Below are 142,301 nucleotides of genomic sequence, written 5' to 3' on the forward strand. Positions count from 1 at the left end.
GCTACAGAGAACACTCCAATTGCTGCCAATGGTCTTCTCTGAAAGGGGGACATTTGTCCTGGTCCAGAGACCCAAAGAGACAGGAGTGAACACCTTCTGAGCAGGCTGTACGGCCCCTGGTCACTCATGGTGCGAAGAAGCCTGTTAGAACAGATGCAACAGGGGTACAGCCATCACTGCAGTGACAAGATGTGCTGCACGGACACGGGGACACTTGCTATCAGGTATGTTATTGCAAGAGGAACAGCCTCCAGATCAGTAACCTGATCTGATTTATTATTACAGAATGGCATTTTTAAGTGCACAATTTGGATGTCGCACACGTACTTCAGCTTCTTTTTGTGACCAGGAAAGTTATGCAGTTAATCGATAAAAATGAAGTTACTTTTAATAGAGCGGAGCATATTAACCCCCTTCTTGCTCCAGGCACTCCAAAGCTTTGGCAGGCTGAAGTGGAAAATAAACTCTTCTCCTATCACTTAGCAGGTCTGCAATGGGAGGAAATGAGGAGCTCTGCACACCCCTCAGATCACATGAGTCAGACACTGCAGCATTTTTAACACAGTCTGTCATTAATCATGACAACACAAGAGAGTGAGAGGGAGATCAAAGAGGTACAAGTCTGAAATTCCAGGTTTGGATTCCCTGCAGTTAAAGGCAATGACAAGGTTAGGAACCAGCAAGTGGTCACCAAGTGTTTGACTCTAGCTGGGCATCCACTGAACTTCTCTGTGGCCCCCGACTTTACTGGTTTAGCCCAGGTGAAGATGTAGTTGCATGGGTTTATCCAAACCACAGCATAGGGAAACTGGAACCTTCCAAGGGATGGTATTTCCAGTAGCTCCTGCCTGTGGTTGAAACTGGGGAGATGATCTCCTGGGGTCAGCATTTCCTCACCTCTGACTGCAGAAACCCCCTGGTAATGCAAAGGCAGCAGCATAACAGGGATGGGATGGTACCCAGAAAGGTTTCAGAGAAGATGCTCCCCTACTCCCAGGGAATTCCCATTTAACTTTCATTAGGAGCTTTCAAGAAAGCTGATGACCCCTGAGTGGAAGAAAGATACAGTCCTTCAGTGCTAGTACCCTTATGCAGAAGCCCTGAATTCACTTAATACCCCTATCCTCTTCCTCAGCAGTAGGAGGAAAGCGATGCTCTCACAACTTGTGGCAGTGTGAACACTTACTCACCCTTCCCAAAGGCAATGTTTTACTGGTCAGGACGAGTCCAGGTGATATCTAAGGTCAGTGTAAGAGAACTCAAGCACCCATTAACTTTGGGTGAGCCTAACACAGGGCTGCTGTAGCGTACCAAAGACCCTTTCCTGCAGAGCTGGTGCCTGGACTAGATAGGACACAGAAGGAACAAGGGAATGTGCCCAATGGAAGTGCTGGAAACAGAGCCCAGGTTTTCCATTCTCATGCTCTGAGGCATATTTGCTCCCAACAGACAGGTACATATCCCCTCAGGATACAACAGCCATAGTCTCAAACAATTCCATCCAGCAGCCAGGCTTCAACCCTCAGGGCACCACCACAATAACCCCTGTGAGCTGCCCTGTTCCTCATGGAAAAACACCCCCAGAATCTCTATCACTTCATAAACCTTTAAAACCCAAACCTGGTTGGAGATACTTACCCTGGTTGAGATCATTTCCCCTAGGCTGCCTGTCAGTCCTGGTTTGTACATTACTGGCAGCTCCCAGCACCCTTTGCTGGGAAAAAGGAGGGTTGAGAATTACAACAGCCCTGGAGAACTTGGCTTTAAACAAAGAAACAAACCCCAGCTTCATCATCCTGTACAGTTCTATTGTGATTCCAAGTGTAACACAGAGCAAACAGTCAGTGCCCTGTCAGAGGAGACACCTGAGATAGTTCAGCTCATTTCAAGTGGCTGAAAACTGTCCTTAAAGCTTTTTCCTACTTGCAACTAGAACTGCACTAAAGAACATTCTCCCATCCACTGAAGCTTGGTTTCCTGTCCATGCAGACATCCCATCTGTTAGTATTGCAGCTAGAACTGCCAAGAACTACCTTTAAGCCCAGCTTGTGCTAAATGGGCTCCCTTTACCTGTGAGTCCCATGGAGGGATGCTCTGTCTTAGCAATGTGTCTTACTAATAGCTTTAACCTGAAGGGAGATTGAGACGAGCTCTTAGGCAGAAGCTCTTCCCTGTGAGGGTGCCCAGAGAAGCTGTGGCTGCCTCATCCCTGGCAGTGCTCAAGGCCAGGTTGGACACAGGGGCTTGGAGCAAGCTGCTCTAGTGGGAGGTGTCCCTGTTCATGGCAATGGGTTGGAACTGGATGAGCTTTAAGGTCCCTTCCAACACAAACCGTTCCATGATCTCCATTTAAAGATCCCCAATATTTTGCCTAAAGAAAAAGCCTAGGAAAAGTTGCCAGGCATTTATAAATAAGCACCGAGGGCCTGAGTGAGACATCAAGAACAGCCAGGATGCAGCCTTGCTCCTTTTCCACCCAAGCTCTGAGCACTTTGTTTTCTACCAGCACTGATCCAGCTCCATGCGCCAGCCTGGCCTTAACACCTCTTCTCACAGCTCCTGCAGGAAAATAAGCTCTGCAGAAGCCCCTGGGGAAGAGGAGCACTCCTTAAACACAGCAAGACAACAAACTCTCATCCAGTTGCCTCCTGCCAGCTCCAGCTCTCCACCCCATCAACCAGGGCCACTCACAAAGAGGCTCCTTTCCGGAGGGCTGTGAAAGCTGCATTGCTCTTCCAGGGCTCTGCTGGCCAGGCACAGCTAGAGGGAGAGCAAACAGCGAGCAGGAAAAGCAATAAACACTGAAACAGCGAGGGGAAAACATGCAGACAGTGTTTATGCCAAGCAAACAGCAAACAACACTTTCCTTGCTAGAAAGCCAAGCTGCAGTAAAGAACCAGAGTAGAGAGTGCATCTAACAAAGAGGCAAGGGCTTTAAATGAGATTGAAGAACCTGACCTTAAAATTAAACACAAAATCTGGGGAGAGGTTATGGCCTGAGCTCTATTCTCAGGCCTACCTGGGAGCCTAGAGGCTGTTTGAAATCAGAACTGCTTGCCACAGGGGGAATAAAACCACTCTACCCTTTCTGAGCCTGGGAATAGAGGTTATTAAAGTAGTAATAAAGAAACACTCCCTCCCTCCCTCCCCCCAAGCATCACATAAACAGTAGACTTACCTGAATAACAGATACAGCTTCTCCACTCCACAGGGACCCAATACCTGCTCATCAGTACTAATACTATAAACACCTTCGTATCCTTTCACCTCTGGCTATTTATCAGGGGAACACTGAGTCCTAGGAACTCTGCAGGGAGCCAGCCATCCTGCAGGATATTTGCTGCACCTGAGCCCCTGTCATGGCCTTTTAGCCTTCATTGACACCAGCCTAACCTGAGCATCACCCGAGTGAGAATCAGCTCTGTAATAAATGGGAGTTTGAGACTTCCTTTGCATGGGTATGAGCCAGGACACAAAGCAGTAAAGACTCAAAGTCTTCTTGGTACTTGGATCTGTTGTTGCAGGTTTACCAGCTCTTTGGAGTCTGATGTTAGGGCTCTCTCCATCACTGTAGTTACAATGCCGAAGTATGTGGTACTGATTTCTGAATCTCACTACTATTAGTGCTATATAGGACTTATTTTACTCTGCTTTTTAATACAGTCATCAACTCAGAACAGTTTTCAAACTACCCTTGAGTTTTCCTCGCAGACTAAACATTTAACTCATGTTCCGTTGCTCACTTCTATTTGCAGGCCTCTCTCAAAGAAGAGGCTTAGAAAGGGTTTCTCTCTCTGTTTGATTTCATCACTGTCCTCGGCACTGATTTATAACCTGCACCTATTTATAACGACAAGTTTTATATGACAAACTACTCATTTTGCTTGAAGGTTAATAGCTCACCATTGGAGGGGAGTTTACATGTGAGGAAAGGCAGGGAATCTGCTGCTAATCCAACATAAATACCCCTGGAGTCAGTCTGGAGCATGGCATCGAAATCATTTACAAAACCTGAAATCTGAATAGAACTTAAACCCTCATAACCTGTCAGCTCCCAGCCAGGGAAAACAGCCCCAGAGTGCCTGCAACTGGAATATCCCTGCCTGGGAGATGGCTTTTATTTGTCTGGAGCAGTCAGCACAGAGAGCAAGGGTTGAACTGGACAGCCCTGGCAATGGGATGTGGCTCTCCTCAGCTCCTAATGCTAACATGGCCTGTCAAGGGCTACTTTAAGGCTCTGTGTGAATTCACTGCAGATTCCATGTGTGAAGGGCTGGTCCAGCACTGCACTGAGCCAGTCAGCTTGGTGATAAATATGAGAGTAGTGAAAAGCAGCAAGATGGGGACAACCCAGCAGGTTTTAGTTACTATAGCTCCATAGGGCAAAATTAGAATCATAGAATAGTTCGGGTTGGAAAGGACCTTAAGATCATCAAGTTCCACCCCCCCTGCCATGGGCAGGGACACCTCACACTAAACCGTATCACCCAAGGCCTTGTCCAAAATTCATAGTGGCCACATCAGCAGAAACCCTTCTGGAGTTAAGCCCTGGACTAGATACATCCCTACACTCTGGGATGAATCGCTAACATCTTTACCAGATATTCCACCAGCCTCAGTGGCCTCTGTCAGGCTCATAAATCAATTACAAGGTGTTTTGTAAGGGCACCCACCGTGGGAGCTAAATCCTCCTCCTAGTGATACTACCCAGCCTAGAGCTTTGAGACAGGCATCTTCCAGAAGCACAAGGCTGTGATATTTACCAGCCTTGCTAAGCACGTAACTTCAGCTTGCAGCTGGAAACTTAGAGCTGGAATCTGTTTAGAAGGAGGAAATATGAGTGAAGATGATGCTTTTATAGACACTGAAATTAGCAGTCAGTGCTCATCGAGGATGGTTTGATTTACTGGGCCTGAAATACACCCGAAGCCACAAAGCAGCTTGTTCACATCACAGCCTGTGTAAGAGGGAGGTGTAGCAACCAGAGTAATGTGGTGTATAATGAGTATTGAGCTCAGAGGGTCATATGGGGCCACAGCATCAAACTCAGTGCCAGTATCTTAAAAGCAAGAAGCTCTCGGGTAGGAAAAATTCATGTGAGAGATCCCTGGATAGGGAACACATCTCCCTCATCTGAGAGCTGCACAGAGCATTGACCCTAAGAAAACCAGGCTGATTTGCATTAGTTTTGTCTAAATCTGAACTATATACACAACAAAAAGCCCAGTGCAGATGGCTGCAAAGATGGGTTGAGGCTTTTGTAGAGGAAGGGCATAAAAAATGCAGCAACTAGTTGTGTTTGCTGTTCTGCTAACACCTCAATAGTGAGATGTCCCCATCATATCCTTCTGCCACAGCACATAGATAGAGCACTGGGCATGCTGGAAGCATCCAGGAAACAAAAAAAGGGCATTTAATTTGTCCCCTCTTTTAGACTTCTCCCCTTGCGTGCCACAGAGAGCCACTGCCACTGGGTGGGATTAACATCCTTGGCCATTAAACCATCAGCTCGAGTACATGGGGTTTATTCTGTTATAAACAACTTCTTCAGCCTGAACTCAGTCCTCTTGAGCTCGTAGTTTCTTGGCCTATAAATGTAATGCCTAGAGAGGAGCAGCCTCGCACACCATTAATCTCCTCACTCCAAACAGCACAGAAGCTTTGCACAGTGTTTGTCCCAGGCACAGCCCAGCCAGGAGCCAAGTGTCCACATCAGTCACGGGGTTGGAGGCCCAGCCTCAGCTCCCTGCAGGGCTCTTTCCACCCCTCTGACCCATCTGACTGCTGGTCAGACCTTCTCATACTTACACTAAGTGCTGCTGAAGAGCCAAGGTACAAGAGAACTGAGGCCTGGGAGCATTCAGAGCTAAAAGACTCTTTAAGAAAGGGGGGTGGGGTGGAATAAAGGAAAAAATTAGGGGAAAAAGGAAAAAATAGGGGGGGAAATAGGGGAGGGAATAGGAGGGAGAAAAGGGGGGGGGGAGGGGAAAGAATGGGGAAAGAAGAGGGAAAAGAAGGGAGAAATAGGAGTCTTTTGGCTGAAAGACTTTGGTGATGCAGAAGAAAGCTCCTTAAGGGGCAGCAGGCATTCCAGCAGCTCCTAGTACACTGGGGAAGCACCCATGGGGACAGCGCTTCTTATATACATAAGGGAGAAGAGGTACAAAGGCAGAACAGTTAGTCTCCTACTAAGGAGATGGTGAGAGTAAAACACAGCAAAGAAGGGGGGAGAAATAAGTCACAAATCCCAAACCAAAGTGTGACAAACAGCTTTAGTTCTACAGCAAAATAAATATTATAACTCTGATTTACTCAACAGTGAGACTTGGCTCAAACCCACCTATAGATACACAACATATGCTGCATGTCACACCACTTGGATTCTGTCGCTGCAAGTCGTGCAGGAAACAGCCCCATTTATTACAGATACACAGTACAACATACAGTAATACATGCTGGGATAGGGGCTGTGTGCCCTTACTCCACTTACTCCATCAAAGCCAATCTTTATTGATAGGGTTTAGTGATGAATTCATGTGTTACATTGCTTCCTGAAGCTCCAGAAATGATGACTCTTGCTACTTGCTGTGCCTCTAAATAGCATGTTCTCCCCAAAGTGTACCACAAAAAAATCCATAGGAATTCCGGCATGTATTGTGGAGCAGGAATGAATATATGGACATTGATAGCTGCTGTATTTTAGACAGTCATACAGGTCCAGTTAGGACAGCCACATCCCTTTGATTAGAAAGCGAATTCACCCGTGTGTACTTGTGTAACAGCACTACTTGATTACTCCCTGTACCCTGATCATACCCTCTCCCTTCCTCTTCCTGTAGGCATCACTTGAATGTTCTTCCTAAAGGACAAAAAAACACCATTTAGCACCCTTAAAGATCTGTCTCAAGGTATTTATAATGGAGATGAAAAAGCCAGTTTCATGCCTGGTTTACAGCTCTTGAACTAAGACATCTTTGCTTACCACCAACTCCATCAGCAGTGTTACTGAAGCTTGTAGGGACATCACGGGTTGATCAACCTGAACAGCAGACCCAGCAATAGATGACATTGTTTCCACACCTCCTGCTGGCCCCAGCAGTGTGTGTTTTCATTGCACAAAGATATTGTAATTGATAAAAATGGAGCACAGTGATCAAAGGGATGTGCTCCATTCCCTGCAGACATTCCAGAACAAGTATCTGGACTCCAATTTGGGCTTTGCTACCACCTATTTATGACACTGTGGCACTGTTGGATCAATACAAGGGCCAGGGGTCTGTTGGATGGGAAAGCTACAGAGGTTCATTACATGAGTGGGGTTTTTGAACAACAAGGATGTTACCGCATCTTGGGTAACACCTTGAAACATCAACACCCTTTTACTCTCTTTAAAGGACTTTATATCCTGGAGCTGTATGCAGAACACTTTGGGGCTGGATCTCACATGCTTACATCCAGGAACATTCACCGGATGGTCTTTTAGATGGTCTTTGTGAGCACTTTAACCCAAGCAGAGCTTAGACAGACTCCCTGTGATCCCGGCCACTGTTCCCCTGCAGTTGAACAAGCACCAAGCAGATGACATACCTGATCCAAGGCTGCTCTCCCCACTGCCTTTGCCAGGCTTTGACAACCAGTGTGATGCATTTGACACATTAACAAACCCACACGTGTATCTTACTAAAACATAAGAACACAAGTAGGGGAGTTCCTGCTAGAACTGGTGCCATTGGCCTTACCATTTCATAAAGCCCAAATTTACAGGCAGCGAGGTATTCACTCCATCAATCGCATCAAGGCAATACTTAGATGTAAAGAACCACAATTAAAGAGTTCAGCCCTTGGATTCCCATTTCTGAAGCAGGCATTGTCTGAGAATTCAACATACTACTTGTCAATACATCCAATTCTGAACATGAGAGAGGGCTTGTACCATTTACAGCTGAGTGTAAAAAGCGGTTTTGCTGGCAAACCCTTGTCTCCTTCCTCCCCAACACATAGAATATAGTCACTGTTTTACTTCCCCTCTCAATCCTTCATTTACAAACTCAAGCACCACACAGTCAATCCCAAAAGACACGCTGATTACAAGTGCTATTGTGTTCTAACGTAACAAATGCCAAACCTCAGCCTATTGTTCAGTGAGCACTGGTGAAGCACAAATTCAATATCACAGACCTCATTTCTGAATGATAAAAGTGTATTCTTTATGATGAATGAACTGGTGTGGACCTTGAAAAGCCTCCGAAAGCAAGCTGAAGTAGCTGTGAAGGGAAAGGCTCTTTGCCTGGTTAAAAGGATGCCAACAGGAAGCAGTCTTCAAGAGGCAAAGTAAAGGTTTCTTCAGTCAAATATACACTGCAAGGCTCTAATCCGTATCCTTCCCTGCTGCAGACGATGCTATGCACCCATTAACATGCCCATGAAATCAGATCCATTCTGGATGGTGATGGGGGCTCCAGCGCTGTTGTCGACAAATATGGAGGTGTACTGGCCAGCCTGCAGAGGGAATGAGAGGGAAAGGAAAGTATCTGACAGTTCATCCCAGTGTAAAAAGGTAGAGGGGGAAAGCATTTCACTACTGTGGACTAAGCACAGGGGTCTCCTGCACTTTTCTGTGGCTCTGGGAACAGGATCTGACCTGTTCATTTAGTGCAGCTTTGACCTGGGGGAAGATGTGTAATTGTGTTATAGGTTTATTACTTAGATCCTTACTGCACCTGCATCTTTTTGGGTGACGAGCCAAGTAAGTCATCCATGCTTCAGATTCCTTTCTATGTAATGGGAAGTAGAATTGTACCTTGACAATGCTGGGGGAGATGTGAGCAATGGAATACTGTCATTTCTTAGAGGGAAGGTTACCTCTGTAGCTTGAAATCAGAACATTTAACACAGGTCTGGCTTTTGTTCCTGTTGCTGCCCCAGATTCTCTCTAATCACCCCAGGTAAGGCTTTTAACTTCTTTAACCTTAGAAAGAAGGTTAATAAAGTCTTCCCCATCTCCAGGTGGGAATTCAGCCTTGCCACTAAAGAACGACACAGCCTGCCAAGCAAATTAGCACAGTGATTCCCAGCTTCCATAGGCTTACCTGCAGCTGCAGTAAGCCATGGACATAGATAGTGAAGATCTTGCTGTTGCTTTCCAGACCAGCAATGACTTCCAAAGACCTAAACAGTAGCAAAGGAAAACAACAGGTTAAACGCCTCAGGAAGTCACAACAGATGTATGTGGAGTGACTATAGTCTCATGAGCTCCCTAGAAATAGGGCCTGGTGGTTCTAGTGCCCATCTCTACTAAGCAGGTGGAATGTTGACCTGATTCTAGCTGTGATAACTGCCTTGAAGAGAGAACAGTAGAACCTTGTCCTCATGGTAGGTCTAATGGAAGACCTACAGAGGGTTCAGGATTGTGAATGCAGAACTCAGCTGGAGCCACCTTCTTTCACAGAGGCCTTTCTGGAGGTCCTATAGTCTCTGTCCCCTACCCCTGAAGAGGTGCTGCACACCCCCTTTAGATTTCCCTGTGTACCAGTTATCCCAGTTTGTTGACTGCCACAACAGCTCCAAAGCAGTATGAAAGCGCAGAGCTCCATGCCTGCTTCCTCTGAAATCTGCCCAGCCAGTGGCAGCAGATCTAGTTGTTTTCCCAAGAAATCCAACGCCTTTCCTCACTTTTTTCCATGAAGTGATGGTGACAAAACCTAGCAAGTGCAAACGTGCTGTTTCCAGCCCCCTTGCAAGGAAATAAGATGCATGAGAGGTAGGGGAATTTGGCCCAAAGAGAGCAAGTCACTTGGCACCACCTTGACTGTAGAGCACAATCCGTGTGTCCTATCCTGCCAAAAGCCTGGCTTGGGTGGGAACTTCCCACCATTAATCTCTTTTACTCCAACTGTCTCCTTGCCTCCCAGTTTCCATCTCTCTCAGCCGAAAGCCCTCAGGGCTCTTTCAGCTCCCTCAATGAATGACTGTGTGTGCTGACATCCCCAGGAAATTCTACAAGCCTCAGTGGCAGGCAGCTCAGCCTCTGCCAGCAGTGTCTGTCCAGACAGGTTCTCATCCCTCAACCCATCTTCCTTCCATGCCACAGACCAGTCACACTCTCACCCACCACACGAGAGGTGTCTCAGAGACAACAATGAATCTGCTGATGCTAAAAGCAGATTCTAAGAGCTTTCAGCTCCTGCAATGAGGAAGGCACAGGAGTTTTCCATGGCCCCACAAGGAATCTTGCTATTCAGGTAACTCTTGTGCTCACATTCACCAGAACAGGGAAGCAAAACTTAAGTCGTTCACCTCTATTTTCCACCTATTCGTTCTCCTCATCACTGCAGCACTTCCATGGCAACATGAGTGAGATGCTGTGGTGCATACAGGATGCAGCTGAAATCATCAAAATTGAACCTCTGGCACTAATCTGAAGTGTTTCTCTCATTCTGTTCGTGATGATAGCTGAGCATTCAGCATCTTCAGCTACATCCAGTTTCATTCACACTTCTCTCAAGATGTGCAGTATTCAGCTATTTAGAACAACTGGCACTGAAAAGTTACAAACCAGCATAAAAAAAAACATTTAAAAGCTAAGGGCCAGATGGAATCTCTCCTCAGAGAAGTTCTACAGGCATTTATCATATCAAATTCACTGCTGGTGAACCCGATTTCCACACTTGATTGGATCATTGGCCCATCTGAGGAAACCAGTTGCCACGGCAGCGTTGTTGTAACTCACGTGTATCGGTGGCACAAGGATTCGATGCAGATCAGCACTCGGACGTTGTCTCTGGCTCGGAGCTGGACTTTACTCTTCAGCTCACTGTGATCTGAAGGAAGCAGTAGAAGCAATATAAGCACATCACAGAGCACCAGTTGCTGGTGTCTGGCTTAGCAGAGACACCATGAATCTTATGGCTCGTGGTTGGGTTTGCATGGCATTGTTTGGGGAGGGGGCTTCTGTAAGAAGGTGCTAGAAACTTCTATGTGTCTGATAGAGCCAATGCCAGCTGGCTCAATGCATACCCACCACTGGCCAAAGCCAAGTAAATCAGCAATGGTGGTAGCACCTTTGGGATAACACGCTTAGAATCAGAATAGTTTGGGTTGGAAAGGACCTTTAAAGGTCATTTAGTCATCTAGTCCAACCCCCTGCAGCCCGTGGTGAAGACCATGATGAGGCAGGCTGTCCCCTTGTAGTCCATTGAAGCTGTAACTTCCACACATGAATATCACCCATAGGGAGTGTTATGTGCTTGGCTTGCATGGAGCAGCCTGCTGTGGCATTCAGTCTGTGAAAGTACCCAGCTCTAAGGACAGGGGTTTGGGCCATGGTACCAACGGGAGAGCTCACTGCAAAATACTGCCATTACCCATGCTTCAAATCAGACAGGACCCAGAGAGTTCTGCAAGGCTCCATCCTGCACCTCTCAAGCAGTACAGGATCGGTTTCTGTGGGCACCACTCACCAATGTGGATGTTGGCTGAAAACTGGTAGATGCCGGACACGGGTGCTGTGAAACGCCCTGTGGCCAGGTTCAGTCCTGTCCCCCGGAGGAAAGCGCCTTTGGCCAGAGGCTGTAAGATGGGAAAAGCAGACCTTGAACAAGTGCCCAGCACCCCAACAATCACCTCTGCCCGTGACAAAGAACAAGCTTACGTGCATGAGAACAAAGCTACTGCCTTGTCTCCCCAGAACACACCTTCCAGATGGGTTCTCTCTCAGCCTCTGGAACCCACAGGAGGCAAAATGATCAGTATGAGACATGAAGATGCTCTTTTTGCTCACTGCTGAGCTCTTCTAACCCATCTTGACTCACTGTGCTCACTGCATCCCTAATGCTTTGCTGGTCCTGTTGGCTTCTAGCCTCCACTGCTGTTCTGATACACAAGATCATAGAATAGTTCGGGTTGGAAAGGACCTTAAGATCATCCAGTTCCAACCCCTGCCATGGGCAGGGACACCTCCCACTAAACCATGTCACCCAAGGCTCTGTCCAACCTGGCCTTGAGCACTGCCAGGGATGGAGCATTATATGATCTCCCATTACATGAGTCAAAAGATCCCTACTGCTCCCAAACACTTCCTAGATGGGGCCAAGCAGTGTCCCCAGGCTTAAAAATGGGACCTTATGCATTGTTTTGTGACACAAGTACAGAGGAAACACTCCTATGGGGCTCTACCCACTTGAGGTCTAAGTCAGGCAGCTTTGATACTGTTGAAGAACAACCGCTTGGATCCTTACACATCCCATACTCAGTTTCATTTCGTTCTAGCTTTGGGTTCTCCAGAATAAGCAAAACCCCGCAGCATCTCCTCCTGTCCAGGAAGCAGCTCTGAGTCAAACTCACAGCCCACGATCTGACTCGGGCTAAAACAAACTCGAGGAGAAATGTTTATTGTTTGCTTTGGCCTCAGATTCAGATTCAGCCTGAAGCTGGAGCTGGTGGAGAAGCAGCTTCACTGGGCCAAGGCAGCACATTAGGCAGCCTCTGCTTCCACCACAAGGGCATTCTGTGCAGTGTGAGCGTTGTCCTGAGAGGTGTGCTCTGCACTGGGCTTAAGGCACAGAAGAGCTGTTCAAACCTGGTTCAAATACCCCAAAACCATGCACAACACATAATAACCCAGCATTTGAGTATGGTTTGCGCTATTAGGTGGTGAAAGGGGCCTGAGACATGGGTGAAGTTTGTAGCAGTGTTGCCATGGGTGCTGTTAGGCTAAAAATATAGTGGAACACCTTTGTTCAAGTACTAGAAGGAAGTTGTTTGCTATTCTAGTTCATCACAGCCAGGAATTGAGAGCTTTCACAGTGCAGGGTAGGATTAACACCCTTAGCTTTCTCTTTGATGGGAAGTAAAGCTGCACATATTTGGGTCTGGTGGTGTTTGTTATAGAGTTACCACATGGTAGAAGGAGTGCAATGACTAACCTGCCTTGAGTCAGCAAATCCCAGGCAAGGCTCAAAGAGAAATTCCTTCTTCACTCGATTTAGCTGAAGCCTTAATATTTCATAGGGCTGGAAATGATTTATGTATGCAGATGGTGGGGAAAATATATCCATGTTTGCAACAGCAGGGACACCTCCCATAAGTATAATGGCAAAACAGTGATAATGAGCTGCAGAACAGCTACATTTCATATGTTTATATACTTTTTTATATATTTATCAATGTGCACTGATGTATAGAATCATAGAATGGTTTGGGTTGGAAAGGGCCTTAAGATCATCTAGCTCCAACCCTCTGCTATGGGCAGGGATGCCTCACACTAGACTATGTATATGCCCATGTGCATATATATAACAAAAAAGGAGCTCTGTTTTCTTTGCATATACATATGGTCAATGTATCATCTAACCTAACAACGAAGACTATGGAAGGAGCTTGATTCTGTTCTTATGCTATCACTACATCATCATTTTTGGCAATGGTATTTTGGGTTTATCTCACTGAAAGAGCAGATCCAAGCCCTGTATGTGTAAAGCTGCACTGCATAGTTAATTCATTCCTTTCTTGTTACAGCTATTAGCAGAATCAGCAGCATAATTCCAAACCCACTGGCTGGGCATGGAAGGCAATTTTAGGCACCAGTAAATTATCACTGATAAAACATTCCTGTTTCTTCATGCCCTCTGTGGCTTTGTTATTCTTTTTGCTCAGAGAAATAGACAAGGCAGGGTGAGGTTCTCTGGGCAAAAGATTCCATTAAAGCCCATGCCAATGAGAGCTCCTGCTGCATTTGCTGCCTCGAACACTGCAGGGATTTCTAGCTGCGAGCTAACCACTTGCACACAGTCATTTCAGTGAGCAGACCAACAGCAAACGAACGACTTATGTACAGCCATTCTGTACAAGGCCAGCTTCTCTTCCTCAGTTCATCTTCCTCGTGCACTCCGTAGTTTATTTCTGGGTGGAAAATGGGAACCATGCACAGAGGATTGAGATGTTTCACTTCTCAGTAATAAACAACATGGAAAGCAATGCATTGACTTAGCCGGTATATAAGGAAACAGCTCAGTTGTGCCTGCACAGCAGCCACAATGTGCAGAGGATGCTCCACTCTCCTGAAGCAGCAATAACATTCAGGTGCCAGAGGCAGACATTTAGCTGGACCTTAAGGCACTAGAGAAACCAGGACTGCAAAGCACATGGACCACCTTAATCTTAAATGGTGTGATTCCAGTAACATTCCTGGGTTCCAGATAAACCCCACTTCCATGGCATGTCAGAGGCTGCAGTTACTTCAATCCTGGCTGGGTAAAGTACCATCCTGAAAGCCTTTCAAGAGGCAATCGTTAGAAACCTCAAACAATGAGATACAGGAGGAAGAAGTGTGGGGAATTTCATTCCAGATACCAAGGAATTTGTGAGACCAAGAGGAAAAGAAGGAGGGAATATTCTTGGAGGAAATTTAGCATGGGAGGATGAGAAAACCATGATGCACTCGTACTCAAGGTCGGAGTGACTTAGACACCATCCTCAAATGACAGTGTAGAAGTGATATCCTGACACAGGGTCTTTCCACTATCTCAGAATGCTTTGGGTAAGGTCCAAATCCAGGAATTAGAGTCAATCCTTATCATTGCACTGAGAAGTAGCAAACTGTTGGCTTCTTCACACTATTAAACTGACGCAATGGAGGCAAAGGAATTATCTCTCTCTCTCCCCCTTGGACTGTTCAAAGCCAATGTTTTCATATTTGCAAGAACATCCACTGTCTCCCTCCCTGCAAATTCCCCTATATCAGAGCACAAGCTAAAACCAGACACTTCTTGTCCCAAAGCTGAAATGAAAGGCTGGCATCCAGAGCCCTGCCAGCCCTCCCACAGCAGCTTCAGGGCCAGGAGCAATTAGAAAGTAGCTAGGCATGGGATAACAAAGCATGGGAAGCATCAGCCTACACACTGATTGCTGAGATGTCTTTATTCACATTTTCCCTCCTCATTAATGAGGCAGCAGATCTCTTTAGCCCTGCCCACACTTCAAGTACAATCTTGCCTCCATGCCAGCACCCACAGTGCTGTCAAACCAGGCTTCCATAAGTATATCTGGGAAAGGTCCAGGAAAGCACCTTGTTTAGAACATAACCACTGCCTCTAGTGCTGCAGCTGGGAGAGGTCCTAGCAGCAAAACTGCTCCATAGGAAAGGATCTGCTGGGCAAGCTTCTTCCAAAATGGGACTCAGGGCAGCTGGGAAGCTCAGCACCTTCCTACATGGGCACTGTTACAAACCCTGCTGAGGAAAGCCATATTTCCTGTTCATAGTCTTCAAACGCTTCTTAGCACATCACAAAAGCAACCACATACCTGAAGGCCTTTCGCTATTAGACAGTCTTTGTGACTCCAGAGTCTGGAGTAATTCCCCTCAATTACCAAGGAACTATTTGGTTGTAGCTATTACATTGCTTAACATCTGTACTTCAGATTCAGGCCCTATTTGCAGCTGGTTAGTAAGAGTTTTAATAGCAGATTCAACAGCTTGCTTGTAACAGTGATTATGCTGACCTACAGCATCCCCTGGTAGTGTGCTCATCATTATAACATGATTGTAATGAAATTATAGAGGTAATATTTGCTAGTCTTCTATAAGATATGAAGTAAAGAATTTGAGCATCAGGACTGGTCTATCTAAAAAAATGATGTCTGGGCTCTTATTTGGCCTCACAAATCCATAACCAATGGCTTCTGTCTGCCTCTGCCATTTTTCTACATCTAAACATTACTTTGGAATTAAACAGGGTGTGCACTGAAACAAGAAACAGCTCCTTCACACTAATGGCAGACATGGACAAGTCTTTCTCCATCATTAACTGAAACAAAACCTGACTGTTGTTTGGACCTGTGAGACAGCCCTCTCTTGCACAGACCTGTTAGAACTTCAGTAAGAACTGTAATGAGGTTCAGCTAGAGGCGGGGAAAGGCTGCCTCTTGGGTTTGTCAGGAAGCTAAATGTCCATCTAACTGCAGTGAGCTTCAGCACTGAAATCATAGAATCAACTAGGTTGGAAAACACCTTTAAGATCATCACGTCCAACCTTTACCCCAGGACTGCCAAGACCATCACTAATAAACCATGTCACATCACCATATGAGATCCTACTTCTGTCAATCACAGAAAAGGCAGCACTGTATTCATAGTATCCAAGCCTGAGGGATTAGTCTGCCCTTTCAGGAAGCACCTTTAGCCACAGAGCCACCCAGCAGCTTTGCAGACGAGGGGGACTACAGCTGATCTACGCATAGTGGCTGCTGTGGAGTTGCACAGGTTCAGTCTGTAATCCCTTCTCACCGACTGGAAATTCTGAAGTTCTACCAGGGTCTTCTTGTCTACAACGACTTGTCCTTTTAGCTTGCAGTGGAATGCCTCCTCGACACGTCTGTGGGCCGAAACTTCCTCCAAGGAGAGCAGGAGGGGAGGCAGCTGGCTAGGATGGGCTGAAATAGCCAGGGATGCTCGGCGCTCAATGGCTTCTGGGGAAAGAAAAGGTATAGGAAAGGCTTAGTTTAAGAGCCTGGTCTGTGAAGCCATTAGTTCTGCATTTAACTCTTCAATTTGAACTAAGCAGCAATGGGGAAACATTTTGTCACATTTTTGATTCCCAGATAGGGGAGTGCTTTCAAAGCCAGTTCTTCACTTGCCATGGTGCTCACCAAAAGAGGCAGCTCACAGCGGCACAAAACACAGTCTTTACCTTTCAGTATCTCCTTAAACTCCTGCAGAAGGACTTCCCGGGTGACTTCAGCACCAGGTGCTCCTGGAGGCCCCTGGGGACCAGGAGGTCCTGGGGGTCCAACAAGGCCACGCTAAGGAAGTAACCAAAGAAACACAGGTGAACTAGAAGCAGGCTGTTGCACTGATAGAACCAGAACACTCTCAGCCATGAGCCGGTCCTACAGCCACGTGAGCAGCACCCAATACTCTCAGTTCAACTATAGATAGGCCTGATGCAGTAAATCTTAAGCCGGTCTCCAGCCAGCTGTGAATTCCAGCACTTGGAATTCACTCCCATCTTTATGTAGGAGGATAAACTTTGCTCAGGTAAACACCAACTGGTTCTTCAAGTACCTTTATACAGCGTGAAGCACAACAGGCACAACACTAAGTTTGCTGCTTCTGTATCTTCTTGTAGCACCAAATCATACTGGCCTTTAAGCTTCTTATTCTATTTTCTAACCAGAATAACCATCTAGCTACACTTTGGGTAGATACTAATATAACATATATTAATATCTTAGATAGATATTAATATAGATATTAATATTAATATATTTTGCTTACAGTGGTCACATACATGAATATTGGTGCAACAGTAGAGCTCTTGGGAAAAATGAAACAGTTCATTCAAAGCTTTAAACTAGAGGCATGAACACAACAGTGTTATCAGGGCTATTTTGATGGATGAAGTTCCTGTTTCCTCAACGAAACTGCAGTAAGCCTGCATGGAAGCACTCCTGCCTATCAGCTCCCTCAGAAATAGAAGGAGATCATTAAAAGCAGCACTTTAAAAGTGCACATATGGTCAAGGAGCACCCAGGCAAAAGCTGGAGCATAGGAAACACCTTGCATATCAGTGTAGGAAGGGAAGCTGCAGTGCACATGTATTAGCTGATGGCAGCAGAGCAATAACCTACTAGTTTCTTGTCTTTGCCTTTGCATTTCCTTTTAGAGGTGTTGCCATCATCTGGGCGGTGAACAAAGGAGATCCAGGTCCGCCGTGGGTCTGTGATTCGAGGATCTGGAGATTCTAGGACCTAGAGAGAAACAAGAACAAAGACCCACATCACTGTAGCTCCCTGTACCTCTGTATCCCATTGAATCGCATGGATTCAGAGAATGCAAAGTTTCCAGACCAGAAGGAACCAGTAAGAGCAAGGAGCTGGGAGCCGGTGTACATCAGGGACCTTTAGCTGCTGAGACTCTCAGCCCTCTGACAGTCCTCTTATGTACCACAGAAAACCTGCCCAGATGCCAGGGATTGTTCACCACTGACATCCAATACAAATCAGTTGGATCAATCAAGCAATACAGGAGATTAAAATGTACAGAAAACCTTGAAATGCTCCAGAACTTTCAAATCAGAGGCTGTGGAGTGACAAATGTGCACACAGAAAGAAAAGAGCTCACAATGACAACCAAAGTCCACGTCAGTGCCAGTTTGTCCATTGGCACATTTAACTCCCTTGCCCATTCCTATGTTCTGGAAGTATACCATAGCCATAGAGAAAGTATCTAGAGAAGCTTTGACATTACACTGCCTAGTTCTGGATCCCTTCTAAGCGGAGCCTGGGTAGAAGAGGGGGTCTGTCTATGAATTTGGGTCCACTTCCTATTAGACTTTCTCATTCCCATTACTCCCAGAGACAACCAGAAGTGATCAAACAGTGCTCAAACTTGGTTAGAATGAACTTGTAACTTTAAACCTGAAAAAGGCACCAGAAATCACTGGTTACCAATGCCCTGCCATGCTCTTACCAAGGGCAATGAAATGCTAACTCTGCAGGCTCCAATCTGTTGACACATAAGCATCCCAGATGCCCATCACAGTGAGGATAAATGCACACAAGCCCCCCTAGGGTTCCATGAACTATGCTGAAGTATTGAGAGCCATTTGTGAAAGAGCCAGAGAGGAAAAGCTGCAATGAACACTTAAAATCCATAAAACAAACAAGCAACCAAACACACACCCCCCCCCCCCCCCCCCCACCTTATGCCTAGTGAAAACTCCTGGAATTCACTCCATAAACCTGGTTTTAATTCTCCTGGTGAGACAGAACAGGTAGAGAGGAGAATTCCAGCAGGAAAGCAACACAAGAGTGACATTTACAGTGATTCCTAGGCCTTTACAAGTTTATGTAAGTCAATATTGATCTATCACCATCTGGGAGGAAGAAAACAAGCTGGTTGTGGGGAAAGCATAGAAGCAAAGGCACTTTCCAGGTCTAAAAGTGTTTGCCCTGAGTATTAAGCTCCTGCTAGGTCTGACAGCACCAGACAGTTCTGCCGCAGCTCGAACATCACAGCTCTATACTCAGTGGCCTTAACAGTCCCAGTGACCTTGCAAGGCGTTTCCAGTGCTGCCAGATTAGCAAACACAGCTACGTTTGCTCACTGCCTGTCCCACTTGGCTCCCTAAAGCATTGCCACTTCTCAGAGTACCAGAGTGAGTTTTAGTAACGTTTCTAGTGCCACTTAGAAGCAGCAAAGGAGGACTGCAAATGTGAGGTGGAAATAGCAGGGCTATAGCAGGAGAAAAGAGCCCCGGCTGTGTGATCTGCTATGAAAAAGCCATGCAGCTTGAATTGCTTTGAAGTTAAATCTGAAGTCTGCTGGAGTTGTGTCTGAGGTTATAAGGAATGTTGATGCTTCTGAGCCTGGAAAGCTCCCTCTCTCTGGCATGCGTCCAGGCACACGGGGTAGTACAAGGCACTTGTTCTGAGCTGATGCGATCACAACTAAAGAGCTTCAAACAGGCTGAACAAATGATTGACAAAGCAGCAGAAAAGGAGCAGCTCCCCAGGAAGTAGATGTGCTGTGAGCTGAGCAAGGGTATTCCTTAAGCACCCGCCTCAAACTCTGTGAAGCCAACTCGGACCTTCTCTATTCAGCAAATAGTCGTAGGTGATTTACTGCTCAGACACAACCCACAGCAAGATCTACTATTGAATTGCTCTATTCAGGCAGTCCCCTTATCCTCCCCTCCAGATATATGGCTGCAGAGTAGCTCATGTCTGTGCTCTAAGCCACAGCAAGGACATCCCAAGATACCTCATGATACTATGCATGCATTCTACTGTAGTTAATGAGAGACTGAGTTATGGTTGTGCACACTCCCCCTGCTCAAATGTAGCAAGACAAACTATTCATAACAGCATTCTGTACCAGAATCAGTCTTGAACAGCCCTTTTGTGTTTAGAAGCACACTTACAGACAGCCCTAATTCACACGTTTAGTCAAGGGGTTCTAGTACATTGTTTTAGCTAAATTATTATTTGCCTTTTATACTTACCACACCCAGGATTTAAATAGCTTTCCAAAATCCCATTGGAAAGTAATGTAAATGGAGCAGCATAGGAAATCCCAGGTATTGTGGGATTAGTCACCGCAATAAAGCATTAGACTCTTGCCACAGAATGCTTGACTGCAGATCTGTGTGAAGCATAGGACAGGCTGAGAAGGCCCTTTCCTTTCCATCTACTGTAACACAGAAACATCAAGTCCACAGGCAAATGTTCACAAGGCTTGCACAAGTCCTTAGAAGAGCACACGAGGTGCAACTTATGTCTATAACAAACATGGAATATATGTATCAGTTCTGTGGAGGTTTAATGGTTTCTGGTGGAAAAAGCTTGTTCTTTCCTACCCCACTTCATCTGAAAGCAGATGGGTGCAGCATCACCACACAGGGCATCACTATTTATGAGCACTGAAGTTAACAAAGCTCATAAATCTAAAGCAGGTAAAAGCCAGCCCATGCTTTACCCAAAGGAATCAGATGCCTTTTTATCCCAGTGACCGGGACTGACAGGTCTGTGGCGAAGCTGCAGTGCAGCACAGAAGGAAGCATCTTCTTACTGGAAGCACCCATCTCGGGCAGGATGGAGCATTCCCTCAGTGCTGGAGCAGAAACAGCAGAACAACGGCTGAGGAAAGGCAAGTAACATCAGTTTGTCCTTCAGAAAGGCCGGCCCATGTGGCAGGAACTCAGAACTGCAGTTTCCAGAACACAGCAAGCACAAGACCAAGAGAGTCTTAGGCACGGGGATGCAGCATTTGCTGCGGATGTGGAATAGACCACTCAAATATTCCTGGTTTCCAGCAGGCTGCAAGTCAGGCATGAACTCCCCTCCACTAAAAAGCAAGGAACCAGGCCAGCTAGAAGCAGAAGCCAGCAATCACGGGCAAGCTCCGACCATTAGCTGTGAAGACAAACAGATGTCCTCAGCCTTTCTGGAGCTCCAGCTGTGAAGAAACAGGCCAGAGCAGACATCTTGTCAAGGAGGAAAAAGAAATCCAGATGGCACATCCCAGCAAAATCAATGGATAACCCCCCCCATCCCTCTCCAGTGGCTTGCTTGAATTACAAATCCCTCTACAAGACAGTCATGGCACTCCCCGGTTTCTCCAGCCCTAGGATGATTGACAGTTAAAATGAATGTTCCATCCTTGTGGTGTTATTATTTAATTACTATGGCATGCATGAGCAATCCCAGCAATAAGCATGCAAGCCTCTATTTTTCTTGGCAGCAGCAGCCTCCAGCAGCCAGAGAGACCTCGCAGCCAACTCAGGTATCAGGGAGGGCTGAGAACAGCTTTGGAATCCCAGCAAAGGGGACTTGTCCCTGCTGGGCTGCTGGGTATTGTCTCCTACGGAGGAATCCTCATGTTAATCACGGTGAAATCAGGTTTAGTCCTTAACACTTGGAGCAGTTCCTCCAAAATCAACAGCAGCCTTGCCAGCAAGTTTTAATGAACTTTCAATCAGGCCTTTTGCCATCACTTGGGAATCACAATGGCATCTGTCCCTCCAGAACTGATGAGCCCCCTCTGTCCATAATTTCCTCCCAGTTAAAGGACAAGTTGAGCTGGAATTTCGACCGCTGTACACAAGCAGAACCTGTGGTTCTCACAGGCTCCAACTCCCAGAACAGCATGCACTGCCCAGAGACACACACAGGCTCTGGCCAGGATTCAGCCAGCATGGAAGGAACTACCAGCAGGAATCTACAGTCAAGAAACAGAGTTTGGATCCTGAGAAATTCCTGAACTGTAGCTGAACCTTCCTGAAATTCAGGGATACTGGGATCCAGTGTGCATCCCTGCTAAAAACCACAGTGAAGTGGACTGGGATCCAGTGTGCATCCCTGCTAAAAACCACAGTGAAGTGGACTGGGATCCAGTGTGCATCCCTGCTAAAAACCACAGTGAAGTGGACTGGGATCCAGTGTGCATCCCTGCTAAAAGCCAGAGTGAAGTGGACTGGGATCCAGTGTGCATCCCTGCTAAAACCCAGAGTGAAGTGGACTGGGATCCAGTGTGCATCCCTGCTAAAACCCAGAGTGAAGTGGACTGGGATCCAGTGTGCATCCCTGCTAAAAGCCAGAGTGAAGTGGACTGGGATCCAGTGTGCATCCCTGCTAAAACCCAGAGTGAAGTGGACTGGGATCCAGTGTGCATCCCTGCTAGAAACCACAGTGAAGTGGACTGGGATCCAGTGTGCATCCCTGCTAGAAACCACAGTGAAGTGGACTGGGATCCAGTGTGCATCCCTGCTAGAAACCAAAGTGAAGTGGACTGGGATCCAGTGTGCATCCCTGCTAAAAACCACAGTGAAGTGGACTGGGATCCAGTGTGCATCCCTGCTAAAAAACAAAGTGAAGTGGACTGGGATCCAGTGTGTATCCCTGCTAGAAACCACAGTGAAGTGGACTGGGATCCAGTGTGCATCCCTGCTAAAAAACAAAGTGAAGTGGGTAAAACTCATTTCAGAGTCTGGATAGATAAAAGAATGAAGACAGAGCTACCTGGGAGCAAGCCTGTACACCTAAAAGCATCACAAAATCACAGTCTTTATGCCTGAAGTTACCACCCTGCATGTTTAGCTCAGCTTTCTATGCATTTGTCCATCTGTGATGGAATTGCATTCAGTAATTATTTGCTCAATAGCAAAGCAGTTGCCAGACACAGAATGGACTTGACAAAGCATTTCAGTTCTCTTCATCCACAAGCTGTTACACCTGATGTACACCAGCAAGAGTCTTGTCAGCTGCGTGATGAAATTAGGAGCAGATTCTTTATTTCAGTTGTGTGTTTGACTTGGAACAGGTTAAAAAGCAACAGAGCACTTTTGAGTTTAGCAGTTGAAGTCCTATGGCAGCTGCTAATAACTTCTGTTACACACAGTCCTGGTTATTAATGAGATGTAAAACCAAGGTCCTGACCACTTGTGGTTTTTACAGCCCTCTCAAGGTTTTCCCCTGAGCAGAAGTGTTAGGTTTGGCATCTCAGCCAAATCCAAAATGGAATTCCCACCTGAATTCCCACTGTGGTTTTGGGGGTGAAAAAATAACCTTCACTCCTCTAAATGGCTTTCTCAAACAGCTTCCCCCCTCCACTTAGACACAAACTGCTTTCAGTGGTCACATCCATAATGAATTTAATGGATCTAATGGAACATGTGAGCAAGTTTATGTGAGCAAGAGCTACTCTGGGTGAGGAACTGATGTGTCTGTAGATGCGTTAGCTGTACTTCAATGTTCCTCAGTGCCACTCCTGGGTGTACCAGGAGAGTTCTGTCTGTAGGGACACCATAGAAAGGCAACTGAACAGCACCACTAGAGCAGGTGCAGCAGAATGCATCTAACACACAAAACTGCATCTGATGTAGGACAATTTAACAAAGAGATTTAAAAATCTTATAAACAGCTCTAGGAAATGAGACCAAGCACTGAACTGATAGTGTATGAATCCAACATTATTTTACATGGGCCACAAGGAATTGCTAGGAAGCATGTGTCATAGCCCTTCCTGTTCCTGATATGCCAGAGCAAGACTGACAATGATGACAGATACAAAACAAGACCCATCTTCTACTACAGACAGGTCACAGTCCAGTCTCTTCCATGGCTTTAACACTTGTCAGGCCCCAAAATACTCAATTCCACATGCAAACACACACTTCAGGCTAGGACTGACAGCTCTTTACTGAGGAGGAGTGCAATCAGTGCAATTGAATCAGCTGCTATTTTCAACTGGAAGCAAAACACCCTGAGAGAGATTTAAGTAACAAACTGGGTGGACCTAGCCCTAGACAGCTAACAGGGACAGAAGGCTCACAAAGCAAATGAAACTTGAACTACAAACTGCAGCAGGTTACTCTGGACCAAGTTTTGACTGTCTCTAAGGATGGAGTCTCCATGGCCTCTTCCCAGTGTTTGACCCAGTAAAGAAGCTTTTTTCCCTTACATTTAAGTGGAATTTCCTGTATTTCAATCGGTACCCACTGCCTCTTGTCCTTTCACTGGGCACTAAGAGGCTGACTCCATCTTTCATCCCTCTGCTCAGGTATCAAATGGTAACTCGTGATCAGTGTCAACCCTATATAACCACTGGACAATCTCCTACTGCTGAACCCCTGTTAGTAAAATACACTTTCTCTCTTAGTCCATCTGTGTCAGAGAACAAAAGTCTCATGTGCACATCACGTTGATAGCAACTCAGCAAGGATAAGACTGGAGAAAAGCCTTAAAAACAAACCCCAACATTCTATTTCCTTGGGAATACCAGATTTATCAGGAGATTTGGGACTTCTGCTTCCCTGTTTTAGGTAGAGGTGTCACTGTGACTCATGCACTGTGAATGTTAAAGGGGATCTTTCTCCATTCCTATTTGAAAAGGATTCCCAAGGGAAATGTGTCCCAAATTGCTTTGCTTAATTAGAAGGAAAACACGTGTACCTATTCAGTATGAATAAGAATCACTGCTCTCAGCTACTATTTCATTCCCTGCTCCTTCTGCTTTGATAAACCCACCAGCTGGCAACAGAGTCTTCCAACAGCCTTAACTGTTCCTGCACAGGGCCATAGAAACTCCATCTTTCCTGTTGTGTGCTGTAAGAAACGACATGGGACACTGCTGCTGTTTCCCTTTCCATGTGCAGGGAATCCTGTCATGAAGCTGAACTGCTCATAGAAGCACCTTCCAGGCTCAAAGAGATCAGTGCTCCACAGAGAACTGCTTTCAACCTTGCTTTACCTTGATAGGTTAGGTAAGGATAGCTTCACTACTTCACTACCAGTTTACTTCTTCCCTTAGTGAATACAAATTGGGATGCTTTGGTGTAAATGGCAACTGTCATTTACCCCAGAAGTGGTGGCAAGTCTTAAGCCCTGCATTTGCAGTGTATGTAAAATAGTCCCTTAGCTTATATACAATACAGTCACATCTAGAGGCAGTACTTAATCAGAGCCTGAAATAGATTCCAAGGAGAAGAGTTCACACTGCAGAACTGGGAGTGGATATCAAGCAGATCTAAGAAGCATTTCCATCAAAGATTTGATGTCATGCTCTCCTTGGACAGGACCTGCCCTCACTGAACTCGCCAGCTCCTTCTGCAGCCAAACTTTTGCCATGGATATTTTAAAGCAAACTATTTCAACACACAAACTGCAGCTTCCAAACAATGTCAGGTTTAATGGGTGCCCACTAGAAGCGGGTTTCTCCTAGCACTAACGTACGTATGATTGCAGGAGGATGCACCAGGAGCAGTTTCTGCTTGCTTCTGCAATCAGAACATACTCTGCATATGTATATCTCAGACTATATTCTGCAATGCATTTCACATTAAGCCAAATTAATTCCAGAATAGACAAATTGAGTTGCACCAGATACAGATCTGGCCCCTTCTGCAAAAGCAGACCGCAACAGTTCTCAAGAGAGGAGAAGGAAGTGATTGATTATGAGCACCTCAAGAACTCAGCATTTGTACAACCTGTCCTGACAGAGCCCTGCAACACACAACAGCAAATGAGCTGAAGACACACTGCTTACAGTCCCCTAATGATAATTGTAAGTGCAGCAGCCAGCTTTCTTAGAGAGGGCCGTTTCCCAGACTTGCCCAACCTTAACCAATTACTCTCACAACAGCACTGAACAGGATATTTACCATGGCAGCCCAATTGTTCTAACTTGCCCCCTCTGCCATGCCCCACTTTTTGACAGGTTTGCTCCTCCATTGCTATAGTGACTGCCAGCCCTAATGCTGGTGATCAAAGTCATGCTTTAGAGGTCACCTCCATTCGAAACAAGGGACATTTTTGTGTGAGCAGGGGGGGGAGAGGGACAGAGAGAAAGTGCTGTGTGATAGGCAAGACTCCCTTCTTTCTCAGTGTTGTGGTCTCCCTTTGCATCCTGCTCTTAATCCTGGTTTTAATTCCCAACCCCCCTCTCCTATTCCTAAGCAAATGTTCATCTTGTAGGATTCTGGGGGCTCACATCAAGTGACTGGATTTTTTCTGCAGCTTTCAGCCTAGGGTGATCCTCCTAAACACGTAACTGGAAGGATCCTACCCTGCCATTCACTCACTGAGCCTAGCAAGTCATCAGCTACAGGCACTGAGGGGTCCTGCACACAGTCTCACACTTGCCACTTGCACACTGGCAGCATCACCTGGATCCTTTCCTAAAGAGCCACAATCACCTTAAGCAGATCACCTACAGCAAAAATGCCTCTCTAATTGTCAATCCCCACAGCCTGTCTGGGGGAAGGTGCCGTGCAGGGAAAGCTCAGGCATGCTCAGATGTTAGTACTGTGTTTACCTGAGTCTGAAATAGCATTTCAAAAAGCAAAGGAAGAGATGCATTAATATCCCAGGATCATTACTGTACTGTGATAGCCACTTGCCTTTATTTAATCCCTTCTTTCTGCACAGGATACAGTTGACACACTACTCCAAAAAGTCTTTACACTCACTCAGCTCCTATGGAACTTGAGCCACGCAGAGTCTAAAATCAGTTCTAATCATAAACTGTATATTCCAGTGTTTGCTCCAGGAAGCAAGAAAATCAATCACAGAGAGGCAAAAGAGAGAACGTTCCTCTTTAAAATCCAGTAGAATTTGGCAAGATGGGGAGATAAAAGGAACCAGCATCACATTACTGCCAGAAATCAGTGCTGACAGCACATAAACACTTACCTTGGGATGCCCGTGCAGCTCCTCGCTGTTCGAGAGGGTGGCATTGAAGGGCTCTGTGTACTGGTTAGGCTCTTTCTTCATCTTTCGCTCTCTCTTTGCTGCTGTAACTCTGAAGAAGCAAAACTGCTGACAAAGTAAAGTTGCCACAAATACCCAGGTGCACCCCTTCATTTTGGAAAGGGAGGGGCCAAGGCAGGAAGGGCACTCTCCAAGCACAAAACCCTTCACCACCAGCAATAGGAATAGACCCAAGGCTGCTCTCTAAAACACAACCGAAAGGGTCAGGAATATTAAAGATGATCCTCCGGGCTCTGCAGTGTCAAAGGAGCAGCACGCCCGGATGCGCTGGTTGCTGGAGCGATCTCTGCTCAAGCAGGACACATGGAAATGGTATAGATAAACTTGTTTGGGAAATCTGGATTCACTCGAAGCAAGAGGTAAGTCCATTCAGCCTCCTGAAGCTTACATAAATACGAGAGGCCCTGGAAAGTCCTGCCACCCACCTTGCAGTGGCGCTCCCCCTCGCCCCCAATAAGTCTTCAGACTCGTTTAAAACGCACTCAACTATGAAACCCAGAGAAGTCAAATTGCTCAGGGCAAGAGTTGGTCAGGCCGGAGCTGACAACACAGACTCATTAGGGGGTTGTTAGGTTGTTGCTCTTCAACAGGAGATTTCACTTGCTATCATTTGAAGCACTGTGTTCAGCTCCAAGCAGGGTTGCAGTTGTTCCATCCGTTCTCTCCTGAACAATACTTCCCTTTCCTCAGGGACAAGTCCTCATCCTTTCCTTCTAAGATGCTGAGGAACTGTAATCCAAGTTGCTACAGCCACTGCTCTCCTGAGGAGGCTGAAAGCATCACAGCCCAGCGCTCAGCCTTCTAAAGGGAAAACAAATGTCTTGTATCATTGAAGTTAAAACAGGGAGAAGCAAAGAATCTGGGGATGTACCCAGGTCCATGAGGAACAGGTAAAGTTTTCCCAAGTCAAGCTTCTCTGCCTCTTTAGCTGAGTTTATCCTCACTTTAATGAGCAGCAAGCCCCGATGCCACAAGCAGCTGTCAGGATGTAGAATCTTGTGTCTTTCTCATCTCCATCTCCCCTCACACCAGGGAAGGTTTCAGGTACTTCTCATTGTAGACCGCATCAGATTGTTCTCGCTGCTCCTTTCCCCTGCTGCACACTGGCAAAACCCTCCTCAGCTTTTGCTTTACCTCAGCAGAGAAGTACTCCTTTCCTGAATGAGTTTCCATCAACTTCAAGACAGGGAAAAAAAAAAAAAGGGAAAAAAAAAGGAGGAGGGATCACATTCTAATGAGCTGTCAAGCCTATTCTCTTCACATTCCTATTAGACTCACTGATAAAGTGGAGCTGGCCCGTGTGCCAGGCAGATTTAAATCAATGCCCATTCCCTGCTCCCTCCCCTCAGCCCTGTTCCGTACCTCCCCTTCGGTATCGCAGGGAAATCACCATTTTTCTGGGAAGTTTGTAAAACCCTACGTGAGCGTGTGGTAGAGCTAAAAATATGTGGCTTGGAACATGCACTCAGCATCGCCCCACACATGGACACATCACTACTCCTGCTTTACACCCTCCTTAGCTGCGTCCTATACATCTCCCCTTGCTCTCATCAGATGCTGGCTCAGTGGGTGCTGATTCCTTTACAGGAGGGTGGGCTCCTTATTGAATGTAACAGAAACCCCAAGGTTACACATCTACGAGCATTTCAGAAGGGAGATCTTGAAGCACTTGGCAGATCTTTGTCAGTTCCCCACCACCTACAACATTCCTGTTCCTTCTACAGATACTGAACGTGATGCAAGAATGTCTCTGAGGTCAGACCATGAGGAAGTCCAAGAATGATAAGAGGTGGAAGCTCACATAGTTTGAAGTCCTTTATGCAGCCAGCAAGCAACAGCTTTGCTTTGTTTAATACTCCCTTTACCTGCTGTAATCCAAGCTGTAAATGTCAGGACTTCACTGGATCAGGAGCAACAGCTCTGGTATGTGTCAGCTCAGGGAAACTGAGGCATGGACAAGCCAAGCACAACATGAAGAAGCAGAACACAGTCTGGGGTTTGTCTTACAGCATCCTTTGGGAGAAACAGAGTTTGGGAAAGAGAAGAGAGAGTAAGAAGGGAGGTTACCCAGCCCCTAAACAGTTAACAGCCTATCACCCATCCCCCAAGAGCTCACATTCCATCAAAACTACGTGGCAGACTTTATTTGTTAATAATATTTAACTTTCTTTGGCGCCTTCTCCTACTTCAGCCTCTTTTTTTTCAGGTTACTTGTAGACAAGCCATGAATTTGTAAAAGTGCACTTGATGACACATTAATAGGACAATCTGTCATATCGCAGCTAAACAGCCTGACAGATCCACACACCATGGCAAGGGATGACATTCAAAGCTGGAATGGGGCAATGGCTCTCGTGGGCTGCCGGTCTGCAACATCTCCTCTCCCATTCCAAGAGCCAAATCCCAAGACTAAATCCTCACACTTGAAGGGAATGAATCCAAACTATGTTTGCAAGCACAAGGCAGAGTGACTCGATGGCCCAGCAGTGGCTGTATCTAACCCCCAGCTGCGTAGTTTTCTCTCTGTTGGGCTGAAACGAGTGCCAGCACAGTGGTTACCTCCCCTCCAACCTTCAGTTCAGCATTTGTATTATCTGTAGATAACTCCACTTTGCTGCTGCTGTTCTCACATCCAAGTTGCAGCAGTTCCAAGCACCCGAGTCTTGCTAATCCAGGAACAACATTCCATCCACATTTACAACTACAAGCAGCAATAGGCCAACACTGCACTTCACAGCACAGCAAACCAAGATCTCAAAGTGACTGAAAACACAAATAGTTTCTTCTCCAAGCTCAGCACCATTGCAGCAATAATAGGAATAGTTAAAAGACTGTAACAACATCAATTCTGCATAAGGAAAGAGTTGACATAGGGAAGGTATTATAAGAAGCCACATTTACACATCAAAACTCTGCCCAATAAGCCAAATGGAGGGTTTGCAAACACTGCGTGTGTAAAGCTGGAGGAAACTGAATAGTCAGGCAACAAAGCTGTGATTTGATCTGTCAGTCTCTACTTATGCAGTTCCCCTTTTACCCAAGATAAACCTTACCTAAGCTAAGGATAATATCCAAAGGGGAAAAGGTCAAAAGCCAGGATTTTCCTGGAGTTGCCCATTGTAGATATACTGAACAGTTCCTAAGCCTTGATACAGAGACTGTGATTTTTAAGCCAGTAAAGTAGAAGGCACGTTGTCATTCACTGACACACACATTCCCGCTTCATGGCAGATAAAAGTTTAGAGTATTCCCATCACAAATCCCTTTGGTTTTGGTGTGAAGTTTCCCAACACAAACTCAAGCTGTTCATCAGGTTATACACACAAAAGCTGTTAGAATAGACCTCATTACGCCAGCAGACATAAGAGCAGCTTTGGGAAGGCAGAACAAGAGCTTAGGGCCACTCCAGCTGCCTTCTGCACCCCATGATCCCATTCCCCCCCCCATTCCCCACCTAGCCCAGCCATCAGCGACCGCGGGGCCGCTACGCCACCTCGTGGCAAACCTATGGAATCACCGAGCTGTTTGGAAACATCATGGGGGAACATCTTGCAACAGGCTCTTTGGAGAACCAAGGTGTGAAATGACGTTGTTGAGGGCACAGACAATAAGAGGTGCTTGGTAAATCCCAGTAAAACATCCTCAGCCGTCACCCAGCAAAGTCTTTTCAATGTAATGTGAATGCTCTGAGGTCGTTTTCAACAGCCTCCCTTTCCTGTGAGCACATGAGTTTTCCACTGAAAACATGGTTATTTCTGCCTTGAACAGTAAGATCTGACCTTTTCCAGTCAGCAAGAAAAGCATCATCTTGTATATTGTAAGCCCCCTGTTGCAGTGCTGCCACAGCTTTTGTTTTACAGTCCATATATATATATATATGATTGCTTCGCAATGATTCCTCCCCCAAAACAGTCCCACAGAAAGTATAAATTTCATCATGAATGTTTATTATGAACAAACAGCTTTACAATGCAGTCATTTCTACTCCTCAGTACATGCTTGAAGGAACTCCTGTGACCTTGAAACTTGGGGGGGGAGAAGTTCTGACTATCCATAAATCCAGGTTGTTAAAGGTGACCACTGAGATGCTTTGGATTCAAGCTGCAAAACCTCCCTCCCACCCGTGTGTAACAAGATGACAGAAATTGCAGCATGAAAGTAAAGGGCCAGACATTTGTTCCAATATCATATATCGAGGGACAGCTTTTAGTTTAGTACCACATTAAATAATGCAGTGCTTCAGGGCATGGTCACAGTTTTTGCATGGCAAAGAATGGTTTCCCGCATCTAATGACTTTGGTAACATGAATGTAAAAACTAAACAGAACAAAGAGTAAAACCTACACAGAAGGGAATAACTCTTCTGTTACCAAAGGCAAGGAGATGTAGCAGGAAGGGTTCACTCAGCTTCTAGCTTTCAAGCAATGGCACCTGAAGTGACTGCCAAGTCTTTCTCTGAACCCAGGGTACTAAAGAGAAACCGCAACTGGAAGTTTTGTTTCTTAAATACAACCAACCCTCAAAATAAATAGAGCATGTTCAGGGTTTAAATGAAGTTTTGTTGTTTCCAATGGTGGCACTTGCTAAGAACAAGAGCCCCACCTTCCTTAAGGCCACCTTCTTGCCACGTAATAAAATGCCTTTTATTCAACATCTCCAGTTCTTCTACCTTGGTTAGGTAAATGCAAAACATCGGAAGATGCAAATGCACCATGGCAAGGTCTCCTTGCCTTTGTCTTCATGTATGGGGACAAAAGAACTTCCGTAAAAAGAACTGCTTCTAAGCTGCTGCCTGTAGGCGATGTCAACGGTAATAAAAGGCATTGCGAGAACACAAGCATGTCTGAATGTCACTAAAATCTATGGGGCTTTACAGCCCCAGCTACAGGTCCATGTGCTTTGAGAGAGGAGATACACCAGCCTGACAAGCCATCCTGAAAACCCTCTCATTGCAGGAAAGATACAACGCAACTGTATCCACCTGGCACTCCTCCTTCCACAAAAGCTGATGAAGCACAAAGAGGTAAATTAAAAAACAGTTATAAATAAGATTTGGTAAAACAACAAAATCTAAAAAAAAAATAAAAATCAAAGATTTATAAACACATTCTAACATCCAGCCTTTTCCAGTTCCTCCCCACCTCCTTCCCTTCCTTACCTCAGCAGGAACTGCTTTAAGATTTCTTTAGTACAGAGCTGGTCTGCTAATCCTGATCATTCCTACCTAATGCAGAGAATTGGTCACATTTATTAATGCTCTAAGCTGCATCCTCATGGGTTAACAAAACAGTTTTGCTACAATTCAGGATACCAAGAAGCAGAGAGACAACAAATCTGAAAGGGAAAACAAAACAGCTTTGAAAACAAAACAGCTCTGAAAACATTCTTTCTTAGATGAGGTAATATTTATTTGGGCTCTTCAGAATAGGTTAAGACTAGCCAGTGAGATGCAGAGCCTCCTGCCCTGCCATCACCTCTGACCGGTTGTTGTAGCATTAACAGCGTGTTCTTCCCTAGATGATGAGGCATCACTGTCAAATATGAAAGGCACAGGAAGTTTGCCTCTGATAAAGTATTTGGACAAAATTTGGGGGGCGGGGATAAAACTGAGTTTATAAAGTAATTTCAGGCAGACTTTGAACTACTCTAGGAGCTTTAGAGTATCCATGAATAATCCCGTGAACAAACATTGGTATTTCAGTCATCTGAAAGGGAAGAGTAATGAACTTACACCTAAAAGCAAAAATGCTTCTAGAATCTCAGATGAATCAGAAGGGTTTGAGCTTTTGGTGGTGGTGTTTGTAAGAGTTTATGCAAGTCTTCAAGTAAGCAAGTGGGACTAACATTAAGGGTTTACTTCAGCTAGTGACACTTCAGATGAATTCAGCTGACTCTGAAAAAGCTGGTTTGTTATTCACTCATGTTTCAGTCTTCACAAGGGCCTGGGTTACTCCATTTACCAAAGGCCAAGAAATCCAGAGCAGCTTTGCTGAATACACAATCAACTCTCCATTGGTGTGTGCAGTTTTATTATTCATTCCACCACTGGCACCTTGTGATCAAAACTAAGTATTACAGCTTCAAATTTAACATCTCCCAGATGGAAATCTGTCAATGAACAAACCCAAAACAACACTGGATATGGGTATCCCCATGAAAGACCAATTCAATTGCCTAAAGGTTGACAACTGCGCTTCTTGTAGCCCAAATAAAGCCTTCAATGACATTGTGACAGTTTAGACAACACATTTAACACACATGGTGTTACTGTCCCACTCACGTAATCACTACTGACTAGATATGAAATGATGGTCATTCTATCTTATAAAAGAAACCAGCAATCTTTTGTAGCATCAATGTCCACATGAACCCAACCCTTACCAAGTCTGCATGGAATCTCTACTTGAATCATTTCAACCCCTGTACAGACTCTCCCCTAAGGAAAGTAAAATGTGATATGCATAAATTGTGACGTCTTAAAAACTGTTCCATAAAGTAAAAAGCCTCATTTGCTTCAGATTTTCAAACAACAGATGGAGAACTGCTATAAAAATCAAAGCACTAGAAATGGTCATGTCTCATCAATAATGCTTTGACTTGTGTGTGAGCCACTACCAGACAGTAGCAAGGACAAGAGGAACTGTGAACAGAACTTCTTTTAGTTTTCTGACTAATCAAAACTACTCCATTTCCCAAACATAACCCATGAGCCAACCAATGTTTTACCTGCAACTTGATAAAACAAGTATTTCCCCCAGTCTCAGAGTCAGATGCCCAAAGAGTCCCACTCATTCTGCAACTACCACTAATTTGGTCTTGGATTTCTTTTACTATCCTCATTCTTGGGCTATGCTTCTCAGTACATACTTGACTGTGTAGGCAAAGGCTGCAAAACCAACTATAACAAACAAGTTCGCCAAAGCTCCACCTAAAAGTCCATGGTTACGGTTGGCCTGTTGGAGACCTGGATGATTGGCAGGTGCCAACGGTACATGCCCATTCAGGAGGGGTATTCCATTCTGCCCGTAGTGTGCTTCCCCATCAGGAACAACATCTGGTAAAGGGAGGGATGGAGGTCTGTTACTGAGTTCTTCTTGTGCTTTCTGTTTTTGTTTAATCTCCTGGAGAAAGAAGAAAGAAAACTTGAACAGCTGGAAGTGAAAGTGGTGAAGCTATTGGGTGCTTTGAGAAGACTGCAGAGCCTAAGTTCTTACTTCAATCTAGGAAAAGGATATGATACACTTCTTTACGTTTCAGGTCTTTCAAACTAACTTAACTGCATTACATACATTTGGACAGTCTCTCCAACTTCTTCCAGTTACCTACTTAGTGACGATATAATCACCTGGACAACAGGCCTACAGTGTTAGTGTTGTGCAGGGAAGTTATATTGTCCTAAAAAGCTATCCCCCATTCTCAGAAGTTGAGCAGGAAGAACTACAGGAAATCAAATTATTGCATGGATTAATTCCCTTACCTCCACCACTTCAGGGAAGAGCTCACAGAAGACTTTATCTTTTAAATTAAACGCTAAGCTCTGTGCGGCAAGCTGTCTTTTCTGTGGAGGAAACAAATATCATCAGCACTTGCATGTAAACGAAGTTATTCACTATAACAGACACTTCTAGACACAAGTTATGTTCTCATCTCTTCATTTATGGGGTTAGTGTTCTGTACAGGTCTGCAGTAGGCAACACATTCATTTCTGGATACTAAAATGCCAGCTGCTGCCTGTAGTTTTAACCTCTAGGTCACATCCATCATTCCCTAAGTGACACAAGGCACATCACAGCTTCTGGAGCTTACCGTGAACTCTGATGTCTCTATGCTGCCCAGTGTGGGGCCCTTTTCCACCATAAAGCTAAGAAGGCCCGTCAAGATTGTTGAGACTGACCAAGCTGGATTCCATGTATCCGGGTGGAAATCAGTGATTGAAAGACACAACCTTCAAAAGGATAAGACAGGCAGCGTGGTTTTATTTGCCATTAAAATTATTATACATTATACATATTGCTAAGACAGTGTTAATTGCTTAAGTGTTAGAAGAAAATCCTTACCTTGTATTACACTTAAACCTTCCATTAGGTGTAATCATATAAATACTAGGAGGTTTAAAAGGAAATTCTCTGGGGAATATTAGTTTCCCATGATAATAGCCACCTGCATTACACAGAGAGATGAATTACTTATTTTGCATGAAGATGAAGTCCTAAGCTGCTACTCAAAATTGGCCAAGTAAAACCCTTTGTCTCCTTTCCCCCCACACACACTAAAGAGATCAATGTCATCAACTTGTGCCTCTCAGACACAAGAATAACAATAAGCCACATCTGCAGCTGATTTACTTTGGAGCAATCCTCTCCCATGCATTATTACAAAGTACTTTCTGTTGTCAAGCCCATAACACATTTAAGGAAAACCAGCCAAAGTGTATTTAACACAATACAAATGGGGTCATTTCCCAGAAACACAGCTAACTGCAAATAACAATCCTATGAGGAATCCGATTTCAAAAAGCACTTTGTGAGAGGCTCCAGAAGACATTGTGAAATATGGGACTACAACACATTATGAAGGTTTTCACATTCCTCACTTTCTCCAGAGAAATTCATAGAATGTGTCTCAGTTCACTGAGAACATTTATTCAGTAACAAAATGGAACTTCGTTAAACTATCTTTTGACTGTCACATAGTATCTAAAGTGAGTTATCTGCTCCAAGACCTTTAGCATTTACTTAATAGGAAGCTATCTGTCCTCAGCTTAACTTTAACATGGTTTTATTAGAACCTTTGATAACAGAAACCCCACTAATAGACAGCAGTACCACTACCTCTCTTCCAGAAGCTATCACACAACTCCCAGGCAGCTCTGAAACTGCACAAAGAGTTTTTAGAGCTCTTTACAGCAGTTACGTTTTGCCCATTCAAACAGACATGGAATTACTCAGGCATGCCAATCACAACCAAGCACACACACAACTCTGCTATAAGCAAACTTTTACCTTCATAGGGAGTCATCTCAGGTCCTCGTACAACATAGTGCCTAAGACACAGAAGACATTTAAGCAGCATTAAGCCATCATACAAGCAGCCAACAACTTCCCTAGTAAAATCAAGTTCAGTATCACTTCAAGTTTCATACTCCACCTCCCAAAACCCAGATTCCCACTCAATCTGTAGGAGTGAGGGAGCCAGAGTTGATGACCTGGAAAATCTTGTTCTCTCTACAACAGAGAACATTTTAATTCTTACCATTCAAGGATATTAGATGGGAGGGGTTCTGCACAGATGTAAGGCACAGGATCCTTCTTAATTCGAAGGTAGTCTTGTTTAAGTCTCTGTGTTGCTGTTGTTGGTGCTCTCTTATTACTGTTGTTGCTCATCTAGTTGTTAAGAAATATATATAAGACAATCTGAATACAGTCTTAATAGATACAGAGCTTCTGTGCCTCATTGAACACAGATCCATTTATCTGCCAAAGCTACTTTACAGAGTACTTATTTAAATATTAATTACCATAACTTCTACATGGCAAGAATCATGCACCAACCAACACACTCCTTAGAGACTCTGGCACTGTTTAAATACCAGGAAATACAGTGCACCTGAACTCTTAATAACCAGTCCTGTACTTAGGCTGAACACACATCATTATGACACTGTTTTAAAGGGCTTAGTCCGAGTAATTAATTTCCCTATTCCATGTCAATATCTACTGTATACATTTGCTCATGGTTTAAATTCTTTCGGTGTTTCTACACATCCATTATTTGAAATAAATAACAAAACCCCCCAGTAACCTCATTCCTGCCTTTGAGGTGCAGGAGTTCACATTAAACCCTGCTTAAGAGTCAGTTGAATTTACAGAAGGGAACTCCTGAGCCAGATTATTCCCTTCCAGAGAAACAAAGCCCTCATCCAAAACGAGACAAGTCTGTGTGAAGAAAGGAAATTCCATGCTGCTTACCAGACAAAGCAAGCATTAGCCCTTACAATGCACCTACAGAACACACACCAATTAGCAACTGCTGTTTAACTCACTTTCCCCCTTAGAAACTTAGCAAGCTACCATGGAAATCCGAGCAAGAACAAAAAGGACATTTAACAAACAGCTTGAACAAAGAGATAAGTTACTGCTTACAACGGGACAGCAGCACTGGGCACAAGAAGTATGTTAAAGGACTGGGACCCTTTCTATTCCTTTGCTTTGAACATAGACCAGTAGAGTTTATTATAGGAATAATATTTAAACCATGAGAAACAATTTTATGTGGTCAAACATTGAAACTTAACATTAACGCGGTTAGTCTGGCTTTGGTCAGAATTACTGTATTCATTGTTTGTATTAATGTAATACATACAGGATTTTGCCTTAAGTACACACGGTTTTAAGCCATCATTTGAAATCGTAAAATTAAGGGTTTTTCTCTAAAGAAGCGTGCTCTGACTTTAACACGGATTCAATCATGCAGCTTTAATAACACAAGGATTTGTTCTTACGTCTAGCAATAGTGCCCTTCACCCGGCACTGGACAACAGAGCACTTAGCCCTCTTCTTGGGACATTAACACCCCGTAAAGCCTTATCTTGAAGACCGTTCGTATCGTAACACGGACAATAAGCGGCAGCATTTCCAGAAGCCACGACCACAGCGCCATTTCCCCATACCGACAGCCCCATACACCAGGAGCGAACAAGGAAGCACTCGGCCCGCGTTCACGCCGCCGAGCACCGGCTGGATCAGGGAGCCAACACAAGGGCACCGACCCCACCAACGGGAAACAGGAGACGAGCAACGACTACAAGAGCCGGAGGAGCAAGAGGCCAAGCGGGAGGCTCACGGCTACAGCCGCGGCAAGGGCAGGACGGAGGGAGCAACGAGCCGGCGCGGCTTCCCTGCTCGCTTAGCGCCGCAGGCCCCACTCACCTCTCGGTGCTAGAGCAGGCCCCTCCGGTGCCGGGACGCCCCGCCTGCCTGCAGCCGGCGGCCAAGGGAGCGGGGGAAGAAGGGAGGAACAGAGGAGAGAAGGAAGGAGGAAGGAAGGGACGGCCACAAGGGCAGAGCAGGGCCGCGACCCCCTCGCCACCCAGTGCGGCGCGACCGCGGCTCCCAGCCAAGATGGCGGCCCGGCGAGGCGGGGCTAAGGCAGCGCTGCCGTCTCCTTCCGGGAAGGCACCGCCCCGCTTCCGACGGCGGGCTTCCGCTTCCGGCACCGCCATGGCGGCCGAGGGCAGACTGAGGTACCGAGCCTGGGGCTGCCGGGCCGGGTCAGGGCGGAGCGATGGGGACACGGCGGCTCCCGTGCTGCAGGGACCCCGACCCGCCGGTGAGGAGGAACCCAGCCCAGCGTGTGTGAATGGCAGCGTTGTCCAGGCTGGAAGTCAGCCGTGAGGGAAGGAGGAGCCGTGTCGGAACGCCGGTGCGATTTGACATCACCGTTCAGCTGTTACAACTTTATTATGTTCGTGGGGTTGTCTTGATTTTGACTTCCCCGAAACACGTTTTGCTCTGCATGGGTTTTTTTTTTGTTATAAGTCTCCTGAATCTGTTCTTCAAATTCCCATTTTTTCATAAAATGGATAAATACAAGCTCCTTTTCAGACATTCAGTATGCAGGAGGTGGTTTTTGCCTCAGGATTCCACTGGTAGGTCCATAAAAATACAGCAAATCCTTTTGTATCATATTCCTTTATTTGCTTCACTAGTATTAAAAAACAAAGCAAGTTAGTCCCTCGTATTTCAGTCCCTATCTCCTAAATAGAATTAGGAGGCCTGATGTGACAGGGAGATGTAGATGTAGTGGCTGTTCACTCTTCCTGTAACTGCATATCCAGACCATCTGGATTATGCCTTTCAAGCCTCGCTGCATGGAAGTGAGCGTGGAGCTCTCTATCATAGCTCCTCAGCTCAGTGTCTGGTGCAGTTGCACACAGCCCCTTCCCTTACGGGGTGATGTGAGATGCCTGTGCTTGAAAGATTCAACATTTCAACAGCATGGGTACTGGGGAGTGTTCTGTCAAAGCAGAAGAGTCCATCTGGCCTCAATACCGTTCTTGGCACAATGAGCATCATAGTATGCTAGAGACTGGAAGGGACCTCAAAAGATCATCTAGTCATGTTGGATGTTAACGCTAAACTCACGCTGCTTTGGGCAATACAGGATTTAGTGACACCAGTCACAATGGTCCTTATTCTAAGGCTCCCACACAGCCTTTTCTGTCAGGGTTATGCTGATCTCTGCAGTGATTTGAGTCCAGCATGAGACTGACTCAGATCGCTTGTGCTTGTTCACACACAGAAGTCACCACCCAATTAAAAACTCCATTTCAAAAGACAAATAACCAATTGCTGGTTAACATTTACTGTTTTGGCGCTTTGCTTGTCACCTATACCCTGAATTGTATCCCAGTTGAGAGAAATTCTTTGCTCACTCCCTTCCAATGCTTTTCTTTAAGGAGTTTTGAAATTTGCTATATCCATCTAGACATGTACCACAAGGGGGTGTAATGACAGGACCAGGGGAATGGCTTTAAACTGACAGAGGGGAGATTTAGATGTTAATAAGTTCTTCCCTGGGGAACACTGGCACAGGGTGCCCAGAGAAGCTGTGGCTGCCCCATCCCTGGCAGTGTTCAAGGCCAGGTTGGACACAGGGGCTTGGATCAAGCTGCTCTAGTGGAAGGGGTCCCTGCCCATGGCAGGGGGTTGGAAGTGGGTGAGTTTTAAGGTCCCTTCCAACACAAACCAGTCTGGGATTCTATGATCTGCGTTCACCACTCCAGGTATAGAGAAGGCCACTGTCTTCTCTTCATTAACTATCAGCATGGGTGCTAGTTTAAGAGAAGCACACCTCTGTTGCTTTGCTGATAATCTTCTTTTATTGCTCAGGTGAAACAAAAAGGCAGAAAAGAAAAATGAGTTGCTCAGAGAGTTTGCTACAGACTCATAGACGGGACCACAGGACTGCAATAAAGGCCAGAATTTTTCTTACTGTTCCGAAAGAGGCATCATCTGTGAGATCAGCTCCAGCAGTGACCATGGGTCTGCTCTGTGCTGGAGCCCCCCTGCACAGGTACCAACAGAGGGCAGTGGTAGCCCACGTAAGTTTTAAGCTCTTAGTTGTCAGAGCAGCACAGGCTCTGCACAGGCTTGCGCTGCCTGTCATGGGTTAATCAACGGCAAGAAAGGGGAGGAAAAACATTGGCTGTGATGTCAGTACCTTTGGGCAAAACCCAAACCTGAAACCATCTATAAGTTTTAAATTTCACTTTGTTTCGACAAACTGAGGATTGCAAAATCTTGTGTCCTCACAGTATTTCAAGCATGTCTGTGCAGTTTTAGTGGGACTGTGGAGTTTTCATTTGTGTCCTGAGCACTGAGGCAGGGTTGTTGATGTAAAGTGACTGTTATGTTAGACCCCAGAGAGAGCTGCAGTTGTGCGACAAACTGAAATGATGTTTGGACTTACGGAGCCCCAGGGAGAGATGGAAGAAGTTTTGTTACTTAAGCTTCAGATCTGGACAAGAACTATTTTTCCAGAAGTAGCAAAATGATAGAGATTTTAGGGGGAAAAAAAAGCCAATCTCAAACAAAAATACTTTCAGTTATTGAGGGTTGTAAGCAATTTAATCTCATGGTAGTTTCCTGTCAGATGTCTTAATATTTCTCGTTATTATCTCAGTCTCAATCACAATAACAGGATCTTTCATACACCAAAGCAGCAATAGTTGGTCAGCTTTATGTTAATCTCTTACACTCACTCAGCCTTATATCTGATCTGAGCTCACAGTTTACAAATGCTTGAAGGTATTGCAGAACAGAAGGAATTCCTTATTATAAATCACTATTATACTTAAAGATTTAAAGCACTGTATGAATACAAGGTATTATTAGAATGCTGTTTTAGCCCACGTGTATTTCACCTAATAACTTCCCCATGGCAACTCATGCAGTGTAATCCATACCTAATTTTATACCTGAGGATAACTACATGGTTTTTTCTCTCTGCTACACCATTTTGGTTTTTTTTTGGTGTGATTACACAGGAATTCCTACTGAGTCATCCAAGTCTAGAACTGTGAGAAACATGCAAACCTGGAGACTGTAATAAAGGCCCCCAAATGCTGAAGGGATTCCAGAGCTCATATTTACACTTCTGTCATTCTCTCTAATGTTCCCCAGCCCCAAAGTATTTCATACATAAGTGTGTTGTCATTCACATTCCATTCATCTCTCTGGTATGTTATTCTCAACACTGATGATAGCGTAGAATGAGACTTCTCTCTCAGGGTAGTGTCTTTCTTCCCAGTTGTTTTCCAACATGCGAATGAATAACACCAGAGAATTTCCTCTCTGTAAAGTATCTTTGGTGGACTGCTCTCGTATCTCCAAGGCATATTTTAAACCTGAGCTTGGGAAGTCAATAGAAATTCCAAATTTACACTCTGAAATCATTAAATGCATCAAGTAAGTAAGTACATGCTGCTAAATTAGAAGGTGAATAACTCCAAGACAGAGACAAGTGAGACAGTTTACTATTTCATGACGATTGGAGTTGCTCTTTAATTTGTTATGGGCTCCTCAGCAGGATCATGGCTGGTTACAGGACATGAAAACATCTTTATGTGCTTGTGACCAGACCTTTTGTATTATTTTAAACCCCAGAGCTGTCTGACTTTCACACTGCAGAAAATCTTCCTTCAGTCGTAAGAAAAGCATTGCAGATTTTCAGGACAGATACAAATAACAGGAATTGGAATTTGTTCCATTTGTGGGTGCCTTTGAGTAAGTCCTTTGCTTCATTTTCTCCACCCAGTGAAAGTGGTACTTCATGCACTGCTCCCCACATGCAGTCAAATGAGTATTTTGAGGCTGACCTTGGTGGATGAAGAAATAAATTGAGAAAGAAAACGCACCCTGAGGAATGTTGTGAGGGGTAATTAGTGCTCACATGTCCTCAAACGTAATCTTGTCCAGTAAATGTGGCAATGCTGTGGCTGCTCAGCTTCTCTTAGATTGCTTCTCAGCTTAGATTGTCCAGAAGGACTCAGAATGCTTTGAAGAGCAGCCTCAAGGCTGCTCAGAACTGAGGATGCTGGTGAAAAGGAAAGCTCTTATATCCCAGAAAGACATTGCATATATCCTTGGGGAAGCAATTTCCCCAAATCCCATTACCGACAGCCATGTTACAGTGGGATCAGGAGAGGATGTCGTCTCATATGTATTCAGTTGGTAGGTTTGTTTCTTTAGCTACCTCATAGGTTGACCATTGAACCCATTGCTGCTTCAGATAACCAAGATAGGTCTCATCTTAAGTAGTGAAAATAAACCAGGAATCTTTACTTCTGCCTTGAATACAAAGAGCTACCCATTAGGCCCTTTACTGGTTTTTCAGTCTCTATAGCCTGTGGGATTGGAAGATCAGTCAGTTATAATGCGTTCTCTCCCAAGTGAGTGGACATTGCCAAGTACAGTAAATTGAGGATGGATTTGCACAGAGGAGCAAAAAGCTTGGATGGAAGAAGAGAACAAGTGGGGGAAAAATTACTCGAGGGTCTCAGAGCAAAGGGGACTGTGGCAACCTTGATCTGGATGGGCTGGAAGCAAGTCAGGCACGGGGCTGAAACTCTGCAAAGCCATGGGGAAAGAAAGACTGAATCTTTAGGATGTTGTTAAGGAAGAAGTAGCACTGAACCATCACCTTGAAGAATTCATCCTGTGAGTAACAGGTGATTTAGCTCAGGAAGCTGCAGTGACATCTTCTCTTATTGAGCAAGGGAGCACCATTTATTGGCAAGACTGTTGTCAGTGTTTGCCAAAGACAATTGTAAGGAGCTCAGTGATACTGGTGAAGGCTTTCTTCCTTTAGCCTGTGTAAAATGTGTGCTCTGGACACTGTTCCCTGAAAGGCCTTAGTTAGGACTTTGGTTTTGTGTTTAAGCATTAACAAATATTGCTGAGCTGTGTGTAACCTTTAAAGTGTATTTGTTCATTCTGGGGCAATGCAAAGCTTTGATGAGTTTGGGTTTCCTCTTTTTTTTCACCAAAAGAAGTTTGGAAACCTGAACCTTGTTAAAAGCAGAAGGATACTTGCTGTTCAATCTGGTGAGACTCCATCGCTGAATGTGCTGCAATTGTAATTACTAGTGTGCAGATGAGAACAGTGACACCGAAACAATAAATCACTGTCCCTGGGCCACGTCTGTAATAGAGCACTAACTGATCACATGCTTTCCACTGTCTGAGCTTGCATTCAAACCAGGAGATATCCTTGACCAATAATCCTTCAGAGATCTTTTTATTAGGGTACAGAACATGAGTGCTAATGTCCTGGCCAGGTTTAGTTCAAGTAATTATATCCTGCCTTCCTGAATTCCCTTCCAATTTCAAGTGCGTATGAGATGCATCACTTCCAGGTCTAAACTATGAGCAAGGTCATTTGCATTAGAACATCTTGTTGCTTTCCCATCTCAAAGTCATTCCACTTCATTGATGAATGAAACAACATAGGAGGGTTTGGTTTGATTTTCTCTTCAAGTGCTACTAAGTTGGCTCCTAATCTTTAACCCAAAAACAATTTTAGAGGTATTGTGTGCTTAATTGTGTCTCTTGGCTTTGGTACTTTGCCCTTCTGAGTGGGTTTATTGCTTTAACTGCCACACTGGCTCTTGCAGAGTAACTTTCCTCAGTGACTGTTTTGTCTCTATAGTACTTGTTTGCTTCATGGTATTACAGAAGTATAATGCATTATTATCTAGTAGAACTATATGATTTTGCAGAATTCCCCAAACCCTTTGATTCCCTGGGAGACTGATCCTCATCCTTTCTTTTAATGGAAATTGATAACTGGTTCATAAATTGCTTCAACGTAGTGATTATCTTGAGTTTCAGAGAAGGGCTGTGATGGCACCTGAGTCTCCCTGATTCATTGTTGATCATGAGGAAATCATTCCATTGTTCCATCATTCAATTTTTTTTCTTGTATAATATAAAGATAATATTTATACAGCTTTACTGGAAGCACACACACTTAATCATTTGGTGAGTGTCACCTACCTTGAGCTCTCTGGACCAAAGGTTTCTCATCAGCAAGGGCCAAGCATGAATCATAATCTTGGGTTTCCATAATCACTGCTCTTACGATAGCAATCAATGTTGTTCATTTGCAGGCCAGATTAATATTTCCAGGCATCATACTTGTGATTTATTACTTTTTCTGCTGTCTGAGTTGGAGAGGCAGCAGGCAGGCAGACAGCCTTAGGTGACCCAAATACAATGACAGGCAATTTAACCTAAGCACTGATAAATCCCTGATAAACTTGCTGAAACAAGAGCTTTTTTCTCTCTTTGATTTCCTCTCCTGCCTGGTTAAGGTCAGGTGTGACCTGCTTTACGATGATGGACAAGGAGATAGTATTACTATCTACTAGAAAATGATTCTGACATGTTTCTGAGTCAGAAAGAGAAAAGGTCAGTCCTCTTCTTCCTTTATCCCACGTGTACTAGGTAAGGAGCTCCATCCCCAGGATAGAGTTCCCATTTACCTCTCCATCCCGTGTTTCTCAAACGATAATTGGTACACAGCCATCAGTGGCCATAAGTGACCTTCTAATGACATCACCTTAAGATGCAGAGACAAATAGCATGACATGCCAGTTTCTCCTTGCTGTTCATCACTTTCTCTGAGAGCCTTTCACCGCTTCCGCATGCTTCTCTTTAGTATTTGACATTTGTGCGATTACATTGCTCTTTATATCCAAAGAACAGCATGCCTGTATTAGAATGTTATTAAGCTATTACCTTGCAAGATGGATGTCTGCCTTCAAAAGCCATTATAATGGCTGTGGTTTCATTGCTGCTGAACTTCCTTTAAAGCCAGGTAATCTCCACCGATAATCATTCTGCACAGAGATCATTTGCAATTTCACAGCAAGTTTTTGTGACAACATAGTTTTTCTTATTTAAAATACTAATTTAGTCCTACAGGAAGATCCTGGCTGAGCTGATGAGTGTTTTCAATAGTAAAACATTTCCTTTATAGAACTTATTAAGCAAGACAGTACCTCCTAAGCTTAACCCAAGCTTTAAATCCTCACTCTTCCACTCCACCTTCTGATCTCCTTATGGCCATGAAGAGAAATGAGCATGCACTGAATGCCACCAGGATGGTTGGAGCAGACAGCAAAAGCACATGCAGTCTTTTACAGCCAGATTCTCCTCGGTTCAGGTAGATAAATAGTTCACTTACTGATGCAAGTTTTTAGAGATACTCTAGCCCTGCAGGAAGACACGTCTTTGAAGAAGAGAAGCCTTTGGGAACTATTGGTACAAAAAAGGTTTAGAATTGAGGTCTGCCAGCATAGTCTCTGGGCAGCTTAATAATAAATGTACGTCAGACAGATTATCAGCAAGAGCAAGGCAGCGTTATTTCCTGTGGCACCCAGAATAACAGAGTGATGTTCCATCTCATAATTTACACTGAATATTCATGACAATGTGTCCTAGGAGTCTTCTCCTGAGGGGGGCTCAGGGCATGTTCTGAAGTCTGTGACAGATCAAAGGTAATCTGCATATGTTCATCCCAACAGCAAACCCCCCCGATCTTACCCTCTTTGTAACTCCACTGTCATGCTTAGTCTTAGTACACAGGTGTGTGTAGAATACAGTATTGTTTTAACAAACTAAGCTAGCTGCAGTGGCAAAGGAGGGCACAGGGAAACAGGGAATGTCTTGAGCAGAGTTCAAGTCAAAGTCAGTGTTCAGGTTTGGAATGGAAAAGAATAGCAAGTTGATGTTTGCTGCCAAAACCTGCTGGCAGATTCCAGTCACAATGGCAGGATAATGAAGAAAACCAGGGTATTTTTTGCTAAGGCACTTTCCAAAATTAGCTAATGCTGCATGCCTTACTTGCATTGTAGTAACTGTCAGTCCTTGTCCGAGGAGGGAATGCATTCTCTCAAAGAGGAGAGAGAATTGCAATAACAACATCAGGTGAATGTTATAGGCCCTCGTGATTCATATTCACATCTATCTGGAGGCATATTCAATGGCCAGCATGGCAAATGCAGATTACAGGTGTTCTTGATCTACAGACAAATAGCGAAAATAATCTCCAGATCTTACCCTTGAAGTGAGAAGAAAGTCTGTTATGTTAAGCAAGAGGCATTGCAAGGAGCTCATCTGATGAGGCTGAAAGCTAAAGGCCAAAACATGGGATCTGATATAGGCAGCACCCCTTGCACTGTGTGGGAAGTTAATTCCAATGCAACTTCTAAATGCACAAGGAATTCTGTCACCCAATTGTCTAATACAGGAGTAAGCACTGATCATCTTGAAACAGCAGATGAGATCTAGGAATATCTCTTAAAAACATGTTTTTAAATACTACAGCATGACTACAGCCCATCCTGTCGCAATTAGCAAGTAGTATCAAAGCTGTAGTCATCATCATGCTTACATGGCAGCTTACATCACCAGAGCTTTATACAAACACCAATTAACCCTCTCAACAATGCTGCAAAGTGTCATTATGGCCATTGCAGAGATGAGGCAACAGAGAGAGGCAGGCAGGAAGATTTGGCCAAGATTGCACAGCCAGAGAAAAGTTCAAGAGTTTAAGGCTTTCAAGTGGGTATTTCTCTGTGGCAGACTCTACCCTTGTCTGTTGGTGGTGTGTTGAATTTATTGCCATTGCTTTCACTGTCCTGGTGGATAAGGAAAATTGAACATCATCACCTTGAGTTTTTCAGTTCAGTTAGGTGGAGTTTAGGTTGTTTTAAATGTGCTAGAGAATGGACAAAACCTTGGCAAAGCAGGGACTCTCCACTAAAAAAGGTGTAGACTTTGAACAAACAGTTGTGAAGAGTTAGAATCAACTAGAATCAAACCTTCAACCGTTGTGAGGAGTTAGAATCAACAGCAACGACCTTTTTGGAGACTTTTGCCTCTACTTGGGTTTTATATGGTGCCTATGGGGTAAATTCAGTTAGAAAACATCACTAGGCCAGTTTAACTCCTTTTGGTTACAGACCCTTCCTGATCTGGCTTTTGGGGCTTGTTTGGGGATTTCTGTGGAGGGTTTCTGAACAGACAGGTCAAACCAGGAATATTTATGCTCTCCAGGTGGACTATTCACTGCACATTACTCATAGTGAGGTACGGGTCCTGGAACTCACATGGCAGCGTTTTAACTCTTGGATTGGCTCATAAAGCTTTCCTGGCCGTGAAAAACACACTGAAAAACAAGTGATTAATAGCAGATTTTTGGCTAAGTGCTGGCTAAGTACAGTGTGAATGAGCACACCCCAAGCATCAGGACAAACGGACCCAGAGCACGAGGACGTTCATGGGTCTCCCAGATCATCTGCAAGATTGAATGAATCAAAAATAAGTCATCAATGGAATCCTTACATCGGCCTAGCGGTTTGGACCGCCTTCGGCGGCATTTAGAGGTTACAAAACTATCTCTTTCCTAAAGCCAGGTCTTCTCTTCAGCCATGCTGCTTCCCTGAGGCTTTACCTGCATTCAGAGCGTCATTACTCTGCTTTGTAAAGTTTTCAGCACTGGTAACCTGTATAGAGCTGTATTTGTGTAGAGTACATTTGCTGCTGGGGCATGAAGGCTATGACTGCACTTACCCACTCAGGCATGGATAGAGCTGTTCTGCAAGAAGGTGAAGGAATCCTTTAGAGGTTGCTGATGGACAATGTAGTATTACACCTGAATTTAACCCAAAACTCCTCCATCTGAAGAGGTATGACACTGACACAGCCACTTATGTAATAGCTGGTTTCAGTTACTGATTCGCTAATGACTGTTTTGCCCTTGCGCAGTTTGTTCCCGGTTTCTTCATTCCCCTCCTTCCTAGCTGCCATACTGTAGTACCTCTTCCTCTTGTTGACATCTTTGCTAGGTCCCAATAGGAAAGCCTAAAGCTACTGGATTGATTATCACCAGTGAATTGATCCTTAACATTGCATTGCTCTCTCTTTCCTGGGTACCAAGAGGAGTAGGGATCACCAGGGAAGATCTACTTGTCTACTGCCAGAAGACAGGAGCCAGAAGTACCATCTGCCACTTTCTCCAGGAGCTTGAACAACTGCTTGGGGAGGTTTGGGCTTCATTTGTGACGGAGTTATGGTATCTGTGATTCCAGGATGGCTCTGTTTTACATGTCCACAGTACAAGAAGCTTTTACTGATGTTCTCCAGCCTCTGCCAGTCCTAATTGCATCAGCATTCCTACAGGTACTGAGCTGGAGTAGGATTAAGAAAAAACCACTAGCGAGCAGGATTTCACCATCCTGTGAATCTGTGGAATTGGCTGAGGGGTTGACAGGTCTGAACAAGTGGAACATTATCTATGAAGACAAGAAACAAGAACAGAGAACAAGAAACAAGAACAGAGAACAGGAAGAGAAACAAGAAGGCAGGTGTTATCCCAGAGGCATGACAGGAGCAGCTACAGACATCTTACTCAGAAAGGTGAGTGAGTAGAAATGAATGCTTGGTCATACTGGAAGCAAGCAGGGTTTTACTACTGAGGCTGCAGTTTTAACCCTCTGCGCCTCTGGTGGAGGCCTAATGAAAAGCAGGGGTTATATGGGGCCTTTTCAGAGCAAGGGGTGTAATTAAGGAATGTTTAAATGGCTGGTGACTAGCAGAGCATGCATGTGCTCAGTGCTGGGATTCCTGGCTTTTGTAAGGATGTGCCACCTAGCTTTAGCCTTGCCAACCCAGGCACTGCTGGTGATAAAACCAGAACACTAAGAGCTCAGCACAAGGTAAGCGGTGTTACCTACATCCTTGAGCAGGTTTGGCAGCCTTTGCAGCACTCAAAGCTGCTTTGGCTAGATGCAGACCAGTGCAAAAGGGACACCAAGGTACACCGATGCTATCCTATTTCTGCAGGCATAGCTCACTGTGGTTTCAAGATAGAGATCTCCTCAGCCACGGCTCAGAGCATCACACAAGCAAAGCAATGAATATTGGGATTCTCAGAAGAACTTTTGGTGAGCAGAGCTTCAACGCAGATTCCAGAGATGAGGAAAACACCTGAAAAATCAGAGTCAGTTCAGGACCATTTAGAGCAGGATCAAAAGTAGACATTAAGCAATGTTTGGAAGTTCTCCAGGGCAGGGACTGCTTTGTTCTGCCTCTTGCATAGGACCGAACAAGTTGTCAGCACATCCATAATACCTCTGAGTACTGCTCCTTTCTCCAGTAGGACAGCACAGGAACGATTTCACAGTCTGCTTTGAAATGATGACAAAGTGGTTCTGGCTTGTAAGAACTAGGAAAAAACTCAGGAGGCAGAGCCTGGTGCGTGCCAGTTCAAGTCCATACACAGCACAGCCAACCAAGTGCAAAAAGGAAGCGCTGGGAGTTTCCTTATTCCCTAGTTGCCCACAGAAGGCTGTCAGCCTTTGAGTGGGAGGAGTAGTAGACTGGCTTATCCAGTGGCCATGAAGAAAGCACCGTGAGGGAGTTTCCACAAAGCCAGAGGAGACAAGTCACGCTGATTTCAGCGAGAGGAAAGCTGGGTTGGTATGCTGCATCCTGTGTAACGAGAGCAAATGTGGAAGATGGTTTGACAGAGCAGCCTGGAGCATTCCAGGGGATAAACCACCATTCATGCAGGAACAAGTGACGTGAGTAAAGCAAGATTTGCTAAAAATGAAGTTTAAACTGTAGATCTACAAAGGCTCCTGAAGGCAGGAGAATGCAGGATCTGCTCCATGTCCCTGCCAGTGCTAGCAGAAGGGATGCTAAAGGCTGCTTTTCTCAGCTCACAGACTGAAGAACAACATGCTGAAAAGTGGGGAATCTCTGGAAGACAAGTTGAGGGATAATGGAAAGTAATGAAACTCTGAAGTGTGAGAGTACGTAATAGTGTGAAACAGATGTAATAAGGGAGAAAGTTCATAACTGAAAGACAGTTGGTGTGGCTTGTAACAGCAAATGACAGTAAAGTTCACAGTGTGGAATGGCAGCAGGGAAAGCTGCTGGAAGTGGGGGGGGATTTTGATATGCCCTTTCAGTTTGCTAGCTTGTTTTAGGTCTCTCAGTGCAAGTGATTTTCAACCAACTGGGAAAGTCTTCATGAATGAGTAGCTAGTGTCCTCTCATTGCTGTGCACGACAAAAACACTCTTCTATCTGGTCAGACTCATCTCACTGCAATTCAGCGTTCTCACAAGAAGTGAGATGTGAGAGCGGAGAGTGCCATGGTGACACCTCTTGCTTTGGACATTTAAAATCATATTGGACAAAGCATGAATATCTGAGCTCTGGAGGAGTAGCCAGTCACAGCAAGAGGGACCAGCCAGAGATCATCACTAAGCTTCTCCAGTTTAATCTCTACCTCAAGCCTGGAGCAACAGCAAATGTAGGAAGAGGCAGGTATACTGGATGGTCTACATGCTGAACTGTCCCTATACTGCTCATCTGCTTAGTGTCTAATAAGCAACCAAAGTCAGTGTTATGAGAGATTTGATCTATAGAGAGCAAAGCTCTTCGTGTGCACTAGCTGTAAGGATGTACTCAAGGATAAATGATTGTCTGTGGTAGATTTTCATAAGTGCCTGAGTCCATTCCATGAGGAGCATTAATTCTCTAACTCTTCTTGCCCACATGAAGTAGCTAAAGTCTCATCTCTCTGCCTGCAAGATGCTCTTTGTACTTCTCTTCTGTTACTCTGAGCTGGTGCTGATGTTAAGACAAAGACATGTTTAGTGGCATTTTTATACCACCTGATTCTCATTTGTTTCAGCAGTCTGTCAGATAGGCAAGAACTGCATCACCACCTAGAATGAGTATGCACAATAATCAAGGCTAGTGTAGAGAAAGAGGGAAGAGTGGAATTTGGACAGTTCCTTCAATATATGACAGCTTAAAAGCAAACTGTCAGAATTCCCTTCTTTTGTTTACCTGTATGGTTTTTATCACCTAAATGGGATGCAATTCCATTAATATCAAATTAATATCAATTGGGGAAGAAATTGTAATTCAGGGAAAGGGGCTTGAAGCCTTACAGTGTGGGAGGCATCCTTCTGTGTCAAGGGTAGCACATCCAGAGGGTGTATTCAACCACTGACATTTGCTGCTGCTCTATTGTGCATGCAGTGTACTCCTTCCCTCCACTACGGTACTATGAGCATTACAAACATTTTCTGCCCCATTGCAGAGTAATGCTAACATAGCCATTTTGCAGCTCTAAAGGACTCTCTCATGAGTGTTATCTCCATAATCTCTGTATTTTGAAAGAAAAACCAACTTACTTTTTAACCAGTGACAGAGCTCTCTTCCCCTCTCCTCCCAGTTGAGGATACACGATGACAAATGAGCAAGTGCAAACAGAAATGGTATCTTGCTTGAGGGACAGCGTTGTCTGCATATCCAGTTCTTCTCCATTTCCTGCAGGAAAAATTCATGGCTGGCTCAGAAGGTATTGTTCTGATGTGTTGCCAGAGAATCTCTACACTGAGGCCTGCAGCCATAATGAAGCAACAGACTTTGTCTTGTGTATGTTCATTGTGCAATAATTTCATTGTCAAGGATTTATTGTTGTGATTTTCTATTGCACAATGTAAAATGAAGTGAGGAAGAAGGGTGGGGGACAAGTAAATGGACATGACAGAATCTGGGTTTCAGTCTTTTGAGTTCTTTAACGAGAATTGAACTGCTTACCTCTTCATCAGCCAGTGACAAGTGCCTCTGCTGTAGCTGTTCTTTCAAGAGCCAGTTGGATTATATTTTTAAGCAAAAGTTTAATTTTTGTACCCCCAAACACTGGCTTTTGGAATATTTAAACCATTTTCCACATGTTTTATGGCATTCCCTTTTAATACCAAAGGGGGGTAAATCACATTAGTAGAAGCTGTTTAATAGGATCATCATCTTTTAGATTAATCATTTTAAAATGGGAGACACATGTTCTACAGGTTCTGTTTTCCTAAAGCAGAATCCAGCGCAAAGCAATTGCTAAAGATGTGAACAGGATTTAAATCAAAGTCAGAAGAGCACGTTTCCCCTGATATCTCTCTTTTCCCCCTTCTTTTTGAATACAGTTTAATAGACAGTTTCAGTTGTCTTTGCAAATGGCAGTGTTTCACACTTCCAAGGTAATAGCACACCTGGTTCCAGCCAATCTCATAAAGCCCTGGGCTGATCTGGAACTCTAAACATTATCCATACCCAAAGTATTCATATTTTCATATAACAAAGCCTCTTGCAAAACCACTGGGGAGCTGTTTTCCAACTGGGCCTGTGTCAGTAGTAATTGTGCAAGCAGTCCTAGGTGCTGGTGTCTCTGCAGCCTCAGAATTCCAAATCTACTTCTGCATTACTTATGCAGCCTTTTGCAAGCCTTAAATAAGCAGCATTACAAAACCAGGATGCTCTGATTTCAGTCGAGTGTCATAGTTGATTTAGTCTAGTCAAGTCTCAACATCTGAAGAGAAGAACAGCATTAAGAATTTAATGGGGATGGAATAGCCCACTACAGATGAGCAATATTCTTGGAGAAGCAGGAAGAAATCCATTGCCACGTGTGCCTTAGCCTGAGTAGCTGATCATTTCAGATTACAGAGGTATGTAATTCCTCAAGCACACCTGTGGAAACCTTAATGGCTTCAATTACTGGGGAGCCTGCAAACCTCCGGAAACCATGGAAAGACAGAAAGCTAGTTCCTTATGGGAAAAATCAGAGCTGAAAGAACCTTATAGGATCCTTGGTTACTTCCCTCTGTATTTGTAGAAATTATGATGGCATCTGTAAGAATTATGGCTAAAAAGCTGTCCTGGCCATTAAATAAAGAACACATCACCACCACTCAAACCAACTTTAGCTCTAGCGTAGCCTTCATGTTAACTTGTTTGTCCAGTTCATTCACTTCCTATTATTCCCTGGATCATGCTTTGAATAATTTCCATGATCTCTTTAAGTCCTGCCCCTTTTGATGTCATCAATACAATCCATATAGGCTGGAGATCTCCCAGGGTATCTCCAGTTAGGGAAGGAATCCTGCACACTCTGGACCAAGACTTGTCTTCTGCTCAGGACAAAGCTGGAGGCTGAGTCTAGTGGCTACTCAAACACTCAAAGATAAGAGTTTCTGCCAAGGTACAGTGGGTCTCCTTCAATCTGGTTTTACTCTACTTTGTATTTCTGTATATGTGTATGTATGTTTGATATGTAGATATACACATGGTTAGGTATTTGACTACATGACATGCATGTCTAAGTGTCTAGTGTGTGTTGAGCATTGAGCTGCTGTGATAATACATAGACATATACTTGCTTGCCACTGCTCTATAACTTCCACTGACTTCCTTATAACCTGCAGCCTCTCTCCAGGCATTTACCACAGAGAAGACAGGCAACTGGTCACTGTTATGTGTTTCAAGTTGCTGACTGCAATTGCTATGTTAAATAAATTAGTGGTAGGCTGATCTGGGAAACCAATGGAGAGAGGGTGTTCCGTTGCCTGTACACGTGTGCTTTGGAAGCTTCCCCCTGGGGTGACTTGCATTATCATGTGCTTTTTCGTGCTAGTTATTTTGAGAATGCAGATTCAGATGGTATGAACTAACTAGACATAGCTTTAAAAGCCCTGTCAGAGTGTCTGAAAACTGGGGATTGCCACTGAAAACCATGGTATAGAGGTGCTTTTTTAGATTCAAAGCTATACATAGAAAAAGCGTGCTTGATAGATTTCATTTAACACTCACTTTTGGTAACTCTTAACCTTTTTCTCATTAGAGCAAGGCTGACAAGTGGGATTCATACAACAGCAACAAATTGCATTTTCCTGTTTTAGTATCACACAGTTTTCATTTCTATCTTTAAGTACCATAAATATTTAAGGACTCATTCAATATGTTCCTTAACATACACTGCAGGCGCATTTTAATGTATTCTTATCTCATTAAAATGAGAAAGAGCTAAGTTAAAGGCTGAACATGCAATTTAGCATTAGAGTTCTATCTGAATAATGTGTAACTAGACCATGTTGGATTTGTTTCTGGAGTTTGCCATAGATAGTCCCTTTTGTGTGAAGAAACCTCAGCTCTATGCCTTCAGCTGTAAATCTGGTTGATAAAATGGGTAACCAGTGGGTCAGAGTACTGCGTAGTCTGCGTTTCCTTGTAGCAGAGCATGGAAATGCTCATTTCCCACTTTGATTCTTTATCACACATCTTTTCTTCTAATTGTTCATGCCCTGTTTCTTAATGTTTCAGTTTGCTTTGGCTCCCTGTCCTTGCTTAATGGCAAGTGCATCTAAAATCTGAAGAATCATGTCATGTTTAATAACAAAAGTATTCAGGAGGTGCAGATGCCTTCGAGTTAACTTTGTATTATTGTTAAACAATACCTTAGAAAATACTAACATGGTATGTATGGTGGTCTGTGGGGAAAATAGCTCGTGATAATCTGTGTGTCCTTGTCAGATAATATGCTGTGGGCTATTTTAAAGCTAATCTGGTAGTAGCTTTTGGAGTGCTCTTCACCACTTAAGGATTATTCCTAATCTTACTGACATTAATACACTGTTTTAGCAGTTTGGAATTCTAAGATACAATTTCCTATGAAGTATCCTAGTCCAAGAACCTCTGAAATAAAGCCATGGTTTAAAATGGAGAGGTCTGCTTGAGGATGAGGATACTGCAGCTTTGTGTATCAGCTGTGGTAACCGCACTGGCACCTCAGACCAAGCCACCACCACCACCACTTCAAAGCCATAACTCAATAAAGGACCTGAGCTTTCATTTCCTTATCACACAGCTCAATTGCAATGATTCTTTAGTTATTCCTGCAGTCCTTGTCTTGGCTTCAAACTCTGATACTGTATTTGTAAGATTTTCATTTCAAGTCGAGATTGTACCAAAGTGCACTGAGTAAACTTCTCTTAATAGCATAATAGGTAGAGTGATTCACAGGGTGCTGTAATGTTGGGAACTCACAGATTGCAGGACTTGATGTCATGTTCAGTACGTGGAAGTCTGTCAACATTAGTCCAACATCCTTAGGTTTTAGTATCGGTTTGGAACGTTTCCTCAGTCTGTGCTGGCTACAATATATATGAGCATAAATAACACACTTTTATCAGCATGAAGCCTGAAACGATGGAGAGTAGCACAATAGATGTTCTACTTACTGTGACAAAGGAGATGGATTTTTGATTTCCAGTTATGTCACTCTTGAGTGATTTTCAGTTTTTGTTCCCTTTTCTCTTCTGTAAAATAAAAGATGATTTTTAGGTTCCTGAAGGAAACTCTAAGTTAAAGATAGGTGGCAATAGTCCTGTTAATAGCAACAATTACTATTTCTAGGGTCTTCAGAAACAACCCAACAGCATTTTAGTTTAATTAGTATCTGCAGTGCTTTATACACATCCTAATTTAGTTAACCCCTTCTATGTTTTCAATTGAGATGTTGTTTTTCCTCCCTTCCATTCCCAATACCTCATTCTGCTCATCTTAGCTGTGGAATACTTACTGTATTTCATCCTGGAAGCAGCTCTGTTTCAGGGATGGTAGAAATTAATCCTGTTTACCTCCATTCTGCAGCAAAAATTAAACCCAGATTCTAATTTGTCCCTGTCATTGACTTGAAGGTTGGATTTATCCTGATTCCCTGACATAGAGATGAAACCACAATGCTAGTTGAGACAGGTTTGTTTGAGGCTATAGGGCAGCTTGTTCCTCTAGCAATACACTCATAATAATGCATTAGTTCCAGATCTGTGTTAATGCACAGTGACAGTGTTTCAGAGTTAGAAGCTGATCCTTAGTGTTCTTAGAAAGAAAACTACGCACCGCTTTGGCTGCAGACTCCTCAGCTCCTGCCTTAGTCACTAATTCTGTGTATCCATGCTAACAGAGAAGTCACAGCCTAAACGTGATAGATTGCCTTGAGTTCCTTGAGCAGCACTATGCAGGACATCTGAACTTTGCACTATTTCCTGGTGTCCCAGCTCACAGTTATTTTCAGCTTTTGCTAGCAGCAAACTCATTGGCACCCTGTTTGAAACAGCCCGTACATTGGCCATGGTCTCTAACAAGATACTTCTCTTTTTGCCTTGAACAGAAACAGACTTAGAGGATGGAGCAGGAAGTGGCAAGAGAAGAAGAGAAGAAAGAAGGCTTGATTGAGTTTTATGATTCCTTCAAGGATATGTTTGAGTTCTTCTGTAAGAACACAACAATCCATGGCACCATCCGCCTCGTATGCTCAGACAGCAATAGGATGAAAACAGCTTTTTGGACTCTGCTTTTACTTGCCAGCTTTGGCATGTTATACTGGCAGTTTGCACTCATGTTCAGCCAGTACTGGGCCTACCCTGTTGTCCTGACCATGTCAATGCATTCAGGGCCTAAGATGTTCCCAGCTATAACCATCTGCAACCTGGACCCATACAGGTAACCTGTGCTTTCTCCTTGTAGTCATCTCTTTAGTCGCAAGAGTTCAGGAAGGGTTAGCAAGGTGATGACTGCAGCCTGGAGGAGCCTCTCTGCCTCTCAGAGGTGGAAATGGACTATTGTTACTTCCAAACTGGTTTTAGGATAAGATCTTGTTGGGAATTATGCAACAGCTTGTAGCAGTTTGTTTCACGCACTGAGTCAGGATAGAGGGAACTTCACCTTGTGACTTGGCTCAAGCTGCTAACTGATTTTGTGCTCTGATGAAAACATGGCTACTGTGTGCATTCATTCCTAAGTAAACTCCCAGTCCCTGGAGTGATACATGCTAGAGCTGATTCTGCTTGGGTTTTCATACCACAGAATGGCTTTAAGGAAAGAACATAACTTCTATAGAAGGCTGTGTGGCTCTGCTTGTCAAACAGGGCTCACACAAGAGTGGCAACTTCTCAAGACATTTCAAATGACATAGTAAAGGAATTATGTAGTTTCCTCAGAATAATTATCTAGCTGGCTGACAGGAAGAACAGTTTGTGCTGCTGATGCTGCACAGCTGCAAGTTCTGAGGTTTACAGTACAGGATCCAGCAACTGGAAAGTCAGCTACTACTACTAGTTTAAGTTATGTATGTTAAGCATAGGTACCATAGTTACTAACTGCTCACACAGAGGTCTGCAGAGATCGGGAGAGTAGCTGTTCCATACATACATAAAATACACAAGGTACATAAAATAGAGTGTCTTTGTGTAATAGAAATGTGGATATTCACAAATACTTCTGTTCCTTGCAGATTTGAACTGGTCAGTGAACATCTTGTTCAGCTGGATCACATGGCAGAGAAATCCATTGCTTTTCTGTATGGCATCAACACATCAGCCAGCTTAATCCACATGAATGAGAAAAACATCCACATAAAAGACCTGTCAAGCATAGGCAACCTCAGCAGATCTACCTTCAAGCTGAGCCAAAACTTCTCACTCTTAAGAATGCCTGGCCACAGTAACAGGTCAGGGAAGAAGCAGTCCAGGGTGGGCTTCAGGCTGGTAAGTTCATGTCCTCTTTGAGACTTTAACCTGGCTACAGACACAGCAGATAGAACTGGATGCTTCCTAAAGGACAGGAGACAGAGGGGAGCCCACAAGTACCTGAGCAAGCAAGCAGGGAAAGCCCACAGATGATGTCCAGGCCAGCCAAGTTCCAGCTCATCAGGAGGTTCACGGTGATGAGGCAGGTTTGAGATCAGGCTATGAAGTTTACTCACTGGATCAAGAGGGTCCACAGTGAAGCAAGAGCACAGCAGCAGCCTGGCTGAAAAGCAGCTCTAGACCCCAGCCCAAAGAAGAGCTGAAGCCCCTGGGCTGAGTTTAAATATGCTGCTGAGCCCATGGGCAGAGGGTGTGGTTGGAGGCCCCAGGTGAGGCTGCTTAGGGCTGTTAAAGCCTAACAGTGCCCTCAGGGCCCTGACAAAGCTCTCACAAGGTACATTCAAAACAATGAGTGAAAAATCATTGTACCCCTTTCTAAACATGTACAAAACACCTAGACTGAGCTGGTGAGCCAAGAAATGACAGAGAAACGACATGCAAGGATCCCCTCAGTGTCTAAATGCTGTGGTACTGGGGCACTAAAACTGTTGTAGATAAAACAAAAGATGGCAATAAAAAATCAAGATGAATACAATAAATGTGCATCTGTGACTGGACAAGAGCACGAATGCTTTGGATTCTTCATATCAAAACCAGGTTTAGTATCGATCTAAGAGCAGAAGCCAGAGAGAGATTGACATAGCTTGAAAGACCAGCAATTTTTGTCTGATTATCATCATTTTACCCCATCCTGAAGTCTTTCACCCGCTTCCACCAGAATCTGGGGGTGTTCACTTGTCTGAGGCCTGAGAGTAAGAACAAAGAAAGTGTCTCAGGACTTGGCTCTTGATTCATGGACTATAGAGAATTCCCACTAGCCCTGTCCTCTTTTCCCTCACACTGAGATCAAGCAGCACACCTAACTCAGCTGGAGGAGAGGAGGTGCTTCCCAAATAACAAGATGTCCAGAGGTCCCATCCAGCCTCAGCCATTCTGTGATTCTGTGATAACTAAAATGATCAGAAACTTCAATTTCTGATGAAAAAAATAGTGGTTTCCCTTGTTCCTGTATCCAGCATTGCCTTTACCCCCTGATCTCTGTTACCCTCAGACTGTTGTGTCCTGGCTGTACTGAATGGCCCCTCTCTTCTTCCAGTGCAATGCCACAGGTGGGAATTGCTTCTACAAGACTTACTCATCTGGGATGGATGCGATTCTTGAATGGTACAGGTTTCACTACATGAATATCATGTCCCAGCTACCTGTTATAATCAACATTTCTGATCATGAGGAGCAAATAGAAGATATGGTTTACTCCTGTCAGTATGATGGGGAGCCCTGCAGACCCAGGTATGTTACTTCTTGAGGCTCTAGTTGTGATCAGCAGAGCTCAAGGGCTTGGGAGATGAAACTGAGCCTACACTTCACCTTATGGCCTACTGCCAGGCTTAGCCCTGGTTGGAGATCCAGCTGAAAGAAAGAAAGAACAGCCTTTCATGATCAGAAATTCAGAAATAGAAATTCAATGAACCCCAAAAGGGTCAGATGGCCTTTAGACATCCTTTTGTCCCTAGAGGCAAAGACATGAGCCTGCTGCACATACCCATGGCAAAGGTACCTTCTTTTTCCTGCATGCCTAAGGTCTCCACTCTTGGAAGCTCTTCCACAAATGTATCTTCCACATACACCAGTGCACTCATCTATGACTCAGAATAAGCAGAAGGCAAATTTAAGTGTTTCTGAACACTTCCAGCAAAGAGGAAGAAGGTCTGCAAAGGTGGTTGTGGATCATTTTATGAGATAAGGTCTTTTTTTATCTTTCCTGGAGGCAACTGACTCTTAATTCTTCTGCATTTAGTGTTTCTGGTGCTCTTATGTACTCTCCAGTGAGTTAACAGCTCCTTCCCATAGGCACTGCTGTACACACACAGACATACACAAAACACATCCTACATAGAAGTAAAGGTGCTGCTACACTCATAATGAAAACCCCTTAACATCTCTCTTGATTTCAGTGACTATGTTCACTTTCACCACCCAGTCTTTGGAAGCTGCTATACTTTTAACAGCAAGGGAACAGACTCTTTTTGGACAGCTACAAAACCAGGAATTCCTTACGGTATGTTATTTGGCAAAGGGTGGGAAAAAAAGGTAAAGTTAATATAATTTGGCTATGGCTTAAATACACCTTCTATACACAGCTTACTGAGATACAGCCCCCTCTTCTAGTCTGGTGGCACAAACAGTGTACTCTGTTTGCTTGCTTCACTAGCCACATATACATGATAACATGATATCAGCAATATCTTAACCTACAGCAAGCAGAATATTACTAGTTTTGGAATAAGCTGGTGCAGTTATTAACTGATCACTTACTGGGACTCTAGAAAAAGAATGGCTCTTCTGTGAGTTAAAACAGCAATTCCATCAGTGCTGAGGATTCAAGACTTAGTGAGGTTCCTGTTTTGGCCCAGAATAAGTTGTTATCTGCTTCCCTTTCTCTGGTTGACAGGACTTTCCCTTATCCTGAGAGCAGAGCAGAAGGATCACATCCCACTCTTGTCTACAGTAGCAGGTGTGAAAGTGATGATACACAACCACAATCAGACACCATTCCTGGAGCATGAAGGCTTTGACATCAGACCAGGCATTGCAACTACCATAGGCATTCAGCAGGTTAGCCACTTGCTCAGGAGCATTGGTTGTTTTCTTACACACCTGTGGGACTCCTGGGTTCACTTCTTGACTGTGCATGTACATGTGGTAGCAGGTGTACATGTATATGTATATATGTGCAAACCCCTTTTCTCTCTTTACTGGGCTCAGGTTCCAGTGGGTAAACCAAAATGATTCCAAATGCGCAAGGAGCCTTTTGGTCCTCAGTACAAAGGTCCTGTGGGGCTCTTACACTTCATTCCAGCTCTACACAGGGGGCTGCATGTGTATAGCAGGATGAGAGCAAACATTCAGTAGTGATTTAGTTATTTGACATGATGAGTTACTGCTTGTCACCTGAAGGATAGTGATTTACCACGTGCACTCTCCTACCTTTGCCCTGGTACTGTGTATGTTTTATTAGCAAGGTATAGCTCGGCTGCTCATGTCTATTACTACATTTCCTGCCCTGTATATGATGCTCCATCCAGTTAAGATTAGATGGTGATGGATAGGTCCAATTACAGCTCCTAATCACTCAGGCCTCTTCTCTGTGTCCACAGGATGAGGTGAATCGCCTGGGTGGCAATTATGGGAAATGCACGACTAATGGCAATGATGTGGATGTTAAACTCCTGTACAACAACTCCTACACCCTGCAGGTATTGTCAGAGCTGCTGGCTGAGGCCCCAGCTTATTCACAGTGGATTAATAGCAAACAAGTCCTACTTTACTGTCCAGAGAGCTTTTACAAACCAGCAGGTTCACTGCTGGAGATAACAGAGAGATTCATGCCCCTCTGAAAAGAAGCTCACAAACAGGGGGTTGTAACTTGGGATGTGTTTGACTGCGTGGAGGATACTCAGTCGTAGACACCAGGGCTCTTCCCTCCTTGTAACACAAGAAAGATCAGGCAGTGAGCCAGTCAAGGCAGCTGGACTGCTCTGGTAGGAAATTCTTGGGCCATCAGGTCTTTATTTGTGTAAGCAGTTGCTCTCGGCTCTGGATGTTTGTTTAACTGAGATGTTACTCCCATAATGAAAACGGGGGAGATTTCTGACTGAGCTCAATACTGCTCTGAGAGGTAAAGACAAGGAATGGAAAGTGAAAACCTTTTGCATCGTCACACTCGAGTACTGGCTGCTGTCTTTTTGCACTGACAGAGCTGTGTGTTGTCTCCTACCAGCTGCAGGCTTCTGCTGGAGGTTGGGGCACTTGAGAGTTTCTGGCTCATCCAATTTTTTATGCCTTCTCCATTTCCCAGGCTTGTCTGCATTCCTGCTTTCAGCACATAATGGTTCGGAAATGCGGCTGTGGCTACTACTACTACCCGCTGCCTCCTGGTGCTGAGTACTGTGACTACAACAAGCAGCCTGCGTGGGGTAAGAGCAGCAGCCTGCTCTCCTGTCCTTGTGGAAGGAACAGCTTCCTGCAGCGGTCACTGCTGACGTGACTCCATAGATCTGCCCTTCTACTTTGTGCCTATTTCCTGCTTAGACTAATTCCTCACATCGCTGAATCCAGCTAGATGGCAGACCCCTTTCTGTGTGGAAATATCATGGATATAGTGCGTAAAAAAATCTCAGTGCTATCAAACATCCTTTTATTAAGGCCATTAATATAAGGTCAAGCTCTTTTGTGTTCTCAGCATTGGTGGCTGTGCTGCTGTAAGACAAAGCTTTGAATGACTTCTCTTGCTTTAGCTGGTTCGCCTGCCCTCAGCAGATCTCACTGCACACACGTAATTAGTTCCATTTGGAGCCATTCCAAAGTGAGAGTGAGCCAAAAATAGGTCTCTTAGAGAGTGCTGTGTGCTTGGGAAGGCCAAGGTGAGGGCAGAGGGTTTGGTAGCCTTCCATTCCCCGAGGAAGCGTCTGAGTGCGTTCCGTTTCTCTCACCAGGTCACTGCTTTTACCAGCTGTACAACAGGCTCCGAAACCATCACCTCAATTGTTTCGAGCAGTGCCCCAAGCCCTGCCGGTAGGTCACAAAAGCAGGGTGCAATAAATGCCAGCTTGCAGGGGAAAGATCACACCAGGGGAAATGTTGGGAACTTAGTGGAAAACTTAGGGACCCACTGGCACTTTCTGAAGCCGAGATTTCAGTTTGATGCTGGATTTTGAAACCCTTCTGGTTTTTTCTCCTGACCAGTTTTTGGGCATCCTTTGGGTTTATGTTCTAAGCTGATTTAGAAGCTTTTCCCAAAGTTCTCAGAACTTCAGATTTAAACAAGTAGTTCCCATTGCTAAACTCCTTCATGTATTCACTTTTAAATGCCAAGAGCCGTAGTGACCACAATCTCTGTTTTTATCTCATCAGGGAATCACTGTACAAGGTGTCTGCTGGGACAGCTAAATGGCCATCAGCGAAGTCTCAGGTAGTCCATACAGACAACTCTTGTGTTTAGAGGGGATGCTATCTTTACTGTGCTTGTTGGAACATTCAGGGTGCAAACAGTGAGTCAAGCCACAGCAATGGAAGTGGCAAATAAAGCAAAGTGTGCCCAAGGGAATGACCTTGTAGTTGAGATGCCAGACTGAGATGTACATTCGATTCCAGTTCTAATCCAAACTTCTTTGTGACCTTAAGCAATTCTCCTCACTGCCTCAGTTCCCACCTACAAACTGGTGTTAATGACTTTCTGCTTCCAGTGGGTGTTGTGGTGTAACAACTCATTACTGCCTGCGAGGTGCTGCAGGGCTACGATGGTAATTCTGTGAGTCAGCAGATTGCCTCTTGCCATTTCTTGTGTTCTGATGTTAAATGGGTATTCAGGCTGTAGGGCTGGGTAATTAATTCGTGTGATAGAGGTGATAATTACATGTAAATACAACCAATACATTTGGAGAGAGGAAACGATTTGGTGGCATTGCCAGTAAGGGCAGAATTTAAGAACCAGAATACTAACACAACTAAACTATCAGTGTGTCTTTCCTTGCTATTGTGGCAAATACAACTACCATTTGATAGCTGTCACTTTATGTTATAAACCAGTGGATCACATCCTTTGTTATCACTTGCAGTGGCCATTTGATTGCTAATGAAATCTACATTTACAAAGCATTAAACATACCCAAACTCAGAAGGCAGATTGCCAGTAACGTACCTCTACTCTGCTGCAGGACTGGGTCCGCCAGGCTCTGAGGCATCAGAATGGGTATAACTCCACCAGCAACAGGTCAGTCACTGTGAGAAGGTGCTCCTCTTAAAACTATGGATTAACTCTTCATCCGTATGGATGAATGTACAGGGTCATCCAGTGAATTCCCCATCTCTGCTCACAGCACTGTGTGACAATCCCGTCTGTAACCTTTTCCCAAGCTTATGTTTAACACCCTCAGGAAGAAAGCCTGAGTGGAGAGAGGAGAATGCCAGACCTCCCTTGCACCAGGTGAATGACATGTGGACATCCCACCGTTGCTAACTGCTCCCTTCCTCCACTACAGGAAGGATATTGCCAAGGTGACAATCTTCTACCAGCAACTGAACTACCAGTCTGTGAACGAGTCTCCTTTACTCACAGTAGGTTGCACTACATCAGCTGAAAACGTTGCTACCTGTCATTAGTTACAAGTGGGCTGTGTGGGGTTGGAGGGGGGATTATTTACAGCCCCCAAAATGGGATGGGATTATTCTTCTTGGGGAAGAGACTTGGAAATGTCCCATTTTACACAATCACACAGAATTGCTCCCCAGGTGGCAGGCAGCTTGCTGACCTGCAGTAATCCCGTGTTCCCAGAGCTCTGCTGTGTTTGATGAACACAACCCTTTGATTCTTTCCACAGGAGAATCTCCTTCTGTCCAGCATGGGAAGCCAGTGGAGCCTCTGGTTTGGATCCTCAGTGTTGTCTGTGGTTGAAATGTTTGAGCTGCTCATAGACACGCTGGTCTTGTCTCTCCTCTTCTGCTACCAAAGGTTCAGGTCAAGGAAGACAATGAATGTAGCTCGCACTCCTGCTATCCCCAGCGTGAGCTTGACCCTAGAGAACTACCGAGTTGTGCGAGAGGAAGCTGCAAAAGGTGATGATTCTGCTCATCCTCACCCTTGTGCAGTGACTGTTGCCATGGACAGGGGAGATTTGCATCTTCACCCATTCTCCAGCAAGGTGGAAATGCCAGAGCTTTGCTCAGATGTGGTGCTTAATGGATTTAGGTACATGAAGGACAGCACTTTGGGAGTGGAAGTGAACAGCTAAGGGTATGTTTGTGTGCACAGGGAGACTTGGAACTCCCCTGTTGCTCAGGTGCTGTCAGAAAGGCTGCAAACAGAAACATTCTGTGAGCACTAAACACCACACTGTGAGCTTGGCAATCCTCCTCCAGCTATTACAGTTCATTATTAAACCATCCGTGTGTCCTGGATTCAGGCATCATGCAATGTTCTTTTGTTCCTAATGAGTATCCAGGGAGGGGAGAACTGTTCTTCTCCTCTCTGGGACAGTCGTGGTGTCCTCATAAAAGCCTATTCATAGCTTTTAACTTCTAAGGCCTTGTGAGGAAACCAGCCTGTGGCTTCAGACAGGCCCATCTACATTTCACACATGCACTCAAAGGAGAAGTCAGCCTGGCTGTTAAAGGGAAGGATTTCCAGAGGAGGCTGAGGACTGTGTGCTCCTGTCAGTCAGGATGACAGAGCATGTCATGACAAGAGGTGCCTCTGATCACAGCTTTGCTTCCCAGACACCTCTCTGTCCTTAACCTGGGTATTGAGGTTGCAGTGCACAGGATGCTGCTGCTGAGATGCTTTTACATTAATTCAAATGAGACTTAACTATCCTGCAGGTAAGGAAAGGGAAGAAACAGGGTTGAAATCTTCTGTGTGTCACAGGCAAAGCATCGGATTTATTGAGGAGATTAAAATGCTGCGTTTTTGTTGCAGCCCGTGTATAGAGATGGTTCAATGTTAATATTTGACAGTAACTTATGTGTACGTAAAAGAACACGTTTATTTTTGATGGTGTTTGCACAGGAGCATTTTACTGTTCCGCTCTTGTTTGTGGCCTGCTGTGGAAAACAAGAGTTCAGAGGAAACCACTGCGCTTTGTTTTGTAGCTTTTGTAAGTAATAAAATGCTCTGGATACAGACTGTGACTGGGGGTCAGTTTGACTTTGTTTTGCCTTCAACCATTACCTGGGTTTCTTACTGTCTGATGGCTCCTTCTCAGTGCTGGGAATGGAAAAGGCTTCTTCAGAGTGCCCAGACATCACCTGCAGAAGCCTAAATGCACAGGGTCAAATCATGGGAAGAGGTCTGGTTCCAGACACAAAGGTGAGATCCCCAGAGCCTCCAGTTTGCTGCTGACCCCAAGATGCTTTTAAAGCCTCACTTTTTTGCTTCTTTTGCTTAATTATTTCTCTTTTCATTCACAAGGAGAATCTACAGAGACATGGAGCAAACCCAGAGGAAAGGGGCTGTAAAGCAGCAGCCAAGTGACAGTGAACAGGAACACGGGGGCTCCATTGCAGTGGGTGAGTCCATTTCCCACTGCTTAGCTTTCATCTGGGAGAGTGGCAGCTACTACAGCAGCTTTCCATGAGGAAACAGAAGCTGGAGCAGGGTGCTGGCACTCTGGATTTACACCTTTCCATGGCACTGCTGGGTGATTCAGGCCGTGACTCCCATTTGTGCCTCAGTTTGTGCTCCACACTGGCAACGCACAGCTCAGATGGAGGGAGCTCCAGATGGGTCAGTATTGCAGGGATGATACCACAAACACTAAGGTACGACCCCATGAAGGATGTGTAGGGCTGAGTTCTCAACTCCATCATGTTCTGTGATACAGAGGTAGCTGCTAAGCTGAAAATGAGCCCACACCCTCAGAGAAGGTTGCTGTAAGCTACCTTCAGACTGGGCACTTCTTACTTACACTTAGAAACCATTATTTCACTCTACTAAAGGTGGCACAAGCTGCTGTGAAGCAGATTTCCTCCACAGTGCAAGGGCAGGGGAGCCCAAAGCCTTCACTGTGTGCACATCCTGCTGTGGGGCTTCATGCTCACCTCGGAGCATCCCTCTGGGTCCCTGTGTCTGTGACTGCCTGTGGAGCTGTGCTCTGGTAAGGAGGGGTTTGGGGTTTGTCTCTTAGGAGAAACACGTTGTCAGAAGGACTGAGATGTCTGTTGAGGTGCCCCATTGCTGGAGTGTTTTGTTAATAGCATTAATGAAATTAGAGAGTGTCTGAATCACATAAAGGCCACCAGGAGAGTTCGACTCTTATCTGTTCGGGGGAAGGTTCATTTCCTTCCTCTTGTCAAGCCATTGACCTGTGCCAGATAAATTTCATATTTAAACCTTCTCCTATTAAAGTGCTTCTCTGGCTTGTGAGCATCTAGAACCTGCACATGGAGAGCTCCAGAACGGTGTCACCAACGTGGGAATCCACCCTTGCTTTGCCACCTAAACCCCCCTCTGTGCACTGCCCCTCTGTTGAGGCATCCCAGCTCCCAGAGAGTTCAGCAGTGGGCATGTCACAATCCCTGTCTTTATTCTCCATTCATAGACACTTTGTGTGGGAGCTTTTCACTCCCACCTCTTCAAAGCAATACATTCCTTCTGCCATAGGATATATTACATGTCTTCATTTATATAGATCATTCTGATAATGCACTTTCTTATGTCATGGTGCCTATACCTGTATAGGCCACACACAACCTCTTACTAGTTTTGGTACATACAATACTAAAAATGAAAGCTGTGCCTTAGGGAAGAGTACAACTCTCCCAGCAGAGGCACAACCAGCAGGAGATGGGGAAGGAAAGAAAGGTTCTGGTCTCATATTGCTTGGGAAGCGTCCATGGAACCAGTGTTGTATTTCCTGGTCCATGATAAACCAAACGGCTCCAAGCACTCCGTGTGGAGCTGTCCTAAGAGGAGTTACTCAGCGCTTTGCCAAAGGGGTCTGTGGAGGTCTGGGACCCCACTACAGCTCAGCTGTGTCCTGTGTGGCCTCTCTCCTCCAAGAGGATGGGATGATGGCGTGAGGAGAGCATCCTGCCACAGGGAATTGCATCCTGTAGCCACTGTGGGAAGCTGGTGACACCCCAGTGGCTGGTGCTGGCTGGGATAGTCCAGCTCGAGTCCAGCTCCAGTGACACAGCCACAGAGGAGGAAACCAAGTGTGGGACATTCACCTCTGTTTCAGAGCACTTCAGACCTGGTCTCCTCTGCACAGTCAATGCTCAGGACCTGTGCTTCATCTGGAGGTGATAAATGATTTCTGGTCAATGGTTCATGATGCTGCTGCAGTATCACCAGTGCCAGTGTCTGCATCCACCTGGGATGGGGAGGTTTTCCCAGGAATAGCAATGCAGAAAGGGCATAGAGAGCTCAAAGATCACCTTAACTCATTTTAAATCAGGTTCTGCAAGGCTGGATCCTAACCCTACGGTCTGAATCCATCCCTGTTCTGGAATTACCCCTGGAAGGGCTGACATTGTCCCGGTCAGGACACAGGCAGACACCAGAGAGAACACAGGCTCCTGGGAGAAGTGTGTGTGAGCAGAGAACTGCTTTCCTCAGGAGCTGAGCTCAGTTTGCTTCTGAGTGTGAGCTTCCAGCAGGTCTCAGCAGAGGGATGGATGGAGGTTGGGTGGATGGATGGATGGATGATGGATGGGTGGATGAATGAGGGATGGATGGATGGATGGATGGATGGGTGGATGATGGATGGGTGGATGATGGATGGGTGGATGGATGGATGGGTGGATGATGGGTGGATGACAGATGATGGATGGATGGATGGATGGATGGATGGATGGATGGATGGATGGAGGATGGATGGATGGATGGATGGATGGATGGATGGATGGATGGATGGATGATGTATGATGGATGGATGGATGGATGGATGGATGGATGATGGATGGATGGATAAATGGATGAGGGATGGATGGATGGATAGATGGGGCTATCTGCAGGAGTGGCTGAAGTGCAGGCTCCTTCTTTTGAGCTTCTCAGGGTTGTTTGAAGCCATGTAAGAGAACTCCCGGAAGATGTCCAGGTACGTGGCATCTCCTGCAAAGATACACAGGAAGAGGCATTAATCCCCTTATTTCCGCTTTGCTTTTCCATCCGCTAACAACAACAGGATTATCCATGAGCTTGAACTATGCAAACTACTCCCAGGCCTCTGCCTTCACAGTCAGACTGGGGATAATTCCTCCCTTTTAATAACCATGGTTCTTCTTTTCCAGAGCCCAAGAGACAGCAGAGAGACTGGAAGGAGAGCGCTGAGTGCTCTGGAAGGCAAAGGTCACTCCTTGTGCTTTATGCAACCAGTTTGCTGGAGCCAGTGCTCAGCCAGGAACAGAGATAAGGGCATTTACTCTTGTCTGGCTTCTCTTCCAGCAGCCGGACCTCCCAGAGCTTGTTGTGGCAGGTACAGCATCAGTCCACCTGCACTGGAACAACACAACAACCTGTTGAGGGGCACTATCAGGTAATAACAGCTCTTGGCGCCGGCTGACTCAAGGCCTGTCCAAACCACAAGTGAAGGCAAAGAGTTCAGGTGTCCCAGCAGAGGTTCTTGATAGGATCTCCCTCGGTGCAGGGATGGTTTCAGGTTTATGCTGCAATCCTAGAGATAACTGGGCACCCGCATCCCAACAGTGACATCTCTGCTCTGCGTTTGCTGCTTGACATTCTAGGGCAGGTTTGGCCATGGACTGCTGAGCTCATTTTTACCTGGTGATGAACCCATGTAGCCACAGGGGAGAAGATAAGTGGAAAGATCGCAGGTATTCACTGACAGCCACCTTTAGTCTCTCACACAGAGCTCCCGTGCCCCTTGTTTGACAGAAGACAAGTCCTGGAGAGTCACTGGAGGGTAGGTCCGGAGCTGCAGAGCTCCCAGGCACATCACTGTCCCCGTTGGTGCAGTGCTGAGGGTAATACCCAAACGTGGTTCCACAAAGCCAACTTGAGCAGGATCCAGCGTGATCGTGCTGCCCTCTTTCACCCCAGCTCATGGGTGAGCACACTGGGATGAGAGAATTGTCCTTTTGTAGCCTATGAAGTGTCCAGCCCAAAGACCTGGAGGGTACCAGCCCTCAGCACTACCCACATGCGCATGGCAAAGGCTCACAGCACGACCCTCATCGTCAGGCAGGCTTTGATCAGGAGCTGCTGTTTCAGGTACATCAATGCTCAGGCAGTGGCAGGTTTTGTGCCTGCCACAAACCCACCTTGACCTACCTGTGAGCTCCTGATTACAGTCACTGGAGCCTCTCCTTAACAGTGGGACTGAGCCAGCCTCCACTGCCCCACCAGTGCTGTCCTGTGCCTACAAACACATCCCGATGTTACAGTGAGCCCTGGACAGCCCCCATCTCATCCCATCCCATCCCATCCCATCCCATCCCATCCCATCCCATCCCATCCCATCCCATCCCATCCCACCTCCCACTCTGCCTTTCCTTCTTTGGGTGCATCACGCAGCTTCCCAGCATTCCCACCTGCTCCCTACCTTCCTTCCCTATATAAAATCCTCCTTTTCTAGGAGAGACAAAACCCCAGCCCACCCACATGGCAAAGAGGTGACTGCTGCGAGGACAAGACTCAGCTCTCCAGGGTTTCTTTAGGATGAGTCTCGAGTCGGGAAGCTCACCCAGCAGCAGCAGGTAGGCAAGCACTGAAGGTGCTGATGGAGAGACCCAGGAACAGCCACTACTTCTCCTCTTTGGTGTCCAAGTGGTACCTTAGGCAGCGGGACACAGAATTCCTGTTGCCTCCTGCCAGGTGATGTGGGTAAGATCCTGACTCTGTCCTTGTTCAGTGAGCTCACCAATCCTCCTGTGCACTGATCCAGTATTCATTCTGCTGACACTGAGATTTAACTCCAATTACAAGAATCCTACTGCTGTAGTAAAGCATCAGTCCCAGACTGGGGAAGACAGCTGAGCATTTAATCCTCATTAACTAAAGAGAGTCTTTTGGGGATCTGGGTGCCTGCAGTCCCATTCCAGTCTCCAATGTGTTTATCCTTGTGAGGTTTGGGGACACCACACTCTGCTTCAGACAGGAAACAGGGGCGAAGTGGGAGGCAACAGCAGGGTGAGGAGCAAACCACGTGGCCCCAAAGCTCTGTGCTTGCAAACACACTGGAAGACCATGCAGCTCTCCTATTAATGCCTTAAATGACTGCAGTACTCCTGATATCCATGGATCCTTCCTCTTTAACTCCTCCACTGAGGTCAGGAGCCTACCTGGATGCATTAACTGGGAAGGGGAAGCAGAGGTTATTCCGCAATCCTGGTTTTGTACATTTGTTTTCCATGCCAAGTATGACAGAAATGATGAGGCCAGGCCAGGCTTTTCTTCTTCTTTTATTTCTCTGCCATAGACACACAGTGTGAGAGAAACCAAGGGGAAGGATTGCACCGAGATACGTGGGGAAGGGTGGTCCATGTGCAGAAGATTCCGTGTAGTGCAAGGTCTCCTGTTACAGGATTGCTCATCACATACCAAGCATTGACTGATGCAGGTGCTCTGAAGAAACAGGAATGGGTGCGTTGGGGCAGGGGGGGTGAGCTGAGCCTCTCACCCTTACCCCAGCCTTCTCCCAAAGCATCCTGACACCACAGTGTCACAAAAGAGCATCACAGAACCCCACAGTTAAATGCAGAGCATTATGTGCCATTCCGCTCTATTCACTGCCCTGAAACTCAAGCAGAGAAGGAAAACAGGTTAAAAGGAGCTGGGTTTCTAGATCCAGTTAATACAGGCAGCAAGGCGAGAAACCCTACACGAATAAATGAAGCCAAAGAAGGAGGAGGGAAGGAGTTTCTCTAGCTTTTTATTAAGAGTGTTTCAAGAGACAAGAGAAGAGCAGGGAAGGGGGGGGAAAGGCAGACACCACAGCAACAGGTTTCAAATAGTACAAAGATAATCACAGAGAGGAGATCTGGGTCCGTAGTTACAGTCAGCACAGGCTGTGCAGGGAGAGGGGGCATTAAAAAACGGGGTACAAAGTGGTACTGAAAGCAGGCAAGTGAAGGGGGGTCATAGGTTACAGCGTATTTACAGCCCAGCAGCCAGTGTGCAACCACCACACGGGGCAGCTTCCACTGCCTAAAGAGAGAACTTCTTCCTCTCTGTGCTGTTTCGATAGGAAGGGTTGGGATTCATGGCCAGGAGGAGGCTTTCTCATCCCAAAGGCTCTCACCTATGTAACCCTATGGGAAGAAAGGTTCTACCGTGATGCAGAAGCCACAGGTCTCACATAGCGTGGATTCCTGATCCTGGGATCCGTCTAACATCCATGTGCTGTTATTGAGGGACACAATGGATTCAAGCCAACTGATCCCTGGGAATCCACACTGACATCCATGTGCTGTTACTGAGGGACACAATGGATTCGAGTCAGCTGAGGTCTATGGATGCGCTGACACTCAAAGGCAACGCATCACTGCTGGGAGCACAGGGAGGTACAAACTCAACCTGCTCCTTCACAGCCCTCACTGTACGCTGGTGCTAAGGGCTGGCCGAGGTGTGGTTGTGGAGCAAATGCTCCTGCTTCAGCCTCTGCGAACACACGTGGTCCTCCTCATGCCTTGGAAACCCTCTTATTCCCACCTCTGTCCCTCATTCCCTCCCAGAACCATTCAGAGGCTCTGCCTTCCCACTGGGTTTACAGTAACCCCAACTCCCCACAAGGCTGAGGAGGAGCCAGCAGATCGATGTGAATCCCATTCCTATGGAAACAGCCCTCGACAGCCTGGAATCTCAAAGGAAAACCTGGTTTCCTCAGAGCTCCCACTCTCCTGCTCAGCCCCTTCTCCACGGAGCAGCACCGCACGCACGAGCCCTCACAGGGACACTTGGCGTCAGGCGCCCGATGCTTTAGGAGCGCGGTTTAATCCCTTCAGCCTCTCTTGTCTTTGGTTGAAAGCGATAACGCTCGGGCAGCGAGGAGGGAAGGGGGTTCAGGGACAGTCGAGCAGCGCAGCACCACCAGCAGCTCAGCACAAGGCACCCTGGCTGCGCTGTGGCCACCGGACTGTAAGTAAATCAGTGCATTCCTTTAGGAGGTCCTGCTTTTCCTCTTGCATAAATAATGGCCATTTTGGCTGGGCTGAGATGTTTCCTCATCTCTTTCATGCTGAGCACGGCCTCAGCTCCTCCAACCTTTCTTTTTCAAGACAGATTCTGCCAATTCCCTGTTTTCCCTCTGGACTGCTCAAAGGAATTCCTCATTGCAGAGCCCATCTCAGAGGCAACAGCATGAACATAACGTGAGGCTTCCCTGGGTGACGTGTGGAGCTGGACCGTGGCATCATCTCCGCTTCCCAGCAACCTGACCTCATCCCGTTTGGAATCAGAGACGTGGCAGACCCCAAAGATCCAACCCTAGACTGCCTTGTCCAGGCACGTGGTTGTACAGGGTTTGGGTCGAATTGAACAACAGCTGGGGCAGGGATGGAACTGTCCAGCCTGATCCCCAACCCTCAAACAGTGACAGAATCCGCAGGGCTGAGGCGATGGCTTGGGTCCATTTGTGTTTGGGCAATGCCTGGCACGTTGCCTTCTAAAGGTGGCTCTCCTCATGTTAACTGTGGCTGCGACCACGGCGGATGGATAACACAGGAGGAATGCAAAGAGAGGGGGTTTGGCTTTGGATACCTCCAATGAGGCTGCACAACACAAACCCAGCTGTGGCTGAAGGCGCAAAGGAAGGCGTTCGATCCTCACCTTCCTTGGAGCCTGCTTGGCCTTTCCCTTTGCTCTGCCCTCCAAGCCTCCACGCACGCACACACGGATGCAGGCACCCACCCACAGGACCACGGAGAACACGGAGAAGTGCCTTTCCCTGGAGAACCTTTCTGCTTTGGAAACTGCAGGCTGGGTGACAGCGATCGCGGGTTGAACCGGAGGCAGCTCTGATGGGAGGCACGGGGGGAGGAAAGGGAAGGAATTGGGGGGGGAGGAGGGGAAGGGAGGTTTTGAAGGGTGATCCCTAAGGAGGCTACAAAAAAACTCCTGACATTAAATACAGAGCGACTGTATTGGAGGGAATTGCACTAATCCTCTGGGCACGGCGAGAATAAATTAAACACTCAACAAACAAGTTCACTGCTTAAAAAAGACAGCACAAAACCCATAACAAAAAGAACATACCCCCCCCCCCCCCCCCAATACTGTATGTAGGAAAAGTGCACAAAGTTGCTTTATACATTGAGTCTAAATAAAGTACCAATACAAGTTAAATAGAGAAATTGTCTTGCAAGACACCGCTTTCTGCATCAGTATTTACATCGGCTTTGACTTCGTGTACTTCAGCAGTGAGGCAGAGCTTCAGTGGACCCAACTGGACAGGACCTTTGTCTTGTTCCCCTGAGCCCCTGCTGCTGTGAAATCAAACGACCCAAAGTGGAAGCCACGGCTCCAGTTCTCACTGGCTCACAGCAAGTATCAGTGGTTTCTAACTCCTAAAAAGCTGGAAAACCAACGGGGGCGGTGGAAGATGCTGTCCATGGGAAACCAGCCATTGCTGGGCCATGAGCGGGCTGGGAGTCGGGAGCACAGCAGGACCATGGCACTGGTGAAACGTCCATTTCACTTGTGAGCTCGCTGAAGTACCCCGAAAGATGCCAGCTCTGATTCAGTGCCCCAGGAAAGGGCACAGCTTGAGGGGACATCAGCACTGGCAAAGCCTCAGTTGGGGCAGGTCAGTGTGAAATGGGATGGGGTTAACAAAGAGAACTCATGACACAGAATCCCTAACCCAGGAAGCACCCTGGATGCTGGTTCCTGTACCAAGCACTAAGTGCTGATGTGGATGCCACAGGGTGACCTGCAAGACCTCAGCCTAAGCATAGCACAGTCCTGCTGAAGGCAGGCCCATGCTTCAGGGCTTTGCTGTATTGCTGCAGGCTCGGCACCGCATCCCATCCTGCTGGACCACAGCATCCAGCACCATCTGGGCTCTGCACAGAGCAGTGAGCATCGCAGGGTGTTTCACACCAGGGGTGATCTGTGACGTGACAGACTTGCTCCTGACCCAACCCAGACTGAGAGCAACACCAGCTGCAAAGCGGGCTCCACTGGTAAGGGAGGGGTGTCAATGGGGCAATGACAAGTGAAGGCATCACCATTTGAATTTAGGGTGAAGTGGACCAGGAAGAAGACAAAGCCCAATGCAAAGGACCAAGAGATGAAGCTCCAGGAGAACACAAAGTGGTAACCTTTGTAATGCTGCACAAGAAACGCCAGCTGTACCTCACATGGGCATCAGGAAGAAAGATTTAACCCAGGGTGTATTAAACCCAAACTGCAGGAGACCATGCAGCAGCACTGCGGCAACAGCTACGCACAGTGCACATCTGCCTGCATCTGGCATCACACAGCTGGATGCCTGGGGCCAGCCCTCTTCACTCAGTGATCATGGAATGGTTTGGGTTGGAAGGGACCTTAAAGCTCACCCAGTTCCAACCCCTGCCATGGGCAGGGACACCTTCCACTGGAGCAGCTTGCTCCAAGCCCCATCCAGCCTGGCCCTGAACAGTGCCAGGGATGGGCGACCGGATTCCAGAGTCACTTGTGGGAGCTACAATGAGGACATGGTCCCTGCTCCTCTGAACCAAGGATTCCTACATCCTGCATTCCTCTGAAGCTGAACTGCGTTTTATGCATACTGCTCCATCCCAGAAGCACCCATCCTGAATCCCTGAACAGAACATGAGTATCACCAAGGGACCTGCCCTCTGCCAACGAAGGGCACATCCCACAGCTTCTACTCCAGAGTTCAGAGGGAGCATTGCCTGTCAGAGGCTATGGGATAGCTTCAGACCAGAAAGGAACCCCAGGACAGAAAGAGTGGGCTGAAGGAGAAAATGCCATGAAAGGCCAATGGGGCCAAGCTCATTCGTTTTTGTTTTCCAGGACTGATGGAAGCAGACTGATTGTTATTTATGGAAGCACAAAGGCCCTGGGGCAGCTTTTGCACTGCCATGACCTGCAGCAGCTCCAGCACAGTCACCAGGAGCATTTCAGATTCACAGCTGGGCCCGAGCTCAGAACGTGGTGCTCAGCACCGTGCACCCCAAAGGGAACAAGCAGGAGAAAGCAACAAGAAAAAGATGGATTTCAAAACCCAGCCTGCACAGATGCAAAACTGTGGTCTGGCTCCAGCAGAGCTTGGGACAGCACCTTCCTAAGGAAGCAGGGATCCTCCCACGCACTGAGAGAACTTCCTACCAGAGACTAAAGTGGAGTTTATTGTTCCACTTCTAGATGTGAGCATGGACACCGGTGCTGTTGGTTGTCTGAGGGCAGCATCTTGAGTGAGGAGCTGGATCCCTGCTGCTTCAGTATCTGAGGACACATGATGTCAATAGGACAGAGCTGTGAAGGTTTGTAAGGGGAGCAGCACGCCAGCAGCCAGGATAAAACAATATAAAGGACTCAGACATGTATTGGGTGAAAAATACTCCGATTGTGCACCACTGCTGATGGAATGCAGGAGGATGGGGAACTCTGCCTGGTATTCCTGCCTTCCTTGCTAGGTCTTGATCCCCTCAAGATCCCAGCACTATCCATAAGGCACAACGGCCCAAGCCCAGAGCCAGCAGCCTGGGAGCCCAAGCAGGTAAATACCAGTTGTGAAGTGACAGCCATGAGCCCTGAAAAACTGATGTCAGCTGCAGCTGAGGGCACTCCCAGAGGCTCTGACAGGGGCACACCTCAGCCTGGCACCCAGGACCCCAGCCAGAGGATACCTGCCAGTGGTACACGTGCTCAGAGCCAGCACTCCATGGCTGCAGCACCTCTGCGGAGCCACTGTAGCATGATCCCATCACGCAGACCATAAACACAGCAACAAAGTGCTCCAAGTCAAACCACGTTCCCCCACTCCAGCAAAGAATAACCCAAGGAAAGAAACAAAAAGGAGAAGATTCTGCCGGGCATTGGAACTGAGGAAGTCAAAAGCCCCTGGGCCTGCTGCTGAGATGCCCATCTCACACGCGTCAGCATGCGGGGGGAGAGCACAGAGGGATGGATACATGCAAGTCGAAGTCTCCTTCACTGAGATGCTAAGTCAGAAACCTGAAGGGAGCAGGAAACAAACAGAACCAAAGTCCAATTGCATCGTGCAGCCACTCGTTCAGGCAGTGGGAGCTGGACGTGGCTTCTCTTCCCTGACAGAAAGCCCATCGCCAGCGACAAGCTTCTCCCAGCCTCAACAGATTAGCACTGCTGCTTCCGTAACACTATAGGCAGGTTGCACCTTGGCCCTGGAAGCAGGTGAGCTATGGCTTTGACCAGCTAACCACCACAGGCAAAACAAGGGGAGTGTGGCTGGTATAGTCCTGAGAGCAATCGAGGTGAGGAGCCATCGCTCTCAATCCTACCCCTTCCGTTGTGCCTTCTGGAGCAAATCTCTCTCTGCCCCTCGAAACAGCCTGGTCCTGACTTCGAGGTCCTCTTTAGCTGTGCAAGCTGCTGCAGCAGTGCCATGGGTGAGCAGGCTGCTGGTCACGCTGCCAGGCCAGAGGGCTCCACGTCAGAATCCCTCCCAGGCTGTTCAGATGAGAACTCAGTGCGTGGAAGCCACGCTGACGCAGAGAGAGGTCTGATTGTATCGTTGGTGGGCTCCTCCTGGTGATAGAGGGCTTCCTTTTCTTGTCTTCATTTTAAATGCTAAACTCACCTCCCACACTTCCCACACACTCAAGTCCACGTGCCATGGTCTGTGGTTATGCCCTAGGAGTCTCCTATACAAAAATCAACCATCCAGTAGTCAAGCATGAGAACTTAACGCTAACAGGAAGGATCCCTTTTCCTTCCTGCGTGCATCTCAACCTATAAGTGCAGGCATCAAAAACAGACCAATCTGCAAGAAACACCAAGATACCAAGGATGGGGCTTCTCAGGGCTTCTACAAGTTCAGCCCAACTTCAAGACAGCGAAGGGGAGGTGGGGGAGTTGTCACTAACACTCATCTATATTAAGGCTGATGAACTCCTGTATACACTTCCTGTACTGCAGCTCAGTAGGGCTGTTGCTGGGATATTGACCTGGTTGTCCAAAGGGCCCCTCTGCTTCTCGCATTTCCTCATTCATCCGAGCCAGACGCAGCCTAGAGAGAAAGCACAAGGGAGAGGGGTTTGGTTATTCCCCCCCATGGCCATTTACAGGCAGCGTTGCTCTGCACGTGCACTGCCAAGTCCTGGCTGCACTTACAAGGTGACTATGTCTGCATTGGCTGCCTGGACTGCAATGCTGAGCGGGTCCTGCCCATCGCCATCCACCGCGTGCTGATTTGCTCCTCGCTTGAGGAACAAGCAGACCTGACTGTACAAGGGAAAGAAAAGACCATCAGAGCACAATTCCAGCTCCCCCACCCCACGCTGATACAGGCAGAGGGCACTGTCCTTCTCTAGGCAGATACAGCTTCACTTGTGTTGGTCTAAATCAGGACATGCTGCACTGGCATGGAGAAAGGAATGGGTGTACAGCGGCCCAATTACCCCCGTCCACCAATATGGGGACAAATACCCTTAAAGATAACCAAAAGGGCATGTTTTGCAATAACCAATTCACCAAACCCCAGCTCCCCTGCCCACCTCACCCCCTGGCTCCCAGTGTTAAGGCTGTACCTCAGTCCAAGGGTGATGGAGCACATCCCAGCAACGTGCAAAGAACTTACCCAGTGTGCCCCAGGTATGTGGCATGGTGCAAGGGAGCTCGGCCTCGGATATCTCTTTGGTTAACATCTGCCCCATTCTGCAGCAGGAATTCACAGGCTATCAAGGAGCCCTGCCAAGAGAAAGGGGGATTTCTAACCTAATTCAGCCAGCAGTACTGAGAGGATACAGGGGCATGTACCAGGCTGTAGGCTGGCCATGGTCAGTGCACCCTGAACTAGAGTCAAGACCTCCCATTGCCAGCCACAGCGTACCCCCATCACAGCTTGAATCAGAGGAGTTTTGTTCTCATCTTCATCATTCACCCAGTTGATCTCAGCCCCATTTGCAAGTGCTTCTGCCATGAGAGGCAGGTTTCGGGCTTGTGCTGCCTTGTAGATCAACAAGCCAGGATGCAGCTCCCTCAGGTCCTCCAAATCTGATGCTTCTTGTTCAATCTCTGCTTCACCACTCGACTCCTCTGACACCTCGCACTCTAAGAAGAGTAAAGGATAGAAAGAGATGATCCAATAGCTTCGTATTTCCAGTGTCTTCTGTTCCCTGTTCTTCTTGGCACCAGGCAGCCCCTGCCTTAGCATTAGCTGCCTCCCCACACTTGTGGCCTGTGACACCCACCTTCCTCTGTCACGCTGTCCACCACAGAGCCAAACACGAGGATATCCGTGCTGCCATCTGTGCTCCCTCCGAGTCCACTGTCACTGCTCAGACCTGCAGGGCCAACAGAAGACAAACCAAGCCCATTTTAATACCCTGGCATTCCAGTACCGGGCACAGCTGAGACCACAGGGGAAAAGGGCTGCGCAGAACGTCACACACACACTGCACCGGGCACTGCAGCAAGGGAGAGGGGGACTGCTATCCCATTTAGCCCCACTCAGTAACACTGCCCAAGGAAAAATGGCAAAGCCTTATGGTGTCCGTGTCCCCACGCTGCCCTTCATGCAGGGATGCTCCAACATTGCCATGGCACTTTGGACTGCTGAGGACAGCCCTTGCTGCAATCCATGAGGGACGCCGTGACGTAGACTGGAGCAGAGCAGCAGCAGAGACAGCTTTGCAGCGGGTTATGCAGTGTCAGAAGCAAACAGACATCCCTCTGCTTTTACCATGGTAATCTCAGTTTCTACTCTAGCCATGCTCTCCCCGGAGCTTTGCAGTTGTCACTTGCAAATGCATTGCTCTTGTCACAGATTACTGACCACGACTGGGGCAAATATCATCAACATTGTGTATCTCAAGGCCAGACTCCTAAGGCATTGTCCATTGGCTCCTTCACCTTCACAGACCTCCCCTCCCGTTCCCTACAGTGCTTCCCACCTTCCCTGCTTAGCTGATGAACGTGGCAAGACAAGAAATGGAGTCAGGAAGAGATGAAGTGATTTGCCCAAGGACACGCAATGTGTCAGTGGCAGAGCAACTCGGTACCTTTACTGCTTGCACCCAAAAGCAGTCAAGAAAATGATAGGAAGACAGGAATTGCTCCTGTGGGAGCATGGATGGCACATCCCCTCTGCCCCAGGGGATGCCTGCACCTCTTGGGAACTCCATCTGGATTCAGCTTCTTCCTGCTTTTAACTTCCCAATGACTGTAAGGGCTGGGGGTGCCTGTCCTCCCACAACTCAAGAGGTTAAGTCCCCCTCATCTACCCCAAGACCTCCCCTCAACCCCTTGTGATTAGGGATTAAAACAAGCTGACAAAGCTCCTGAAGTATGAGCTGAGTACTCTTTGCAAAGAGCAAAGGGGAACAGCAGGGAAGGCTGCAAGAGCTAAGGATCTGAGCCTTGAAACAAGCAGAACAAGACACCTTAACCTTAAAGGCTGGCTGTTGAAAACTTCAAGCAGCTACAGCTAGGACCCAGATAAAGAATATCATCTAAATCAGTGGTCCTGACATTTTGGCTCACAAGTAATCCTTCAGCACTGCTCAACAGCCAGAGGGGATAATGAACCTACAACAGGGAAGGTTTGAAGTGACACCCATTGGATTTGCTGTCAGGAAAATCGTTGCTGGCTGTTGCAGAAAGGAAGCATGGTGCTTGGTGAGATTGTGCTCTGCATTGTCAGGACAATAAAGAGTGACTCCAACAAGTCTAGAGCTACATCCAAGCAAGAAAGGAGGATCTAGCTCCCATCACACAAACATTAATACATCAAATTCCCAGTTCTGTTCCCACTGAATCAGTGACAAATTCCCATTTTCTTCTACAAGGCTGTGGAGCAACTCTGAGGTCTTGCATCCCCCAAGTACTGTTTCTGTTGACTAATAACCCTAAATTCCTCGAGACTGGAAGAGCCCGCAAGGCACCAATTCAGACAAGCACTGAAGCATCATCTTCTTGATTTCAAGAGATAACACGTACTTGTAGGAAAGCCTCTCATTTTCTGCTGTGCTGACTCAGGACCCTAAGTATTTCTCAGAAGTTCATACAACAACAAGCAACTGAGCTGGTAGGTGAGAAGTTACCACTCCTCAGCTAAGTATGATAATGGACTACAGGACTGCTCTGTGAAGATGTGGGGCATTTGAAGTAAACACTTCTCACTTCCTATTTGCCATGAGATCCCATCTGCAGAGGACTGGATCCTTTATCTCATCTGAGGGATAGTTGATCCTTTAAGATATAGTAACTCAACTGCTGAGTCAAGTAAGGTCTTTCTCCAAGTGAGACCCCACTTGGAGTACTCTGAACAGTTCTGGCGGCCCCAGCACAAGAAGAACATGGAACTGTTGGACATGGAGCAAGTCCAGAGGAGGGCCAGGAGGATGATCAGGGCCTGGAGCACCTCCCATATGAGACAGGCTGAGAACATTGGGGCTGTTCAGCATGGAGAAGAGAAGCTGCATGAAGGCCTGAGAGCAGCTTCCAGTGTCTGAAGTGGGCCACAGAGCTGCTAGAGAGGGACTCTTCATCAGGGACTGTAATGACAGGACAAGGGGTGATGGGTTCAGACTTAAACAGGGGAGACTTAGGTTAGATATAAGGAAGCAGTTCTTCCCTGTGAGTGATGAGGCCCTGGCACAGGTTGCCCAGACAAGCTGTGGCTGCCCCATCTAGAACTGGATGATCTTAAGGTCTTTTCCAACCCAAACCAGTCTACGCAGGAAACCCTAGGAAGCTTTCCTGCCCTTCAAAAGCCAACCAGGCTGTCTTTCCCACAAGGGACTGACAATTCCATGATTCTGTGTACGGGTTCCAATCATTTGGCTGAAAGAAAACACAAAACTGCTTCTGAAGCTTGGTTTGGAACAGTGAAATTTGGGTGTCTCTTTTGCTGCTAGCTGCCAGAGCGTCACCTTACCTCCGTCCAGGAGGAACGGCGTACCGCTCCCACCGGGACCAATGCCACTGCCACTCCATGGGCCAGCTGCTAGCGGATGCTGCATAGAGATGTGGCTGGCACCTAGAGGAAGGTGGACGGAACATGAGGGGAGTTCATCGTCACAAACACAAAAAAGAAGAACTGTCCTGAGCAGGACTTGTTAAAAAAAAAAAAAAGGAGGAAAAAAATTAAAAGCCAAAATTAAAACCAGGAAAAAAAAAGCAAAAAAAAAGCTGATGGAATGCAAAAGATGTTGGGAAAAAAATCCCATCAGAATGCAAACACCAGGGACTGACTGGGTATTAACAACAGAGCAACAGGTTGGAGTTGGTGTAACTAACTCCCCATCGCTCCTCTGACATAGTTACCCTCTCTCCAGTGAGGCCGATACCTTCCCTTAGGCCTGGTGCAATGCACGTGCCCTGGCAGAGCTGGAGGTGAAGCGTGCCAGGAGCAGGGGTACTTTCTTTGTACTTACTACGTGGGCCGGAGCCAGCACCAGTGTCAAAGTAGGAGAAGAGAGAGTCCAGCTCGTCGGGGCAGAAGAGGGAATCTCGGCGGAACTTCCTCTCCAGCGTAGCTGCTGTTCCACACAGAGAGATGAAAGACACAGTTTATAACAGCAAGTGAGAGTTCTGCAGCTGTGGTTACACAGGCTGAGCTTGCACATCCGATGGAACCCAGGGTCCAGTGCCATCCTCATGCCCATGTACACCACCAAAGTACAAGAAAGAGCTGACCACAGGTGATACACTGCAGACAGAGTCATCCCAGAGCATCCTGAGCAGCCAGAATCCCTTAGAAGCATGGCCTCTCTTACAGACCAGGTAAAAATCAAAGGATTTGAAACTTATTACAAAGCAGGAAGCCGGGATACAAAAGAAAACGCACAAAGCAGCATATATATGCTCATATATATATATGTATCACCCTATGCTGGATATCCTTAGTGTAATCATCTCTTCCTTTAGCCATAAAAACCTCCTTAAACAGATGGAAAATAATAAGAAGTGGCTCTAAATCCCCACGTCAACAGTTTGTGCAACAGCATTTTGCTTCTACCTCTGGCAGGCTTGCAGGTCCTAAAGCCAGGGCCCCCCAGTGTTGTAAGGGCTGTACACACCTACAGAGCGGTGGGCAGGCCACGCTCTGCATGGGGAGCAGGGAGAAGGGGGCTCCCACCTGAGGACAACATGGCTGGTGATGCGTTGCCTGCTTCGTGGCGGTACTTCCTGCGAGCTGTGGGTGCTTTGGTGGTGCTGTTGTTCCTCTGGCACTTCTTCACACACCAGCGCCGAGGTTTCCGCTCGTTCTCTGTTAGCGTCTCCCCGTTTGGCAGCTTCTTGAGGAATTTCTTCTCCACATACTTCACTTTGATCCAGGCTTCCTTGTCCTGCCTAAGAGGAGAGCGGCATAAAGCTGTGCCCAGCATCACCATTCAGCTAAAGCAAACCTAAATGCTCCATCCCTGGCAGTGTTCAAGGCCAGGCTGGACAGAGCCTTGGGTGACATGGTCTAGTGTGAGGTGTCCCTGCTCATGGTACGGGGTTGGAACTGGATGATCTTAAGGTCCCTTCCAACCCTAACTACTTTGTGATCCTAAAGGCAACACCGCATGCTTCAGTACATGTATTTGCATGGTCTCAGAGCAAGTGGAAACCCAGCAAGCCCTGGTTCCCAAGCATGTTTCAGCAGGTTGCTGGCTGGTAATGTCCCATTGACCTTTCTGAGAGTCAAGCTCAGGCTAGAAACAGAGGGACTGGACTCACCTGGAGCTCCCTGATGTTGGCTTCTTAAGTCCCAACTCTTCACACTGTGCCTCATAAATCTGATTCATGGTGCTGTTCCCCAGCTCACACATCAGCTGCAATATAACAGGGATCAAACGAAATCCTCAGATGAGGAGCTAAATTCCCTCTAGTCTAGCCTGCCACCAAGTAAGTCTCCCTCCATGTCCAACATTTATCTATCTCTTGCTGTTAAAAGCCAACACTCACCTTCAGCAGCTCTGGCTCCCAGGAGTCCAGTGTGAGAGATCGGACCTTGGAGCAGTGAACACCCAGGCTCCTATTTATCCAAAAGGAAGAAAACTGAAATGGTTACATGCCTCAAAACAGAACTTCTCATGCATCATCAGATGAACAAGATCAATCCAGTTCTTATGTATTTATCCATGCAGATTTAGTTACAGCAGAGTTTTATGCATATGCATACACAGATGTGCATCACTTTTGGATCTATCTGTACCAACGTTATGATCAGTTATAATTCAGGCTCCACTGTTCTTTCCAGGAGCTTGCAATCCATCTGTGCCTGCAGTGCACAGCATACATGCACACAGTACCTGTGGATACCAGAGCACTCGATGCACAGCAGAATGCCCAGGTTGATACTGGCCCAGCGAGGATCTGGCTGACCACAGTCACAGCACTGGTCATTCCCAGGAATGCTCTGCACTCTCTGTAGGATGGATTCTCCTTTCACACTGCGCTCCCGGGAGTCAGTAGCAGAATCAATGCTGCTGGTTGATGGGGAAGCAGTCCGGTCCAGTCTCTGCAGGGAAAAAGGGGATCCAGGATTCTGCAGAGGACTGGAACAAACCAGACCTTTGCATAGCAGAGGCACTGATAGGAAGCATCACCTGAAGAACAAACTAAGGCTAGTCCAGGAAAGGAAGCGGTAAAGCCTCATTAATGCTTATTATTACTCCAAGGCTGTGCTGCACCCCATCCCTGCTCTGGCAGCATGCAAACCCCTGTTGTCACTGTGCATTGCTTGCACTTGTTAAAGACAGGGAGCAAGCCCTTCACAGGGGAACTTAATTCCCAGGTGAACGTCAATCCACAGTGATGGCAAGAAAGTGAAGATGTCAGGACACTGATTTAAAGCCTTGCCTTTCCCCCAGACAAGCTTTACAAGCTTGGCTTTGCTGGTGAATAATCGTTGCCTTTGAGTTCATCCTGACATTAGCTCCCTTCCTTGAGGGCAGAAGTATTTCCCAACAGTCCACATAGACACACGGGACCTGCCACAGCCCAAAAGGCCACTATCAGGGTTCTGAGGTACAACTATGGGTCTTTCATGACCCTCTCACCCACTTCAATATAGTAGCTGTCAGGACTCTCCCGGTACGCAGAAGCGATGCTCGCTTGCACAGCCTGGATCCAGGCCTGACGCAGCTTCTCCGAGTCAGCCTGCAGCATGCAGCTCCTGAGAAGGAAAAATGAGTTGGAAAGAGAAAAAGGCCAGGGTTCCCCTCCTCAGCACAGACATTCCACAGACTTACTTGGTAGGTGAGACGACCTCAAAGCAAAATCTCCTCTCGATGTCTTCGCATGGCTTGACAGTACAGAGCCGCAGGTCTTCCACCACGACTGTGAGGACATCCTGAAAGGGTGAGAAGAGGTGGCTTTGTTGGTTCCCTCAATCTGTGTAGGACACAATCAGGCCTCTCAGAAAACTCCTTCCCATAACCTGCTGGCTTGGCATATGCTGAGTGCAGAAGAGCAGAGCCAGCCCACCACTGCATAACTCCAGGGCAATAGGAAGAGGTTACACAGAATCAAAGCATGGGACAACATGCACCTGAAGTGGCAGGCTTAGTGGGAACTTCAACTTCCTCTGCTGAACAGGGGTATTTAGGATGCCACATACACTGTCTGCTGCCACTGAGATCTCAGCACAGTCTAACTTTGGAGCAGAGTAATGCCTGAATAGGCTTCCTGTCCCTCTGATGCAATTCCCCTCCCCACTCCTTCCACTCCACTCCCCCACCATGGTTGGAAGTCCCCAGCAAAGCAGGATACCAGACAAGTTGGCTAATCTGCCAGTGTCATCTGGGGCAGCCTCACTGACCTTTAGCTTTTTCTGGTACACCAGCTGACTGTTCTGTATGGAGAACCACCTCCTGAGGGAAGACAGACAGACAGACATCAGAATTGAACAGTACTAGCAACTTGTTCTGGCAGAGCAGGTATCTCTCCATCTTAAGAGTATGATTTATCTCAAGAAAAGCTCACACTTCCCCAGTGCCCTCCCTCAGAGAACAAGAAAGGGTTTCCAGCCTTAGGGAATGACTCCTGCCTTCAGGATGCTATGATGGCAAGTGTTCTAGATACATCAGTGGATAGCAAGAAGGAAGGAAAGACAGGGAGAAACAGAGGAGTAGGGCAGTCCCATGTTACTGCCTATGATTTCTGTCTGCACACTGGGGCAGGCAGTAAATCCAGTGCCTGTGGGACACGTTGCACTGGTTAGGGCATACTTCCATATGTGCTCAGTGGGTATATTGACATTTACTGTGGAAGGTGGTCAAACAATGCCAAAGCTCCTGTTTCCTCTACAGGAAGCTATGTGTGAAGGAAGTCTACCTTCTTAGGAGGAAACAAATCACTAGCTAGCAGCTTTCCATTAAAATACAAGTGACAGAAGGTCCATGTGATGCTGACAGAAGAGATAATTCTCTGGTGTCTTAATCCAAACCCCCAGGTCATTTCCTCATTCCAAGATACAGCCTAAGATTTAGCAATCTGGTCACCTTCATGGAGGGCAATGGAAACCATCACTACCTCTAAGCTTTAGGAAGAAGGTACTGGAATACCTGAGCAGAGAGTCAGAGGCTTGCAGCAGGATGCTATTTAGAGCATGTACTACACATTCTGTTTGCAAATGAACTAGGTTCCCTGGGAAAATGAGATGAGACAGGGTTCTCTTTGCCATTGCTGAAATATTAAATAGATAAGAGACAACAAAAGGATTTGACACATCTGGGGAGAAATGGGAAAATACAGGTACTTGGAGGCCACACTGGAGCATGTATTTCTGCCTGGTGCTGGCTCCCAGCCCAGTATCCCAAACTGTGGATTTTGCTGTTCTTTCTTTCTGCCCCCTCCTGCTCACAGGAGGGGGAGGCACAAACAGTGAGTAGCTAAGTGACAGTGAGAAGGTGATGAGTAGGCTGCAGGAGCTGTGAATAGCTCAGATGCAGGCAGATATGGCTAAGAGTGGGTGGGTTTGAGGAGACAGAGATGGCTGCGGGGAGGCTACAGACTGCGTATGACTGGGAATTAGGAGGACACAGGGAGGAACCATTCCTCTCTATCACAAGAGTCAAGCACAGGTCTGGATATTAACCCAACATACTCTGAATGTACCTCATAGCCAAGTAAAATACCTCTTAATATTGTATCATCTCCCTGTTATGTGAGAGCAGGAAATGTAGGTCAAAAAGGCATTGATCTCATGCATTAGAAACTCATGGGAAGGGCTTGAATCCTTTTGCACAGCCTTGTATGAAACCCATTGACTCTCTCAAGGGAAGCTAAACACATAAATATCGACCAAGGCTAGAACATGAAATCTTTGCTTCCACTTCCCCAAGGTCTCTGGCAGCTGCAGACACTCCTGACTAGTGCAGGCAGCACATGGCATTCCCAGTGACCTACCAGATGAAACAGTTTGAATTATTAAGAGCAGGGTCAGGGCACTGAAAGCCATTTCCCAGCTCCCAGCAGCACAGCTGGTGTCTCCACTCTCACATATCTCCCTGTTTCAGAAGAGACAGGTTTGATTCTCATGGCATGTCTTGTTGTTTCTCTTAATTGTTATAAATGCATAGCTTTCCTAGGGCAATACCTGAGCTGGCTGTGCCTTATCTTCCCTGCATGGAACCTGGTCATTCTTCCATTGTAGAAAGCACTCCTGGGGTTTTAATTCCCTGGCATTTACTAAGATGCAGAACATGAGCTGGCTCCTTCTATGATGCAGCCTCAAGAGGAATATACAGCTTAGAATCTTTCCAGTGATAATAACAGTTGCTAAGATGCCCCTAAAAGTGAAGTGTGCTCCTTTGCAGGCAGTATTAATTGTGTTCAAGAGTCTCAGCCCAAATATCAAATGGAATATGAGTTATTACTCACCGATTCCATGTTTTGAAAGCATTGCTAGCTCTCTTGAAGAGGTAGCCTTCCATCACCACTCCATTTGGGGCATCAACATTAAACTCCACCTTCGAGTCATCATAGGAGAAGTCCTGCAAACAGAAAGAGACTGAGACTCTAACACGACAGCACTCTGCAGGACCAAGATGAAGATGAGCTTAGTAAAAAGATCAAGAAGAGAAAAACATCTATGTAAAATCCTAAGGTTCAGGCAGAGCTGTCTGCCACACCATATCCCTATGCCTTAGTGGGCTGCAGCCGTGAATAGCAGTCACGAGCTGTTCTCATTCCAGTAAGCTTATGTGACCCTATTTTTTGCCTAAAGCAAATACATGCTATATTTCTATGCTCTGGTAGCTCATGAGGAGAAAGGCAGGTTGCTCATCATAGCGAGAGCTAAAAATGCCCAGTATTTGGGGCAGTTTGCAATGGGAAATACAGCAATAGAAGTGCTTTTCACTGGCTGAATTAGCAATTCTGCCACTTCTCTGTTCTGCAAATGGCCAGGAACAGAACAAACCCCTTTTCACACAGCCATGGTGATTTCTGGAAGGAAGACTTATCAATTCCCTTTTCCTTAGCTATCATCATGTGCCACCTCCAATCTGTGCTCATTCAAGTCTATGCTTTGCTACCAGTCAGAGCTGATTTGTCAGGTTTGGCACTGATTCATCAGCCAGATCTCATGGATTCTGACAGCTGCTGAGCAAGACACAGAGCACAGAGAATAGCAGCTGCTCCCACAGAACACAGGATCCTGCTCCCTGGGCCATGGTCTGCCTCCTTCCCAAGGGAAACTAGGTCAGGAAAGCCAAATGACTTTCCCCTCTAACCTGGGGAACTAAGGCACATTGTCTCTTTGCACACTGATCCCACTCCACTGGTTCATTCTACCCACAGCTCCCTCTCTGTTGAGTGCAAATATTTCCCCCCATACTTTGTGGTCCAAAGACACAACAGTGCAGTGAAAACAGCCCTGTTAAGTGCCTTTCCTAGCTCAGCACAGAAGGCCCCAGTGATGCTGTGTTGCTAAGCAACATGCACTTCACTCTCATTAAGATGAGTTATTTTCATGCCCAGAGATGCAAGCTTGCCTGGGAGGTGTCATAGTAAGAATAAAGCTGATACAGAAGGAGGAGATGTAATGGGACAGGACTGAGTCATTCCCTGGAAAGCCAGCAGGATGCCCAATTACACGCTAGAAACTGCTGTAAGGCACCCAATTAAGAGGTCTGCTCAGCCCTAAATTTCTTTGCTGGAAGAGGGTGAATCCCAGGGGGGTCCTCTTCTGCAGATGTCTTTCATGTACGTGCTGCAAACAGAGGCCAGAGGGAATTTTCCTCTAACTCGTAGGTATTTGAAGATGGGATTTTTATAGAGCTGCTCCAAAGTGACAATTCTGTACCTTTGATGAGAGATGTGTAATAAATAATGCAAACAGCCACAAACCTGGGCCTTGCTCAAAGACACACAGCAAGTGTAGGGCAAAACCCTTCTTAAAATGACCTTCTTAAGCTGTGCCTTACTTTGTAGAACAGGCAAAAATAAGGGGGGAGGGGGGAATGGACATAAAAACACCTGACTTCCTCAGCTGTCCTTATCTACTCAAGCAGTGTGATGGTAAGAAGGACAGATTGCTGATGAGTGCAGAGGAAACAGATGGGCCATATGCGTCACTAGAGTAAATCCACTACAAACCAGTGGAGTCAAGCCAGGTGTGAAGTTAACCTCATTGAGTCTGTATTGTATTACACCTCTACAAAGTAAGTGGCCAAAGCAGAACATCTGAAGGCACATGGAGTTGTTCCTTGCCTTGGGAAGGACCCTAACCTGCATCAAGCCCAGTTTTAGGAAGAGAAAATCATACACAAACCACCAAGCCCGTGTACAGTTAAGATGACAGAGAGGCATCTGGGTGATGGGCAAACATAGAAACACTGCTGGGAAGAACGGCTTGTGTTCACATTACTTTGAAGCTATTTCTCTTCCTTGTTCCCTCGTTAGTCAGGAAACATCGCCAGGCCAAACTCTGCTCATGTGTCTGCTGGTGTAACTCCTGAGCAACTCCACTGCTCTCAACAGTAAGTACTGAAGGGCAGTTGAGGGCACAACACATCGACCAGAGCTGTAAGCTGGATTTGTAAAGTAGGTAGAAATCAAGGGAGAGATCCAAGGGATAAGGACCTGTCTGCCTCTTATCCCTGCGGCTTGTGGCAGTCTGATCCTCAGGGGCACTTTGTTTCATTACACTCTGCTTGGAAGGACCTGAAGTCTTTGCTAATAGATTATTGGGGGGGGGGAGAGTGAAAGAAATCCAGCAGTTATCCCCTTAATCAGAAGCATTTCTCCTTTCTCAGCCAGGCCAAGGCCAAAAGGGAGATGTACAGAGGCAGCTCAGGCAGCTGAAAGGCAAAATCATAGCAAGTGCAACTGTGAAACTTCCAGCACACCAGAACAAGCTTAAACCATGGGCTTAAACACTGGATTCCTGAGCACATCTTCCTGCTGCAGCCCATGCAGGGAACTTTCCTATCAATGGTTGTGATGAGAGGACAGACTTCTGGAAATAAAGAACATGTGTTGACACCTGACTCCAGGCCAGAGCTGGCTTAGAAACTGTGTGAGGAGATCATCTTGCCAATGGTGTTGAAGTGGCTACAGCAGGGTAGGAGAGGGCACACATAGGCTTTGTCTTGTCTCCTCTTTTTCCATTTCCTGCCATACATGAGTTTTTAATGCAGGATTTTAATAAACTACCTTTTACTGAATCCTTCCCATCACTGCAGTGTACACAGAGTAGGCAAGTCAGCTCTACATGAGTTTGGACTGATTTATGAAGTCTGAATTTAGCACCTCATTGTCTATGTAACAGGGAGAGTACTTGACACGGAAAAGGCTGCCTGGGATCAGGATGTGGATGGCTTTGGCTACAGCACGATTAGCAACAGCAGTGACATGTTGGATCACACACTGGTGTAATAAATGGGATGTCTTCCAGAATCAGAAACCAGATCTCTGCCATCATCTGCTTCCCTTCCAGTGGATCACAGCAACCTTGTCTCACTGTCCCCTTCCCTTCCCAGTCCTGTCACTCCAACTTTACACACAGGGCTGCCTGGGAACTGCTATTCTTCTGGACATAACCTTGCAATGGTTTCAAGGGGAGCACGTCAAATGCTGCTGAGGCAGCAATGAAGTAACACATTCCAAGAGACAAATCCATGGGGATGTGGAAAAGGACATTAATGCGGATGCTTTCAACCCAGGAAATGGGAAGGGGAAACCCAGCACAGGCACAGACAGACCCATGGAAGAAGAAACAAGAAAACCCCTATTTGAAGGTTGCTTCACAGACCATTCAGTTAAGAACTCCCTGCCTACCTCCACACACGCTTGCACTGCAGAGGCCAGACAAGCTCTTCCTATTGCTCCTGTGAAGCATTTTGGGCAGAGAAAATGGTTGATGAAATTAAATAACCCTCAGATTCAGAGAGCAGATTTATTATGAAGAGAGAGGATGCCCCTCATCACCCTGGAATCCTGTTCTGAGTAAGGAGCACTGCCTAAGCACCATGGGAGGAGAAAGGTCTGGTTTATTAGTCCATTCTTATCCCAATCTGGGTAAGAATAGACAGAACTCCTCTCTAAAATACGAAAGCTTTCTTAAATCTCTTTAAAATGCATCCACTATGGCAATGGCCTTACCTGAAAAGCCACAGCATCACTTCCTCAGTGTATCAGTTCAACATGGAAATAATGATACTGCCCTTTTCTGTACAATGTTCTGATTTCTACTGATAGAAAACACCATCAAAACTAGGCAATCCTGACCAGTGAATCAGTTCAGTCCAGGTAGGTTTAGATATTTGGATATAGAGAAATTTAGCTCACTACCAAACCTCCATGTTATTTTAGTTTCAATCAATACCATTTAGGATAAGCACAACACATGCAATACACACTGTTCCTCATACAAGACAGGCTTTTACCCAAAATTGCCCTCTTAAGTAACCAATGATGCTGAGTATTGAACAATAATATTAAGCACACTCTAACAGCATCAGGTATCCATCCATGCATTGAAAAGAACTTCTCCTGGAGGCGAGTTAAAAACTGTGTGTGACTAGTTTGACTATTTGATTCTAAAGAGAATTATCTTCTCTTATATTCTTCTCTTATATTGAATACATTACATACATTAAAGATGCTCACACCCCCCTCCCACACAAACACTGGGGCACGCACATTCTGTTCACTTCTGGTGCCTGAATATATTTCAAGCTTTTCTCTGGCTATTTTTACCTCTGTGTATACACTGTGTAGAACCCAAGACACTCAGAGGCAGATGGAATTTGGAGGAGGGCTCCACCACCTCCACTCCTATTCTGTGCAGACAGCTTTCATCCATTCTGGCCAAATCCCATTTACAGACCTTTTGTTTCTTGAATTTCCTAATGCCAAATGATGCACAGAGATCTGTGCCCTGCCCCACAGCTTTTCCAACCCAAAACAGAACCAAACACATTTGCTCTCCTGCAGTAATAAAGCTTTTGGGTCAGCAAGCACGGTCCTACAGGCACAATCCTTGCTCCCCCAGGGAAAAGTGCCCTCTAAACTTCCTCCCCAAGTCAAGCCAACCCTGCAGCAGTCTCCTTACCAGGAGGTATTCAAGCCTGCTGAAGATCTTCATGATGCCAGCTCCAAGGGAGGTTTTGCTGCTCTCGCCTAGAGAGCAGGGAGCAGCTCTGTGCGTCCTCTCTCTTCGCTCTCTAGAGCAGCATCTCTGCTAAGCACCGTGGGCTGGCAGGGAAGGAGGGATTTCTTTTTCAGCCCTTTCTCCTTTACCCCTCCTACTCCTTTTTGGGAAGCTGTAAGCTCTGCCACTGGCTCCTGTCAAAGCAGGGGCACCAGGCAAAGGAAGTCTGCTAGCCCCTGGGGACCACCTGCCTACCCCCTCCTCGCCTCTATTCACTGGCAATCAGCTTAGAGCAAGGGCTGATTATCATACAGCTGCCACAGAGGCACAGAGGGAGCAGGAGAAGCCAGGCAACACAGAGCAAAGTTGACAGGAAGATGCTCACCGAATGCCTCCCTGACCTGAACAGAGCCAGGCTTGTCTGCCTTTAGCAGGGGCTGCTTCCCCCAGCTTCCTGGAGCAGAGCCACTCTTTGGCCAGCAATTCCATCCCAGCTCCACAGAAATCAGGGTGCTGCAGTGCCATATGGCCCCTGGTTTGTTATCTACCAGCTGGACTAAATGAGGCAGAGAGCTCTGCCTTGGCACTGCATCCACCCCATGCAAAAGGGCAACAGAAGCACAATTGCTTCCTCACTGCTCTCGACCATGGAATAGGTGTGAGGATGCAAAGAAGCTTTTATAGAGCCCTGTCCTCTTCCACTCAGTTGTGATGCAGTGGAAGGGTTCAGAATCGGCAAGGCAGGACAGGTTTAAACATTATCTCTCTACCCATTTCCCACTGGGAAAAATTGTGTTCCAGTGCTAAATGCTCCAGATTTTGCCTTCTGAGTGGTCCAACCTACACCAGGTCCTGCATGTCTTTGTGCATCCATTTAAAGCAACTAAACCCACATAAAAATATATAAGCTCATTATATGTGTGGTTTAAGACAGTTTAGTTTAACACACAAGAGAAATGTGGGAAGGTACAGGACTATTTCTTCAGCCTTTGCAGAAATGTCCTTGCACACAGACATCCCACACACAGGCTGAAGAAAGGCATCTTCATGCTGAAGATCCTCTCCCTTTGCACAACAGGAGGAGAACTAAAATATTTAATGTCGCTCGTAAAAACTGAGGCTCTTCCTTTCCTCTTGCTGATTTATTAGAGCACTTTTGTATAAGTGAGCATTATTTCATATAAAGTGTGAAGCTGCAAATGGAGATCTTTAAGGTTTTGGAGCTGGGCAGCACTTAAAATGACAGCTTAAACTGACATCTGTCCTAGGAAACTGCCCTGAAGGTGGCAGATGTTCCATTAGGGAAGATGGGGAAAGACTGGCACAGGAAAAAGGCACCAAAATGAGAGTATCAAAGGAAATAGTCAAGATTTGTGCTGAGTTTTTCTTTCCTAGCAAATTTAATTGAAAGAGTAATTAAATAAAATGCAACACCCCCCTTCCTTGTGAATTTGGTTCTTAGGAGGCTGCCCTCCAGGCCTCACAAAGCTGCCCAAGGACAGTTTAACTCCCTGCCTTCAGAATCTGCACAGCTTCCCCTCCCCAAGAACACTTCAAAAGGTATTATGTTTAAACTGGATTCCCTCCTTTCCTGTCATGCCTTAGCAGGCTGCCTGGGAAATCCCTGTGTTGAGGAAAAAAGGATATTTCTGCCACCATACCACACTTTAATTAAGCACAGCTAAATCTCCAAGAGACCAGGGAGTGTTCTGGGCTCAGCATGAAGACAGATTCAGCTGTGTGTGAGATGCTCACCAGCTGCAGAGTGCCATGCTCCATTGCAAAGGGAGGAGCAACACTGACTCAGAGTAGCTCAAAAGCAGCCTAACATTTCCAGGCAGGAAGCTTTAAATCCTAAATTGCAGTAGGGATGTTCAGCTCTCCTCCAAGCTTATGCATACAGAGAGTCACAGCTCTATGCATATGTACCCTAATGAAGACTAATTGCTCTTTTCCCTCTTGGAGCCTGACCTCTGCTTCATTCCCTGCTAGTCCAGTCAAAGCCACATAAAGAGATTTAACTGATGCACTACACTAGAGAGATCTTCCATGTTCCCTTGAATGAAGTCATCACTCCACCAGAGTCCCAGGGGAGCTGAGAGATCACAAATGGCTTTACCCCTCCCTCGGAACACTTAACCTAAGGGAGCATTTGCACAGGCTGATTCACAGGGAATGGCTGTCATTAGCTTTCAAACCTGGTTAAATTTCCATTTCATGGGTTATGACATTTTTGAGAGAGCATTAGAAAGAAAACAACAGCCACTTACACTCCTGTTGCTGACAGTTATTGATTCACACAAGTGCCTGACAGATACAGACTCATTAGTGGTTCCTGATCAGAGCTTGGTTCATGAACAGCTATTCCTCAGGGCTCTCTGAAATCCACTCTCACTGTGCCCACAGAGCATGAATGTGTATGTTTGAAGTCCACCATCAGCTTCTGTTATGAGCCTGTGCATCCAGTTCACCTCCACCAGACCCATGGTCCTCAAAGGCTCCTTAGGTACCAAACACGTGTTAAGTGCCAGCCAAGTACTGCTGCCACTGCAACACTGAGCTCTGAGTCAAGACTGGCCACCACACAGAGTAAATGGGATGGGAATCTTGTTTTAGCACAGAAGAAGGAAATACATGTGGGTACTCACCTGCAGGAGGGTCTGCAGGGGCAGGTCAGCAATCCATGGAGAGAAGGAAAAGGAAAAACAACAGTTATGTTTCTGCAAACTTCAGATTTGGGATCATTCCCAGATAAATGGTCAGAAAATCAGAGCCCACATTAATCAAAGATGCCTCCTTACTGAAGGCTCAGACTTGTTTGATAATAAATCCTATTGTTTTGTCAGTTCATGGTGGTTAATCCCAGTTACAGCAGGTGAGAAGACACACAGTGGGGTACCATAGCTCAGCTGAGAACAACCCCTTGCTCAGCCACAGCAGCTCTGTTCCTTGCATCCCCATGGAATAGAGCTTTCCAAAGTCATGCTGCTCAAGGCTGCAGCCATGTCATGTCACAAATGCTACTGCTGTGAAGGACTAGCCCAGCAAGACCCCTCATCAGATGGCAGTTGCCACTATGATCCAGAGAACCACAATGATGGAAAGAAGTGCTGCTTGCACCAAGCTGTAGCCCCAGACTCACCCTCTGCTGTATCAGTGCGTGCTTGTGCTCCATCTCCCTCTTCTCCACTGCAGAATCAATCACCAGCTGGTCCAGCTAAAGGCAGGGAGAAGAACATCAGGTATAAAAGTCAAGAAGGAGGTTTATAAGCCACTGTCTATCCCTGCTTCCCTGCTCTGGGATCACATCAGCTCTAACATTGTAAGGCCCCAGAAGAGGGGAAAGGCTGTGTTTGGGTGTGCACTGAAAGTAACCATGGCTCTTGGCTGCCACCCCATAGTGCAGTGTGGCTCATCCAACACCCAAGCAGCATGATGCTCTGACTACTCCCAGATTACCACGTATGGCAGCTGAATAGGAAAGAGTAAGTCCTTCCAGGGTGAAGGGGTACAAACACATTGAATCAATGTATTTCCTGTCCCCTCACCTCTGTGGCTAGTTTCTTCATGTAGGGATCCAGTTCATGGAGAAGACTGTAGCCCTGCTGGAAGAAGGTGTACTGGGCATGCATGAAGGACAGCATCTGGGGAGGGAAACAACAGCAAGGTCAGAACAGGTCCTGGGACAAAGTGAATATGAAAAGTCCTCATCACCCACATAAAAGTCTTTACAAGGTCTAACCCTTTCCTTTCCCAAAGCAATCTGTCTATTAGATGCCTCTCCCTCTTCTCCTTTCTTCCTCTCGCAAATCCACAGTCAGGTAACCCTGTTGTGAGCACAAAGCAGTAAAAGCAGTGTCCTTCACCCCTAAAAGTCCCCTCCAGGCCTGGCCTGTGGAGATTCTTGCTGGTCCTTCATTCTCCCCTCTTGTTGGCATACCTGCAGCCCCCAGAGCAGTCCCAGACAGCATCTCCAGGGCAGACTGAGGAGTCGGTATGTCGACCCATGCAACCTGAAATGGAGAGGGCTGCCTTTCATTGAGTCACTGAGAGCAGCCACAGAGAACACAGAGAGCCCTTACCGCATCCAGGATCTCAAACTTCTTCTTGGCCTGCAGGACGTTGATCTGTGAAGGAATGAAGAGAAGACTCTCAGAACCAGCAGCATCAGTCTGGCACAGAGATCTAAGTATGAGCAACTTGCTGCAATACCCCTAGTAGCAAACCACAAACTATTCAAGGACAGCAAAGCCCTGTGCTGCAGTAGGTCCCAAAGTTCTCTGAGCTGCCTTGAGGCATAATGCAGCCTGTCTTTATGAAAGAGCAGGCTGTGATGGGATGAAAGGACCTTCACTGGTGGGGCTGCGAGTTCTGTCACTGATCACATCTGCTTGGAATAGCCAAAGGATGTCACAAGTGGTGTAAGAGAGGCGAGGCTCTTCCCCATGTCATTAGCTGCTTTGATCTTTATAACTCTCCAGAGAGGCTGGCAAACAGTGTCATGAAACTACTGAAAGTGAGGGACCAAACACAACACTGTCAAGCATTCTCTGCATGCTCCTACATGTAGGACATGTCCTTAAGGGCAAACATCTGGGTCTGTGTACAAGTAAACATGTGTGTACTTGTGCTCATAGTGGTCCACGAGATTGTTTAGCAATTTCCCTCTGATGTCTTGTCCTGGACTAGGAGATCCAGTCAAAGCCGGGGCACAGACACCAACCTGCAACACATAATCTAGAGCCAGATGTCGGAAACACTTTCTGGTTATGGTCAAGGTGCCTGTTGCTTCCTCCACTTCATGGGGCTTGTGTCGAGGTGCCTGGGCATTCTTCACCAGGGAAATCTCCATGTCCTCCCGCACCTTGTCAAACTGCTTCTTGGTTTCCTTGAACTTCCGGACATCACTGGAACCCAGAGAGGATAAGGTGGTGAGAATCATTGCTACAAAGCAACTAGGGTCTTGCTGATACCAGCAATATATATGGAGAAGTGCAATCAGGTACACTGTGACCATCAAGATCCTGCTCCAGATGCCACTGGGATCCTAACCCAGCCCAGCAAGCTCCACTGTGTTCAGATGGACTGACTCTAGATTAACTCTAGACAGTCTTTAATCTTTACAGAGACTTGGTAAGGAAAGATGCTGGACCAAGGGCAGGAGCAATGCAGGTATCAAAGCACCAGGGCCTGCCAGCACAGAGGTTGAGCAGTACAAGAGCAAAAAAAGAGTAAGTTGCAAAGATGGTGGGAGGATGACAGACCCAAAAGGAAGGTGAAATTCCTCCTCCTGGCTGCCAGCCTTAAGCAGATTAAATCTGAGCTCATCAGAGAAATGATTATAGAGAAAGCAGGGGTAGGGTAAGCACGAGGCAAGAAGATGGGGATGAAGAAGGAGGGGGTCAGCCAGTGACTCCCTCCTCCATCAACACACCCAGCTGCTGAGGGATGCACAATTCCCAGTTCCCATGGCAACTGGCTCCTGCTGAGCTGAAGCCTCTCCTGCCTCTCTGACCCATATTCACACACTGGGATGTGCTGCACCCGGTACCTGCCCCAGGGAAAGAGGCACTCAGAGGAAGCACGTCAATGCAGCAATGGCAGGAACAGCCTGGCAGGAGCCATGATCCAAGGAACACACTGTCCCCATCCATTTAACAACCTGGGCCCACTTCTTCTGCACCTCAGCCTTGCCACGTGCAAGTCAACATCCTTAATACCAATATTCTGCATCGCTCACACCACTGTAAACTTGCTTTTCATTAGCAAATAACTCAAGCTCCAAGCTGAAGGCACAGTGATGATAGCTGCTCCCTCTACAGAAAGAAAGGCTTTCCTGTCATCTGACAAGTGCTCAGGTTACTCCAGAAGAGCAGGGCTGCTGTAATTTTGAGCAACTAAACATGATGCATGGGGAGCCAAGAACAGAACTTCATGATGATGCTCTGATCTGGAGCTATGCCCGATATCCAGCTTTAACTAGGAGCTGGGAACAGGACAAAGACATCTGGTAGACAACACAGCAACCAAATGACTGCACGATGACAGCACAGAAACCAGATCCTTTCCTCTGCCCTTCAGTGTCTCTTCTGCCCCAAGCTTCAGCACTTGTGCAGAGGTCACAGTCCTGTTTCCAGTGCACATAGGAGAGGGGCAATGGAAGCTCAAGAAGCTGAAGCCCAAACTGATGGGCCAAGTACTCACTCTTTGACAAAATTGTGCAGCTGCTGTCGGACTGACCTCTGAGCCTGGTCAAACAGGATCTGCAAGAGAAGAAAAGGCAAAGAATAGCAAATGTTTTTGCAACAGGAAAGACTGAGGAGCCAGAAAATCCATAAGCACTCTTTAGGAGCTTCAGTGTGTAGGAGTCAGCATTACTTCAGTGCTTGGTGGTGTTCAGCACTCCCTTACAAGCACAGAATTCCCGTGCTGCAGGTTCTGTGCCAGGGCTCTGAACAGCACAGAGACCTGTGCCACCAACATAAGAGGAGCAGTCGCGTTCAGTCTCCACTTTGAACTGTCGCCTGTGTGGAATTCCTCGTTCTGCCAGAGGAGGGCACTGTCACCTCAGCACTGCACCGCTTAGGCCCGGCCACAGGAACCACCGCTGACGGTACATCCCCGCCAGCCGCAAGCTGGTGAACATCAGAGGTCCGAGCACACGGTATAAAGAGAGACCGAGTTCTTACAAGTCTTTTACATTTTACTCTCCTATTTGTCCTTCACAAAAACAATGGTCCCAAGCCCTTTCATTACTCTGCACTCTCTGCCCATCTCTTCTCCAGCCCTCCCCACCTTCCTTTGAAAGATGCTCTTCCCCTACCCTCTGCTTGATGCCGAACAGCGGTGCCTGCTCGGCTCCCTCCCATCCATCTCTGACAGGCATGATCACAAATAACTCCATGTTTCAGACATGCATCGGGATGACACAGCACTCTGGCTAATGGGGACCAGATGGGCAGATGCTCCCAGACCACATAGCAACTGCAGCAGGAAGTACACATCATCCAAGGGGCAGGAGTTTCTTCTCTCAGACCATTTACACTGCAGAAGAGCTGGCACTGCCTAAAGCAGCAGCTTTTGGTGAGGAGGTGGTGGGTGAACCTTGTCTGGCTCTCAGGTACCCACCAAGGCACTGACTACACCTCCTCAGCAAGACAAGGGGGAAAACAAAATGAGAAAGCTCATGGGTTGAGGTATGTACAGGGAGATCTCTCACATGACAGTCACAGGCAAAACAGACTTAACTTGGAGAATACTGATTTAATTAACTGCCAATTAAAAAGAGGATAGTGTGATAAAGAACAGAACTAAGAACACCTTTCCCCTGGAGCATGACTGGGTTGCCCAGAGAAGCTGTGGCTGCCCCATCCCTGGCAGTGTTCAAGGCCAGGTTGGTTGGACACAGGGGCTTGGAGCAACCTGCTCTAGTGGAAGGGGTCCCTGCCCATGGTTGGAACTGGAAGAGCTTTAAGGTCCCTTCCAACACAAACCAGTCTGCCATTGGCATTCCCAGCCTGAACAGACATCCTCCCTGCCTAACACCTCCTACTAGGAGGTAAGCAGACACTGCCCAGATGTAGCACCCCAAGGAGAATGCAAAGCACTCTGCATAGAAGCAGCAGCATTGGCTGCAGAGCCTCCAACACACTCACCATGTGTATTGCTGCAGCCAAGGAGAAAGCAAGGGACCTGCCAGGACCAGCTGAGTATAAACAGCCATGAACAGCCTCTAAATATGAACAGATGCAATGCAAAGGGGAAGGAAAGAAAACCAAGACCACCCAGCGTTGCGTTTTTACCAATGTAAATTATTTACTCCTCTTGGCATCCATTCACTCTCTCCAACAAAACTCCAAGAGGCATTGGCCTGCAACTGTTCCCATGGAGCTGCTTCCCAAAGCAATGCTTGATACCATGCAGGGATAGGCAGGCAGTAAGAAAGACATCTGGTTCCCACCTGCACCCACATCTGGAAAGCTTCCATCAGGACACACTTCCATCAGGGAAAGGAAGGGACACTATTATGCCATACTCAGGACTGCAGACAAGTGCCCTGGGACATTCCAGGGAAGAACAGATTCCAGGATACATTACATGCGTAATGCTGCTTACTGAGAGGGAATGGAGGTGATCACATAAGCAGTATTCCTAGGCCTGTGGTACAGGGACACTGCTATGTGGAAGTTTAATTTAAATGTGTCTGTATCCAAACAGGAAAACTGCACAGATGAGGGAGACAGGCTATATTTACATACACATCCACCTCCTGCTCCGTCAGTACTCCTCTCCCCTGCTCCTGTTATCCATGTGCTGAGCCCCATCACTGTGAGGACGCCCTTCCTTCTAGCTTGCACTGATTCACATGCGGCAAGGATTGCTAAGTGGTTTGTGAAGGGATACCAGGTAATAAGTAAGCCTTTCTTGCCAGCAGCATCTTTGATGAGAAGCATCCTATGATACCAGCATTGCTCTGCCTGCTTCTGCATTAATTTTGCTAGGCAGGAGCACCAGGGGAATCCGTTGAGGTGGGTCCTCCATTCCATTTTCAACACAAATTAAGGAGTTTCAAGAGCTAGAGTTTCAAACCTGAAGTCATCCCTTGGCTTCCTCCCCTTTCCCAGACATACTTGGAACAAACTCTTTGTTGTCAGATTTTTCCAGACCAAATATCACCCCACCCTCTCAGCTTCCACCAAGACATGGGAAGTCCAGCCCATGACTCACACACATCTGTGCCTGAGGAGGGTCAACGTGGAAGAAGAGAGTTAAGCACAGCTCTTACCCAGCAGCAAAAGGCTAAGTCCTACATTGCCCTTTCCCAGCATGGGCTTTTGTGGCAACAGGATAAATCCAAACCTGCGTTTGACAGGAATTTCATGTCCCCAAGAAATGCAAGCAAGATCAGCAGCCCAGGATGTTAATTCTTGACGTGCAAGCCTAAAATTCAAGATGCGTCACAGAGAACAAAGGGATGCCATTGCTACAGTCCCACAAGGGCTTACAAGAGAAGAGATCCCACCAGGCTCCAAAGCAAAGCAGAAGCTAAAAATAAGCAAGATCACCTGGCTGTGAACTGCTTCTTTCAGCACTTACATCCTACTCAGAAGTAGGACATCACGACTGCACGTGGGAATAGTGCTCGAGTAGAGATTGAAAGCAGGCAACGGAACTAGATGATCTAAAAGGTCCTTTCCAGCCCTAACTGATTCTATGAAGAGCATTTGCGGTGGGGTTTTGGCTGGGAGCAGCAGAGGCCATTGGATCAGGAGCTTGAGGAGGGATAACGCAGCAGATAGGATATGAGCCTCACCAGCCAAGGCTCCACCACATCACACCAAGAAAACAGGGCTGGTTCAGAGCTGGTAACCTGGTTCCACCAAGAGCAAGCTGCTACAGCACAGCTCAAGCCAAGACTGAAGGTCCTGGGGTGGAGCTTAAATGGAGTGTCGGGGCCCACCCATGGGTGGAGGGGATGGATGGAGGCTGCAGGTGAAGCCAGTCAGGCCGTTATGGTCTATTAGTGCACTAAAAGCCATACTGAGACGGGATGAAGTTCATTAAGCACATCAGCCATCCTGCAAGAGCTAGCTCCAGATGTGAGATAGAGGGTGTGGAGCTTCCTCTGCAGCTGCCTGACACATGGACAGCGGCAGCTCCCCCTTGTCCAGCTCCACCACACAGCCATGAGCTGGATGAGTCACATCCCTGTGCTTATCTCCCTTATGGCCAGTCTGGGGAATGGTTTGTGCTGAGTTTAAATGAGGGCTGGTTGTCTGGTGGCCTGGGAATCAGAGCTTGATCCTTTTATCTGTCCCAAAACAGGGGCACTGCAACGTGTCTGTGAGAGAAGGAGGCAGCTACAGCACTGCCCACATGGGATTCCATCAGCTACCTCTCAGCATCTGCTGAGGAACAAAAGTAACCCCCCTCCCTGGCCTGCAGAAGGGGATCATCCATAACCTTGTCAGGCATCCTGCTCCCCAAAGGTGGCCCATTCTGCTCCTTCTCAAACTCTTTTAAGCTTTGGAAGTCTCTCCTGACCTCTCCACCTCTTCCTCTTCTCTTCAGCTACCTGTCCTGCTGCAGAGTTGCAAAGAGGATCTCCAAGACCTGGGTTCTCACTCGTTCTGTGGCATATCTGTCCAGTGTTTGCCTGACACAGCTCTAGAAAGAGCATACAAATACCACCATACTTGTCAAACAACTAAACCTCAACAGTGAGAGCATACTGTACATTTCTCCCTGACTTCATATTCCTACAGTATGTTTCTCTTTCACTGCAGCTTCTAGCAGCTGAATACAGTAACCCAAGGGGCAGGAGGTCCAGGCAGAATTCAAACATCCTCTGTTTGGCAGGAGATGTTTAAATGACTTTTATTGCTGTCTGGCTACATGATTCGGTCCTTCATCTCTTGAGCAATGCCCCACCAGATAAATGCCACCCATGAACAGCATTCCATCTGTGATGCCTCTGTAATACAGCCCACTTGAGGATTTGTGCTCTGGAAAACAAGATGACAAGAGTACTTCTATCACACATATCAGATTTCAACAGTCTAAGCTTAACTTCTGAACCAGGTTGAAGTTGAGTTGCTCACAAAAAGCTCAAGAGCTCCAGTTTGTGCTTAGGTCAAAGGACATTTGTTCCTGCCCCTTAGATATTATGAAGTTGGTTCTCTCCCCTAACTAGAAAGGAGACATCCTAAGATATTCCAGACACTGACAAAACCTGGTCTTTCTGAAACCCTAACTGCAGCACTGAGCTCATGGTGGTAACTGCTAGACTGGTACCAAACTTCAAGAGCAGCAGCTCATGGAAGTCTGTTAGACTAGTATAACATCATTGCACTAGAGCACAATAGCCAAACCTATGAAGCCATGAGATGACAGAAAGCATCTCCCCTGTCAGCTGGTCGTTCTGCATCCACCAATGATGCCCCTGGACCCTTCCCAAGTGCTGTCAGATAACACAGGTGGACCCCCCAACCCTGTGAAGAACAGGCTGTGGAAGCCCTGTCCACTTTCATTTCCTCCTTCCTTCCCCCTGCACTCCACCACTACCCTCCACCCATGACATCTGCCATCTGCCTCACTGACTCATCACAGCTTGGGTGGCTTTTCTCCTTGTCAGCAGGAAATGCCTCCTGGCTCGCTCAGCAAAGCTAAATCTCCCCTGCAAGCTGCTGCTGCTCCTGCTGGAGGATCCCTCTGACGTAGCTGCAATGATTTATGGCAGCTGAGGACACAACGAAGCTGGGGTAGGACTGATGTGGGCAATGTTCCTGTTACGGCTTCTGAAAATGATGTTGAAGATGCATTTACAGGGCTCAGCCAGATTGATCCCATCCCAACAGCACTTTCACTTGCATCCTTTTAGTTTTCTCCTCTTTCTGGTCAGAGAGAGAAAGGGAACTGCATGGGAAAGAGCATCAGCCCACATGCATGTGGTTAAGAGCACAAAAGGCACAGGACACTGATTGCAGCTCTTCTGAACTCAACTTTCTCTTTGACATCTCTCCTCTAAGGTTGCTTTGATGCTTTTCCCTCCCTCTGCACTATAAGGTGGGAAAACTCTGGAGCTCAGTGTGTTCATCTTCTACATTCAAGCAGGTTTCAAGCTTGGATTTTGCTGATCTAACATTCATTGTTCTAGCAATAAAATCATAGAATAAGCTTTTGCAACTGATTTTTTAGGGGATATTTTCCCTTCTTTTTAACTTGCTCCAGTTGTACATACTGTCCTGGCCACATTCCTGGAGTCAGCACTGACAACTGTTTCATTGCTGAGCTCCCCAGAGACGGATGAGCCAAGATACACACACACACACACGCACGCAGCACACACAAAGGAGACAGCAGAAAGCACTAAAAATAACTCCATTAACTGAACAGCCGTCGGAAAGGGCTCAAGATGCAGCCATCATTCCAAAGCCATTTCCTGGAGAGGGATTCACACTGCTGAGCACCAAGGGAAGAGGGTGCTCTCCAAAGGCAGTGGGGAGGGAGGGTGTAAGTATCCCTCGTGCATGCAGCTCATGGTAGGGATGTGCTGTATGTAGCTGGGAGTGTAGAGGGTGGGGTGCATGGGAAGGGTTATTCCAGCGGGGATTTGACAGCTCTGGGAAGGTCTTTCTGCTTATTAGTTGGCTGAGAGAATAGCAATCCCTGAAGTGCCACTTCTGGCAGAGAGTGGCGATCCAGGGAAGCTTCAGAGCTGACAGCATCCTGCAGCCAGAGGCTCCTGGCTGGGACTGCTCCCTCCTGCCTGGGCTGCACGCACTGCTCAGCCTCTGTCAGTGCTGCTGTGATGGGATCCCTGGAAGGAAGGAGCTCAGGGGTTCTTATGCTTCTTGGCCAAAAGGCCTCATGCTTTCAGAGGGAATGTGAGCAGCACCAGAAAACCAGGGTTTGACTTTCTCTGTTTTCACAAAAACACACCTTTTCTCTGATGCTCACATTGGTTTGTTCACTCTAACCCCCCCACCACTTTTTACCTCCTTTCCCTGTCATTTTTTAACTAGGAAACAGCCTTCCCACCTGCTTCATGAAATAATTACAAGGACTTGATGCAGTTTCTTCTCCAGGTACGTGTGGTTAACTTGCATCCCAAAATCAAGCATCGTGCCTAATGTACTTAGACAGGGGCACTGCGGTATAAAAGTGGGTCAGGGCACTGCTGGCACCCTGAAGCTTTACAGCATTTGTGCTTTAAGCTCCAGCTGAGTTACAGACTTAATATTGTAGGTCTGGCATGGAGCCAACAAGCATGAAGTGCCTTCCTCTTCTACGAAGTTTACAGATGTCACGGCTGGATGTTTGGGATGGAGTAAGGGCAGATTGTAACTTCTTGGGCTCTGTTAGTGAGATAAAGTCAACTCAGGAGAACAGGCATTGTCTGGACACTTCCCTCCTTTCATCTCAGTGTATCATTAATATGTCCTGTGTTATCCTTAGCCATGGAGCTGCACAAAATGCACTGAGTCTGCTCCCAGCATCAGCTGAACAAAGCAATCCTTTCAGTTTGATCCATTCATAGCCTTGCTGGTGTCCTAATGTCAAAAATGTGAATGCCAAGCTTCAGAGAGTATTCCAGATCTGCAGCAATATGGTTGCACATGCAAGCTGCAAAGAGCCAGAGTCCTGAGTTGTCCGAGCTCCTCAGGACCTCTCTGTCCTTCCTATAAAAACCCTGTTCTGTCCAAAAAGAACAAAGCACATGGAGTGTGGGATCTTTATAAGCTCTCCTCTTCCTTTGATGAAGGGGTCTCTAACTCCACCCTTCTTCATATTCATTGTGTATCTCTGATCTGAAATGAGCCAAAAGGCACCCATGTGGCAGTACCTACATTCAGTGATACCTCCTCTAACCCATGGAAATCCCATTTCCTAGCATACATGATGCATCAGGATGGAACACTGTAACAGAGTCACAGCTCATTCAATTCAATCCTGTTGCAAAAGGCAACAATAACTCCCAGCCCTTTGCTGCTCTCGAGGCTACACAGTGAGCAGGGACTGGAACCTGAAAACACTTCCTTTGTGGACCCCACCTTTGTGCAGTGTCAGGTAAGCCAAACTCAGGAGACCATAATCAGTGCCTTGAGAAAGGTTGTCATCAGCACACAACAAGACAAGAGGAAGCTGCATCTTACCATGTGGTAGTTAATCATTTCCTGCAGGCTGTCTCCAAATTTGTCAAGGCACTCCTGCAACAAAAGGTGAAGAAACTGGCAGTGAATAGAAGCAGCTGCCCTTCATTCCCAGGGGTTCAACGGCTGGGAGACACCCCCATTACACCAAAGAGCCACACTGCTGTTTGGCAAGAAGGCGTTTCAGAATGCCTGGCATTGAAGCCACAGACTCCCTGTCCTCTCCAGTTCAGTGCTGCAATGAAGATGTCACCTGTCACTTGCGCAGGCTGGTTCCCACATTCCTAAGTCACTGATGCTCACTGACCTAGATTCCAGCAGCCTTGCCAGCACTGCAGCTTCTTAAAAGTCCAGTTCTCCCTGCAAACAATGAATCTCACTCGGACCTTTCAGCATTGCATTACCTCTACATTCCTCTAAAAATAAAATCTCATACTAAATGGCTACTTAATGCTGATGCTCCTGATGCTCCATTCACAGCATCAGGAAGGTTAATGCTCTCCAGGCCTCACTGTGTCCCATGCTCCATCCCAAAGGATCACTTACCGAAATCATCTCATCCTTCTTGCACTGCTGTGACAAGTCCCGGACTCCGGTGACAAAGTGCTTGTTGGTGGTGATGTAGGCTTTGCCTGCTTCAATCATCCCACTGCATAGCTTCACCAGCTGCACAAGGAGAGAGGTGTCAGTGCATATGGAGCTGATCACTTCAAACTGAACTGCAGCCAGGTCGGTTTTAATGTGCACCAGCACCCCAGCCCTAGACCTTTAGAACAGGATGCCATTCATGTGGCTACACCAGCAACCCTTACTGCACGTGGCAGCAACAGGGATGCAAATCACATCTCTCAGGGCATGTCATGCTGTCAACATTTCACTTCTCACTTAAGAATAAGGGTTCCAGGCTACCCTTGAGGACAGATAAATCAGAGCAGCCCATTCTTTCCAGTGGGATCCTCCAGTTCATTCTATCCTGAGGCATCAGGACTGCAGTAAAAGGAACCTGATCACACAGACTGACTGCAGAAAGGAAAAGACTCCTTGGTGCTGGCTGGAAGTGATAGGCTGTCTAGAATCTCCTTGCTGGGAGTATGCTGCTCTTTGGGACTGTCAAGTCTCTAAGCACAGCTGGCTGTTCCATATACTTGTGGAGACTTGTTTTGCTCTTCTTACCTTGGAATAAAGGGGAGCCTGATGGTTTTGTGTCACGTTTTGCTTAAACCAACTGACCAGGACTGCTTAAGCTATGTCTGCTGTGTGCAGCCGATGAAAACCTATGTTCTATCACACACAAGGATGGAACCATCAAGACTGTAGATTAAGTATGCTTCAATTCCCACAGCTCTGCAGCCCAAGGAAACTGCTGGAGCACTGGGAGGGATTCCACCATGTATCTCTGGACTGCCTGTGACTTAGCAGAGACTTTCTGATGGACCTCTGTTCAGAGAAACATTAACTTTAAGCAAGGTACACACGCTCTGAATCTCATCACCAGCCTTGGTATAGAGAAGTTACCTGGAGCTTGCAGCAAAATGGGGTGGCTTCCTCCCATTGGAGTCACTTTGCTGCATCTCCAGACAGCCTTTATTAACTTCTGATAATTTAACAGCTGCAGGGAACATTCCCAGACTTCCTAGCCACACCAAACTGCTATAACATGCCTGGAACTCACTGTCAAGACTGGAGCATTAGCTTAGCCAGGATTCCTGGCCATTAGCCTATCTCCGTTCAGCCAAATCTCCTTGTAAAAGGTTATGTTAAACAACTTCAGATAAATCCATAAACCAAAAGCCCAAGAGATTTGCAACGGGAATGGCTGGTCACTGAGCAAAATGATTCCAGTTTTTGGTTGTTGGTTTATTTTTTAAATCATCACTGTTCTGAGCTTTTTAAATGAAAACTTTAACTGCCGATAATGAGCAACTCTTGGAACTGAAGTTTTCCATTCTCAAAATCCAGGAGGTTTTTAGGGATATTAATTTTACTCATGACAAATGGCTTTAGAAATCTTGTCCTGTCAACCAGCCTCACCTACAGGCTGGCAATGGGCAGCTCTTCAGTTTGGCTGGATACCAAAGCCCCACTGCAGCATGGTGTGCTGGTCTGGGGCTTGGTGCTTGTTCTATTTATGCAGCCACAAGGCTTTGGGGCCTAATCTCTATGCATGCATTGCAGAACAAGCTGGCTTGCCTCTGTCTGCAGTTCTGTAAGAACATATCTGAATGTATAAATATATATATAGTCACACAGGGTTTATCTGTGTATACACAGTATATATAGTCTTCACTCTTTCACACTTACATCCTCTCCTGGCCAATCAATTTGATGCTGGGTGCTAGCACATTTGTGCTACCCCATCCAAGCCCAGAGAAGCAAAGCAAACAGATGCAGTTCCTGTCACATCTGGAGCCCAGACATACACTAGAGGTTTGGACAGATCCTCTGGAAAGGAAACCCAGCCTATTCTGCAACGTGGCGGTTTCTAGCATGCCTCTGTGCACACCCTCCTGGCCACGGCTGAGTTACTGGTAGCTGAAGGCCATTCAGCACAAACACATTCCCAAGGGGAGCAGTGGTGGCTTTGCAGATGGAGCACAGGACAGAATGAAGGAATTCTCTTTGAAACAGCAAAACAAGCCCCCATTTCTGGTCTTCCCTTAGATGAATCTCTTGCACTGCCCTTTACCTCTATCTTAAAGAGGTGTTAAAAGGCTTATCATTTATAAACTAAGTGGTCACGAGCAGAGTAAAAGGCAGAGAAACATTCAGTCCTTGCCAGCTTCCTGCTCTTTCAGAACTAGTGATGCCGGCTATTTGGGTACCACTGCACAACACCAAGCCCTAGGAAGGCCGAAAGAGAGGAGCTGGGCCATCAAATACTGACTGATTAGGAATGAGGGTGACTGATTCTTGCCCAAAGTTACTCTCAGCAAAACAAAGATGAACTTCAGTGGCTCTTCAGATTCAAACTCCAGCCTCACTCCCCCTGCACCCAGGGCTGATACCCTGTAGTTGATGGAGACTGAGGCAGCGTTTCATGTCACCTCTGCAGCAGGCAGGGGAATGATGCATGCAAACAGAATGAAATGGCCACCCACCAGAACATCACCCCATACCTGCTGTCAGGGGAAGGCAAAGCTGCAGGAAACTGTTGTTTTGATGCAGTCCTCACCCAAAGGAGCTCAAATCAATTTGCAACAAAGCACTGAACAATAAAAAACTGAGAGCCTCGAGCTGCTCTTGTACTTCCAGCCCATCCTTCTCACTCCAGGGTTGCTCCTGGCACACCGAGTTGTCTAACTACAGCGGGCACAGACAGCAGTAGTGGAAGATTCAGAGCAAGTTTCACCCCTTGCTTTGTCTTTAGAGCCTTAGCTTAGAGGAAAACAGATAGCCCAAATCCCTCTGCAGCTTTCACCAGTGTCACTAGTTAGCTTGTGCAGATAACTGTTTCAAGCAGCTTGATTAGTAAATAGGCTTTATAGGACACAGCTTTGCCTAAGGCTGGTGACTTCAACAAAGCCCATTTCTCCATCACACGCAGGAGTTTTATCCCTTGGTAGCTTTGGGAAATCTCTCAGATAAAAAGCCCACAGCTCCTCTGGCTCCTTTTCTTCATTTTTCTCTGTTCCTGTTCAGAAACAACTTGGCTGATGTCTCAGACATCAGGAGAAGTGGGGGTGGAAAAGCCGCCTTCCATCATAAAGCCTCTGACTTGGATCCAAACTACCAACTGGATGTAAAGAATCACCAGCATAAAAGCAAAACAGCCAAACTGGTCCCTGAGAGACTATTTCCAGTGTCAGATTGCAGCTGTGGTGCACAGCCTGGCTGAACATCAGACAGCACCACCACCATCAGTCTGGATCTGGCCCCTTGTTTACCTGCAAGGGTCACCTTATATTCCTTAGCTGACACAGCACTGCTGGAGCTGTTTGGATGTGTAACAGCTCCTTAATGTCACAAGCAAGGTGATGGAGAGAGGCATCAGACAGCACTAAAATAACTTTCACAGCAAGAGAAGCAGTGTCAGTCCCCTGAGATCCAGGACCAGAACAAGAAGGCCTTCCTTCACCATTAGGAACCCACCTGGACCTCTTGGCTCTGAATCCTTTGGCAGTCACAAAGGAGCCTTGGCAGGTACCTGTCAGTAGAGGGAGTCATGGTTCTGTTGACAAGCCCTGTACACTATTAGCTTCCTGACTGCCTGAGATGGGCTCATGTTTTAGAAGTAACTGCTGGGGCCATATTCCTAAGCAGGAGCTCAACAGTCCCTCTTCAAACCATTGCACTGAGCTGCCCCATCTTACCTTGTCAAGCTTTGCCTCTATCTCCACCACATCTGTTTCCACTTCATCAATGGTTGCCCTGCAACGACAACAGCAAAAAGCAATCATTAATCCATTGCTTATGATGGAGAAAGAAGCCAGAAGTCCCATGAGTAAAGATGAGAGGGACTGAGGTATGTGTGCTGGTGGTGGACAGGAGAAGGGACTCGCACTTCCCACTTCAGATTTCCTGCTGCTACATAAACTCAGGACTTACTCTGGAGAAGGATCACACCACATCAGGAATGAATTCCACAGGGCTGGGAAAAGAGATCCTGTAGGCAATGTTGTTAATTGGTAGCAATGCCAAGTGATACAGAAAGAACCACTGTTACACCTTAGCCGTCCACTCATATCAGTCACAGATTGCTTATTCAGTACCACCAAACCCTATTTTCCAGGCTATTACTGTGCCTGAAGTGCAGCTATGTGATGAATTACATGCCCTTTGAACCTTAGGAGCCATCACTCAAACAGAAACACAACTTGGTCCTTTAACACCATGAGTCTCTTTCACTCACGTGGGCTCTGCCTGCTTATGGATAAATCTGCTTCATGATTATCAGATCTGTTTTCCTTCCACGTCACTGGGCAGATGTGACAGTAACAGGCCATTAGAATCCAGCTGCAAAGGTCACTGGGCCTCCCTCACAAAGTGAAATATTAACATGACATCATGCATTTGCAATAGGCATTCCCAGATTGAGGCACGTGCTATGGAATGACGTTTTGGAGGCTAGAGTCCAAAAGCAAGCACTGTAAACCTGAGAGCATTCCCTTGCAGAGCTGCTTGCTGCTGTAGGATCTCTGTACTTGGACAGATGTTTCTTTAACCACACACCTGGAAATGTGGTAAGCCTCACACCACCCTTACACACCAAGGATAAGCAACCCAAATTTCCCTGCAAGGAGCTCCTTAAGCGTGTGGGTTTGTAATTTAAAAGGTTGGTTCTTGAAATATTACACTCAGGCTTTCTGAACATGTGCCAGCTGGCAGAACAGGAGGGGAGAGCTGTGACTTAGAGCCACACAAGTCAATATTGTTGTCCCAGCAAAAGGGTAGGACACCCACCAAAGGGAACAGCAGAATTCCTGAAAGGACCATTAGAGTATGTAGTAGCTCTGTGTCTCTGGGGCTCTTGATGTCCCCTGTGAATTAGTGAAGGATGAAAACAGTGTCATCACTAAGGGAGCTTCTTGGAGAAGGAAGGACAGGTTTAAGAAGAAAGCCCCTGAGGTCTAAATCTAACTTTCTACCAAGCTGAGGAAGGGTTCAGGCCAGCAGCATGGTACCTGTATGTACCTTACATGGATTACACGTAACCAAAATAGAGTACATCCAGTAAACATCTGTTCCAAGCATCCTTCAATGGGAAGTATGCACAAAAGCGTACACGGGTGAGTGCAGGCCCCATCTGCAAGCTATGAGACAGCCAGCATTTGCTATAGTTCTGACTAATCTGGATGGAGTAAAGAGGAAAGAGTCTGCCATCAGGCAGTTATTGGCCACAAAGTCCATGGATCTTGTTGAATGTGAATTGGCAGCGTATTCAAGAGCCATGATGTAAGAGCTGGAACTCTTCTTCAGACTCCTGTCCTCCCCTTCCACTGCTCTCCTGCTCCCAGATGACAATACTTACAAGCAGAGAAGTGTCACCTCCATCAATGTCCCTTTCCATTAACAATTCCTTCTAGCCTGTGGTTTTTCCATGCTGCTCCCAGCCAGGGAGGGCAAAAGGGGGATGCTGACCATTTACAGGCCACTGGTGACTCCACTGCTGTCCTTTCCTCATCTGGTTTCTTTTAACAAAGGGGTAGGTCTGCTGTTCCTCAATGAGCTGTGATGTTCTGCAGCAGTGGGAGCTGAAACCCTGTGTGAGGAAAGGATGGGTCTCTACTCCCTTCATCCAAGAGCTCTTGATGTCATCTCAGCAAACAATACTCCCTACATCTTAACATAAGCGGAACATCAAATCCAGAGGAAACAGCCTAAGTTACTCATCACCATTATGTATCCTAAAAGACAGCCTGGAATCTGCTTTCATTCAAGAGTACCGGATGCAAGAAAACACAACTACTGTCTACAACTGGCTCCTCTATTTCCTGCCATGCAAGCAGAAACACCCACTTACAGACAGTTTACACCTGCTGAGGACAAATGAAGCATATGTGATATACCTTCCCTGGCCCTACACATCATCTTCTCTTCCCTTGATAACCTCTCTGCTCTCTCAAGCCGTACAACAAAACAGGACATTGCAAACTCTAACAGAAGAGAGAGACAACAATCTCTGCTCCAGCTCTGCTCCCTTGCTCTGTCACAGTGCTCACCTGACCTGGCATCCCTCTCTTCTTGTTCTGGTACCCAGGTGGGCAGCAAGGGACTTGCCCAAAGAAGAAGAAACTGATCTTACTTTTAAAGCAACTTTGACAGTTCAGAAAAGGTTCCTTAAGTTGGTGTACTTAACAGTGGTCTTTCCATTGGCTTGCAAATTACACTGGATTGGTCATTGGTGTTTAGCAATTCCTTTTCTTTCCAGTCCTGCTGCAGCGCTCATTTGAACATCTCAGCCAACAGGGAGGCTTCATGCAATTGCTATATTCCAGTATAATAATAACCAAGTATCTGCTCCTTAATCTGAGCAAACTCAGATGTCCTCTTCAGCACAGACAACACACACAAGAGTATTTTAAAGCTTTTCAATGTTCTCAGTGTTCCTCAATAGCTTCAAAAGTGTCAGCTTGCAAGGGTTGGAGAAACATATAGACTTAGACACCACAAGAGGGAATGGGTGGCTTCTGAAAGACGGGGTGTTCCATCGATGCCCTGAAACCCAGACTCACCAGGCTGCTGGTTACTGTAGTGTCAGCTAAAAGCTAAATGGCTTTGCCTCTAGAATCCAAGCAGAAACCTAAACCCCTTCACCCTCACATCAGCCGGACTGAAACTGAAATCCTGGTGACTCACGAGGAACATACAGACTGCCTCATGCCCAGGGCTCTGCCCACAATCAATCTGCTACCAGCTCTTTGAAAACACAGCCAAAAAAGCCACTTCTTTCTCTCTAATAATGCAGTGCTCAAGCTTTACTACAACACATACAGCTTCCCTATACAAATGGCAGCCTGGCTGTGCCAGGGGCAAAGCTTTTGAAAGAGATGGAATAATTAAAGAGCTTCTTGCAGGCCAGTTTTTGCTCTTGCAGCTATTTTTGCTCTCTGGGTTTGGAAGCTGTGTGCCTTCATGCATTGCACTCTTCCTGCCAGATTCAATTTTTCCACTTGGTTTCTTTGTGCTTCTGATAGCTGGACATAACAACCAGCTACAAAAGGGAGCCGGCATTTCTGGGGATGCTTTTCCTTTCAGGAAGGCAAGAGCATTGTTTAACCTGCAGCCACCAGCTAGAGGCTGGTGAAACAAGGCGGTCTAGCAGCCTGTCTCCTGCCAGAAGGTGGAGAGAGCATCTATAATTTGCTCCCCATTTTTATCGTAACCTAAGAAAAGGAGCTGATATATTTGGACTCTGTGGAGGAGGAAGACATTTTGGGTCTGGTATCCACTAAGGCACGAATACAACTGACTGTGGCTAGGAGAGCGTGAAACTTGAGCTTGCTCTTTGGTGCACAGGCTTGATTATAAAAGGTTCCAACTCTTTGGTTTCAAGGACAGTGATCTCAGGGACCTATTCAGTTCCAGCACTGTAATGGAGTTCCAGCTTCATTACAGGAAGTGAGAGCGAACATTTATCCATCCTTTCCAGTCACATGGTGCTTTTATATCTGAATGAAGTCTTTGGGGAGATGAATTATGAAGCCAAGTTGTGGTTAGGGGTACTGTAGCCATGCATTCATCTTGGATAAGCTGTAGTGGAAGACAAAAAGACCTCAGTCCTTAAGCAAGTGCCTAACTCCTTCCCTGAAGTGTCTTTTCCCATTTACGAAGTAGAAAGCTTTGGGAAAGAGATTATACCAGGTTCTTTTAACACTTTTCTGAAGGATTTCCCATCCTTCAAGGGTACAGCATGCCTAAGTCTATTCTTTTGGGTCTACGTCTAGTCTATGGCTTTTGGGGTTCAATATCTTATCCCGCTCCCTAATGCAGTTCCAAAGTCCACTGATGATGCTTCCCTAGAGAAATAACAGGTTTCACTGTAACTGCTTACTGCAGAACACAAGCATTGGGCTAAACTCTCTGGCAATTTCATTCCCAAATTTAAATCCTCCCACTATTCCGCCCGCATGTCATAGATAAAAGGCAAAACCCTTTCAGTTACACAAGCAAGCTGGGAACCTGGAATAACTCCACAGGGATGAGTAATGACACCTCAGCACTGCTGAGCTCCCCTGCTCCATCCTGAAGGAACGCACAGGTGGGTTGAACAGCCATGGCAAATGGCACATGCGATCCCTACATATGAACCTACACACTTGCCACATCCACAAACACAAGACCCCAAGCACAGGAGTAGCCACAGTGTGTGCACAGGGATGTTCAGCACTCATTGCTCACACACTCATCCAGCTGGAAGCATCTGGCTGGGAAACAGTGATTCTGACAAGAGGGAATTGAATCCCTTCACCCAAAAACGCAATGTCCCAGCTGCCGGGCAGCTAAAAGCTGTGTAGTCATGTCCTGGCTGGGTGCCCTTTGTGTTTCCTGATGCTGTGCTCTTCCTGCTAATGCTTTTCCAGGCCTTGGGCTATTTCCGTCATGAGGGGGGAGAAAACAATCCACGAGCTCATGTGGTGGTGGTTCAGTGCAAAGCAGAGCCCTTCCGACCACAGGGATGAGGCTTCAGCTTCCTTGCTCAGAGAAATCAGCAATTCCCCACAGTCCAGAAGGCTTTGCATTGTGAATTTTAATTTGTCCTTTAAAGAAGCCATTTAGAAGCATGATAAAGAAATCTTCCCAGAAGCATCTTTACATCCCATGGGAACAGGAATAATAAGCTAGACTGCTATCAGAGAACAGAGTCCGCAGCAAGAACACATCTGCCTTTCACCTCTTGTGACTTGATTCTACTGACTTGCATTAGATGGTCCTAGCCAAGCACCAAGAGAATAATCACCCACATCCAAAAAGCAATCAGAGCAAGAAAATCCACTAGGAAACTGATGCAGAAATTGCCTCTGGCATCACTACAAGCTAAGCTAAGTGTAACTGTGTGGGTGCCTACAACTGCATTTCATAAGCTGTGCTTAGAGTGCATTTAGGACAGAGATGGTAGAGGAGTATGGTCAAACCCGGAGGGTAAATGACATCCTGACTGTGGGGCACTGGCTGTGACAGGTCAACCACAAGGCCCCTTTTTTAGTTACAATTAGTCACTATTTGCTTCTGACTTTGCAGAGTCATAGTCTTACAAAAGAGGGTTTACGATGACTGGAGCAACAAGCAGGCTTACCAAAGCAGTTATTAGCTGCCATATAAGTCATCTCTTAGCTTTGACTTCCCCATTGCTACATTGATAAACATTTGCTTCACAGTGACACTGAGTGTTCAGTGATTAATCCATGTTTGGCAAGCTCCAGGGATCCTCAGGTGACGAGCTGACTACAGCAAAGAACAGTCATGTATTTGATTAATACACCTTAGAACTAAACAATAGCACGTTACCAACCAGCTTAGGCATGAAGTGATCAACAGGCACTTCTCAAAGAGGCCTCCCTGCATGTTTCATGTTTCTTTTGCTTCATGGTGGAACAGTGGTAATGATTTTCTTGAATGCTTTTGTTCACTGAGTGCTATTGACACAAACACACATCTGGTTTCCCTCACTTTGCTGGCAGGCAAACTGAGGCACAGGAATATACAGACTAAGGTTGGTTTTTAATCCTAAATTCAGGAAAACTCCAGGCTATTTTCTGCATGTACTCACCACATTACAGCTTGTTAAACTGGTCAAGCAAAGGGCTCTTTTTTCCCTAAGAAACACTTATGTACAAAGGGCTCCTCATTCACCACCTCCAAAAAAGCTGCATCTTCACAGTCAAGCCGGTAAAAAGCACCTTGGAGGGTCTTGCTTACAAAGGTGCCCACCAAATGTAGGTACATCTTGGGGCCACCCAGCTCTGCACTGCATGAGCTGATCCTGCTCCAAGCATACCAGCAGGACACATGGGGCTCAAGCCAGCTCCCACTGCAGTCAACATGAAGATATTCCCTTAGCTCAGCAGAACAGGAATGTTGCCGGAGAGCCTGTATCCCTCTCTCTACCTCCACTGGTGCCAATTCCAACTCGGGCTGATTTGTGACTCTTACATATGTGATCTAACTGCTACATGGTGTTAGCACTCCCTTACAAGCCCTATGTATTGCTGTGCATAAAACTCTCCCCAAGCTGGAGGGAAGGAGAAGCTGTAGCCCTTGAACCCTGAACAGACCCACCTGCAGGCCAGCTGTTCCCAGCTGTGGGCTTGGATGCAGGCAGGCTTGCTACATCCCTCTTGCCTTAGATGAGTCACACATGAAACAGGAGCACCACATTCAAATAGAGCTTTTATACCTTGTGATGTACCTGATCATCATGTCGAGTGGGCTGGGAGATTCCTAGAAACCCACCTTGCACCAGGAATAGCTACATGTGCATAAACCCCACTTTGCTAGCAGCAACAAAAGTGCCTGTCAAATGCAGGGAAACAGCTAATCCATGCCTTGCAGTGACAACTCCTCCACAGAAACATCCTCTGTGGCTAGGAAAAGGACTGCCTCCTGAGCCTAATGTGTTTGGAAGTGAGCCACTGGCATATTCAGATCAATGTTTAGCCACGCGGAGCATTCAGCTCTCTGTTTAACACAGCTCCAAATCAGGCTGCTAAGGGCCCAACACTAAATGTCATTACAGTCATGTTCAGGGTCTCCCTTAGTTTAATGAAACATGGGCTTTCCAGACCTCAGGACAGGAAACAGGAACTCCTGGATCCTATTCCTGATGGCTACAGCATCTACAGAAGGCCACTTACCGCAATCTCTGTGCTCCATTATCACTAATAGCCTAAGAAAAATGAATCCTTCCCACTCTCTCTGGGGTGTTTGGAGGGTTTCATCCACAATAGTGGCAGAAGGTTCAGAGAGGAGCTGTAGGTGTGCAAAGTAGAGTTATGGGCATGACTATTTATCAAATCTGACTGGGCTTTATTTGATATTGAGTGAAACCAGCATTGCCTTGGTGAGAACAGCTCTGCCCTTAACTAGACAAGGATGTTTGGCACAGACACAATTCAGTTCTTATTCAACTCCGCCTTCCAGAACCATCAGCAGCTTGACAAGGTCACTAAGAGCTGCCAAAGTACTTGCCAAAGGAGCACAGACTTTCTCTAGAAATTAAAATGAGGTGAGTGTGTTCCTTCAAGGAAAGGGGGCCTGCAGGGGAGATGGGGTTTTAAATTCCACCCTCATCTTCTGAAAGATACTGGATTTCTGGAGGTTTCAACTCAGATGAGGTAAAAGCCAAACACTGGTTACTAGTGGTCATTCTTTGGATTATTTTTGCAATAGAGAAAGGTGCTGCTTTCACAGCATGGTGAAATACTGCTGTGGAGGATGCTACAGCAAATATGTAACATCTCACTTCCTTTTGTTGGCTGCTATTATAAGATACAAAAGAGGAAATAAGGAACCTTACACAGACAGAAACCAGAGTCAACAAAACTCTAAAGCAACCTCCCTAAATCCCTATCTGAAAGCTCCTGTGCCCTCTAGTATCCACTGTTCTTCCTCCTTTCTTCAAAGTATACTTTGCATCTCTGTCGATGGGAGCAGAGAGCACCATGGCAACAGCTCCATGGTGACAATATCCATGACAACCAGATCATGCAAGTGCGATGCCTTCCTGTTCAAAATGAGAGTCTGATTTCCATGGCTTCTGCTTTTGCTCATGGAAATAGCACGGGATTGGTTATGACATGGTTAAGTGCAGCCAAAGGTTTCTGAGGACAGTGAGCAGAGAGTACAGAAGAGTGTTGGAGATGTGAGTTCTAAGGAGGAATGAAACTGGACAGTGTCATAAACGCTAGCTCAGCATCCCGCCTTGGCTGGGAAGAGAAGAGAAGAGAATCTACGTGAGATGCTTTCTCAAGGCTACAGTCACACAAGTTTGTAGCTCACCAGGCTTGACAGCAAACTGCCACCTCAGACACCGTGTCACTTGTTAAAATACTGGAGATTTCAATCACTCTGTTAGTTCTGCAACAAGCATGATCCTACGGGAGTACCTCCCAGAGGGATCAGAGAAGGGACTGAAGAGCTGCCCTGGATTAGAACATACACTCCCTCCATTCAAGCCAGCCATTCCCAGACACAGAAGCGCTCTGACAACATGAATGGAGCCTTATCTAGATTAGATATTAGGAAAAAATAGGCCCTGGCACAGGTTGCCCAGAGAAGCTGTGGCTGCCCAATCCCTGGCAGTGTTCAACCATTCCACGATTCTATGCTTCACACATGTCATACAGCTTAGGTGAAAGAAATTCCCCTAACACATTAGTTCAATTGTCAGTGGAGAAGAGGAGAAAAGAGCTCCTTCCTAATCCTTACACTGAGCAGCTGGTAGGAACTATGGTGTTAGTGTACCTCATCTTACCTTGGCTGACTGTAGGGACACCCACATAGTACTGATCATCTTGACAGTGAGAATTTTTACCTATTTTCTATCCCTTCAATAAAAAATCATTTTTTTAATATATCCATCATTCCCCAAAATGTGTGAACTTCCCATTTCTCCTGTTTGATCCAATAGCCCCAGAGAGCAGTGCACGGTGCAGCAAGAGGGAGCTCAGTGCTTCACAAGAGACAAACATGGAGTTGTACCTCAATTCTCAATGGATAGCACATGTGTAAACTGTACTCCATGGTAGCTGGAGGAGAGAGACTCACTGAGGAGACAGTTTGCCTTTGACACGGAGGTCTCACCACAGGGTTTCACTGCAGATCAGCAGAGGCTCCCTGGCAATAGCTAAGCCAGTGAGAAAGCTACCAAAGGTGGGTTAACATCAATGTCTTCGTTGACAAAGGCTTAGAGAAGAAGTCCTGGAGTCAGCTAGGTTTTAAAGGGCATGCATATGCTAAGTCCTCAAGCAGATACTTGATTTGAAACCTGTCTCTCACTCCCACCAAATTCAATGGGATTTCACATATATGCTTAGTGCTAAGCACATGCTTCACCCAGCTTGCTAAGTTGGAACAGGAATCAGAGTGAAGAAATGTCCTTGTAAAACCAGTTGCACTTGCATAGCTAGTATGATGAACCAGATCCAGAGATATGCCCAGAGAAGAATAAGCTAGGGAGTCAATGTTACATGCTGCTACACTTACACCCCTGGGTGCCTTGCTGTCCCACACTGAGAGACGGAAGACATGGAGTGCCTCTTGCTAACCATGGTATATGAAGCACTCACAGGTTTCTTTAGTCTTGCTCCATCTGCATTATTTAACATTAAAGAGCAGTTTGGCACAGAGCACAAGAGGTATGTGTGAACTAACAAAGTGAACCCCACAAAGATGCCAGCCACAATGTGTTTCTAACACAGTGAGCTAGCCTAGACAGAGTGAGAGCAGTTGTTGCCCCAGGACACTGTAGGTCAAACTGCGGGTTGCTAAATTTCTCTATACAAAAATATGCTTTTATGCAAACAAACAGTAAAATCAGGCACAAAACTGAGGGTGAGGTACTTTGGAAGTCTGCACGACCATTGTGTCTCTTTCATTTCTGCTACTGCCTAATGCAAGGACACCACAGATGTCCTTGTCCATGGAAACGCATTGCTCTGTGACTCCACAAATCACACTTTCAAACACATGACATATCCTAAAATAAGAAGCACAAAATCCTTTTTACCTGCCTATGGCCATTGGGCATTTCTCTATGGAAACCATCAACTCTTTGATTTCTCTGGGTCCCATGGGATCACTTGGTACCAGAAGCTGCAACTTAAAGACAAATTAAATACCACAAAGCAATTATCAACTCCTAATGCTCAGCAACCTAACGGTTGCTATGGTGGGAGAGGTGAATTTGGCCAGCAAGTGAAAGCACACAGGCTGGATCTTTAGCATGAGACACTGAAACACCCCCACCATGCTGCCACAAATATCATCCTTAATACTAAGCCAGGATATATGCAGAATCAGCACGTATAGTCACTGTAGGTGGGTGATGAATGGCAGAATTGACTGTTAAATGTCTTCCTATTACATGGAGACTTTAAATGACATAAACCTGCACAAGTGATGAATTAAAGCCTGAAATGAAGGCTGCATACCTTGTCACTGATGTACATCAAATTCCTACCAGGTTTTTCATTAGAATGAAGAATTTCATGCAGAATAGTGCTGCCTTGCAACTTGCTGGCAGTGGCGTGGAGTGCAGGTAGAATCAGGGCCTTTAACTCACTAGAATTCCACAGAAAAGCTGTATTGGGAAAAGAAGCCCCACTGGCAGATGTTAGGTGGACTCTGCTATGTGCAGCACAAGCCTCCTGCCTCCAACCAGAAATAGCTGGACTGCAGCTGTGTGCAAGCTTTTGTTTAGTCTATCATAGTTATTGCTGCAGAGAAAACTTTGTTTTACTCCTAAATATTCCTTCTCCCACACACATACAGAACCACAATGCACACACACAGTTTGGCAGGAGATGCAGAGCCTGCTTGTTTGGAATATGAAGGAATTTCAGAGGGATCAATGGGAGCCAAAGAACAGTGAGGGGAAAAGACACACTGACAATAAAAGGAGATGCTGCAAGTCAGGAAAATGATGCAGAGAAGGAAGGGTAGATTAGCAAAGGGAAGTGCAAGTAAAGAAGGAGAAAAGTGCTTTTGCTGTCTCAGGAGCAGTTTAATGGGATCATACAATCATAGAATGGCTTGAGTTGGAAGGGATCTTAAAGCTCCTCCAGTTCCAACCCCCTGCCACGGGCAGGGACCCCTTCCACTAGAGCAGCTTGCTCCAAGCCCGTGTCCAACCTGGCCTTGAACACTGCCAGGGATGGGGCAGCCACAGCTTCTCTGGGCACCCTGTGCCAGCACCTCAGCACCCTCACAGGAAACAGCTTCTGCCTAAGAGCTCATCTCAGTCTCCCCTCTGGCAGGTTAAAGCCATTCCCCTTGTCCTGTCACTACATGCTCTTGTAGAAGGTCCCACTCCAGATTTCTTGACAACTCCTGTAGGTATTGGAAGATGTTATAAGGTCTTTCAGTTGATATGAAGTCGATGTGGAGCACTGCTGACCTGCACCAAGTGGGAATCCAGCCTTCAGCACTGGTTCTGCATCTTTGCATCCAAAGAGAGTCTTGCCATAAGGCTTCACGACATTAGTTCTTTGCTTCCCATGCCTCTCTGTGTTTCAGAACCATGGGCACTAATCATGCACCTGGCCTTGGCTCCAAATCCTTCCTATCCCTTGGCAGTCTCTGAAGTGCCAAAACAGGCAGAAAGAGGGACTGTGATGAGAAACACACACACACACACACACAAATGCAGAGTGAGGCAGACAGTTCAGTTTGCCAGTGGCAGGTGTCCCTTCACTGCGATGGCAGAGATAAATGTCACCCTGACCTCCTGAACACAAACACACACACACTTTATCTCTTGTTCCCATTAGCTCCGGAACAGACAACCACACAGGACCTGTTCCAGGACACGGTATCATCTCGCACTGACTGCTGCTTGTCCTCTGCCTGGCCGGTGAGGTTTGAACTCATTAGCTGCTAATGGTCCTGCACGTGGAGCACAGGCTGCAGACAAAGCCCTCCCTTGTGGCTGCTGCCACAGGCACTCCATTGTGAGCCCCAACACTGGAGCTGTGTTCCTCTTGGCTGCCTCTCCACCATTCTCCCTGCTCAGTGAGATTTCCCGACCCTCTGCCAAAGCGGATCCTCACTGGCCTTTTCAGCGCTGGGGTTTGCTTTCCATGTCCCAGAGTGGCATCACTGTCAGGGCAGCTCCATCAGCAGGGGCTCACCTGAGCCACAGTCACCCCATTCTGCTGGGAATCCAGGCCCTGACCCCTACAGAACCTCCAGAGTTCTTCCCAACAGGAGTCCAGTTTGCATGAGTTATTTGGCACTTGGCACTCCTTGCTGTGACACTTATGACAAGCCTTTTGAAAGAGTTTCTTGCTCATCCTGCTGAGTCATTTGGAAAATGGACCTCCCAGAGGTTTAAGTGCTTTTAGACCTTGGGATGGGGCTGTGCTTTGGATTTGTGCTGGAAACTCCTGATAATTCCGGGATGGCTTTGTTATCGCTGTGAGTCAGGGCCTTTTCTGCTCCTCATTTCACCCCACCAGTGAGAAGGCTGGGGGTGCTCAAGGAGTTGGGACCCCAGCTGATCCAAGGGATCTTCCTGACTGCAGGATATCATGCTCAGCAATAAAGCAGGGGGAAGGTTGGTTGGGACAGCCACTGCTCGGGGACTGGGTGGCATCAGTTGGTGGGTGCTGAGTAGTTGTTTTCATTTACATCACTTACCTTGGGGTTATTCCCCTCTCCTTGTTATTTTTATTATTATTATCACCATCAATTATAATTGTTATTATTATAATAATCATTGTTATATTTCAATTATTAAACTATTCTTATCTCAGCCCATGAGTTTTTTTCCCTTTTACCCTTCCAATTCTTTTCCCCCATCCTGCTGGGAGAGGAGTGCATGAGCTTAGCTGTCAGTGTGGCTTAAAGCACGAAAAGCAGTGACACAGGAGGTCAGTGCATTCCTCCAGCCTGCAGACAGGGATACACATGTGGATGAAAGCCACGCTGCCATCTCCAAGGCCAGCAGCAGAGCAGAGCATCCTCCTCCTCAGTCTCAAGTCATAAAACAGACCCTGTCCACTGATTCTACCTTGCCAATATTTGCCAGTGTTCAATGTTTCTATTTCCAGATGGAAGGAACTCTTTTGCCCCTGAGAGCAGCAATATTCAGAACTACACTCTCCTGGGAACAAACACTGATGCCTTTTTCTGTGCACCCTGCCTTACAGCTCTTTGACATCTCCTTTGCCTTTGCAGCAGAACCAAGCTTTCAGCTAGTCTCAGCACAACAGCTATTATTGAAAGTGGATCCATGGAAGACAACAATAAATCTGACATTAAAAAACCTCCAACCCACTGGGAGGTACTGCAGCCTGGAAAGTGCTGCACAGACCAAAACTACCCATGCTTCAACTCTGCATGACACCAGTCCCCTTGGCACAAGGCTTCCAGTTAAAACCACCAGTACCAGAGCAAGTTCCTGCCAGAGACACAGTCCTTGAACGTCTATCCCAGCCACAGAAGAAGCACTGTCCTGTTACCTAAGGCAGAGAGCATCTCCCACTTTCAATGGATAATCCCTTAATTACTGTGGCCTCCAAAACAATCCTATTGAAGGGTTTACACAAAGCACAGTATAACACAAGCCATGCCCCAGATCCAGGGTAATGGATGGTATGTCACCCTTAGGTGGCTTTGTCTTATTTGATTGGCTTTTTATATCTGCTAAACCAGGTTGTGACACAACGCTCCCAGGCTTTCTGTCCCACACTTTTGCTTTCAATGTGAATCTGTTGGGGAACACGTTTGTGCTGCACCATCTCAGCCCTCACAAGACAAGCTTCTCTACAAGTGCTCTGTAGGAACACTGTACACTGCATTTCCCAGATACATTCCATGCTGGCACCTAAGAACAGCTTGCAGGCAGCACCCTTTGCAAGGAAAATCATCTCAGTGCCAGAAGCTCCATCCTCCCTATTAAGGCTGAAGAAGTAGGATGGGGGTTAAGAAATTGGCTTGGCCTCTTGTAGAGGGAGTGGGAAGAAATGTTGTTACTGATTCATGAAGACAGATAAGAAAACAATTGTTCTTCTTATCCAATGTTTTTGAGACTCAGGATACACGTGCAGCCCTAAAGCAGTAAGAAACGAGTCCTCATCATGTCCTCCAGCAACAGAGAATTCACTGCCGGAATTAACTGCAGGGGGCTGGCGCTTTAGGCAGTTAAAGTCCTGCAGGTCAGGAAGTGCTCCATGAAATCAAACCTCCTATGTGATGCAGTGTGAACTCTTGGGGCTAAAAACAATAAGACAACCTGTCCTTTGTGTTACAATAACAGTTATTCTTCCCTCTTTCTCAGTGCACACATGTCTACGTGTGCACTGCCCTTTTAACTGCAAATACTGAGCAGTTCTCAGAGGACAATGTCTGGAAAGGTTTCCTCCTATTGCCAGAAGAAACAAATGTCTTATATGAGAGACCTTGGCTGGGGGGAGAGAAAGGGGTTGGGTTTGGATTGGGTTCTGAACATCTTTTCTCTCCCCTCTTCCCATTCCCTTTTTCTCCTCTGATTCACGAGGAAACCACAAAGCAAACTCAGGACTGAATGAGACTTGGGTTTGTGAATGTTCTGCCTTTCTTTTGGGACATTCACTTCCCGCTAGCCTAAATCCCCTCCATTTATACCAGCCCCATAAACCCTGCAAACTTCCACAAGTATAAACACACCCCAAATGCTGTCTGGTATTTAGTTACCATTGCAGAGCCACACTGATATACAAAAGTAAATCTTAATGCTCTTGTTTGGTCCTGATTAATTTGGTTTAACTTAAACTTTTCCAGCTCTTTAAACACGCTGACCTTTGTGTGAGGACAGACCTACATGCTCAAAAGCCCAGAGTTACTCAGTGCTTTTAGCTGTGTAGCACATGCAGTGCACCCCTCTAGATACCTATTCTGAAAGGCAACTAGCAGGACACTCATGCAACCCTCTGCTTCTGCATCTTGTCATCACCACATCATCAGATCTACTCTGCTTCAGTGCAAAATCCAACAGAACTACCTAAAGCTACCTTTGCCATTGTTTTGCTATTTTAGATACTTCAGCCTGTGTCTCTTCAATATTGGGATTTAAGGGATGCACCAATCTGACAGGAAAGATGAAGAAGCTTCTGAAAAGCACTGGATATAACTGATGTGTTTTAACAAACACTTCCTTTCCTTGTGAAACAGGTTCTCCTGCTCAGGGCTGAGTAGGAGTGATCGCACATCAAAGGCTTTGCTTATGCAACCATGAGGGCCAAGAGCTAACTCAGGGCACTGCAGCATGGGGTGGCACAGAATTCATGAAGCATTACATGAAATGCAGAGCTGCCTGGGAATTTTCTGGAGAGAAAAAGTACTTTCTGAAGGAATGCTCTGCCATTGGGATGTGATGATCTATCAGAGTGAAACACTTCATAGGACAATGTTGAGATTGGGAATATCCCATTCTGGAAGGAAAAGATGGATCAATATGTTCTGCTTCCGCACTCTGAAGCTTCTTTGACATCTAAGGTTCACAATAAGATCTGAACTCAGCTGGAAATGGAATGACAGTATTCAAATGAAAAATTACTTTGGAATTTCATATCACAGGACTTTCTTTGACCAATTTTTCAGCGCATTTCAATTCTGAAGTAAAAATTGGGAAAAAAAAATAGAGAACCTCCTGCCAACCTGCACTCCCAGCTCCTCACACAGCTCCAAAGAGCCCAGCCCTGCCCTGGGAACTGGCTCTGCTTTGCAGTCTAACCTGTCCTACAAATGGGCTCATGACTGATTTCTGGCAAGCATAAGAAAGATTTCACACCCTTCCTCCCATGAATGGGGAAGAAGCATTCAATTAGGAACTCTGCCTGTTCCTTAATCATTTCCTTTGTGTGCATGGTTATTAATATCTCTACATGACTATTCAAGCCAGGGGCTACGTTTTTCTGTACTCGTTTTGGCTACTGCTGACTGCTTTCAAAATCCAGAGAGAAGTCACACCCATAGGAAAATCAGGAAAGCAAAGGACGCTGTTGTTGGCATTACTTGTTGTAGCAACTGCGTTCTCCAGGCGTACTGAAACCCTTATAGATTTGATGTTATACAATACCCCAGAGGAGACTCACACTTCCAGTGAGTTTAAGTAGATAAGGCAGGTAAAGAACAAGAGAAATAAAGAGAGGCACTGGAGACATAATGTGACCAAAGGAAGTCAAAACAAAAGCTCAACACCCAACCCACGACTAGAGTTGATCTGGCTGATCCCTTACCCAGCACTTTATACCTGTCACACAAACCTAATTCAAAACCTCTCTTGAAAAATAAAAGGCAATCATCTAAAGCAAGCTGGAAGTAGTATGTCTTGCAACAAGACTGGAAGTTGGGAAGAAAGCCAGATGTTCTCAAGCCTGCAGCTGGTCCATAATGGACCCAACAATAAGCATGCACAGTCAGTGTGGTGAAACGGTTCAGGGATGCTGAGAAGAAGCCCATTCCCTGTCTACCTCGCACCTAGCACATCTGGATTTTGGCCTTTAAGTAAGAATACAAGAGAACAGGAGAAGAGCCAAAGGTGGGAGGATTTGTCAAACCCTCCGTAAAGTGAGATGACAGCACTGTATCATCCCCACTTTGGAAATGAGACAGCATTTAACTACATGCCTCCAAGTCCTTGCTGACCACTGAGCTCTCTTCTCTGCCCATATAGCAACAACCAGAGCCAAAACACCCCAGATGCTGGCACTAACCCTGCAGACAGGTTCTCAGTTCACTGTGTGACGCATCTTCTGCTCTCAACTGGCTGAGCACCTGGAATGAAAGGATGAAAGGATGTCAGCCCCAGCAGAGCTGCTACCTCCTCCACACAGGCACCCCCAAGCAGCAAGTTCACAGCACATCCAAGATGCTCTGCTCAGTCATGTTCTCCCATCAGAGGGAGCTCCATGAGTGGAGAGGCAGTGGGCAGAGAATGCTATTTATATCAGCCATCATTTAACTGAACATCTATGAACACTGGCATGGAGCTTCAACTGCTTCTCATTTAATTAATGAAGGCCTCATTTGCCTTGGGAAAGAGGACCACTGCCTGTCAGTACATCATGTAAAAAGGTGTTTTCTTCCATACATGAGCATTTCTGTTCTGAACATTCCATTACAGCCTCACACAGCAGATTAACAAAGGAAATATTTTACCATGCACCTTGTTCAAAGAAAAGAAGTATAACCGCGCACTGAGGTAAAATAAAACTACATCCAGTGTTCAGCTAATACAAGATGTGACTACAAGCTGGATACCCACCTGTAGTGGCCATCCAACAGCAGTCCACAGGCTAACCACATGCCAGGCCAAGGATGCTGTTCAGACACAGCTACTTGCCACACTTTTGGCCTTGGTGAGTGGTGGCAAGGGATAATTTTATGGCCTCTAATAGCAGGCAGGTTGTGTTTAGAGGCCCTGATGCATGGATAGTTCATTGAGAAGTCTATGAAGTCTGTTTGCAAGTATTCCTCATGCTTGCCCAAAAAAGCAGGGAGCCCATCAGGTCTGACTGACAGAGGCAGGTAACAGTGGAAATCTTGTCAGCATCGTCCACACAGACAACATCCTCTCACTGCAAAGGGAAGATGAGAATGCAGCGCTCTGCATGAGATGTCCTGGAAAGAAACAGGCCAAGAAGACAGAGTTCAAGTGGGAAGGAGTGCCTGGTTTTGATTTGAGGCTGAGTCAAGGCCAAGCCACAGCCCTGGATTCTCCATCATTGAGATCACACTGGCCTGACTTTGGAAAACAACTGACAAAGCTTCCTCTGAACTGGTGACTGTGGCACATCACCCAACCCCAAAAGACACCGAATTCCAGAACCAAATGGGCTTTGATCTGGCAGTTCGCATCCTAAATCATCTCACGGGTTAATGCTCTAACAGGACTTTGCTCCATCCCAGACACAGAGATGATCCAACAGCACTGCAAAGCCACCACATGTTCCTGTAGGATGTGCAGGAATAACACACAGTATCCTGGTTTCTGGGTTCCTTATCTTCCCATTTCTACAGCTGTCTTTGTGCAGCGACTGGTTTATTCCCACGTATATATTCTTAGATACATTCCCCTCTGCAGCAGGAGGGAAGGTTCATTGCTTGCTTGCCAAGTCTTAACCATGGATTTTACTCTATTTTGTGGAGAGTTTCTGCACATTCAGATTACCTAAAATAAAAATCATCTGGAATAAGAAATAGATGGCTGCTGTTTGCATTTGATATCACCCATGTCCATGCTATTGCTCAATGGGAACAATGGCTGCAGTGATTTCTGCCTGGTCTGTGGCTCACTCTGCTTTCAGCACTTCTGGCCTGTCATCACAGAGTAGTTCTGATCCTTCCTAAAGCTCTGCTATCAGCCTGCAAACCTTCCCAAAACCCAAGACCTGTTACTACTAATCTCTGTTTCCCTTTCTGCTCCGAAGTGACAAAGCAGAACACAACTCCTGCCTCACATTCCTCCAAGCCCACAGGAAACCATAAATCAGAAGAAAAGCATAACATCCAGAGAGAACTTGCAAAAGGCCAAGCACTAGGATGGGCTGAGGGGCTGGGGAAAGGGAACAGGCAACCAGTAAAACCAGCCATAAGGTGAGCACTAACTCACACCTCTACCTTAGATGGGAGAGCTCCTGTTCCAAAGAATGGAGGAAAATTGCGGATCAGGGTAACTGAAAAGTCCTCCCCTCTTTTAAGGAAATACATATGTGCACATATAACTATATTCACAGATGCCTAGTTTGGTTTTGCTTTGCAGAGTCTGTTATAGCTCTGCATCCTCACTGTGATCAACCCAATGTGCAGCCAGGTAATGGGAAGTGAAGCGCCTGGCATATCTCCCTGGCTTTGTGACAGGACCTGCTCTATCTTCCTCCCATCAACCCTGAGGACTGTGGTTTAGGCTGAAACACTTCTTTGTGGCTGAATGCAGCAAGAATCTGCTTCAGTTAGAGGTGACTTGTCATTCTGGTCAAAACAGCTGAGATTTATTCTGGCCCAGATAAATCTATTTATAGTAGGTGTTATGCTAATTCCATACACTGGTCTGATCCACTTGTACCACTGCAGCAGTAAAGCTTCCTGCTACCTGGTCTCTTTAACCACTTTGTGCAGCCAGGAGCCATTCTGTCCCCAGATCATCAGTACTTACTACAAGGTAGGTGTGTATTTCCCTTTCCAATGAACATACAGTACTCCATTTCCCTCATCCCTGCGGATCTCTCTTTAGGAATTGCCGGCTTAATCCAAGATTTACACTGTATTTTGAATAAATGGGAGAAACCCAGGCAAAAACAGATCATGGAAGTGATTTTAAAGTCACTTACATCTGAAGTCTAATTGCTTTTAACCCTTCTCTGAGGTTTGTATTGTGTTTTGGAGAGTAATTCATTTACTATCACTCTTGTGAACTCAGGAGTGTGGAGGGGATTTTCCTCATCATTAAAATGCCTCTGTCTTTGGGATAAACTGTACCAATTGCTTAATGGAGAAATGGCAATGGAAGAGCTGGGTTTAGTAGGTTGACTCTCCTATTTTTGCTGCAGGATAATGGAATAAGCTGTATTTCTAATCTTGACTAAAATCTCTCTGCAGATGGCTATAAGCATGATGCAGATGTGGAAGGCTGTGCCAATGCTTTTTGATCCTGGGAGCATGACAGAGTTTTCCATAGTAAAAAATGAGGTAGAACAGCAGAAGCTCAGAACATGTAAGTGCCACTGAGAGGATTTCAGGGCCCTCACCTCTCTCCTCACTCTTTTAGTCTCATGTGGTCTTCTCAAAGGCTCCACTGAACAGTTTCTTTTCCCCTTTTGAGCCCAGTGATGGCTCAAACACTTGAACTTGTCATCAGTCTACCAGCTTGAGCTCCTGCTCCAGAACCACAAGCAGCCAAAAGACTCAGCTCTTTGCTCCTTATAGAGTCCCAATGGGCAGTACAGTTGGAGATTGCTGGCTTGCCCTGATCAAAATGGGGTTTGGATTACTAGTTTGCTAAGAGCAAGCTAATGCAGCCAGCAAGTGACATCAGCTTCTGGTGCTCGGAGCAGTCAGAGGTGGTCTCAGCACAACTTTTGAATGCTACAAGAGCCTTCGAGTAGATAAACAGTTAATATGGGGAAAGCACATGAAAATCTGTCTTTCACTGGAAGATGAATACAGATGTTTTCCTGGTATTTGGTGCTGTATTTTCTCATGTTTTTCATGGAGGGTACATAGAATCCCAGACTGGTTTTGGGTTGGAAGGTACCTTAAAGCTCATCCAGTTCCAACTCCCTGACACAGGCAGGGACACCTTCCACTAGAGCAGACTGATCCAAGCCTCATCCAACCTGGCCTTGAACACTGCCAGGGATGGGGCAGTATACATATATATATATACACACACACATATATATTCACACATATAAACACACAGATATATACACATATACAACCCCTAAAACAATTCCCAGTATGTTTCCTCATGGGTGAAGAGATTCTGTGCCTAAACTTAACTGTGTTTTAGCTTTGGTAAAAGTGTTCACATCATTCTGCACATGCTTTGCACAGCTAGAGAAATACCCGTGTCTTTGTCTGAAATGTGCTAAATATCAGTTTATGGCTCTTACCCTTCTACAAAGAGGCTGGAGGTGTATGTTTAGACAGAGTTTTGAAGCAAGATGAATAAGCCTTCGTATTTTGGTTGCATGGTGTTCCATTGACTTTAGAGCAGTACATTAATATTTAGCAAAAACTGACACCTCTCTTCAGGAGACATACAATGACAGATATGGCTTTTAAGCACTCTGCTATACATACACAGTACTTTTTCCTATATTGCTTCTCATTTATGTTCAAATCACAAAAAGGCCCATTGGAATTTATCAAAGCATTGGAGTTTACCAAGATTGTTTTCCCATACACTGTTTTTTCCATCACTACTTCCTGATAGCTTCTGCAGAATCAAGGCACAAAGCAACTTGATCTAGTCGGACCTGTATTGAGAATGGCATTGGATTAGGTGACCTCCAGAGGTCTCTTCCAATTTAAACTGCTCTAGGATTTAACAGCTTAAAGACAAAATCCTTCCTTAGCTCTTTTAATGCACTCCTTATGTAATTTATCTGATGTTCACAGGTTTCCCCCAGCTTCTCCTTTCCAACCCACCGCCAAATGTTCAAGGAGACAATAGCAGCTTGAGCATCTCACTGTCCAGCTCTGGCTGATCTGCAGATCATACCATGTACAGAAAGCGGACAGGAAATGCTATACACAAAGCAGGTTCACCACTCATCATCACAGCCTAGGGGGCAAAATCTGACACAACTATTTCCTACTTCTGCCCATAGTACTTGAGCATCTTCTCTCATCTTGAGAGAGAAGGGAAGCAGCACTGTTAATCTTCCAATAGTGCTATTTCAGCGTGTGAAAAGGAAAATCCCATTAGAAAACTCACTTGGTCAGGAATCAGTATTGAGCTGGAGTGTTTCCCTAGAATAGTGTCTCTTGTCTACACAGCCTTTTTGGTTCAGATCAGCAGTATGCAGATGTCTGTGCAAACTCTGGTAAAACCAGTATGGAACATCAACCTCTTGGGGATTCCAGATCTGACTGACAGCACATCAGAGAGCTGACTTTAAAAAGGCACCATCCCCAAGGCAAAGCAGGTTCTCCGCTTGCCAGAGCAGTCACAACTACCCATTATTTCTTGTTCAAGGTTGTTCTCGTCCCCTTCAGTTCACTGAAAGTCATTACCCTGCTAAAATGAGCTGAGCACCTCAAAGTGATGGATTCTCCATGCAGACCATTTCACAAGGGCACTAATGCTGATGAATTAGCAGAACAACTGACAAAGATCATCTGGTAAGTACCACACAGCAAACTCCAGCTCATCAGAGCATAGCACTATTCTGCTGATAGCTGGTAATTCTGGCTATCAAACTGAATGGATCTCTACATTCCTTTCTGTTCTGAACAGTATTTTTGCAGAAGATTGACACAGCCACAAGATTCAACCTCTCTGGTTCAATGTGCAGTAGATCTTAACACCACATCTCTAATATGCTTTGAGAAAAGTCCAGGAAGTGATACAGGACTCTGCATCTGAAGTCTGCATGGAAAACGGCACTCATGCCCTTTAGTATTCTCCAGGCCTCTCTGAGCATCACACTGTCCAGTTCAGATCCTGGAATGTCAGGACTCCGGAGAGACACATTGCCAAGGACCAAATATTCTCCACCCTCAGGACTTCATCAGCTCATTTGCACCTTCCCATGAGTGACACTTTGTCTTCCCTACACACTTCAATCCAGCTCACTGACAAGTAGAGATTGCTTGTCTGCTCATCAGAAGGCATTGTCCTTCCTGGCTTGCAATGATTGAGCTTTTGCAATATGGGAAGTGCACAATAAAGACTGAATACAGAAATATTCTTTTCTGAGGAAAGAAATATTATGTGAGCATATGGACTCCTCAGATGACATTTGTTTGCTTTCTTTTACAAGCAAAATAGATTTATCAAAACCCTTCTATCAAGCATTTCAGTCTTCTCCCCGGGTGAACTCAGCAGCATCCGTTTACCAACAGGGCTGGATGAGCTCCAGGAGGCTTTGTTGAGACTTCCCCTAGTCCATAGTTTAGCTCAATCCACCCTCCCCCAGCAGGGATCTCTTTCAGTATTAAATGCTCCTTGTTTCTTTTTTCTCTCCCTCCCCTGGGCCTTGGCTCAGAACTGGAGCTCCCCAACCTCTATGCTCCCTTTGTCTCTGTCTGAAAGGCTTTTCCTGTGTCGTGTCCTGCCAAACACAGCAAAGGTCTTGCCCTCTCTGGCAGCAGAAGTGCTGAAAGTGCTGACTGGGGGCAACCAGGGAGGGCCCTCGCCCCTTCCTTTGCTCTGGGAGAGTCGAGTGTCCTTTGCACCCTCCCAGAGGTTCCAACTGGTTTTTGCTGTGTCCCAGTGCCATAAAACACCATTTTTTCCCCCTGTAGAGTCCTGACACCAGTGAGCAGCACAACCCTTTTCTAAGGGATGAGAGTCCATGGCTGTGCTACTTCGGCTCGTGCTGCACGGAAGCTTGCTCGGGGAAACAGGAGTTCTAGACACTGCTCATCCCTTGCTCTTCTTTATAGAATCCCAGACTGGTTTGTGTTGGAAGGGACCTTAAAGCTCGCCTAGTTCAGACCCACGCCACAGGCAAGGACACCTTCCACTAGACCAGGTTGCCCAAAGCCCCATCTTACTACTCTCAAGGGTAGGTATGGTCCCAGTTTTCTAGCTCTGACTTCCTCTTGCACCTCTCCAGAGGGAACACAACTGCTGTGACAGGCTGGGGCTGTCTTGGATCCTGCTCTGGAGATAGGCTGGTTAGGCTCATACACGGAGAAAATTCCCAAGCTCACACAAAAAGCCAGCGTGCTGGGGGTAGAGGGAATCACGGGCAGGAAACAGGGACCAGTGCTGCTTGGAGTAAAATTAATACATCCTCTGTACTGCATGATGTGGTCCAGGCAAGAGAGAACAAAGTTGGCATTGTAGTAACCAGGCCTCAGCAGCACAAAAAGAGTTGAAGCACAAAGTCAGGGGTCAGAACAACAGGGTTCAGCCCTGCATTCATCCTCCAGACTGAAAACTTAGCTAGAAACCTCCACTTCATGATTTCTTGGCATCTCACACAGCTCAGCTCAACCCACACCATTCAGAACTGCAGGTAAAAGAGAAGTATAGAGTACTAACTATGAGTAATTGTGATGAACACAAGCAAAGACTGAAGTCCCTGAGGAGCTGCTACAGCATTTTGGCTTCTGAGAGAAGCCTTTTCCCATCCCACCAATGTATCCATCAGTTGGAGTTTTCCAGTGTCTCAGTGCTGTTTACTAGTTTGGCATTGTCCCTCAGTTTCATGCATTCTCTCTGCATTCAGATGAGTCAGTGGCACTCCAAGAGCTTGTGCTATTCCAAACTCCTGGACTCAATCTGGCAGAACTGGTTTTATTGCACTCTTGGAACACTTAAGGCTGCCTCCTCCTCCTCCTCCAACCTTCAGGTAGGCTGTTCTCTGCAAACCCAGAGCACCATCTGAAGTGCCAGCCTCCAGATGGTAGAAGAAAGAAAAGCTGGGAAGTGTGTGGGAAGTGTAGGATAGGGAAGCGTAGGATAGGGAAGGAAAGGGAAGGGAAGAGGATAGGGGCTTCCTGTTATGTCAGTGCTATCACAGTGGCTGTTTCCTACATCCTGAGGGACAAATCCATACTTCCTGCCCAAACCTGGGTTTATCAGAGAGAACAAAGGGGTGATATTCTGCAAAGAGACTGAGCTGTGGGAAATGGCATTGTTTCACTGAGCTGGAATAGAGCAGGAACAAGTGACATGCTTCAAGAGCTGTTCTCCCAAACAGTTCTAGGGATTTCTTCATCACCCCAACACCGAAGTGTAGCTGAACCACGGTGATGTTTAGCTGATGGTGTTCTCAAGTGACTTCTAAGTAAGACACAAGAATGTATACTTGTTTAGCCTAACTTTTCTTTGTCATAGGAGTACAGCTAAATCTCTGTGCAGATGCTTTACTGTAGCAATATATGCAGACCATGTCTGTAAAATCTGCACACTGCATTTTCAGCCCAATGGTCAGAGATTTAGCTGACAAAACCATGTCAGTCTCCTCTATGTGCTGTGATGACTGGCACAGCTGCCTGGATACTGAGACTACAAAACTACACCTATAGACATACAGACTCGGGGCTCTCTGTATCTCTGCATCTGGATGCATGCACATGGAGGCCTTACAGCTACATTTTATTCCCACTAAATATCCTCTTACCTTATCAACAGGCAGATGTATCCTACCTGTGGAAACACCGCATGTGCACATATGCATTTACACACATGTTCACACATGCTGTTTCTGTTAGCAGTAGCACTGAATGAAGAGTATGGAAATGATTAAGCCCTGCTGTGATGTGATGAAGCAGACTGGGTATGCAGAGAATGGATTAGCTCACTCTCTGATACTATATAATCTGTTTAGACTGTGCCACTCTATTGCTTATTTAAGGAATGAATGAGCACTTTGCTCTGGGATGTGCCACCCATGAGTTCTGACATCATCCCTTTGAGCCACTGTAATGAATATACTGCTTTGCTTTTAGCTATTCCCTCTCTATATCCAGTAAAAGTTCTGTGCTAGAACGATTCATTCTCAGAGACCACGTACACGTGTGTGTTCTTCGACAGGGAATTAAGTGATGGTTAACTGTATCAGAGCAACAGAATGTGCTTTGCCTCCTCAAGAAGAGACCTGGCACATGAGCAAAGTAAACTTCTCTCACAGATAAGGTGAAGCAAGACAGGAACGTAATGTGTGTGGGCACACTGCACTGCACTGGGTTAACAGAGGATTGCTATGGGTTGTTGAGAACACACATACAACCTTGCTGTTACCTTTTCCTGGTCCTTTCTTCCTTCCAATAAATCAAAGTCTCTGAACTTCAGAATTCATTCCCTACTTTACAAAACAAGAGACCAGAGGAGACAGCAACATGCAAGAAAAAGATCTGGAGATGCACAGCTTCGAAACAAACCCTCTCCAGTGAGCCAAAACGTGCACCCACCGCGTGAAAAGAATGGAGCATTTTGCCCAGAGGTTTGTGTAGGGGCAATTATCTTCCCTCCTCTTCTTTTTTTTTGGATGCAGTGGCTCAGAGGAGTAATGAGCTCCTGCAGCAACACGTGTGGCTTACTCACTGCTTCTTTGACCTGTGTAGGTATTGTCTTACCTGGTTTGTCAGGGCAGATACTTGCATGCCTAGGATCTGTTCTCACGCACGGGACTGGCGGCACAGCCAGCTTCTTCACCACCACGAATATGGAGGAAGAAACACATTTAGACTCTAAGCCTTCAGGAGGAACAGAGTCTTCTGCATACCCTGTCCTCTTTCCTAACCTGTTGCACCAGAAGTAGAAGCACTTTCCCCTTTCTTCTAGCAGCTCACACAACAATGGGCAGAATGTGAAGCATAATGGGTGTAGATGGCCAGCTAGGATGCGTGTTGTGACTGCAGTTGTGGGCAGCTCCTTGTGGGCTGAGGCCAGCTTGGCTACAGCTGGGCATAGATGCAGTGGAGTTGCAGGAAATCAGCCTCCACCCTCCTTGCAGTGCATGGGAGTAATTGTTCATTTTCCTATGAGGTCCCACAAAGAGGAAGACTGACAGTTTACATTCTAGCTTTACATTAGACAGGAACCACATTACTGATGGGAAGAGCTAACAACTTGGATTGCAGGTCTGCTTCTAGGGCTCTTTAACCCATACAACCAAATTTAGAATGCTAGCAAAAGCCTGTTTTCTTAAGGAAAGCCAGTGCTTATGAAGCCAGAAAAACTCATGGTTCCACTGGCCTTCCTGCTGCAGCAAAATTAATACTGTGGCTGAAATTTCATAGTGTTATGAAACCAGGTTTTAAAGGGGCTGTTGCCATTTCAGGAAAGCTTGAGATTCCAAAGCTCTTGTGCTTGATTTTCACTCTTTCCTCCCATCCCTGCTCTTCCACTGCCCTTGAGAACAGAGTTTAGGATGCTACCTCTACTTTAGCAGAGGCTTTCTGGGGATAGCAGTTTCAGGTAGCTTTTAGGTGGAGGAATTAACATCAACTTCTTTTGCAGTGGTTACAGGAAACTGCTGTCTGGTTGGGAAACTGGCTTTTTCAGCAGCCTTATGTATGCGAACAGGGCCTAGGCATGCGTTTGACCCCACAAACTATGTGAAACAGTAAGGACAGAGCCCAGAGACAGCTGCATCCAGACCCCAAGGCTCTCTTGTAGCTCTGATTACCGGTCTCAATCTTCACACTGTTCCCAATCTCCAATAATCCAGCGCACACACTTTCCATTCTGAGTTCATCTGTTACCCTGGTAAGATCCAATAACAAACTGAAAGTCTTCAGCCTCTTTATATCCACTGCAATGCTTGAATAGTGTCTCTCAACTCACTGTACCTGTGTTAGTAACCTCAGGATATGTGCCCTACAAATCCGAAACTACTGCCTGACCACAGAAAGAGACTTGGAAGATCCCCCACCATGGATTTAGCTAACTCAGGAGTTGTAGTGGAATTTACAGTCTGTGCATTAGCAGATGAGACAGTGATTTATTCCTTATTCAGCGATGGCATCACATTATTGAAGGTGCTTTGGTATCACAAATACTAATTATATATTTCACAGGCTCTTGACTCAAATACGCAGGGTGACCCTTCCACCTTGTCCCCCTCCCTAAGCTAAGGAAAATGACACAACGCAGCTGTTGAAATGAATAAAAGGGACCTTCCTCAGTTGCATAATCATTGAGTGCCAAAGCAAGCAGCAGCCCTCAACCCCTTGACTCCCCAATCTCCACTAGCAGAGAGCCTGGATTCCCTTCAGATAAAGCCTCCACACCTTTGTTTCCCATCACCACAGAACTAGCTTTGTGGCACCTTTCCAGCTTCCTGAGCTCTGACTTACCCCTAGAACACAAAGCTCCTGGCTTTGAAGTAACACACATCTCAACAGGAGCCAGTCCAGGGTCCAAATGAGTGAGGTTACTCCAAATGATGTCCCATTGAGCTCTTACTCTACGTGCTCACTTGGCCAAGCCACAGTCCTTCGAGGACCAGGCTTGGAACCCAGGGGCACTGCATGGTGCCAAGACAACCAGAAAAGCATAATTATCAAGACATGTGGCACTCTGTGAGGAGGAGTGGATGACTCTCCCACAGATATTTCAATAGCACAGATAAGCCAGCATCAGCATCTCTCAGCCACAACACCTCTGGGGCTAATTACCCTCTTCCACCACAGGGCGACTGCTCTTTTGTTGGGTTTCTTTTTGCTCCTAGCAAGCTTTGTCATCTGTCTTCCAACCCTCTTACATTCTTGGTTACAGCTAGAAAATGAGCAGCTAGCAAAACCCTGATCTTGGCTTTCTCAGTGGCTTCTGGCCATCTTAATAGGATAAGGCCTATGGCTCCTTGTGGTCTTGCCCTCTGGAGGGCTTTAAGGGAAAGCAGTCCAGATTCAGCAAAGAATCATAGAATGGTTTGGGTTGGAACGGATCTTAAGCTCATACACCACCCTCACAGCAAAGAATTTCTTCCTAATGTCTAATCTAAACCTCTTTCAATTACACCTTTAGCATATGACAGCCAGAGTTTCACACTTTGCAAAACTTCTCCTCGTGAATGAATGACAAGCAAGACCATTCCAGCCATTCAGGTTGGACAGTTTTCTCCTTACACTTCTTACATGGAACCAGAAAGAGAGCCATGGAGAGAGAAAAATGTCAGAAGACTATCAGTGACAAAAGATATGATTTTCATCTCTGAGTAGCCATGTACCTCCCAGCCAGAGAAAGACAACAGAGAGGAACAGCCACTGAAAACGAAAGCACATTCCGACTCAGAAACGGGTCTGTTAAACAGCTAGAAACATGTCACAGTCTGCAGATGTTCTTAGAGGGTACATTCTACTCCAAAGCAAGGTGAGTTACAGGCATGTTATTCTGGTAGCAAAGTCTACCATCAGATTATAAAATATCAAACCTTCCCTTGTCTGTGTGCTAAACCATGACATTTATGAGCTAGAACTCCCATGAGCAGCCTGAGATTGTATTTCAGAGTTTAATATCATCCACTGCAAACCCACAGCTTCTAAGTGTGGGTAGTTTTATCTTGGGGGAAAGAAAAGAATTCAAAATCCTTTTGTGATTTGGAAAGTTGGGATGGATCAGTGGGGTTTCAGCTTCAGAACCTGGGCCCTCTGGGATATCCTCTTACGCTGTTCACAATTTAAAGTTACTAAGGAAACTGCTCACCAAAAATCTGGCACCAAATACTATTTATGAAGCCAAGCCAGAGATCTCAAGTCAGCTGTCACCCAGTCACTTCTCTCATACCAGGGGATTTTCCCTGACTGCACACTGAATAACTACCTTCAGATCTGCCCACTTCTCCTCCTAATGCAGGCTGAAGGACTGCAACTTCTTCCTAAGTACTTCAGGATTCACAGGGTAGTTTTGGTGACAGGGCCTATGACCTATGGAGGAAAAAACCCTGTGCAATGTGAGGGTTCTGCTGTGATCTGCCGTGAATGGGAATCACCAGACCAGCTGAAATGCCCTGCAGCTTCAATGGTGAAGGAGGGCCCTTCGGTGAAGTTGCCACAAATACACATAGGGGGTGAGAAGCCAACCCAAGAAGTTAGGGTTGGACCCCACCATAAACCATGCCCAACTACAACACCGGAAAAGGCCAGATTTGGGTCTGTATTACTGACTTCGAAGTGATGCCAAACAAGGGAGGCTGAAAGCCAGGAAGGGAAACAAAGCCTCACTGCATCCAGAACACACTGCACTGATGCATAGATATTTAGGGACTGGATCAACTGCTGTAAATGGGAGAGCATCTCATGGCTGGGACAGTGAGGAGAAATAACTATATGGTGACATCTCTGCTTTGACTTCTCCCTTTACATACTTCAGACTTTTGAAGTGCAATGATGAAGAGATAAGAAATAAAGACAGGTATTATGATTGTTACATATAATATCATGCTGCTTTCATGATAGTATCTTCTCTGTCATGCAACTAAACCAGCAAGTGATTGCAACTGTGCTCATTAGTCTCCAATTCAAAGAGAAGCTCCTATCTTCATGCAACAGCAATCAGGGATCTTGCTTACATAAGAAGCCTTGTGTAACAAAAACCAATTTCAAATCAATGCATGTGCTCTTTTTGATCAAGTGATTCAGTTGAGCACATGAAGATTCTTTCTTTGGCCATTCTGGCTGTACTTTAAATTTGCTTTTAAGCAACTGAAGCTAACAAGTTTGCCTTTCCTCAGAGTGCAGGTCAGTGGCCTGCAGTGCCAATTGACACAAGTCACACAGAAGCCACTGAAGTTATTTTCTGCACACTCACAAAGCATGGATGCACTAAAACTGGTTTTGCTAGCTTGAAACTTGTCTAATTCAATCTGTGATCAGACTTAGCAAGATCAGCTTGACTAAGGGTTTTAATTCTTCCCATTCTGCTGGAAACACCCTAGTAAGGGCTAGATGATAGTTTCTAAATGACTTCCCACTTTTTCTCTGGTAAATCACAATTTCTCTTTCCTTGCATCTTCCACAGAGCTAGGATGACATGCCTGGGTTTTAGTCTGCCTAATGAGAGCCACAGTAATGTGCAAACAGTGCTGCACACTGCTAGAACAAACATCTCTCCCATGTCCCTGGGTCACTGCCTCATGGCAGCGCTGCTCCAGGAAATCCTGGGTGTTTCTGAACTTCTGCCAGCCAAGAGGCTGCAAGACACGGGGAAAGTGAAGCCTGGCACCCTCGGATCTGGGCACCTACATGGGCTTGTGGAGCCTGTGCCTCAGCTGTAGGTCTCCCTGTCCTGCTAAGTAGCACTGAGGTCCTTCGGTGGCCTGGGGCTGGATGTGGAAGGAGGGTTGCTGTTAGCTGTCTGCTCCCTTAGGTCATGGGAGCTCTAAGGTCTCCTCATGAGAAGATTCCAGCATCTGAGTCACTGCTCGGGTCAGAGCACAGCACCTCCTGGCTCACCCTGCTCTGCAGTGGGTAACCCTGACCTCACAATCTGATTAGTAACGTTAAGTTAATAGCAACAACAATTACAATAGCGATGTTAGTTAGGGAAGTAACCAGTTATTTCCCTCCCTTGTGGGAATTACCACAGAGGCATTTGGGGTTTTCTGGGACCCAGAGTGCTATGGCCTGGTCCAACCTCTGCAATTTGCTCCTACTCTTCCCTTGTCCTCCTGATGGTTCCTAGAGTACATTTACACCCAGAATAAGTAACAATGTCCCTATCATCCCCTTAATACCAAGTGAATCTTCTCTGAGCAAGGAGGGAATGAAGGTAGGGGGTAACCTCGGGAGCTGGCAGTGTCCTCAAGGACTTCCATTTGGCAAGAATGACCCCAACGTACTCCTCTAGCAAGGCTGCTTAGCAGATCTGCAAGAGTAAGGGCAGTCATGCGTTCTTTGCATCACTCCAGACCACTGAGTAGAATAAGTCAGAAACATATTCCTAGATCTCCCAGACTACTGCTAGCTCAACAGAGGGCTCAGTGCAGAAGGGAGATGAAAGCCACAGTATCTGCTGGGGTTGCATTCAAATGTACCAGAACTGGTCTTTCAAGGTAATTATACTTGTTTACTGGAATTGAATATACATGTCCCTGCAAGATGCCTCACAGAAATAAAGCTTATCTACCCATCTAAGGATCTGTACACATTTAAGTTACAAAATCTAAAATCAAAAGTTTTCTTTGTAGCAACTAGTCCCTATAAAGTAGGAGGCAGTGATGGATTGAGCGTATACCGAGCATTGATGAGGAGTGTTTTGACATGCAATCAGATTTGATTGCTAAACTAGTTTGGTAGCTTTATTATGGGATGCTTAATACAGAGTTCGTTAATGCCTGTGCAATATATATTTTTTGGAAGTGGTTTTTTCCTCCCTGTGTATAACAGAAAACAAGTTGATTATCTCCAAGGCTCACTGTTGAGGAGAATAAGGCAATTGTAGCACAAGGCACAGCCCCTCTCTGGGACGCTCACTGGGATGCAAAGGGGCTCTGTGCAGCAGTGGGTGCCGGTGGGAAAGGGAGGGTGATCCCAGCTAAGCACTATGGAAAATCTGGATTCAATTTTTGCCTCTTCCACAGACGCTTCCTCTGGTAAGGGACTTTACCTATTGCTGTGTCAGTCTGTTGAGACAGTGGATTATACGCTGTGCCTCATCTCACTTTTATCTATAGCTTGTATCTAGTTTAGCTTGTATGGTATTTTACTTTTTTTTTGTAGTTGTAAGATTTTAGGGACATGTTAGCAAGAATTCTGCCGTGCACTATGGAAGAATCCTATCCCTTACAGCATCTAAGGATTCCCTTGTATCGCAAACAAATAATTGCAATGGAAGAACTAATTAAAGAGTTGGGACAAGAAAAGCATCCAAGGAGGCTAAAATCTGGACCCTTTGAGAAAGTCTGAAGGATTCTATTTTCCTTATAATGTCAGTATTTTCTCACTGTTTGAGGTGTTCACAATTTACAAACTCCCCTCCTATAAGTATTTCAGCACTCCTGAAGTATCCAAGCTTATTTCTCTAGTCTAATCTCTTATTCTCCCTGTAACAGGCAGGCTGTGTCTGGCCATTTGGGAAATAGTTCATAATTCCATGCTTAAATAACTGCCTTTTGATAAAGGTCCAAGAGAGCGCTCAGAGAGCTAGTTTGTTTTCAGGGATGGAGCAGACAGAGCAGAATGATGTTGCCTGCATACTAAGAAACTTGGCCCGAGGCCCACACACACACCAAAGGCAAAATAAATAAATAAGCATCTCAATCAATCTTGACGTCACCAGGAAAAGGGTCACTGCCATGTGGAAGGAGACATCTGGCCACTGAAGTCACTGCTCTGGAAGGATGCCACTGAACTGTTCACATGCTCTGCAGCACAATAGGATAACATGACAGTCAAAAAAGGTAAAAAAAAAGGGGGTGGATAAATTCTAATTGATGCTGAATGAGAGGAGGATTAAGGAAGGAGCTGCCCCCTTCTGCAAACCTAACATCTAACTTTTACCTGATGAAAAACTCCCACGGTTCCAATGCTAGACCAGCCTGTCATCTCACACGACACTGTCCATTAGACTTTCAGAACCAGCTTTGGAACAAGGAAGAGCTGGATTTTACCATACAGCTAGAATGGAAACGTGTGGAGGAGGGCACTTTCCACATTCCCATGTGCAGGGCTAAGGAAGATGCACTTGCCCCGGTGTTTGTGTTACCTGCAGCTGTACACAACCACAACCACACACGCAGAATGACAGCTGTTCAGAGTAGCCACAGCAACAGACCGCTGCAGCCTTCCACATGCATCTTGTACTCCAAGGAATTATCTCTAAACACATTTAAAGGAAAATGCCAATTGTTCTATTTAATAA

General features: G+C 46.2%; 4 protein-coding genes and 1 long non-coding RNA gene across 10 annotated transcripts; 1 reads left to right on the forward strand and 4 right to left on the reverse strand.

Annotated features, from left to right (window-relative positions):
• Positions 1 to 6,255: 6,255 nt before the first annotated feature.
• On the reverse strand, positions 6,256 to 29,548 carry C1QTNF12 (C1q and TNF related 12). Of its 2 annotated transcripts, none has more exons than XM_061450219.1 (9): positions 28,629 to 29,548; positions 26,686 to 27,939; positions 17,626 to 17,745; positions 16,686 to 16,797; positions 16,283 to 16,464; positions 11,460 to 11,568; positions 10,730 to 10,820; positions 9,090 to 9,168; positions 6,256 to 8,499 (listed from the first exon to the last, which is right to left on the reverse strand). In XM_061450219.1, the coding sequence occupies exons 2-9, from the start codon at positions 26,854 to 26,856 to the stop codon at positions 8,401 to 8,403; spliced, it is 963 nt and encodes a 320-aa protein (XP_061306203.1). In that variant the 5' UTR covers positions 26,857 to 27,939; positions 28,629 to 29,548; the 3' UTR covers positions 6,256 to 8,400. The 2 variants fall into 2 exon arrangements, with proteins under 2 accessions (XP_061306203.1, XP_061306202.1); XM_061450218.1 differs by having other exon boundaries at positions 28,126 to 29,548.
• Positions 29,549 to 32,775: 3,227 nt separating this feature from the next.
• UBE2J2 (ubiquitin conjugating enzyme E2 J2) lies at positions 32,776 to 37,917 on the reverse strand. Of its 2 annotated transcripts, XM_061450220.1 has the most exons (7): positions 37,692 to 37,916; positions 36,016 to 36,146; positions 35,766 to 35,806; positions 34,821 to 34,923; positions 34,570 to 34,708; positions 34,241 to 34,321; positions 32,776 to 33,884 (listed from the first exon to the last, which is right to left on the reverse strand). In XM_061450220.1, the coding sequence occupies exons 2-7, from the start codon at positions 36,144 to 36,146 to the stop codon at positions 33,600 to 33,602; spliced, it is 780 nt and encodes a 259-aa protein (XP_061306204.1). In that variant the 5' UTR covers positions 37,692 to 37,916; the 3' UTR covers positions 32,776 to 33,599. The 2 variants fall into 2 exon arrangements, with proteins under 2 accessions (XP_061306204.1, XP_061306205.1); XM_061450221.1 differs by lacking the exons at positions 34,821 to 34,923; positions 35,766 to 35,806 and having other exon boundaries at positions 37,692 to 37,917.
• A 1,756-nt stretch (positions 37,918 to 39,673) lies between these two features.
• SCNN1D (sodium channel epithelial 1 subunit delta) lies at positions 39,674 to 65,016 on the forward strand. 4 transcript variants are annotated; one of them, XM_061450223.1, is made up of 14 exons: positions 47,152 to 48,248; positions 48,675 to 48,775; positions 55,854 to 56,185; positions 56,976 to 57,228; positions 58,427 to 58,620; positions 59,286 to 59,389; positions 59,783 to 59,946; positions 60,489 to 60,587; positions 61,190 to 61,307; positions 61,827 to 61,905; positions 62,245 to 62,302; positions 63,048 to 63,103; positions 63,372 to 63,447; positions 63,711 to 65,016. In XM_061450223.1, the coding sequence occupies exons 3-14, from the start codon at positions 55,869 to 55,871 to the stop codon at positions 64,119 to 64,121; spliced, it is 1,929 nt and encodes a 642-aa protein (XP_061306207.1). In that variant the 5' UTR covers positions 47,152 to 48,248; positions 48,675 to 48,775; positions 55,854 to 55,868; the 3' UTR covers positions 64,122 to 65,016. The 4 variants fall into 4 exon arrangements, with proteins under 4 accessions (XP_061306210.1, XP_061306207.1, XP_061306209.1 ...); XM_061450226.1 differs by lacking the exons at positions 47,152 to 48,248; positions 48,675 to 48,775 and adding an exon at positions 39,674 to 39,837; XM_061450225.1 differs by lacking the exon at positions 48,675 to 48,775.
• Positions 51,632 to 57,678, reverse strand: LOC133267718 (uncharacterized). Its single transcript, XR_009742840.1, has 3 exons — positions 57,447 to 57,678; positions 54,922 to 54,999; positions 51,632 to 52,375 (listed from the first exon to the last, which is right to left on the reverse strand). It is a non-coding gene; the product is annotated as an uncharacterized LOC133267718 (long non-coding RNA).
• Positions 65,017 to 67,801: 2,785 nt separating the features above from the next.
• ACAP3 (ArfGAP with coiled-coil, ankyrin repeat and PH domains 3) lies at positions 67,802 to 117,226 on the reverse strand. The gene is made up of 27 exons (XM_061450232.1): positions 117,170 to 117,226; positions 115,128 to 115,251; positions 109,489 to 109,546; positions 105,725 to 105,844; positions 105,182 to 105,235; positions 97,731 to 97,789; positions 96,250 to 96,433; positions 95,609 to 95,653; positions 95,075 to 95,170; positions 94,669 to 94,743; positions 94,175 to 94,186; positions 86,810 to 86,922; positions 84,747 to 84,798; positions 84,178 to 84,278; positions 83,990 to 84,101; positions 83,236 to 83,444; positions 82,889 to 82,958; positions 82,661 to 82,755; positions 82,074 to 82,288; positions 81,370 to 81,474; positions 80,871 to 80,972; positions 78,184 to 78,276; positions 77,823 to 78,043; positions 77,571 to 77,680; positions 77,105 to 77,215; positions 76,939 to 77,000; positions 67,802 to 67,939 (listed from the first exon to the last, which is right to left on the reverse strand). Exons 2-27 carry the CDS (start codon positions 115,178 to 115,180, stop codon positions 67,833 to 67,835), a joined length of 2,634 nt encoding a protein of 877 aa, XP_061306216.1. The 5' UTR covers positions 115,181 to 115,251; positions 117,170 to 117,226; the 3' UTR covers positions 67,802 to 67,832.
• Between the last annotated feature and the right edge of the window lie 25,075 nt (positions 117,227 to 142,301).

This window comes from Pezoporus flaviventris, unplaced genomic scaffold, assembly GCF_033815535.1.
Source record: "Pezoporus flaviventris isolate CSIRO_AGI_PZ_B2104156 unplaced genomic scaffold, CSIRO_AGI_Pfla_v1 ptg000009l, whole genome shotgun sequence".
Taxonomy (NCBI): domain Eukaryota; kingdom Metazoa; phylum Chordata; class Aves; order Psittaciformes; family Psittacidae; genus Pezoporus; species Pezoporus flaviventris.

What these genes read in the sequence shown, in the direction of transcription:
- C1QTNF12 (XM_061450219.1), bottom strand. Translation starts at nt 26,856, where the DNA reads ATGAAGGGGTGCACCTGGGTATTTGTGGCAACTTTACTTTGTCAGCAG. An exon ending in AGCTGCACGGGCATCCCAAG is followed by an intron (nt 17,746 to 26,685) that starts GTAAGTGTTTAT and finishes GTTTCTCTCTAG; the next exon opens with GTCCTAGAATCTCCAGATCC. An exon ending in TCCTTGTGCCACCGATACAC is followed by an intron (nt 9,169 to 10,729) that starts GTGAGTTACAAC and finishes GCTACTGTTTAG; the next exon opens with GTCTTTGGAAGTCATTGCTG.
- UBE2J2 (XM_061450220.1), bottom strand. Translation starts at nt 36,146, where the DNA reads ATGAGCAACAACAGTAATAAGAGAGCACCAACAACAGCAACACAGAGA. An exon ending in TGAGATGACTCCCTATGAAG is followed by an intron (nt 34,924 to 35,765) that starts GTAAAAGTTTGC and finishes TGTGTAATGCAG; the next exon opens with GTGGCTATTATCATGGGAAA. An exon ending in AGGTTTAAGTGTAATACAAG is followed by an intron (nt 34,709 to 34,820) that starts GTAAGGATTTTC and finishes ATCCTTTTGAAG; the next exon opens with GTTGTGTCTTTCAATCACTG.
- SCNN1D (XM_061450226.1), top strand. Translation starts at nt 55,869, where the DNA reads ATGGAGCAGGAAGTGGCAAGAGAAGAAGAGAAGAAAGAAGGCTTGATT. An exon ending in TGCAACCTGGACCCATACAG is followed by an intron (nt 56,186 to 56,975) that starts GTAACCTGTGCT and finishes TGTTCCTTGCAG; the next exon opens with ATTTGAACTGGTCAGTGAAC. An exon ending in TATAACTCCACCAGCAACAG is followed by an intron (nt 63,104 to 63,371) that starts GTCAGTCACTGT and finishes CCTCCACTACAG; the next exon opens with GAAGGATATTGCCAAGGTGA.
- ACAP3 (XM_061450232.1), bottom strand. Translation starts at nt 115,180, where the DNA reads ATGCAGGGAGGCCTCTTTGAGAAGTGCCTGTTGATCACTTCATGCCTA. An exon ending in TGCTGGCTCCGGCCCACGTA is followed by an intron (nt 80,973 to 81,369) that starts GTAAGTACAAAG and finishes ACCTTCCTCTAG; the next exon opens with GTGCCAGCCACATCTCTATG. An exon ending in GGACAGCGTGACAGAGGAAG is followed by an intron (nt 78,044 to 78,183) that starts GTGGGTGTCACA and finishes TACTCTTCTTAG; the next exon opens with AGTGCGAGGTGTCAGAGGAG.